Source organism: Lathyrus oleraceus, chromosome 6 (assembly GCF_024323335.1).
Source record: "Lathyrus oleraceus cultivar Zhongwan6 chromosome 6, CAAS_Psat_ZW6_1.0, whole genome shotgun sequence".
In the NCBI taxonomy this organism is placed as follows: domain Eukaryota; kingdom Viridiplantae; phylum Streptophyta; class Magnoliopsida; order Fabales; family Fabaceae; genus Lathyrus; species Lathyrus oleraceus.
Window position 1 is genome coordinate 47,208,887 of NC_066584.1, and position 144,179 is coordinate 47,353,065.

The 144,179-nt window shown below is 38.8% G+C and overlaps 2 protein-coding genes, 1 long non-coding RNA gene and 2 pseudogenes across 3 annotated transcripts; 4 read left to right on the forward strand and 1 right to left on the reverse strand.

Moving 5' to 3' along the window:
- The first annotated feature begins 35,409 nt into the window (after positions 1-35,409).
- LOC127092351 (uncharacterized protein At1g66480) lies at positions 35,410-37,321 on the forward strand. The gene is made up of 2 exons (XM_051031206.1): positions 35,410-36,213; positions 37,106-37,321. Exons 1-2 carry the CDS (start codon positions 35,638-35,640, stop codon positions 37,163-37,165), a joined length of 636 nt encoding a protein of 211 aa, XP_050887163.1. The 5' UTR covers positions 35,410-35,637; the 3' UTR covers positions 37,166-37,321.
- Positions 37,228-40,361, reverse strand: LOC127092350 (quinolinate phosphoribosyltransferase [decarboxylating] 1a). The gene is made up of 11 exons (XM_051031205.1): positions 40,117-40,361; positions 39,950-39,985; positions 39,730-39,872; positions 39,409-39,542; positions 39,261-39,324; positions 38,854-38,936; positions 38,460-38,543; positions 38,205-38,357; positions 37,747-37,923; positions 37,565-37,632; positions 37,228-37,499 (listed from the first exon to the last, which is right to left on the reverse strand). The coding sequence occupies exons 1-11, from the start codon at positions 40,200-40,202 to the stop codon at positions 37,403-37,405; spliced, it is 1,125 nt and encodes a 374-aa protein (XP_050887162.1). The 5' UTR covers positions 40,203-40,361; the 3' UTR covers positions 37,228-37,402.
- Positions 40,362-45,835: 5,474 nt separating this feature from the next.
- On the forward strand, positions 45,836-94,259 carry LOC127093927 (uncharacterized; annotated as a pseudogene).
- Positions 94,260-95,051: 792 nt separating this feature from the next.
- LOC127092280 (uncharacterized) lies at positions 95,052-95,541 on the forward strand. Its single transcript, XR_007792148.1, has 2 exons — positions 95,052-95,301; positions 95,341-95,541. It is a non-coding gene; the product is annotated as an uncharacterized LOC127092280 (long non-coding RNA).
- Positions 95,542-95,674: 133 nt separating this feature from the next.
- Positions 95,675-97,382, forward strand: LOC127093928 (uncharacterized; annotated as a pseudogene).
- Positions 97,383-144,179: the final 46,797 nt, after the last annotated feature.

A 144,179-nucleotide genomic window follows, 5' to 3' on the forward strand; every position in this document is an offset into this window, starting at 1 on the left:
AAAATCACCAAAGGACGCTTGGCCTAGTGGATGAGGGGGGTTGATCCCCCATGACCCCAAGGTCAGAGGTTCAACCACCAACGCATGCATTTTATTCTTTTTTATTTCTTTCCCTTTTGTTTTATTTATTTTTTACTTTATTTATTTCCCTTTTCATTTCATTTTTTTACGACTCATATTTAGTTTTTTGAAAATATTTTCAAACTCATGTTATTTTTGCCTCTACTATTTTATTATGCTTTGTATTATTTCATTTGAGCAATTTTTCATTGACTTCTGAGATCTTGAACTTGGGTAGCTAATGAAGTCTATAAGGTCATGATGTTGGATTGATTAGGGATGTTTGAACCTTTTTTGCTTCCAAAACTACTAATGAATGATCAAGGACTCATTCATGGTACTTTTAAGCATGGATAGGTTGTCTCTATATCAACCAACTTAAATCATTTTACACATAGGTGAAGCTTGGTTTGTGTACATACTAACTTGTGGTTTCATTTTGTTTCTATTTGTTATACTAACCCACTAACCATTATTGTTAACTTGTTCATATTGTACATTGATCTTTATAACTTGTCTAACTTTATCATTTAATCAAATCATTTAACATTTAACCCTTGAATTGGTATAGTCTTTCTTTTTTCAAGCTATTGATAAATAGACTTGGGGTTTGCATAACTTTCATTGTTATAAATCTGTTGTAAGTTGATCATTTGATCATCTTCAACACTTTGCGTCAGTGATAAGTTATCCCCTAATGCGTAATATTTTGAATCTTTTGACATAAGGATAGATAATCCTCAAGTGTTGGACTTGTACATACTAATAACCATACTTAACTTTACTAACTTTGATTACCATTAACTATTATTATTGTGACTCTATCATTGTTACTTTGTTATTTACTTTTATGTTGTTACTTTGTAATTTATATCCAAGCATTCATCATCATCATCATTGTGTAAACTCATCATGCATGTTTATTATTATCATTTATCTTTATTGTCATCATACATTAAAAACAACAAAAACATGATAAAATGATAAGACCAACAAAGATTCATTCCACCTGCAATCAACTTGGACTTAGAGGATCTCATCTTAGGACCTTTGCTTGGAGAACCTTTCCATACTTTGTGATACTTTGCCTTTAACTTTGGAATTCATCTGTAACTTGCATACCAGTTGTAAGAATGGCATCGTGACACCACCCTAGGGGGACATGTTTGTAAGACCATTGTCCTTTGTTTATCTTAGGTCACTTTTTCACACACAAAGCTTTCTCTTGGGCTACCTTACAATGAGACCCTTTGCTTTTTTATTGGTTATGTTGTATATCCGTTACATTACCCAATTTCATAATCAAATAAACAAACCCTTGATCCAATGTCAAGCGTAATTTTCTTAAGTCAAATTCAAAATACATTAAAAATATGATTAGTATTGTGCGCCATGAGCCTTAAGTGGTGGAGAATGAGTAAGAATGAAGCTTTCATATCCTTACTCTGATTATTTTGGACACAAGACGTTTGGCTTATTTGTCTAGAATTTTCACCTCCGCCCATAGACTTTAATGCAATCTAATCTCAAACTCTTTTTCATAAACCCTTATTCAAGGTAAAAACAAATCAACCCATCAAACCTCATTTTTGTGCCTTGGGGAACCACCCCGAAAATCCTTTTCTCAAAGGTAAAATAAACCAACACATAAACATTTTCTACTCCAAACTACAGAGCTCTGATTCCTCATTACTCGATGAGTGATACGTAGGCATAAAGTTCGTGATCCTTGGCGAGCACAATAATAAAATACCCCAAACCCTTTCTTTCACACTCATTTTTGTAAATAAGAATAAAAAGAAATAAGCGAGATAAATACCCACATAAGTAGACAACCTAAATGGTTCCTATGGAGTATCATAGACATGAGGGGTGCTAATATTTTCCCCTTGCTTAACCGGCTTCCTAACCCAAGTCTCGGTCAAGAGACCGATTCTTTATTCGTACCTCTACGCTTCTCGTGCACACCTTTTTATTTCGAGGGTTTTATCGACTATTTCCCCTCTCCTCTCCCATAGAGGAACTCCAAATAAAATTCGGTGGAGACTCTTCTGATGTTCTCCTTTTCTCTCTTATCTTTGATTGAATGGGAATTCTTTTGTTCAGTCCTGGTTCCTCACTCCAAAAATTTCGGTAGCAACAATCTTATCTTCAAGTTCATTGGCTTCTGATGAAAGTTGATGAAGCATGAAATGAAGAAACATAAAGCTGGATTCAGAAACTTCAGAATCTTCGGTCAGAACCTTGACAGTGTTAGCAGTCTGGCTTGAGATCTTCAGTATCTCCAGAATCTTTAGAGGCTTCCGAGTTTATAGTAAGTACCTTGATAACCTCAACGTATGGCTTGAGATCTTCAGAAACTTAAGCTAAGTAACAAAACTTCAGAAACTTGCCATTCTTCAGAAGCTTGATAATCAGAGTCACGTTCAGAAGAAGTAGAGAGAATGTTGCAGCAGCAACCTAGCATCTCTTCAGAAACTTCTTAGGAGTGAATCAGCACAAAAGCAGAAAGAACATTGCATCAACTTGATATCTTTCAGAACTTCTCATGATTAGCGTAAAAGTGGAATTTGGAACTCAATTGTTCAAAAATTGATGACGTTGCACGTCATATACTCAGAATCAGAATTGATTGTTAAAGCTACACAATAACAAACCACTAGGGTACCAAAATTGCTCTCACATAAATTCAACATTTTTATCATCAAACTCAAGGTATAGATGCAGAATAAAATCTTGTTCTAACAGTTAAGAGTCAGGAAATGATAAAGTTTTCTCGACATATTTAAACATCTAACCGTATAAGAATATAAGGAATGTGTGTGACTCTAACACAACTTCAACATGTGGTTTAATTTTTTTTGTTGATTGTGGATGAAAATATGAGAGAAAATGAAAAAATGGAGAAAAAATGAGAGGAAATATGATATCGAAAAAATGGAAATGATTATGAGAAAGGTAAAATGGCTTTTATAACATTCGCCAACCCTTTGCAATATCAAATTTTTCAAAAAAAAATAGGTGAGGGACACCCTCGCATCATTCCTTGACAAATGCAATTTTTGAATATCAACCAAACATTTTTCATTTATTCTAGAGGTAAACCCTCTTATTACAAGTCACACTCCCCGTCTTAATAGTTTGAGAAACTACCCAATTTCACTATTTTTTAAAACTCTCCCTATACTTTTAATTGATTGGTAAAATTACACCAAAGGTCATTTAGGTTTTTTTTAACAGGTTGGTCCTTTAAGTTTTTTGTAAAAACTTGGTCATTTAAGTTATCAAACATGTACACTATTACCCTTTTTTACAGAGTGAATGTGCTAATTATGGATGCAATTATTTTTATTGGTATGAAAATGATAAAGTGCGACCAGAAATACAACATTAACATATTTTTAAATGTTGAAACGTGAGAAAAGTGGTGTAGAAGTCACCCTAAAGGACCAAGTTGTTATAAAAAAACTCAAAGGACTAACTTATTACAAAAAAAATAACTTAAAGGACCACTAGTGTAAATTTGCTGAAATGATTTATATTACTGTTTAATGGTGTTTTTGGTAAACAAACACAATTTTTAATTCACTTGTAGGATCAAACTCGAAAATCCTGGACAATACTTTATGTAAAAACCTTTGAGAGAATGTAATGGTGTTGGGAGAATTTCTAATGCAAATTACAAAAGAAATAAAGTAAAAGTTTTAAACTAACAAAAGCAAATAATAAGTAAAAAATAACAAAGCGATTGAAATATGTGAATTAAAAATGGAACACATGTTCATACATTTCTCACAAACTCGTTATCTCAATGAATCAGGTGTATGAGTTCTAAAGAGAACAAAATGAAATGTGAACCCAAATTACAGAATCGGAATTTTCTTATATACTAAGTACATTATCAACTCCCAACAACGATTATCTCTTCAAAATCCAACATGTATACTACTACATGGGCTTTTGTCTTCTGGTTTGTTTCCATGTGTCTTCAGCACTTGAACTACTTCAAACAACCATTATTGTCAAATATGTCTTTAAGTCATCCAATCATATATATCGAAAAGGTCAACCTATTGAGTTTGTGAATTGTTGTCGAAAATATGACTTGGTTATCTACACTTAGCATTTGTATATCTCGTATATCACACATTCATGTCAAAATGCTAAGCTAAAATTTCAGGCTAACAGAAGTCCCCCAAAAATGTCATTTTTTTTATCATATTTGCAATATGGCAGAAAGATTGCATTTTAAGTTAAACTCACAACATTATTCAAACCATCGTACATATTCATCATCATCATGACTGCCTCCACACAACTGTCAGGTCTGCAATATGCCAGTAACTCCTATCATGGCTCTTATTTCCAAGACGATCATGGGCCACAAAAAATAACCGCATTAAAATAAATAAAAATCATTAATTATTAATGATTTAAAACAAACATCAAAACGTTAGTGTTTTAGTTTCAGAGGAAAATTGAAAAGGATTTATTGTAACACCTATATATAACTCTCTTCCGCTTCACAACATTACCCCTTCCAAAATCCCCAAAAATGTATTTACCGCAACACCCATTTTCACTTTCTCCTCAACTCAAACTCCAAAAGACATGACTTCTTCCTCAAACTCCAGCATAGAAAAGCAATTACAAGTCCCTTCTGCTACTGGCATTGAGGGTGGGTCTTATCGTCTCTGGAGATTGCACCATGTTCCATAACCACCGATGAAGACGAAAGAATAAGTCATTTCGGTTTCTCAGGTACTAATCCCATTCTCTATTGCAGGCAACACTCATGCATTTCAATATCCTTTACCCATATCGTTTGTGAAATCCAATAAATTGAAAAAACAATTCCCTTGTCTACCCTATTATAAACCTCGTGCATTTTAGGACAAAAGTTTTGAGTTAGGGTCCATGGAATAAACCAATCATGTATTTCATTCTTCTCTTTCTACCAACGGTTAAACCTACATCAATTGGCTAAACATAATAGAGAAGAAGAACGAAAAAATCTGGAAAAATCAAGGCATCTTCGACTTAATTAAGTTATCGAGAACTAGGCCAAGATATACTGCCAACATGATCCTAGATGCCCTTTAATTTTGGGAATGTTCAACCAACACATTTCAGCTTCCCTGTGAGATGATATATCCCAAGCTTTTTGACGTTACTAACATCACCAGTCTTTGACCAACAGGGGAAACATTCAACCCCACTATCAGGAACAAGACCAAGCCTAATTTCACTTTCGACCATGTTGGCTTCAACGCCTACATTAAAGATCCCCGTGAACAAACTGAGGAAGTTTTCGACTATGAGTATATCTCTTTCCTCACTCTCTAGTTATCTCATTACATCTTTTGTTTTGGCTCTCTCCAAATAGCCGAAAAATTCATACCACTAGCTACCCAACTTCATGAACAACAAAATATTTGTCTTATCAAACTGATCATGAGTTGTCTTTATGAAACCTTAGGAGTTGCTTCTCTTGACTTCATAACATGAACCAATTCTGATGAAAACGTTATGATTTATGGCTCTATATGACTCCTTCAACTCTAGCTTAATACCACTTTTGATCCTTCTCTATGTGTTGATGTTTCACCTGACTTAGAAAGACATGTCTAAGATACTATACTCGATTTGCTGACTCTAGAAGATGTCGACTTGTTGACTGAAGAAGCTTTCAAGAAATATTTCTTCATAAGTATGAATTATGTAAAATTCGTTTCTCCTATAGCACCATTTGTCAATCGGAGTTATGGGTCATATTAGTTCAAAAGAAAATATCTAACTTCTTCACTTGGAAACGAATCTGAAGCACTTGACATTTGGGTATCTTTCTTTAAACCCATTATTCTGTCAATTAAAATTTCAGTTGGGAAAGTTGGACTTTGGCTTGTTGGATATAAGTCAAATTTGGTGGTCGTGCAATTTGGCTTCGGCCAATTCTTGCCAAGATTTATTTTCACCAATGACAAGGAAATTTGCTTGGCTAATACCATATTGACAGAGAAAAACTACAAGGCATATTTAGACTTTTATTCTAAAAAAGTGATTGACTTAAGCCTCTTTAAATTTGAATCTTCTTTCCTCCCTACTAAAGAATTCGAAGAGTGGTGGACGACATATCATAATAGTGTTGTTGTGAATCACCTAACTGTCATTCAACATCTAACTGATGCTTTTTTCCTCTCTGCGAAAACAAACTAAGAAACCAAAAGGTCGAGGTACGCATATCAAGAAGATTTGAGATTTTCAAAACTACTTTGAAATTATGTATAATCTCTGTCGGCTTAATCACACTATTCATGAGGAGGCTTTTTCTTTAAAACAAACAATTATTGAACTTATTCCAAAACTTAATTGCCTCTTTACGTAACAAATAGATATAACTTCGCTTTAGAATTTCATCTTCCCAAATTTCCACAATTACCAACTTGTGAACTTGGCTTAGTTTTCAAGTTGCCACTTCCAAAATAGTGTCATTTTAGGCCTTTGACAAACCTAATAAATGAGTTGAAAAAGCCTGCCCCAAGAGTAACTTCGACTAGGTATAATACACACAATTACCCATGGCCTTTAATATTCAATCTCGAACACATCCGAGTCAAATCCACAATCCTAGAAGGTGAGATAAATGGACTCTTAAAACTCACCAATTCCTCTTTTTATTTCATACAATTTACTTGTGTAGAAATTTTATGGCTCGAGCTCTCATTCACTCGAAAGGGTTAAGAAAGATGAAATTTGAACAAGCTTAAGACAACGATGAAGAATCAGGCACAATACTTGGCCAATCCAAGGGACAAAACAAGTACATTTTATAAACCTTATTTCTCCTTATGTTAAATTCCATACCATTTATTTATCATTATTCTTATATTTCAGAGTCGAAAAAGACAAGAAAAGAAACACCAACTGTCACTCTCGATAGTGAAGGAACTCATTAGTAACTAACACTTCAAATTTTATAAACATATTATATCTTTTTAACTCAACTCTTCATTGCACTAATAATTGTAAATCTTTCAGTCTTAACAAAAAGTCAAAGAAAATGATAATAAAGACAGAGAGAATGATGATCTTGAGAAAAGTGAAGAGATTTCCTCTTAAGTCACATGTCCCAAATATTTGAGTAAATGGCAGGATGCTGATGAGAAATCAGAACTTTGACAGGCCAAAAGCGCAAAATCCAAGCTCAAAAGGCAATTACACAAGAGAGACAAAAAAGAGAACTAGTTTTTTCTTATGACGATGGAGAAAAAGAAGAAGATGTAGGTACTCAACTAACTCATAAGAAATTAAATCGACAAAATCAACATACTGTAACACCTCAAAATTTGCCCTCCTCTCTTGGGACTAGCATAACCTATTGCATATCACTTTAGGTCATTAGGCATTGCATATTGCATATCATGTGGTTACATTGTGCAAGTCATTCTCCCAAGTCTTGATCAGAAGATGAGAAAGTCAAAGTGCAAGCCTAGGGTTTATTGACTGATCATTGGCCATCTGAGGATTGGGCTGTGAATTAGGGTTTTGTGATTCTCAAAGGATGTTGGTCTTCATCTTGATTGAAATGATACATCATCATCATCATGGTTTGATTTCATCAGGAGATGGAGGCAGATTCCTTGAGATTAGGGTTTTGACCATTGGTCAACCCTAATCAGTTGCATTGGGCCAGTCAGGGCATGATCAGGAGATGGGGTCTATGATGGAGAGGGGGATCATTCTATGATTATATTGTGCTTATTGAGATTAGGGTGTCACCCTTGAGCCATTTCATCAGGAGATTGGAGCTCAGATTGATCTATGCATGGCCAGATTCCTCTATCAGATGAAAAGTCAACTGTGGTCAACTGTACATGATCTGATGGATTTGGAGGTGGAAATGAGTTGGATACACTTCATTCATGTTGAAACAAGTGTTATTTGACATCTCAAAGCTTAAGAATGAAGAAAATCAAGTCAGGACAAAAACTGCCAAAAATAGAAAGTGACTTGTAATAGAAGTTTCCAAAAATGGAAAGTTTTTGACCTCAAAATTACATGTCCAAGGAAGCTTCAAATGAAAATTTGTTCAACATGAAAGTTGTAGATCTTGGTCTCACCTTTCCAAAAAGTCCAAGAACTTGAAAATCCCATGTATGGTTGGAAAATTATGGCTCAGTGAATTTCAGAAATGACCCATAATCAGGAGGCCATAACTTCCACATGGAGTGTCCAAATTGAGTGTTCTTTATATGCACAAACTCCATTTGACATGTACTTTCATGGTGCATAATTGGATTTTCTCAAAAGTGGTCAATGCAAAAAGTCAAATTTCAACTGGACAGTTAAATGAACCAGGGGCAAAATTGTCCAACTTGTGAAATAATTGGAATTTTTGAGTGGGGATTTTTGCAACACTTCACAAATGGTATTTGAAACTTGTTGGAATATTCATAATATGCCAAAGCTTTATGGTTTGGAAAATGGCTTTTGAAATGAACTTGCAAAAATGGACAAAGTGCCATCACATAGTGAATTTCCAAAATACTCATCCAATGAAGGTGAAACAAGTTGCAACAGCTCACACATGTCATTTTGAGAGTGTGTGAGCTGTCAATGAGCTGGCATTGGCTTATATGTGAAAGTACACTTTTGCCCCTTGCTTGAAAAATAACCATTTCACTAATCATTGGCATTTGATTAATTAGTGTGATTAAACATGGATTAAGCTTGAGTATATAATCCTAATCACATCTAAATCATAACAGAATTCACAATTCCCTAAAATCAGATCCAAATTCATCACATTCTCTCAAATTCTCAAGAACCACATAACACTTCAATTGACCAAAACTCTTTGAATTCTTGATCAAATTCGAAGATTCTTGTTGTGTTGATCTCCATTCATCATCATTTGCAACTATTTTTGGAAAGTGGATCAAAAAGAGCTACCATTCGCGACTGTACATACAAGCTCCATCAATGGTGAATCAAGAATTCGTGCACTAGGAGTGAAATCAATCGAACCTGAGCCTAGCATTCAACTTCTTGGAGCTTATGCTGCTGCTGTTTTGGATCCAAACGACTTGAAAGCTCCGATTCCATTACTGCCTTCAAGATTAAGGTCAGAATTCGAATTTCATGTTTCTTTAATTGGTCATATGCGTTCTATAGTTTGTTGAATGTAGAATCTAGTGATGTGATTGGTTTTGCAAATGGATAACTGTAGAGGACGAAATCTTGATTTGAAAGTATGAAACCAAACCCTAACTCCTTCGATCCATGAGATTTAGGAACATTTAGGTGAAATTAGGATGATATTTGGATTCTACGTTAAGAGACCTTTCCAACCATATGCGGTTTGTGTATTTTTGTGAAAGTTTGAAGTTCACGTGTTCTTGGTGTGCCTGGGTTGAGGACGATGATTTTCTGGGAAATACATGCGTTTGATCTGGATTTTCGTTTGAAAATTTGAACTAGGAGTTTGCCGCGCCCGCGTTCAACAATTACCAAGCTGCCACTGTTTCTTTAATTAATTAATAATTACTCCAAAAAATTGTTAAAAATCATAAAACACTTTAAAAAATTCATAAAAAAATGTTTTAAAAATCAGAAAAATATGTGGATTTTTTTGTTGACTTCCTAATTGACTGTAGAATTTTACTGACCTATTGATTGAAGTTTTGCATGGTGAATTTTTAGATTGACTTAGGGTTGATTAACATGTGTGCCATTTTGATACATTGTGCCATTTTGATACATTGTGCCATTTTGATTGTGAAATCCTCATGTTTACAAAGAAATGCTTGAAAATTTTTGTGATGATTGTGGACTGGCTAATGGTGATTTACATGTAAATTTCATGAATTTTGGATTCCTGGTGTTTGAGTTATGAATTTTGGAACCTAGGTGTGACAATTTGTGTCACACCTCATTATGTCAACTTGCTGGATTTATTTGAATGACCTAGACTTATTAGAATGATGTGAAATTTTGCATGGATGTTCATTAACATGTTAAGATGCTATGTGAATTTTTGTGGAATTTTATGTGGCATTTTCAAATTGATTGCTATTTTTCATCTCTGTTGGTCAATTGTGCAAGCTTGTGTGACATAGGTTGGTAGATCTTATGTGAAATGCTCATATGGTATTGAATGAACATGAAATTTGGCTTGCTGGTTATAGACACATGATAGAACATGATACTTTTGGTCCCAGTCATTTCTTTATTGTTTTCATTGAATTATGAATTTTTGAAGTGAATGCATGTGTTGATGTTGTGATTTGGCTCATATAATTGTGTCTGTTTTTGTTGATTTTCATTGACATGGTTTCCTTTGTCCAATTAAGCTAAAATTTGACATGCTAGACCTTGATTATGTCCTGTTTAGGTGTAATTTATTTGAGGATTTTTGGAATTGTTTTGATATGGAATTGAATGCAATAGTTCTGTTTGGATGTTTGATGTTCCATTTGACCTAAATTGAATTGTTTGGTGCATGAAATGAATATAATGAATGGTATGAGCATGGGACTAATTGTGTTGGCTTTTGTTTGACATTAATTTGACTTTGGTTAGAGATCCCTTGCTGTTTAGACATTTTTGTCACCTTTGGACCCTAGGCTTGGCCTAGTGGTCTAGTTTCTAACATTTGATTGATTTTTCAGGATGAAAAGGTGCAATGTGTATGGAGATTGAACCAAGTCAATTCAATTGATGTTGTTTGATGTTTGTACACTAACATAACTTTGTTTTGTAGGTTGTGAAGATTGGGCTTGAGCTCATAGCTTGCCTTTGTTGTGCATTAGTTTGTATAGTCTGACTGATTAATACTTGCTTTTTATTTTTGTCTGTCTGAGTATTAACTGTGTTTGACTGTTTCCAGGTACTTTTAGTTGCTCAGTTCCTTGTGAACTTTTGCTTTGCTTTGCTTCAGCAACTTGCATTGAGGTATAACTTCCTAACTTCATGTAGTCTGGAGACCCGGTCTGTTATTTGACCGGGCAAACTGTCTGAAGTCCTCCTTAAGAGGCGATGTTTGTGATTGTTTAATATTGTGCCTAAGCAGGAAAAGTCCTTTAAATAAGGCAATTGGTGGAAGGTAGGGATATGCAATCTATCCCCCACTATTCAGTTGAGTCTTCTCCTTGCTCCCATTACATGGTTGTAGCATTGAGATCACAAGCCCAAGATCTTGTGCAGTGCACATTGTGTCAGAGTCTCTGAGTATAGAAGGGTTCCCCCATTCTGGACCCATGCTCATTTGTCAGAAGCTCTCCCTGGTTAGGGATAAGAGTTGTGAGGTCTCATCCTCACTTCATCCTTTCATCTGCTTCACCTTAGCCTCGTAATGGCAAGGTTAAGAGCAAACCCAGCCCGTACAGATGACTTGCTGAGGCAGTCAAACCTATTGTGTGAGCCCCCTTGTTTGGTTATAGTGCGTGCTATGTGGATATCTGTTTGAGATGCTTGTTCTCATTTGATGTATGCTTGAATTATTTTGTATGCTTGTATGCTTGCTTCTTTCCTGGATAGGAGTAGTTTGCTTATGCAAGTAGGATAGAAAACTGAACTTAGGGCAACGATGCATGACAACACTAGGCTCGAGTCCAGCTCCCTAGTAGTGTGTCTTCCCCTGGTTTCTGGCTAGTAATTCAGTCCCTTTTAGGGGAACTACATCGCCCTGATCCTTGTTCCAGACGAGGTATGTAGGCAGGTGGTCGTGCGAGACCACTCCGGGCAACCTTTTTCTTTTTTGCGTGCGTTTACTTGTTATCTGACTGTGTGTTTTGGTTCGGATGCCGACGTAAGTCCAGTAATTGGCTGTCGGGCTCCACGTTTGCCGTTTTTGTGTTTTGGTTCGGATGCTGACGTAATTCCATCGAGTGGTTGTCAGGCTCCATGTTTGCTATCTGTTTGTGCGTTTTGTGTTGTTTGGCGTGCGTAAGCCGAACTACAGTGGCTCTGATTCTTGTTCCAGACAAGATATGTAGGCATAGGATGCGACGTCCTATCGAGCTCCCTTCTCTTAACCCCACCTGCGTTCCTTGTGTGTGTGTGTGATGTTTAGCAACCTTTTCTTATTTTAGAACGTGGATCCCGTCGAGTACGACGGACGTGAGGGGTGCTAATACCTTCCCCTTGCGTAACCGACTCCCTTACCCTTTCTCTTTGGTCGCGAGACCATTTCCTTTCCAGGTTTCTCTGAGCGTTTCCTTTCCCTATCTTGGGATAAATAACGCGCAGTGGCGGCTCTGTGTTGTGTTTTTATTTGAGTCTCGCCGGTTGATTTTTCGCAGGATGCGACAGCTGGCGACTCTGCTGGGGACTACGGATGTAGACCTGTGCTGGTCCATCTTCCCTGAGCGAGTCCTTCCTAGCGTTCTAGGATTAGTTTAGGTTGCTTGTTGTGTGATTTATTGCATTTATTATTCTGACTGTGTATATATTTGCATTAATGTCTGCATGCATCATACTATCATGTTGCCGTCCTCTGTGCAGGTGGTTCCTCTGTTTGGGGTGGGTGTTCTGAGTGGGGCTAAAACCCAGGCCCGAGTATACACCTAGGATTAGCGTGGTCTCACGTCGCTCACATGCCGGTTGGGCACATTGTTGCGACGTGACATACCACAAGCCGGATGAGGTTCATCTGAGAAGTGCTCTGCCAGTGGGGTTTTCCACTTTGGTTGGGTTATCTCTTTTGAACTATTGACTTCGGTGACCGATCATTTCCCGGATCTTTGGTTTAGACGATCTCAGGAGAGCTACAATGGCACACCCGAAAGGGCAAACCCATTGAGTATCTCTGCCCGATTGTCGAGACTATTATCCGCCTTAGGATGACCTGTTTAGAATTTACCTGTGAGGGGAGGGTGATTCTTTCAGATGCATGTTCAGATGGTGATTCAGATGGTGACTATTTGTTCCGTGGGTCATATTTATAAGTCGGATTTATGGTCATTTATTGCCAAGACGCCGGAGTGCCGTCCGTGATTTATCAGCGGGGATCCGTTTATTTCAGGATTCCCCGGGCCGAGTTGTTTATCAGTGGGGATCCGTTTATTTCAGGATTCCCCGGGCCGATTCAGATGGTTTTGGGTATCTGCTCAGAGATGGTTTGGTGATGATGATGATGACGATGTATCTTTCTTCCGTTTATTTCGGAACCCGTGGGTCAGATTTGTGGTTACAGTTTCCTCAGATGGTTGTGATCGGTTCAGAAATCAAGGCTGTGACTCAGAGCAACAAATGATCAGATGACTTGGAGGATGGCCCAGTGCATTGCATACATCTGCATCATTCTCATTTTGCATTCATCTGCATCAAACTCACGTCTAGCCATATGGGGAGTATTATTGATTGAGAATCTGGTTGAGAGACATCTTGAATTTCAGAATGTGGATGTCAAAATATTAGTTGTCTCGATGAAACCAGAATCAAAGGACAGAATCTTCCTCATATGGACAGACGTTGCATTCATGCATACTAACCCATTTGCTATTTTGTAGGTGTCGACCGGTGCGCATAGCTCGTTTGCTCAGATATCCTGCTAGGGGCAACAAATCCAAACTGATGGATCCTCCCAACGCCGACATCCTCGAACTGAAAGAGATGGTGAGGGATTTGTTCAGGGTTGTGCAAGGGCTTGCCTTGGGGCAGAAAGCCATGGCCGAGAGATTAGAAAGGATTGAGGGCTGGATGATCAAAGAGAAAGTTCAGGGAAAGGCTCCGTCATCTGAAGTAACAAATCCCTCTGGCTCTGTGGTGAAGAAATCCCGTGACAGTGGTCAGCCCAAGAAGAAGGTTGAATCAGGTGGTGCGCAGACTAAAAGAGAATGCGGTAAGGATCGTTATCACCCTTATGCTGCCACTGCAACCATTCCTGTTGGTGGTTCATCTGTACCACCGAGACATCCGTCACCTCGCCCGGGAGCACAGAGAGCTGGGAACCAGGTAAGAGAAAAGGGGGTTGATCGTCAATTTGATAGGCCACCCATACCGTATGCTCTTCTGTTGAGGAAGTTGAAAGATCTCGGAATGGTACAATTGAGGACATTAGCTCCATTAGAACCTGATCAGAGGCCAACCAACTACGATGAGAATGCTAAGTGCGAATTCCATTCGGGGGCGTCTGGGCATAACATTGAGGGTTGTAGAGCTTTTAAGCATGCTGTCCAAGACCTGGTGGATTCCAAGGCCATTAATTTTGCACAATTTCCCAATGTTAATGCTAATCATATGCCCGCGCATGGTGAGGTGGAGATGAATGCAATTTCTGAGGATAGGAAGACGATTGGGTTGGTGAATGGGGATCGGTTAAAAATGCCGAGGCCTGTGGTCCCAAAACCTCGGAGGAAAGAGGGAACTTTCCCTAGTGTTGATACTTGTTGTATGGCCATCGCCACAGAGGGTGGTGTACCGATGGGGGATATGATCCAGAAGGTGAAGGAAATGGACGGTGGAAAATTTGAAACACCCAGTCTGGTAGCTGAAACCGTCAAGGTGGAAAATGACAATGGTGTTGGAAAAGAGAAAAAACCGTCTGTGTCTTCTTACAAACAGGCACTGGAAATGTTGAGAAATGGAGGGATCCCAGGCTGGGGAAAAATCATAGGCATTGTAGTAAAGGCGGATATGTTTGGGATTGGTTATCATCCAGGTCAAGACTCGTCTGAGCAGAACAGAGGACGTCGTCCGTCGTTCACCTTTGTCAGTGCCGGAATGCTAGATTCAGATCACGCCTATATAGTGGGTAAAGAAACTGACAGTGACTGGGAGATTGATCAATGGATAAAATCGTGTGTACCAGGAAGCTGGAAGGCCTAAACAAGATCATCACTGACACTCGCCCGGAAGAGTAATGATTTCCTGTTTTCAGTTTTATTTGCATGGAAGCCATATGTGTTGCCCGACACGTAATGGTTCATTGTAAGGGCCACCTCATGTTCATAAATTTGCATTTTCTGCATCATTAATAAATGGATGTTTTTCAGTCAAAAAGCGGTGTTCCCTGTTTTTCATTTATTTTTGCAGTTTAAAAACAAATAAAAATGGCAATGTTTATTTTTCATTTTTTTCTCTTTTTGATTTGTCTCGTTCCGAATTCAAAAATAATTCTCCGGATCTCATTGATAACAATTTGGTTACCCCTCATATGACTTCGACAATCCGAGCAATCATGCCGAAGAAGAATACGAAGAAGATTGTGATCTGCTGGAATTAACCAGGATGTCGAAACAAGAGGAGAAGGTGATTCAGCCGCAAGAAGAGCGAGTTGAGATTGTTAACCTGTATACCGCCGAGGTCAGAAAGGAAATGAAAATTGGGAGCCGCTTCGGAGGCAAATCGGGAGTAGAATGGTAGCCTTGTTGAAAGAGCATGTGGATGCCTTCACCTGGTCATGTCAGGATATGCCAGGGTCGAATATCGGTATCGTTGTGCACAAGCTACCATGAAGAGAAGACTGTCCTCTAGAGAAGCAGAACGCCGGTGCCACGTATCATGGTGACTTTGTTTCATGATATGATTCATCATGAAATAGAATGCTATGTTGATGACATGATAGCAAAGTCCCAAACAGGAGTGGGGCATCTGGTGGAGATAACTCAGACTGAGGTTGAATTCAGATAAGTGCACTATCAGAGTGCGGGCCGGTAAGCTGCTGGGGGTTTATTGTAAATAAGAGAGGAATCGAGGTTGATCCTGCTAAAAAAAAAAAAAAACGAGAAATGCCTGAACCGAAAGAAAAGGAAAAAGAGGTTTGTGGCTTCTTAGAAAGATTGAACTATCTGTCATGGTTCACATCCCATCTAACAGCCACGTGTGAACCCATGTTCAAGATGTTGAAAAAAAGATCAAACGGTCAGGTGAAATAATGATTGCCAAGGGGCATTGAAGAATAAAAAAGAATAAGTTGCAGGAACCTCTGATTCTGATACCTCCTGTGGAAGGAGCAATTGTTAATCTGTACTTGACGGCCTTCGAGGGGTCTACGAGGTGTATTGGGTCAGCATGACGCGTCTTGTCGAAAAGAGCATGCAATTTACCTTAGCAAAAAGTTTACCGACTGTGAAACAATACATTCACTGTTCGAGAAAACTTGATGTACTTTGGCATAGGCTGCTCGCCGACTGAGACAGTATATGCTGATTCATGCCACTTTGTGGATTTCCGAGATGGATCCGATCGAGTATGTGTTTGAGAAGCCAGCATCGACCGGACGGGTTGCGGGAGAGCAAAAGAATGTTGACTGATTTGTGATCCGCTCAGAAAGCAATCAAGGGGTGTATTGTCTGATTACATCTCTCTGCAACCCGTTAAGGTTGTCAACCGATGAAGTTTGAGTTCCCTGATGAGGACATCTCGAGGTACTCAAATCGAAAGATTGAGAGTGACCGATCCCGGAGGAGGGGCCTGACCCCAAATCCGAACGGATTCTGATGTCTGATGGGGAGGTTAAGGAGAATAAGATTTTGTTGCCCGGATAACGTTTGAATACACCAACGACGGTGTGATTGAGTAGGAAACTGGTATCCTGGGTATTGATCTTCGGTGTGTCTACTGGGGCAACTCCTTTCTCATTGGTATATGGAATGGAGGCGGTATTACCTGTTGAGGTTCAGATTCCCTCTTTGAGAGTCCTGATGGACGTGAAGTTGCAAGAGGCTGAATGGGTAAGGACCCGGTACGAAGAGTTGAGCCTGATTGAGGAAAAGAGGCTGGCAGCCATCTGTCATGGGCAGTTGTACCAGCAGCGGATGAAGCGTGCTTTTGACAGAAAGGTGCGACCTCGAGTGTATCACGTAGGTGATATGGTGCTGAAAAGGATCCTTCCTCCTCAAAACGATCGAAGGGGAAAATGGACACCGAATTATGAAGGTCCATTCGTGGTCAAGAAGGTCTTCTCTGGCGGAGCCTTGTTGTTAACGACCATGGATGGTGAGGATTTTCCATCCCCTGTGAATGCGGACGCAGTTAAAAAAATACTTCGTATGAAGAGACCCGCTGGACGAAAAGAACAAAATAGTCCAAGCAAAAATGGGCATCCCGGCGAACCAAAAACAGAAAAAAGGTTCGGGCAAAAATTAGGGATAAAAATGAAACTGTACACCCGGCAAGTCGAAAACCTGAAAAGGCGACTTGGGCAAAAATGGGTATCCTGGTGGACTGAAAACCCGAAAGGGCGGTCCAGGCAAAAGAGGGATTGAAACGAACAACTGCGTCTAGCATGATCGTTTTCGCTTTGGTTAAGGCATCATGGATAATACTCGGTAGGGATCAGTTGGAATCGTCTTGTTCAGAAGGCAGAAAGCACGGAGAGTCTGAGGACATATGGGGTGTAACCGAGTTGGAACTCGATGAGATCACGGGTTTCACGTTGCCATTAGGATAGATTTTTCCTTTTGTGCAATTACCTCTTTTCAGGAATTGCTTCCTTTGTATTGCTCAATTTGAGCCACACACTTTTCCAATCAATAAAATGCATATTCAGTCAAATAATTTTGTTTTTGTTTTCATTACCGCTTTGATTGCAAAAACATCCAGATATTTTTGATAACGAATTTTGCATTTTAAGACATACAGGTCCCTTCCAATGCATGCTTATAAGATTGAAGGCTTGAAATCTTATTTGGAAGGTTGAGTGACCCAAGTGTTGAAATCTTGACACGTCTGGGGCACGGTTTTATCTAACGATCTGTTTTGCAGGAACTGTTAGATATTTTCACTCACTTGCAGGTTATGATGTGGAAGCTCTGTAATAGATCCCCGCAGAGTCTGATCAGGGACGAATGTATGAAGGACGGTAGGAAGAGGCGATGTTGAGACGTCCGACGACCCTTGAAATTAATCAAGAAGACTCTTCAAAGTCGGAAGATTGAAAGTCTGTATAGTCCCCAGGAGTTCGCTCTCCGTCGAGCGCGGAGCGATTGGGAATACAAGATGATGGACAGAAAAGGGTCCAGAAGAGTCTGGGAATTCTCAAAAGTGGAAAGCTGATACGAGATTGGGAGCTGGATACCATGGTTCGACGAGTCGACGGGTGTTCTGTACCAACTTTTCTCATTTCCCAGCTAAGTCCCCAAGCAGAATCATGGGACCAACTCCCTAGCAGATCCGAGGTCTGTGGTTCCCAGCCGAGTCGTGATGGTTATCCCCGGCAGGTTTAAAACGGTGTTTCCTTCCTCAGCAGCCAGGCCTGAAGGTTGCTATCCCCGAGCGGAGCGGGTTTCAATGAAATATATCTCCAGCAGTGTTCATCCTACCAGTGGATTGGACAAGTTCCCGTAGCGGACGGATTTTGCATCCCCAGCTGAGTTGATTCTACCTATGGGTTGCATGGGTTGTTCCCAGCGGAGTAGCATTCGTTTCCCCTAGCAGGGTTAGGATGGTCATCCCCAGCAGGTGTCAGATCGATGTTTCCCCAGTTGCCAGACCTGAAGGTGGCTGTTTCCCAGCAGAGTATCTGTGAGCATTTTCCCCAGTAAAGTCGTCAGGTATCTGTGAGGGTTCTCAAAGCAGAGTCGGGATTGATATCCCCAGCAAGTCAAAAGCTGTTGTATCCCCACAGAGTGTTGGTGGTGCTTATCCCCAGCAGTTTCCCGAGCGGATTGGGTGCAAAGGAGGTTCTTCCCCAGCAAGGGTTACCTTTTCCCAGCAGCAGTGGTATTCCCCAGCGGGGTGGAGATTGGAGTAATGACGAGTTCCTCAACGGAGTGTCTCGTGCTCCCCAGCAGAATCCCTTAAGGGGGATACTTTTTATGCATTCATCATGTAAATAAGCATAGCATATTGCATAAAAAAAAATAATAATAATAAATCGCGTAGCATTTCCATAATTATGGAGCATTACGCAGAAAAAGATCATGCATCATTGTTGCAAGCATAGGGCTAGTCTCAAGCCGTGGTTACCGTTTGAGAGGTGGTTGTGCCAGAAAGCGAAGATGTTACTCTGTGGAGTTTAGCATCACGACGTCAGATCACCAATGTTCCCCAGTAGTGCGATATTGGAGGAAATGTTTCCGTCGGACAGAGATGGAAATAAAATCAGAGGACGTTACGCGATCAGCGCGATTCAAGCCGTGGTTACCGCTTGAGGATGGGTTTTGCTGGACAGTGAAGACGATACTCCGAGGAGTTCAGCAGCGGGATTTTGAAGCAGCAGTATTTCCCAGTCATCAGTAAGTGCCTGGTCGAGCTTTCTTTGGTGTCAGTCAACATCATCATTCGATGTCCAGTCAACGTCAAGTTATTTCCCAGTCATTGTTTAATGTCTGGTCGATCATTGTGTGATGCCTGTAAACATCATTGTTTGATGCCTGTAAACATCATTGTTAGATGTCCTGTAAACATCATTGTGTGATGCCTGTAAACATCATTGTGTGATGCCTGTCCACATCATTGTTTGATGCCTGTAAACATCATTGTTAGATGTCCTGTCAACATCATTGTTTGATGCCTGTAAACATCCTTATTTGATGCCTGTCCACATCATTGTTTGATGCCTGTAAACATCATAGTTCGATGTCCTGTCAACATCATTGTTCGATGTCCTGTCAACATCATTGTTTGATGCCTGTAAACATCATTGTCCGATGCCTGTAAACATCGAGTTTTCTCCCAGTCATTGTTTAATGTTTGGTTGAGTTTTCTTTGGTGTCCTGTAAAACATCATCGTTCGATGTCCAGTAAACATCGAGTTTCTTCCCGGTCATCAGTCAGTGTCTGGTTGAAGATGTACCCTTTGATATGTCGCCATCAGAGTGATGATTGGTGTTATTTCCGACGATTGCCAGCGGAGTTATCACAAGGAAAGAAGATTTCGGGGTTCAAATGCAGGGATCTGGGATCATTTGCGCGAAAGAAAAATTTGGGGTTCAAGAAAAGCATAAAAAGAAGAAATATAATAATCCCCAGCGGATGTGGTGGTCAAGCCATGGTTATCCCTGTGTTACCATTTATTTTGGTATCCAGGTCGACGTTTCTGTTTCGGTGATCAAGCCGAGTTTTCTCCGTTCCCGACGGATTTTTCAAGATTGTGTTCTTCGCCGATTCTGACAGGCGTTGTTGATTATTTCCCATCAGAGTGCAAATTGTTCGTCTGTTCTTGGTATTCAATCACTCTTCATCCTGATCATCTGAAAGCCGAGGCTATTCATATCGACAGGTTCACAGTGGATTGAATAGGGGCAGCTGTAACACCTCAAAATTTGCCCTCCTCTCTTGGGACTAGCATAACCTATTGCATATCACTTTAGGTCATTAGGCATTGCATATTGCATATCATGTGGTTACATTGTGCAAGTCATTCTCCCAAGTCTTGATCAGAAGATGAGAAAGTCAAAGTGCAAGCCTAGGGTTTATTGACTGATCATTGGCCATCTGAGGATTGGGCTGTGAATTAGGGTTTTGTGATTATCAAAGGATGTTGGTCTTCATCTTGATTGAAATGATACATCATCATCATCATGGTTTGATTTCATCAGGAGATGGAGGCAGATTGCTTGAGATTAGGGTTTTGACCATTGGTCAACCCTAATCAGTTGCATTGGGCCAGTCAGGGCATGATCAGGAGATGGGGTCTATGATGGAGAGGGGGATCATTCTATGATTATATTGTGCTTATTGAGATTAGGGTGTCACCCTTGAGCCATTTCATCAGGAGATTGGAGCTCAGATTGATCTATGCATGGCCAGATTCCTCTATCAGATGAAAAGTCAATTGTGGTCAACTGTACATGATCTGATGGATTTGGAGGTGGAAATGAGTTGGATACACTTCATTCATGTTGAAACAAGTGTTATTTGACATCTCAAAGCTTAAGAATGAAGAAAATCAAGTCAGGACAAAAACTGCCAAAAATAGAAAGTGACTTGTAATAGAAGTTTCCAAAAATGGAAAGTTTTTGACCTCAAAATTACATGTCCAAGGAAGCTTCAAATGAAAATTTGTTCAACATGAAAGTTGTAGATCTTGGTCTCACCTTTCCAAAAAGTCCAAGAACTTGAAAATCCCATGTATGGTTGGAAAATTATGGCTCAGTGAATTTCAGAAATGACCCATAATCAGGAGGCCATAACTTCCACATGGAGTGTCCAAATTGAGTGTTCTTTATATGCACAAACTCCATTTGACATGTACTTTCATGGTGCATAATTGGATTTTCTCAAAAGTGGTCAATGCAAAAAGTCAAATTTCAACTGGACAGTTAAATGAACCAGGGGCAAAATTGTCCAACTTGTGAAATAATTGGAATTTTTGAGTGGGGATTTTTGCAACACTTCACAAATGGTATTTGAAACTTGTTGGAATATTCATAATATGCCAAAGCTTTATGGTTTGGAAAATGGCTTTTGAAATGAACTTGCAAAAATGGACAAAGTGCCATCACATAGTGAATTTCCAAAATACTCATCCAATGAAGGTGAAACAAGTTGCAACAGCTCACACATGTCATTTTGAGAGTGTGTGAGCTGTCAATGAGCTGGCATTGGCTTATATGTGAAAGTACACTTTTGCCCCTTGCTTGAAAAATAACCATTTCACTAATCATTGGCATTTGATTAATTAGTGTGATTAAACATGGATTAAGCTTGAGTATATAATCCTAATCACATCTAAATCATAACAGAATTCACAATTCCCTAAAATCAGATCCAAATTCATCACATTCTCTCAAATTCTCAAGAACCACATAACACTTCAATTGACCAGAACTCTTTGAATTCTTGATCAAATTCGAAGATTCTTGTTGTGTTGATCTCCATTCATCATCATTTGCAACTGTTTTTGGAAAGTGGATCAAAAAGAGCTACCATTCGCGACTGTACATACAAGCTCCATCAATGGTGAATCAAGAATTCGTGCACTAGGAGTGAAATCAATCGAACCTGAGCCTAGCATTCAACTTCTTGGAGCTTATGCTGCTGCTGTTTTGGATCCAAACGACTTGAAAGCTCCGATTCCATTACTGCCTTCAAGATTAAGGTCAGAATTCGAATTTCATGTTTCTTTAATTGGTCATATGCGTTCTATAGTTTGTTGAATGTAGAATCTAGTGATGTGATTGGTTTTGCAAATGGATAACTGTAGAGGACGAAATCTTGATTTGAAAGTATGAAACCAAACCCTAACTCCTTCGATCCATGAGATTTAGGAACATTTAGGTGAAATTAGGATGATATTTGGATTCTACGTTAAGAGACCTTTCCAACCATATGCGGTTTGTGTATTTTTGTGAAAGTTTGAAGTTCACGTGTTCTTGGTGTGCCTGGGTTGAGGACGATGATTTTCTGGGAAATACATGCGTTTGATCTGGATTTTCGTTTGAAAATTTGAACTAGGAGTTTGCCGCGCCCGCGTTCAACAATTACCAAGCTGCCACTGTTTCTTTAATTAATTAATAATTATTCCAAAAAATTGTTAAAAATCATAAAACACTTTAAAAAATTCATAAAAAAATGTTTTAAAAATCAGAAAAATATGTGGATTTTTTTGTTGACTTCCTAATTGACTGTAGAATTTTATTGACCTATTGATTGAAGTTTTGCATGGTGAATTTTTAGATTGACTTAGGGTTGATTAACATGTGTGCCATTTTGATACATTGTGCCATTTTGATTGTGAAATCCTCATGTTTACAAAGAAATGCTTGAAAATTTTTGTGATGATTGTGGACTGGCTAATGGTGATTTACATGTAAATTTCATGAATTTTGGATTCCTGGTGTTTGAGTTATGAATTTTGGAACCTAGGTGTGACAATTTGTGTCACACCTTATTATGTCAACTTGCTGGATTTATTTGAATGACCTAGACTTATTAGAATGATGTGAAATTTTGCATGGATGTTCATTAACATGTTAAGATGCTATGTGAATTTTTGTGGAATTTTATGTGGAAGTTTCAAATTGATTGCTATTTTTCATCTCTGTTGGTCAATTGTGCAAGCTTGTGTGACATAGGTTGGTAGATCTTATGTGAAATGCTCATATGGTATTGAATGAACATGAAATTTGGCTTGCTGGTTATAGACACATGATAGAACATGATACTTTTGGTCCCAGTCATTTCTTTATTGTTTTCATTGAATTATGAATTTTTGAAGTGAATGCATGTGTTGATGTTGTGATTTGGCTCATATAATTGTGTCTATTTTTGTTGATTTTCATTGACATGGTTTCCTTTGTCCAATTAAGCTAAAATTTGACATGCTAGACCTTGATTATGTCCTGTTTAGGTGTAATTTATTTGAGGATTTTTGGAATTGTTTTGATATGGAATTGAATGCAATAGTTCTGTTTGGATGTTTGATGTTCCATTTGACCTAAATTGAATTGTTTGGTGCATGAAATGAATATAATGAATGGTATGAGCATGGGACTAATTGTGTTGGCTTTTGTTTGACATTAATTTGACTTTGGTTAGAGATCCCTTGCTGTTTAGACATTTTTGTCACCTTTGGACCCTAGGCTTGGCCTAGTGGTCTAGTTTCTAACATTTGATTGATTTTTCAGGATGAAAAGGTGCAATGTGTATGGAGATTGAACCAAGTCAATTCAATTGATGTTGTTTGATGTTTGTACACTAACATAACTTTGTTTTGTAGGTTGTGAAGATTGGGCTTGAGCTCATAGCTTGCCTTTGTTGTGCATTAGTTTGTATAGTCTGACTGATTAATACTTGCTGTTTATTTTTGTCTGTCTGAGTACTAACTGTGTTTGACTGTTTCCAGGTACTTTTAGTTGCTCAGTTCCTTGTGAACTTTTGCTTTGCTTTGCTTCAGCAACTTGCATTGAGGTATAACTTCCTAACTTCATGTAGTCTGGAGACCCGGTCTGTTATTTGACCGGGCAAACTGTCTGAAGTCCTCCTTAAGAGGCGATGTTTGTGATTGTTTAATATTGTGCCTAAGCAGGAAAAGTCCTTTAAATAAGGCAATTGGTGGAAGGTAGGGATATGCAATCTATCCCCCACTATTCAGTTGAGTCTTCTCCTTGCTCCCATTACATGGTTGTAGCATTGAGATCACAAGCCCAAGATCTTGTGCAGTGCACATTGTGTCAGAGTCTCTGAGTATAGAAGGGTTCCCCCATTCTGGACCCATGCTCATTTGTCAGAAGCTCTCCCTGGTTAGGGATAAGAGCTGTGAGGTCTCATCCTCACTTCATCCTTTCATCTGCTTCACCTTAGCCTCGTAATGGCAAGGTTAAGAGCAAACCCAGCCCGTACAGATGACTTGCTGAGGCAGTCAAACCTATTGTGTGAGCCCCCTTGTTTGGTTATAGTGCGTGCTATGTGGATATCTGTTTGAGATGCTTGTTCTCATTTGATGTATGCTTGAATTATTTTGTATGCTTGTATGCTTGCTTCTTTCCTGGATAGGAGTAGTTTGCTTATGCAAGTAGGATAGAAAACTGAACTTAGGGCAACGATGCATGACAACACTAGGCTCGAGTCCAGCTCCCTAGTAGTGTGTCTTCCCCTGGTTTCTGGCTAGTAATTCAGTCCCTTTTAGGGGAACTACATCGCCCTGATCCTTGTTCCAGACGAGGTATGTAGGCAGGTGGTCGTGCGAGACTACTCCGGGCAACCTTTTTCTTTTTTGCGTGCGTTTACTTGTTATCTGACTGTGTGTTTTGGTTCGGATGCCGACGTAAGTCCAGTAATTGGCTGTCGGGCTCCACGTTTGCCGTTTTTGTGTTTTGGTTCGGATGCTGACGTAATTCCATCGAGTGGTTGTCAGGCTCCATGTTTGCTATATGTTTGTGCGTTTTGTGTTGTTTGGCGTGCGTAAGCCGAACTACAGTGGCTCTGATTCTTGTTCCAGACAAGATATGTAGGCATAGGATGCGACGTCCTATCGAGCTCCCTTCTCTTAACCCCACTTGCGTTCCTTGTGTGTGTGTGTGATGTTTAGCAACCTTTTCTTATTTTAGAACGTGGATCCCGTCGAGTACGACGGACGTGAGGGGTGCTAATACCTTCCCCTTGCGTAACCGACTCCCTTACCCTTTCTCTTTGGTCGCGAGACCATTTCCTTTCCAGGTTTCTCTGAGCGTTTCCTTTCCCTATCTTGGGATAAATAACGCGCAGTGGCGGCTCTGTGTTGTGTTTTTATTTGAGTCTCGCCGGTTGATTTTTCGCAGGATGCGACACATACCCTTGATGAACATTCAGAGAGTGAGGATTCAAGCCCCAGCCACAAGGCGTCCAAGGTACCTTGAGTTTCATTCATATCTTCTTTTCAATATACATCAAACAATCTATAAGATTGTTCCACTTCTACCTTGTTATAGGAAATTTCAATTCGGGGTACTCCTCCTCTAGAAAACATTGCCTTAGATGCTGATGAGATCCTGAAATCCAACCATCCTCCGACAAACTCGCCACCATAATAGCCAACACCTAAAGATCTAGACGGGGAGGGCAACCAATTAAAGAAAGTAGTCAAAAATCAAGGTCTCGAACAACAATCGACTAGTCCATATGAAAATTCTCAACCAAATGACCAAGAAAATGTTAACCACATGCAAAAGGACCAAGATCAGATGGAAACTCAATATGCTATCAACAAAAAGGAACAGCCATAAGTTGTTCAAAATTTACAAATTTCACCAGCAACCACTGAGGTTCCTTTTTCGACTACGGCTACTATTGCTTATTCTCGGGATAGATATTCTTCATCCAAAACATTTAGTAATTCTCTATGAAAAAATAAAAACCATGAAGAAAAAAGATCATGTGGATGTTTTAAGAAAGCTTATAAGCAATCAAAGTATTGGCTCCATTGGAAAATCTCCATGCTCCTCAACTGTGTCAAGTAATGGGCTTTTTGACGACTCCCTCACTCTACTAGTTCAACAATTAAAAACAAATGTCTTCAAAGAATATTTATTTAAAACCATCTAAGAAGATACTTTTGTTGTGTCCGACATTAAGAATTTTATTGAAGCAACATAGTGGTCAGGATTTATTGGAGTTTGAATCATTTCTCAACCAACACACCCAGAATATAAAAATGAAAAAGGAGTTTGTGAGCAAGATTAGGCAAAATAGTGACACTATGTCCCAATAATGGGACCTAATTGCTCAATATCAAAGTCGAGTTGATGAGTTGGAGGCACATGCTAAAACAGATAAAGATCAGGTAGCGGCCTACAACTAACAAATTGCAAACTTGATGAAACAATGTGAGGAATTGCAACGAAAAAAGGCTGCAATCGAAAATTCTAAAATAGCTTATCTTAAAGAAAAGTTAGTTTAAGAAGTCAACATTTGTCTTTAGTATGCGGATGTCGCTTATATATTGGAAGAAGAAATCCAAACCCTAGAAGTTGAAGACTCAATGAATGATACAAGAATCGAGCTTGCAAAAGAGCGCTTTGAAAGGATCAAGGTTGAACTTCCCTTCTGAATTTTTGACTTCTCGTTCCCTGTTGTGTAAATGTGTAATGACAATTTTCCATTTTGGCCCTTTAATTTTAATTCCATTTTAGCACTTTCATTCCCTATGCATTATTCTTATATTATCTAAATCTCTTGCAACATAGATTTGTACTTATTTAAGTACTTGACTGATTTGAAATGGACCTTCCTAATTTGGTGATCACTTACCTAAAATTCTATCTTTTGTATCCATGTGCAAAATAACTTTCCACATGTAATCACCAATTGTAAAGGCTTTCGACTTAACCTGTTTATTATAGGCCTTATTTATTAGTTCCTTTTATCTATAAGAACATTCAGAGAAACTAATCATTCATCATATAAATCAACAATTCATCTAGCATCATATTCCAATAATGGTCATAAGGAATTTCAACTTGCCTTTGAATTCTAGTTGGCTGTAAATAAATTTCGACAGGCAAAACTGCATCATGACCAAATGTTAATCAAAATGGAGTAGAATTAGTTGCCTATTTAGGAGACTTTCAACAAGCCTATAATATTTGGTCTAAATTTTTGTGCCAATTTCTTGGATTTTGACCAACATTTTTTTTAATCAGGCCAATTATAATTTTGTTAGCTGCTTCAACTTGACCATTCGCTTAGGCATAATAAGAAGTAGACATTAAAAGTTTGATTCCTCAATTTGAAGCAAACTCGACCATTTTTCAACCAGTAAAAATTGTACCTTGATCATTGGTTAAAGTTTAAGGTATTCCAAACCTATAGATAATATGGTTTTGAATAAAATTAATTACTGTTTCCTGATCAACATTAATCAAAGGAACAACTTCCACCCACTTGGTAAAATGTATATGCCAACGAAGATGTACTTATGACCTTTGGATGATGTAGCTTGAAATCCACCAATTAAATCTAAGGCATAATGTCTAAATGGTCAAGGCTTGACAATTGAGTGTAACTCACTCACAAGAACATGTTAAGTATCTGCATGCTTCTGACATTCTTGGCAACCTTTCTCAAATTCTATACAATATGAATATTTCCTAGGTATTAAAATCAAACATTTGTCTATTGCTGGCTTTCTTCTAAGTCAAACCATATATATTATAGATCTGTTAACCCAAGCCAACATGTGCAATGCAAAAGGTGTCACCACTCCTATGCTAAGAAACTAAAAAGTCAACAAGTACAAATCATTTACTCTCTCATACCCTCACTTGTATTGATCCATGGTGGGCCCTCATCAGTATGTGACACTCACGAGGCCCAATATTGCTTTTAGATACAATAAATCGTGTCAATTCATGGTCTCTCCACTGGAATCTTACTAGTCAGCTGTCAAAAAGGATCCTACAATATCAAAGTGGCATCGTTAACCATGGTTTCTTGCTATCTCTAGCTCCATTATCTTGAAATTTCTCTCTAAGAGCCTATAGTTATTCGGATTGGACAAGCAATCTAGATAATCCTAAATCCACTTCTAGATCCTGCATCTTCTTTGGCCTGAATCTGGTGTCGTGGAGCTCCAAGAAACAACCACTTATCTCCAAATCAAACACAGAGGTTGAATATCGTGCCTTAGTGCACACAAAGTTTGAATTACTTTGGTTGGAGTCCCTTCTAACTGAACTTTTAGTACCACTTATTATTCCTCTCTTATGTGTGACAACCTTAGTGCAACCCTTTTATCACATAATCCTATCATTCATACCTACACTAGGTACATTGAACTCGACATTCATTTTGTACACGAAAGAGTTATCTCCAATAGCATGAAGATTCAACATGTCCCAAACTTATTGCAGATTGTTGATACACTCACGAAGCCTTTTGGCATGGATGTTTTTCACGAGCTTTGCATCAAACTCAAACTTGTGATGTTCATCCCTCCTTGAACTTGTGGGAGAGTATTAGGAGAGTAACGTGTAGCCTAAGGTATAAAGAATTGCATCATGGATGTATGTGTAGTAAGTTGATGTAAAACATCATTAATGTGAATCAATATATAGGAGAGCATGCATGGAGTACTATGAATACTAGACCCATAAAATTGTAACAAGTTAACTCATTAGTGCAATAATGCAATCAAGTTCAAAATCATAATTCTATCCATTATAAACACATTTTGGAACTTATTTTTGTGTAACTTTTATCATATCATTTTAATCTCATTTTGTTCATATTATACATGAAGCTCTTATACAAAATCTATATGTTGCTTCCATCAATAAATTATAGAATTCATTGGTTCAGACGAAGTCGAACCAAACTGAAATCCAAAAAAAATCATGGTATTTCAGTTGGGTATTTTTTTAGTTCGGACAAAAATCAAAGCTAACCAATGAAACTCGATGTTAATTGGTTCATACAAAATATTTTTAAAATTCTACCTGCGAGTCTGTCTACTCGAACCAAGATAATTAATTTGTATAATTTATATCATTATTATCTTGAAAACTAGTATAAGATATTCAATTTCAAGAAGAAAAAAATGAAACATCGTTTGTGACATTTACTACCTATATAGAGACACAGAAGAATTAGGGGTTTCATATTATTATGGAAAATTAGTTGATGTAAATTAGAATTATTTAAAAATATTTTTGCACATTTGTTCTAATATATCCAATCAATCCGATTCAAACCAACTCGTTGTTTCTCGGTTTAGTTCGGTTTGGACTTTATCGCAAAATTGTGCAAATCCAATTCATATCAAATTATATGTTTTTAATCGATTTGAATTGCAAATTCTCTCGAAATCGAACCAAATCGATCCACAAACACCTCTAATTTATTTTATTGTTTAATTATTAGAACAAATTCAAGTACTACATATAGTAATTCGACTAGGTATAATATACACAATTATCCATGGCCTTTAAGAGTCAATCTCAAACACATCCGAGTCAAATCCACCATCCTAGAAGGTGAGATAAATGGACTTTTAAAACTCACAAACTCCTCTTTTTATTTCATACAATTTACTTGTGTCAAAAATTTATAGCTCGAGCTCTCATTCACTCGAAAGGGTCAAGAAAGAAGAAATTCCAACAAGCTGAAGACAATGATGAAGAATCAGGCACAATACTTTGCAAATCCAAGGGACAAAACAAGTACATTTTCTAAACCTTTTTTCTCGTCATGTTACTTATGCTTATTCTTATAATTCAGAGTTGAAAAAGAGGAAGTAGCTCCACTTCTACCCCAAGTCAAAAAAAGACAAGAAAAGAAACACCAATTATCACTCTCGATGGTGAAGAAACTTAGGTGTAACCAACACTTCAACCTTTATAAACATATTATATCTCTTTAACTCAACTCTTCGTTGCACTAATAATTGTAAATGTTTCAGTCTGAACAAAGAGTCAAAGAAAAGGATAATAAAGACAGAGAGAATGATGAGGATGATGATCTTGAGGAAAGTGAAGAGGTTTCCTCTGAAGTCAAATGTCCCAAATATTTGAGTAAATGGAAGGATACTTATGAGAAATTAGAACTTTGACAAGCCAAAAGTGAATCCAGGATCAAAAGGCCAGTAACAAGAGAGACCAAAAAGAAGAAGAAAGAAGATGGAGGTACTCAACTAACTCGAAAGAAATCAAATCGGAAAAAACAACATACCCTTGATGAAGATTCAGAGAATGAGTATTCAAGCCCCAGCCACAGGACGTCCAAGGTACTTTGAGTTTCATTCACATCTTCTTTTCAATATACATCAAAAAATCTATAATATTGCTCCATTTCTACCTTGTTATTGGAAATTCCAATTCCTGGTACTACTCCTCTAGCAAACATTGCCTTAGATGATGATGAGATCCTGAAATATAACCATCCTCTAACAAACTCGCCACCATAAAAACCAACACCTGAAGATCCAGACGGGGATGGCAACCAATTAGAGAAAGTAGTCAAAAATCAAGGACTCGAACAACAATCAACACATGCTTATGAAAATTCTCAACCAAATGACCAAGAAAATGTTGACCACATGCAAAAGGACCAAGATCAGATGGAAACTCAATATGCTATCAACAAAAAAGAACAGCCACAGGTTGTTCAAAATTTACAAATTTCACCAGCAACCACTGAGGTTCCTTTTTCGACTACAACTACTATTGCTCATTCTGAGGCTGGATATTCTTCATCCAAAACCTTTATTACTTTTCTTATCCATGAATAAATAAAAACCATACAGAAAAAAAATCATGCGGAGGCTTTAAGAAAGCTTATAAGCAATCAAAGTATTGGCTCCATTGGAAAATCTCCATGCTCCTCAACTGTATCAAGCAGTGGGCTTTTTGGCGACTCCCTCACTCTACTAGTTCAACAATTAAAAACAAAGGTCTTCAAAGAATATTTATTTAAAACCATCTAAGAAGATCCTTCTGTTGTGTTCTACATCAAGAGTTTATTGAAGCAACTTAGTGGTCAGGATTTGCCTAATCCCACTGTTCATTTCATACTGGAGTTTGAATCATTTCTCGACCAACTCACCCAGAACATAAAAATGAAGAAGGAGTCTTGAGCAAGCTTAGGCAAAAGAATGGTACTATATCCCAACAATAGGACTTAATTTCTCAAAATCGATTTGATGAGTTGGAGGCACATGCTAAAATAGATAAAGATCAAGTAGCGGCCTACAACGAACAAACTGCAAACTTGAGGAACTGCGATGAAAAAAGGTTGCAGCCAAAAATTCTGAAATAATCTATCTTAAAGAAAATTTAGTTCAATAAGCCCACATCGGTCTTTAGTATGCGGATGTCACTTATATATTCGAAGAAGAAATCCAAACCATAAAAGTTGAAGACTCAATAAATGATACAAGAATCGAGCTTGCAAAAAAGCAATTTGAAAGGATCAAGGTTGAACTTGCCTTCTAAATTTTTTACTTCTTGTTCCCTATTGTGTAAATGTGTAATCACAATTTTCCATTTTTGCACTTTAATTTTAATTTCATTTTAGCACTTTCATTCCTTATGCATTATTCTTCTATTATCTGATCCACTTACAACATAGGTTTGTAATTCTTTAAGTACTTGTCATTTATTCTCAGAGTTTGATCTTCAGGACCCAACTCTTTAACTTTATAGGAATTATTAAAAAACACTTGACTGATTCGAAATGGGTCTTCCCAATTTGGTGATCACTTATCTAAAGTTCTATCTTTTTGGTCTATAGGAAAAAGAACTTTCCACATGTAATCACCAATTGTAAAGGCTTTCGACTTAACCTTTTTATTATAGGTCTTAGTTATTCGTTCCTTTTGTCTATAAGAACATTCAGAGTAAGTAATATTTCCTCATCTAAATCAACAATTCATCTAGCATCATATTCCAATAATGGTCATAAGGAATTTCAATTTGCCTCTGAATTCTAGTTGACTGTAAAAAAAATTCGACAGACAAAACTGCATCATGACCAAATGTTAATCAAAATGGAGTAGAATTAGTTGCCTCTTTAGGAGAATTTCGACAAGCCCATAATATTTGTCTAAAGTTTTATGCCAATTTCTTGACTTTTGACCAACATGTTTTTTAATCATGCCAATTATAAATTTGTTAGATGCTTCGACTTGGCCATTCACTTGAGCATAATAAGGAGTAGACGTTAAAAGTTTGATTCCTCAATTTGAAGCAAACTCGACCATTTTTCGACCAGTAAAAATTATACCTTGATCATTGGTTAAAGTTTCAGGTATTCCAAACCTATAGATTATATGGTTTTGAATAAAATTAATTACTGCTTCCTGATCAACATCAATCAAAGGAAAAACTTCCACCCACTTGGTAAAATAATCGATGACAACGAAAATGTACTTATGACCTTTGAATGATGTAGGTCGAATTTCACCAATTAAATCTAAGGCCTAACGTCTAAATGGCCAAGGCTTGACAGTTGAGTGTAACTCACTCGCGAGAACATGTTGAGTATTTGCATGCTTCTGACATTCTTGGAAACCTTTCACAAATTTGATACAATCTGAATATTTCCTAGGTATTGAAATCAAACATCTGTCTATTGGTGGCTTTCTTCTAAGCCAAACCACATATATTCGAGATCTTTTAACCCAAGCCAACATGTGCAATGCAAAAGGTGTCACCAATCTTATGCTAAGAAACTGAAAAGTCAACAAATATAAATCATTTACTCTCTCAGGCCCTCACTTGTATTGATCCATGGTAGGGCCTCATCAGTATGTGGCACTTACGAGGCTCGATATTGCGTTCAGCTATAATAAATCATTTCAATTCATGACCTCTCCATTGGAATCTCACTAGTCATCTATCAAAAGGATCATACAATATTAGAGTGGCACCATTAACCATGGTTTCTTGCCATCTCCAACTCCATTTTCTTGCAATTTTTCTCTAAGAGCCTATAGTGATTCAGGTTGGGCAAGCAATCTAGATGATCCTAGATCCACTTCTAGATCATGCATCTTCTTTGTCCTGAATCAGGTGCCATGGAGCTCTAAAAATTAACCACTTGTCGCCAAATCAAACACAGAGGTTGAATATCGTGCCTTAGTGCACACAATGTCTAAATTACTTTAGCTGGAGTCCCTTCTAACTGAACATGTAGTACCATTTCTTATTCCTCTCGTATGTGTGACAACCTTATTGTAACCCGTTTATCACATAATCCTATCATTCATACCCGCACCAGGCACATTGAACTCGACATTCAAATAGCATGAAGATTCAACATGTCCCAAACTTATTGCAGATTGTTGATACACTCACGAAACCTTTTGGCATGGATGTTTTCCATGAGCTTCGCACCAAACTCAAAGTCGTGACGTTCATCCCTCCTTGAACTTGTGGGGGAGTATTAGGAGAGTAATGTGTAGCCTAAGGTATAAAGAATTGTGTCATGGATGTATGTGTCGTAAGTTGATGTAAGACACCATGAATGTGCATGAGTAGATAGGAGAGCATGCATGAAGTACTATAAATACTAAACCAATGGCATTGTAACAAGTTAACTCATTAGTGCAATAATGCAATAAAGTTCAAAATCATAATTCTATCATGTATAAACACGTTTTGGAATTTATTTTGTTCAACTTTTATCATATCATTTTAATTTTATTTTGTTCATGTTATACACCAAGCTCTAATACAAAATCTATCTGTTGCTTCCATCAATAAATTATAGAATTTATTGTAGAGGTGTACATTGGTTCGGACAAGTCCGAACCAAACTGAAATCCAAGCCAAATCATGGTATTTCAGTTGAATATTTTTTTAGTTTAGATAAAAACCAAACCTAGTCAATAAAATCCGATGTTAATTGATTCGGGCAAAGAATTTTTAAAATTCTATCTGCGAGCTCGTCTCCCCGAACCAAACATAATTAATTTGTATAATTTATATCATTATTATCTTGAAAACTAGTATAAGATATTCAATTTCAAGAGAAAAAATGAAACGTCATTTGTGACATTTACGATCTATATAGAGACACAGAAGAATTAGGGGTTTCATATTATTATGGAAAATTAGTTGGTGTAAATTAGAGTTTTTTAAAAATATTTTTGCACATTTGTTCTAATATATCCGATCAATCAAATTCAAACCATTTCATTGTTTCTCGATTTAGTTCGGATTGGACTTTATTACAGAAATGCAGAAATCCAATTTAAATCAAATTATATATTTTTAATCGAATATCAAATTTTCTCAAAACCGAATCAAATCGATCCGCAAATACCTCTAATTTATTGAACAAGTATTAGAACAAATTCAAATACTACATATAGTAGTTATATAAATTCTTAGCCGTAGAGTTTTTTTGTGTTTTAAAATTGTTTTCAAAGTAATGTATCATCGTGGTGACAAAGTCAACAAAACATGGTAGAAAAAAGTACCTTTTCAAATTGAAGGCTAAAATCAACCATTTTCTAATTATCAATTTTGACTACACTTTAAGAGTTCAATCAAACTTTAACACACTTGTTTATAATATGTCTTTGCTATTAGCCTCAACTTTATTCATCTAATTTCTCATTTGCTTTTCTATATATAATTTCTTCAACTTGAATATTGGAAGTTTGGTTTTTTAACTAAATCACTTTTCAACTACCCCCAATTAGGAACAATTATGTTTGGTAGTTAAATTATAGTGCGTTTCACATTTAAGTCAAAATTTTCAATGTCAAATCACGTGCTACAAATGCATTACAAATTTCTTTCTTTCATTGATTCTCCACCATGATTACCGTTTGTAGCATCGTTGAAAAGATAAGAAAACTAAACCAAACTTTTACCGTTTAAAAATATAACAATTGGGACCTCAATTTGATATTTATAGTAAGGTTGTTGAAAAACAAAACTTAAACAAAGACAATTACTAGAACAAGTAGCAACTATGCTTGTTCTAACCCTAACAAATAACATTAACATAATAATTGAGATCTATTATAAGGATCTATCTATACTTATCTATCAGAAGTTTGACTTTATAATCTTAAAGGAAAAATTAAAATTTCATATAAAACAGTTATAAGATAATTATCAATGTTACTATCATTAATAATAATTTTTATTTTTTTAACTTTCAAAATAAATTAAAATCTTCTATAACATATTTTCTTATACAGGTTTTTTAAAAAATTAGTTCAGTTGACAAAGAATTGACTCATATACCGAACTTCCAAAATCCATATATCTAAATTTTTTATTACACAAAAAAATCGTGTCAGTTTAAAATTAAATCGATAACCACGTCTTAAAAACTAAGTATCTTCTACTTAAAAGTCACACCAAATTAGTTGTTCTATTTATTATTTTTTGATAAATTTCTATATTTTATTTTTGTCTTTAAGAAAGCGAAATGCTACTTAGTATAGTGTTTTTTAAATTAGGTACTTTGTCAAAAATTTGTCTGGTTTTCAAACTTTGCCTTATTTATTTGACCATGGAGCCAAAAATCCACAACAACTCATACAATATATAAGCATGTCATTGTCTTTCAACCACCATTTCACATGTAAATGGTGCAACTTTGGTTCTTTGTGAGCATTACCCGGAACATCATTTGATTATTAATGTATTGTTGTTGATTAACAACTTTGCTAGCTCTTTAGTGCTCCAAAGAAGTGAGAAACCAATTTCTCAAACTTCGGTTTCCACTTTGTTTGTATAGTTCAAACTTCTAATAATGGGAAATAGTTTAGGTGGGAAAAAGACCACAAAGGTGATGAAAATTGATGGTGAAACATTCAAACTAAAGACACCGGTAAAAGTCGGTGAAGTGCTTAAGGATCACCCGGGTCTTGTCTTGTTAGAATCCGAGGAGGTGAAGCATTATGGAGTAAGGGCAAAGCCATTGGAGTTACACAAGGAATTGAAGGCGAAAAGGCTCTACTTTCTTGTGGAACTTCCAAAGGAAAGTAGGGTTACGAGAAGGGTTCGTTCGGTGATTAACATGAGTGCTAAAGACAGGCTCGAGAATCTGTCTTTAGCTCGACGGTCAGCTTCTGACCTAACGATTATAAAATCGGCGAGCGATTTCGAGGTGGGAAAAGAAGAGTTGGCGAATGGCGGGGTGAGGTTGAAAATGCGACTTCCAAAGGCAGAAGTTGAGAAGTTGATGCAAAGTAGTAAGGATGAAGGTGAGGCTGCTGAGAAGATTATGAGTCTTTGTATGGCTAATGGTAGCAATGATAAGAAACAAAAGAAGGAAATGGTTTGGAAAGGTAGTAGAGGTGATGGTGAATTCAAAAAAGCTTATGAGGTATGATATAGCTAGAAGAAACAAATGTTTTTATCTTTTTTTATCATTTTGAGAAAAGAAAACTTTTTATCAACTAAACATGTTTTTCATTTAGGGTAAGACTAAACATGTTTTCATGTTATTCTTTGGATAAGGAAGTAGTTGGAAGCATGTAGTGTGCTTAAGTTAATGTTGAATCATTTGATTAACATATGAATTTGGTTTTTGGTTGGAATGACTTTCAGCCAAATTTACTTATTTCATAATCAAAGTTTGAACTATGAGAGTTCTTCTACTTAAAAACAACAGGTTAAGACAAAAAAAAATATATCATAGTAAGTAAGCAAGAGACTAATATGGACTTTAGGGTAAATGTTATAGTAATGATTTTGCTTTTATTGTATAAAATTATGTTGGTACCATCATTTCATGTAAAAAATATTTCATTAATTCAAATTCGATTTCAAAAGAAATTATTTTTCCAATAATATCGACATTAATGGTTTATACACTAAAAAACTAATTTATTAAAGGAAAAATAAAAATTATCTTGTTAAAAATATTTAACTTAAAGGATCGCATAATGTATTTGACCTATCATATAGTATCATTTACTTACTATTCCGTACCGGTTTGATTTTTAAATACAATAATAATGAGTTAAAATATTTTTAAATGATAAGATTCTTCCAAAGGATATTTTAAAATGTAATTTTGTTAAAAATATTATTAGACTTGATTACTATTATTTAAAAAATAAGGTAGGTGCAAAAAGATTACTATTCTATATATGCTCAATCATGAATGCATTATCTATACAATTCGTAGGTTTTAAATCAAATCAACATGATTATAATAGTTTTCATGCACCTACTAAGTTGTTTATTTTTTGGATTGTTATCAATGTTTGCAGAAAAGGGTGAGTTTTATGCCAATTAATGAAGGAAGTTGTTCCATTGCAGTGGCTTCCTAACCTTGAAGCTAAACTTGGACCTCTCAGTGTTGCTGTTAGGGCTAGTTATTATCTCAGCAAAATGAATGAAATTTCTAATGTTTTTTATGCTTAGTTTATTGTTGAATCGCATGTACGGTGACTACAATAATAAAAACATCAGTGTTTGCGTTTTTACACGGCTACCAATTGAACTGACATTTGAGAACATAATCGTATGCATCAACATAAAATAATGTGTCTATAACATTAGAATAATCAAGCTCTTCCGGTGCGCCTTCCAACTTCAAGCGCCAATTCAGTATCAATTTTGAGAGAAATGTCGAGTGCTTTTACTGAATGAGTCAAGGAACCGCTGCAGAAAGGCCAAGTCAGATCAATTGATCAAAAGGAAAAAGTCAAGTGAAAGAAAATGTTTACCTAGAAATGTAGGTTACTCCACTTTGCCCGATTTTATGTACTGTATCTATGGTAACGTTGCCTGAAGCCTAGCATCACAAACACGACAATAGAAATCAATTAAGAACTTTAAGAGGAATCTTGTACTAAATTATCCTGATAATACGATACAAGCTAAACGAAGCAAAACTAGTCATGAATACCTCAGTTTCAAATCGCCCATTAACCAACCGAACAGCTTCTTTCAGCATAGTTATGTCCACATCTCCGTTAGGTAAAGGTACAACCATATTATCCAACATGATTCGAGTTAAAGAAGTCTTTGTTTGAGATGCATATTGTAATACTTCTTCCACTTCCTCAAGTGTCCTGGTCTCAACCTGAGAAAAACACAACCTTAAATATTATAGCTGTTGCCAGAACCAGCTCTTTACATACATGGAAAGCTATACAGTGAAGGACAGGTGGTAGTGAAATACTGAAATCTATTAATCGAAATGAAAGAAACTCGTCTTAAAATATAAAAACTCCAAGTAACTGCAAATAAATTGAAACATGATGGGCATCACAATTTTCACAAAGCCTCAAATGGAGAAAAGACCAATAAGAGCTAAGAATCGAAAAGGAAAAGAAAGAGTGAAAGAATGAAAGAGAGTACTACCTCAACCTCCAATTGAAGGCTATTTTTCTCTAGATACAGGTCTACGCTTTTAAGAGCATTTGTAACACCACCAGCAGTTGATATATGATTATCTTTTATCATAACCATGTCAAACAAACCCATCCTATGATTTCGACCTCCACCAATTAATACCTATACAAGGAAACCTACTATAGTTTATTGAGTAAAGTTTATAAGAAAAAATACAAATAAGTGGTCGTTTATAAAAGCAAGGAAATGGTTCAGAGTACAGACCGCCCACTTATCCAATAAACGTAAACACGGAGCAGTTTTCCTAGTCTCCAATATATATGCAGGGGATGCTGCATTTGCCATTGCCTGTGAAAAACCAAGATATAAGGAAACAAGTGATAAATATAAGATAATGATAATTTCACAAATCACTAGGCCTAATGAAACATAACACGCAAATCTTATATGTAATCTGAATTCATTACAAACATAAACTTGTTTTCATATTTCGAACCATAATTTATTTATCCATTATGTTTTTTTTTTCAACATCCTTACTAGAACCCTTAAAAACATCATACTACAATGTTGGCTAGCTAAGTTCAATAAGATTCTAGGGCAATCATTTAGATAAATCTAGGAGTACCAGAGAAAATTTAGCTTTAAAAAAAAATACCTTGGTTAAAGTTGCAATGCCACTCATCCTCTGCATAAAGTTTAGCACTACCCTTTCCGCTACAACAATGTTATGCGCCCGTCCTACATGTGAATAACTAAAGATTGACAGAAGCCTTTTATAAAACCAATTACAAACTTGGAATGTATCCATTTTCTTTCGTAATTAAGTTTTTATTGATTTTAACAAAACAAAAAAGTTTTTGTTGAAACATTGCATAACTACAGAACTTGTTTATTCCAATGAGAAATGTACTCTTTTTATACGGGAAAATGCATAAAAACACTCGATAAATTAAGCAGTGAATTACGAAATTGAAGAAATTGAAATAAATAAACGTAAACTCAAATAGTACCAAAGCTAATAAAGATTAAATATTTCAACAGTTTTTATGATACTTATCTTACCATGAACTTTTCCAAACTGCAGTCCTTTATGGACAAAGTCTCCATCATTTTTAGACCACTCCACCTGATATTTGAAAGAATTCCTCATCGATTCAGCCAAGAACTAACCACAAACATAACGATAGGGTAAATGATCATTGCTTCGTACCTTTAGAGAAGGGTCGACCTCATTAAATATCATCTCTGCAAGTGCAATTCCAGCAACGACGCCATCCTCCTTCGCCAAGAAATAAGCTTCCACTTCCATGTCAAACGGAATAGTGGCCAAGCATGTTACATCACCTAAAATCGAAACAATTTTCACATTCAATGCCATGCATACAATATAACTGCCAAACATCAGAAGAAAAATGTACATTTCTTAAAATTAACTGACAAAAGAAAAAGATAGAAATAATAAAAATAAAACTCAGTAAGAAACAAGACAGTTAGTTATAGCAAGAAACTAGAAGAAAGCTTGGAAATAAACCTCGATCCCCAGCATCTTCTGCAAGGGCCAACTTGATAATGCCTTTCAAATCGTAAGTAGGGTGCAGAGGAGGCTTTACTGTGAAGGAATCGTACGCGATCGTCGGATTCGTGACTTCAGTTGCCGACATTTCAACAACAGTCCTACCGTCTCACACAATTTAGAACAAGTCAAGAGAATGAGCAGTTAGAGAATTTATAAGCAGTTGAAGGATTCAAACCTGAGCTTTGGTTGCCCTTTGAGTTTAACAGAAAACCTGAAAAATTAATAACTGAGTTATATTTTTTTTTTAAGAAATAAATTAGTTAATTAGTAATTAATTAACAAGATAAGGAATAAAAATAAATGAAGAGCACAGAGTGAAATAAGTGAGGAGAGAGTAAGAACCTGAGTGAAGGAGGAAAGTTTGTAGTTAGGTTTCTGGCAGTGTGAAATGGTTGTGGTAAGAACCCTAGTTTGTAGGTAAGAGACATAACGAAAGAGAGATTCAATTTCAGAGTTTTCGGTTTTTATGTTTAAATTGGTGGTTTCAATTTCGAGTTTGAGGAAATGGGGTTCTTGTGCCATCACCATTACTTTTCACTTTTGAAGCGCACTCTATTCTTTCTTTTGATTCTGATTCTAAAAATAGATATTATTTGTGTGTCGTGGCAGTTGAATTGGTTGAACCGGTGATATGGTGTGACATAACTATTAACTAGCATAATTGATACTCTTGCCCGGTTTAATATTTATTTTATTTAATATAGTTTAAAATATATTTAGTTATAAATTTAAAATTAAAAAAGAATTAAAGATAATAAAGTTGAAAATAAAAAATTATTTCTCAATTAAAGATAGTTGTTGGTTAAAATAAAATAGATATTATCCTGATATTGATATGTGAAATGGAAAGTTAATAGTGTGCATTATTATTGAGTTATATTCAATTTAATACAATATAAAATATTTTTAGATATACATGTCAATTTATAATGTGTTAAATAGTTGTAAAATGACAATTCACATTTGAAAATAAAAATAAATAAAGACAATTATGATGGAATATTGATAATATAACCAAAAATCATAGATATGATTGTAGACCATATTATAATATGAATAATGTAATAAAAATGTATCTATCATGGTTGAACCCATTTGTATGAGTGTAAACTGAGAATGATATTTTCCTTTTTCTGATGGAACGACTACGCTTAATATCTGACATAATGGGATAGCCAGAATATATAACCACCAGATAAGGGAAGAAACCTCTCAATATGCTATCAAAAAGAACGACTCGATCCATCACAAGTCATTCAACAATTAAGTCCAATGGTTGATGTAATAATTATATTTTATTTAATAATTAATTAAAATAAATCCATAATATATTCAATATTCTCCCACTTTGATGATTTTAATTAATTATTAAAATAAAAAAATTATAATAAATAAATATGTCAATCATTTATCAATGTGAGAAAACACAAAATTTAATAATGCATAAATTGTATTCGATAGGGAAACAAATCACACATGTCAAATATTCTCATTTCACATATCAATAATGGATATGGATTAACATAATATAATAAGGAAATATGTAATCCAATATTGGTCCAAGCATCTTAAATACTATAAGAGATGTGATTATTAAATTGACGTCATCTTATGCATATCTCATTATAATAATTAAATACAACAATCAGACTCTCACTAATCTAGAATATCAAATGACTTAACTACATCCTTGTTGGTTGCATGCCTTTGAAAAATACTAACAGTTAAGTCTTTGGTCAGTGGATCTGCCAACATGTTCTCGGTGGCCAGATGTTCAATTCGAGTATGAAATTCAAGAATTTTCTCTCTGACAAAGAGATACTTAATATCAAAATGCTTTGAGCGAGAAGAGCTCTTAGTGTTCTGAGACAAATGTACATCAGCAGAATTGTCGCAATATATCACACGTGACCTAGATATGCTTTCAACAACTTTGAAGCGAGAGATTAAGCTCTTCAGCCACATAACTTGACAAGTAGCTTCATAGTAAGCTACATATTCTTCCTCCATGGTTGAGGTAGTCGTAAGAGTCTGTTTAACACTCTTCCACGAAATAGCTCCTCCTGTCATCATAAAAATTAAGCTAGAAGTATACTTTTGGTCGTCAGGGCAACCTGGAAAATCAGAATCAGAATAACCAATGACCTGAAGTTGATCAGACTTCTTATAGGTCAACAGGTAATCCTTGGTTCCCTGCAAATATCGCATGACCTTTTTAACGACTTTCCAATGACCCAAACCTGGATTACTCAAGTATCTCCCTAAAACATTAACTGCATAAGAAATATCGGGACAAGTACAAACTTGAGCATACATCAAACTGCCAACAACGAAAGCATATGTGACTCTTTCCATTTCAACAGTTTCTTTATCATTTTGAGGACATTCAGATTTAGAGAGCTTATCACCCTTTTGGACATGAACAGTTCATTGGAAGCAAGACTGCATATTAAAGCGCTTGAGATTCTTTTAATATATCATTTTTTAGACAAACCAAAAACACCATGTGACCTATCACGAAAAATTTGGATGCCTAAAACAACAGAAGCATCGTCTAGGTCCTTCATATCAAAATGGTTACTTATTACCGATCATGTCTCATTCAAAATACTAACACCACTGCTAGCAAGAAGGATATCATCGACATACAACACTAAGATTATAAAATCTTTCCCACTAATCTTTAAATAAATACATTGATCTGAAGCATTTTCATTGAAACCAAATGAAGTGACAACTTGATCAAACTTTAAATACCATTGTCTAGATGCTTGTTTTAATCCATATATGGATTCCTTCAGTTTGCAAACTAACTTCTCTTTTCCTGCTTCAGTAAAATCTTCAAGTTGAATCATGTAAACATCTTCAACAAGTTCTCCATTCATAAAAAGTTATCTTCACATCCATCTGATAAAGTTCCAAATTAAAGTGTGCAACCAAAGCCATAACAGCTCGAAAGGCATCTTAGGTATAGACGGGTGAGAAAGTACTTTTGTAATCAATCCCTTCTCTTTGACTATAGCCCTTTTCCACTAGTCTGGATTTATATCTATCAATTTTACCATCAAGATTACATTTAGTTTTGAAAACCTATTTGTATCCAATGGCCTTGCAACCAACTGGAAATTCTGTAAGATCCCAAACACCATTATGAGATATAGAATTTAATTCATCATGCATAGCATTCAGCCAATCAGAAACATGAGAACAAGAAATTACTACAACAAATAACGCTTTTCATAACGAAGTTTTCACCTCGAACAATAGAAAATCAAAGTATAAAGTCAAGGCATGCTATTTTTTATTATTAAAAAAATAATAATAAACCATATATTCCCTCAGTTTTTCAAAACACCGAGGTGAAAAAAACAACTCAGTACAAGCTTCGATTCTCAGCTAACGCAGTTTATGGTTTTATTTGTTTATAAGTGTAAACAAAATGTTCTAACCCTTCGGTTTTCTATTTAACAGAGACATAAAATAATAAGATTTTACTATAAAAGCATTCGTTAAAAAAATTTGACCCTAATCCTTACTAATATGAAGTCACCACAAACTCGCAAGCATCATCATTTGGGATGGATTACAAGACAGAAAAAATCTTCAATGTTCTTCTATTTTGAACAAAACATTTTTCTGCCCTTACAATCAATCTCACATAATGGTGTTGATATTTTAGTTTTTCTATTTTTGGAATAATCCTCAATTAAAAGAAAGGAGCTCAACCTTTGAAGAGTACTCATTTGATAAATTGCAAGTGCAGAAAATCATTCTTGTTTCAAAAAAAAAATGTTTTAAAGGGTATTCAACAAAATATGGATATCACCAAAGATTTATTGTAAATAATGTATTTTAATATTCGGTGTAGACAATATAATTTAAAAAAAAATTATTCACCTCGATTTTATAATAAAATTGAGGTGTTTAATAATCATATTTTACTATAAAATCACTCGTTAAACAGATTTTACCATAAGACTAACTTATATGTAGTTGCCCCAAAGAGATATTCATCAAACATCATTTTACCCTAGAGATATGTTGGAAGAGTTTTGATGAATATATATTGAAAGAGATATTCACCACCGTTCATTTCATCATGAGTTGCTACTACAAATCTCTGGGATGGATTGCAAGTGCAAAAAATAAAAATTCTCATTGGGAAACAAATCTCTAGCATCTTGCATGTGATCTGGGCATGGAAAATAAAAATTCTCATTCGGAAACAAATTTTACAATGTATTTTTAATATTCTGTGTAAACAAGATAATTAAAAAAAATAGCTTATTCACCTCGATTTTCTTCGTGACCGAAGGGATAGTTTAGCATGCATAAACCATTGGTTCGGTTTGAACTTCATCATGATGTTTTTAACAATTGTATGAGCTAGTGGAATAAGAGACATATATGCTATTGATTCAAGTTAGGTGGGGCAAAATCTCAAAGTCCTTTGAAAATTATGAAAAATAGAGATTTTTTGTGTTTGAATTGATTCAAGCACATATCCTGATTCGAATCACTTTGGACAGAGGGAAACTAGATATTTTAAAACACATTGATTTGAATCAAAATTTACACATGATTCGAATAAGGAAATTATGGGTCACCTCTACTTGAGTTAATTTGAATCAGATTTTACACCTGATTCAAATCACACAAATTTTCCATATTTTTCAGTTGGCTCTGGTTGAATTGATTCGAATTAGAATTAATACTTTATTCGAATCACGGGGTCTTTGATTTGAATTAGACTTTGCTCTTTATTCGAATCAATTGAAAAATGGGTCAAAATTCTGTTTTTCTTTTATTCCACTTCACTTGTTCAGTTGATTCAAATCATGAAATACTCTTGATTTGAATCTAACTAACTTTTTCAACCAAATTTTATGTTGAATCTCAAGCACATATAAAACCTTTTTGTCATCATTTTTCATGTAACGAATCAACAAACTCATAACCATTTTTGTGTGATCCTCTAAAAAATCAACACTTTCTATTTTTTAAAGTTCAAAGCTCTTGCAACGTAACTCTTACATCTTCAACTTCAGTTTGATTCCAGATCTTAATAACAACATATTTGTAATGAATTTAAGGAGATGTGATCTTGAAGCTAATTGTTCTTATAGATTTGGTTGAGATTTTTGTTGTCATTGGTGCTAAAAAAGTCCAGTGAAAAGAATGAGGTTATTCTCTTCAGATTGCTCGGGTAGTGACTATGTGGAAGGCTACGGATAAGGCAGAGTTCTTCTCAAATCTTTGGACAATTCATCGTTCAGAGAATCAGTAGGATCAAGGGGTTGATTTCTACACACGATGGCTTGGAGTAGATTGATGATATTGGAATATTCAAGAAACGTTAATCGAGTAAAGATTATGCGTAAGAGTTTGAAATTACGTTGTATACAAGTAAAGATCCTGATAGGAGGTTTTATAATTACCAACATTATTGTGGATTGGTGAGTATATGAACTTTTGCAAATATTTTTCAAATAAAAAGGAACAATGCATGTTCTATTGGGAAACCATTGAAGAGTGCACGTAGGCAAAACGAGGATGAATGCCAAAGCACTATAAATCCTTGTGTCATCTCTTCCTTCCTCTAGCATTTAATTATATCGTATATTCAATTGATAGTGATTTATTATGTAATATTAAGTTTTGTCAGAATTGGTACCTAATCGAGCTGAATTGGTGATTAAATTCTAAAAAAATAATTGAGGTTAGAATTCATTGATATTGAATCGTTGTATAAACACACCTTATGGAATATACAACTGAATCAATTAAATGTCTTTGTGTATCATCATAAAACCATATATGGTGTTTGTGAATCGATTTAATGTTAACGTGATCAAATTTCAATAAACGTATAATTTTCATATTTTTGCTTCAAGACCGAAAAACTCTGGTACTATTTTTGAAAAGCGGTTGAATTTTTTAATAAGGATTTATCCCCCCCCCCCCCTTTAGACCGTTTGTCTACTTGCATATTCACACCCAACCATTGGAATCAAGAAATGTTCTTTTGATTGTGCCTAATCAACATCTAAAAGTCGTGAATATGGCGGATGATGACGACCCTAAGGGAGCATATAATAGAGCACGTGTTTTTAAAGACGAAAATTATACTTATTGGAAAGAGAACATGTATGTAAACTTATTATCAATTGACAAAAATCTATGGTGTGACGTCACCGAGGGACCATATATCCCTAAGGATGTTTGATGACGTTGTTAAACATCCTAAGGATTGGATGGATGATGAGACCAAAAAGGCTTCATATGATTTGAAAGTGAGGAACATACTTATCTCCTCTTTAAACGCGAAAGCATTCTACTCAATTTCACATCATACGAGTGCTAAAGGTATGCGAGACGCTCTGCAAACTCACTTTGAAGGAACAAATAACGTGAAGGATTCTAAAATCAATATGTTTATAGAGGAGTTTAAACTATTTTGTATGGAACCCAGAGAATCTGTGGATTACATGCAAACTATATTCCTCCACTTAATCAACAAATTACGTAACTTGGGCAAAACATTTACTAACAAATATTATACTAACAAAATATTGAGATCTATGTGTAAGGAGTGACAACCAAAGGTCACCACTATTAAAAAATATAACGATCTTAATACTTCGGATATTACAAAACTGTTTGGAAAGTTAGTCGAGCATGAGAATGAGCTGAAATGACTCGTCGATAGCGAAGTAAATTCGAAAAAGAAATAGAAAGGAAAAGAAGAGAAACAAAATCTTTCTTTAAAAGCTTTGTCATCTAAAGGGAAGAATTCAAAGGAAGAAAGTTACAACTCTGACAACGAATATTCTAAAAAGGAAGATATGGGTTTATTCGTCAGACTCTACAATAGATATTTAAATAGAAACAAGCTCAAGCATAGTGACACAGAACTAGTGAATTTCAGAAGTACTCACCCACCTAAGAATGAACACAAGAAAAAGTATGATGATATTACGTGTTACAAATGCGGACAATCGTGACATTTTAGAACCACTTGTCAAAGTCTCACCAAACATCATAAAAAGAAAGATAAAGAATTCTACAAGACGAAAGGAAAAATCTCCAAAGGTCATAAAGCTTATATCACATGGGAAGAAGAGGATGAGAGCTCCTCCTCTGATTCTTATTCAAGTTCGGGTGATGAGTGTGCCAACCTATGTTTAATGGCACGTAAGAAAGGTGAAACATCAAAGGTATATAATTTTGATTTCGATAATGAGTCTTCTTATAGTGAATTATCGAAAGTGTTCAATGATATGTATACGGATTCCATAAATTCTTTTAAGAAGATTTCTCTCCAAAAATAAATTATTTTAAAACTTGAAGAGGAGAAAATTAATCTTAATCACGCTTTGGAAACTCTTAAGGAAACACATACATCTCTAGTTGATGAGCGTTATAATGTTTCAGATACTTTAGTTGAAAAAATGGAAATAATGGAATGTGTTGAGTGTCTAATTTTAAAACTTGAGAACGAAACTCTTAAAGGACAACTAACACATGCTACTTCATTATCTTGTACTTGTTCTAGTTCTTCGAGTGAAAGAGGGAAGATTTTTAAGGAAAACCCTCATGTCACTAAAAGAAATAGAAGAAGCATTTCATCTAAAGTTATTTATAATTATTGTGATGATAATGGTCACATTAGGCCTCTTTGTAATATTAGGAACATTCAAGTTCCCAATGGTAAAATTATAGGGGTTCATAAGTGTACCTCAACAAATCCTAAAGGAATCATTAGTTGGGGACCTAAATTACCTATTTGATTGTCGTAGGGAAGTCTTTCCCCAACGAAAAAGATTATGGTTTCTAGATAGAGGATGTTCAAGACTCATGACAAGAGATGCTTCCATATTCATTAATTTTGATAAGAAGGAAAGCGGTCATATCATGTATGGGGATAATACGAAAGGTAAAATCCTTGGTGAAGTTATTGTGGGAAATCCCTCTATAATTACCATTGAAAATGTGCTTTTAGTCAAAGGGCTAAAACACAACTTACTTAGCATTATTCAATTATGTGACGAAGGGTATTCCATATTTTTTGATACTCTTAGTTGTGAAATTTAGCATAAAGGAAGTAATGACCTTGTGGTAAAGGGTTCTAGGATTGATAACACTTATATGCTTGATCTAGATGATGTGTCAATGCATGGGACTAAGTGTTTAGTAGCCTTACGATTCATCATGGAGGAATAAATTTCCTATTATGTGAAGGGTTTGTACAACTCTTTGTTCATGTCTTCATTGAGCTTCTCTTTGATGCTAAGCAAATACCAATTCACATTGCTAGTGTTGGAGTATTTGAATTGATCAATGAAGAAATTAGTGAGTGTAGCTATAATATCATCTATGTTTGTTGTAATTTCACCCTTGTTTTTAGTGATGAAAGATATTCGGTTATGAGTTCTTATAAGATTAGCTTTACTATGGAAAATTTTTAATGTTGTGGTAACCTTCCCTTAGCCAATGGGTTTTGGTTCGTTGAACCTACCATAACTCTTCCTTAAGCATGAGATTATTGATCTCTTCTTAAATTTTGAAAAGTATGCCTTTATTCCTATTGTTGGCATTGTTATTCTGGGCAATGGTAAGGTCATTTTGGAGATCCTTTATGTTTCTACCAATGTTGCCATAAGTTTTCCTTCCCTAGTTCCATAATTGGTTAAGAGTGTAGTGTAGTTTACTAGTGGTTTCCCCCTTAATGTAGTTATAGTAATCTTTAACAATGTGCTTAATATCTGGATGCTCCAGCCATAACCTCTCAAATATGTTAGGTTTGCCTTGATTCTTATTGGGGTTTGAGTGGTTTTTATTATTGGATTCCTTGAGTAAGATGGGGTCATGGTCAGAAATTTGTCTAGGTAGGCGACTCACTTAATGAAAAGAAAAAAGATCCATCGATCTACCCATTAGTAGCTAGAAATGTGTCAAATCTAGCAGAAAAATAAAATGATTCCCGTCTTGATTATTGCACCAAGTCTCCATATTATTAGAAAACCCTAGGTCATTAAGAAGATAATCATTAAAGGTATTGTTGATATTATTAGTAAGGTTGGAGTCCATAGGGTTACCCCTTATCTTTTTCTGCACATTAGTAATCAAGTTAAGATCACCAAAAAGAATTCAGTTAGCATAATAATGCCTCTGAGCAAGGTTAGAGATAAGAGAGCAAGTAATAGTTTTTTTTATTTCTTTTAGTATAACCATATATCCATGTTCCCCTTCACATAATATTAGTTTTTTTTATGATCCTCCATATAATATTAGTGATAATAGAATTATACAAATATTGAGAAGACACATAAAAATCAATGTAATTGTTATTACAGTCAATGATATTAAGGGTTATATCTTTTCTCCATAGAAGTAATACCCTCATTATCATTATTAGTGCTAATACAATGCATATTGGTGAGATTTCTAATATTGAGCAGAGACTTATAGACTTTATCATTAGCTGTTTTTTTTTGTTTCAGAAAGGAAAACAATATCAGGAGAGTAGAAAAGAAATAGACTTTTGAGATTTACGATGGTTTGGAGGTTTCCCAACTCCTTGTAGTTCCAGGACAAGATCTTCATGACTCAGGGGTGGCCTGCATTGTAAGGCCTTCCATTTGTTCTGTAGTGGTTTATGTGGTAGTTGTTGCTCCTGTAATCATATTTTCTATCATCTCCTTATGAATGTTTTCATCTATGGTCTTTCTTGTCTTGCTTGTGCTGCAAACATTTGAACCATTTCTTTTGTTATATTCTAGACCTTTCCCATTCTTGTCTTCCAAAGAAAGAGTGTTTAGATGTTCAAGCATAGATCTGGGGATGAGGATGTATCTACTGATACTTGTCATCTTGGATGGATTGTTGTTGAACAAATTTTCCTTTTGATTCATCTATTTTCTACCATGTTGTGTAGCCTTCATCCAATGATTCAATGGGTTGATTTCGTTGATGCCATGGTTAAGGGTGATATGATTCTTTCAGTGATCTTTATTATGCCCCATAATGCCATAAATAAAGCAACACATAGGTAATTTATCATACCTAAAATCATGGCCCCACTAGCTTTGCTTCCGATATACATCCCTAGTTTGATTGGACTTAGGATGCTTAGTTTGACTTTGATTTTCACAATCACAGACCTATTTGGCTTCCCTTATTTTTTCACCCAGCTTCATTGCCATTTGGGTTGTTTTTACATTGATGGGTAAAACCCATAATTGCCCCAAATATGAACTCTGGTGAACTCCAAATCTTTGATAGGAGCAATTTCATTCCATTCTTGGAGAATAAACCAATAGTTTTGAAAAATCCAAGCACTCCCTCTTAAAATTCGAGTTTTGTCATCCAAATTATCCATATATATTTTGAATACAATAGGCTTTAATTCCAAACCAGAGAGATTTTGGTGATTGCACCATATGTTGGCTAGGGAAGATTGGATAAAGGCTTTGTGAATATGTTTATCCGTAATTAATTTTCCCAAAAGGATGTTCTGATTGGGTTCTTGAGAATATTGAATTTCTGATTCGTTAAAAATCATGAATTCGACAATATTACAAATAATACATTTCATGACAAAGTTTTCACCTCAGCCACTGAAAAACTGAGGCAAATAACCTAGAATGCTCCATATATATATATATATATATATATATATATATATATATATAATATATATATATATATATATATATATAATATATATATATATATATATATATATATATATATATATCTTAAACCTCGGTTTTGCTAAAAATCGACATAAAATGTTGCTCATGGTTTGAGTTCGATTCTCAGCTCCTGCAATTTTATGTTTTATTTAGAACCAAAAAGACGTCGTTTTTTTATAAATCATCTAGTCCCTCAATTTTCTAGAAAACCGAGACAAATATTGTAAGTAATATTTTATTTAATTAAATTGAACCCAGTTTTTACCTGGGTTATGTTTCATCGGTTTTGCAGAAATCAAGATGAAATCTCTAAATAATATTTTATTCTTTCACCAGAATGTTAAGTCTCATTCACTTTTTGCGCCCTAGTGAATGAAAGGAACGCCATTATTCTCCACCTAACGAACTGAAACACCATTCTTCATCTTCTCCAAGGAGGAAGGAAGCTCAAACCTCAAACCAACACTTTTCTTTGAGTCTCTCATCACATTTTTGGTATGTAAAAATTTCTCCATGGATGTTGTTATTGTTGTTGTTGTTATGGTTGTTTTTGTTGTAATTGTTGTTGTTGATGATGATGTTATTGTTATTATCTTTGTTGTTGTTGTTGTTGTAACACCCTAAACCCCAAAACTATATAAAAAGAATTACTCAACAATTAAGGGTGTCACTTTGACAACCAACCTACAACATATAGAAATTCTAAAAACATGCATTGGAAAAGTAAACAACATACAACACCTGTCATCGCATGCTCACCTTCACTTAGGGCATCATCACAGCAGAATCACATTGATCGCGGTAATAAAACATATAACTTCAATTTGGGTCTTTAAAGAGTTTAACTTTCACAAAATTGTTCAAAAATGAAATTCAATATCCAAATCTCAACAACTTCAAAATATCTCAACATAATAAAAGAAAACATTGTTCGCCCCAAGTGTTACAGAATCAGAGCATAATTACTAGAAATGTGGTTACTAAATGAAAATAACTCCAAGAGTTATTTCCTACTCACAAAAACAACTATACTCCTGAGTATCTGCAAGATACCCATGGTGGGAAACATTAAAGCAAATGGGATGAGAATTCACATCAATAACCTAACGATATAAACTTCAAGGTAGAATTCAAATATCTACTCATCCAACAACAATCACACAACATCATTTTCACACCCAATCCATCAACATACACAAAGCAATTTCCATACCCTAAGTTTTTCACTTGCATCAGTATAGCACAATTGATCCATTTTGTCATGTATTTTATCAGTTAAAAGCATTCATCAGGGTTTTGATGAGAATTCAGGAGTTCTGGCATTTCATCTTGTCTTGATGACATTCATTCAGTCATATGTTGATTGAGAAGTCAAAAGATTTGATTTCTCAAATCTCAGTGCATCATTCATTCAGTTTCATCTTGTTTCAGAGGTCCATAAGGTGACAATCAAGAGTATTATCGCCATCTGAATCTTTGTAGGATTTTATTTATGATTGAGAATCAGAAGTAAATGGTCCAAAAGTGATTCATCTGCATATGATTGTCTATTCACGGTTATTCAGTCAACATTTCAAATCATTTACAAGACATTTGAATTTTATACTTGTCATAACATCCATTTTGTTTCGCATAGTGCTCGAAATATCGCTCGAAGTTATTTTTCAGATCTACAGACAGACCGGTCGAATCGTTTCTCAACTGTATAACGAACTAGTGGGCAAAAAATTTAAAAATTGAGCTTTCAAACGTCATTTTTATTGATTTACGATTCGCGTAGTTCAAACTAGCGTGCTCGTTTTAATTTTTTTACTATTTTTTCGATTGCATTTAAATCAACTTGAGCCTTTTAACCGGACATTTTTTACTTTAAAATCTAATCAAAACCTCTATGTTTCCAAGAAGTTTATTCCGTGTTGATAACTTTGGTGCAATCAGTTTTTTTTTCTAGCACTTTTTGTGTCTGACTTTTTTGTTTTTTAACCAAATTATTTAATAGATTTATTTAGAATTAATTATATTTATTATTTTATTTTATTTTGTGTTTATTCTTTATTTTTAATTAATATTTTTAATTTTAGTTTTTCTTTTTCTATTATTTATTTACTAAGTTGTGAAAGAACTTCGAATAAATTAATTATCCTCCCTCTCCAATTAGCGCGTGGCAGCTGGCATTGGAGGGAAAGTAGAAAACATTTTTTCTAGCCTTGTAGATATTATCCCTCCCCCACGTGAATTGAAGAATAGAATGAGATAGAGTGGAATGATATTCCATTGTTTAGATCACTTAAAATGCCATGGAGCGGAGCGGAATAGAGTGGTATGGATTCCATTCCATTCCATCACTTACCACCATATTTCTTTCCCTATAATTTGGGATAAATGAACAACTTGCCCTATTCCGTTCTAAAATTTCCAAACAATGGAATGGAGTATTCGTTCTGCTCCGCTCCATTCCGCTCTGTCTCACTCTGCTCCACTCCATTCTACTCCGTTCATTTTATAATATCCAAACATAACCTAATATTCATCTCTTCTAACTTGTGAAAAATACCAGAAAGAAAGAAAAATAAAACATACTCTCACTCTGAAAAATATCTGAAAAAAACAAAACCAAAAATACTCTCTCATTCATTCTCAAAACAGGGAAAGGAAGAAGTTCATCATCCTCATTTCCATCACACAAAAAACGGGAACCCCACCTTCACAACCACCTCTAACCACCCTTCATGTACCATCATCCACCAACAATAAACCACATGCCACCGATCCAACACCATGAAATTGTAACTCCCTCCATAAACCACCACGCTCTCCACTCTTTTAAACATATCATCACACAACATAAGCTCATTCATCCTATCTCAAAACAGATCAACGTACAACAATCTTCCACCACCTTCGAACCTTTTTCATAACCGCAACCCCACCCAACCAGACCTTCTCTTTGTCCACCATTATCGTTTTCGTGACCTCGCCGCAACAACAACCATAACACCTCTCCGCGCATACAAACATGTAACAACCGTATTCACAAACCATTTGTCTTCCTCTCATCCTCCCCATAAAAAATAGAACAAAAACCTTCGATAAACTCATAACCACACTGATCCGCTCCCTTCAAATGAAACGCACAGCGAAACCATTTTCTCTATTTTCGTTCACAACGCCACAACAACAACATTTTCAACAAATCCCTCTTCAGTTGGATTCCCTTTGTTTTCCTCTTTTTATATTGTATCCTTACTTCATGTCTTGCTACCTTTTGTTTATTTTGGTTTGTTTGCAAGAAATAGTTTGGTTTGTTTTTTAAGTTTGAGAAAGGAAAGCTTTGTATTTTATGGATCTGAGAGGAGATGAGAGTCTGCCTGTGTTCATAAAAAAATTGATTTGGTGAAAAGAAAAATGTGCGTTACTATGAAGAAAAACGCGTGAGGAAGGAGAAACTGATTTTGTTTTGTTTTGACATTTCCATCCATTCACCATGTGTCGACGCCTAATTGAGGATTTCTTTTTTTGAAAAAAAATATTTTTCCCCTTTCTATAGGCCACCTTCACCGAACCACATCTTTTGTGTTTGTTGTTTTTGTTTATTTATTTTCTTTTTATATGTATATTATTATTATTATTATTATTATTATTATTATTATTATTATTGTTATTATTTAACCATTTATATATTTTATTATTATTTTTAACTATTACATATTTATTATTATTATTATATGTATTATTATTAGACTATTTATTAATATTAATTATCATTATTATTGTTGATTAATTACTATTTTTATGTATTTATTGATTTCATTCATTTTATTATTAGTTTTCTTATTTTTATTTTTTTATTATTGATTAATCATTGTTATTATCATTTATTTATTGATTTCATTTATTATTATTTATAATTTATTATTGATTATTATTATGTATTATTTATTGTTATGATTATTTTTGGTTAATTATAATTTTTTTAATTTATTATTATTATTATATTATTATTATTATTATTATTTATTATTATTATTATTATTATTATTATTATTATATTATTATTGTTGTTGTTGTTGTTGTTGTTCTTGTTGTTGTTGTTATTATTATTATTACATTGTATTGTTATTATTATTATTATTTATTATTATTATTGTTTAATAATTTTTATTTTGGCTTATTATTGTTTTTTTATATTATTATTATGTATTATTTTATTATTATTATTATTATTATTATTATTATTATTATTAGTTTATTATAAATGTTAATTCATTATCATTATTTATTATTAGTCTTCTTCTTCTTATTATAATTATAATTGTTGTCGTTGTTATTTATTATTTTTGTCATTTATTATTTATTGATTCAATTGTTTTTTTGGATTATTAAAGAAAAAAAATTGATTTATTGTCCGATCGGTTTTTCACAGATGCCTAACAATTTCGGAGTTAAAAATTTAATTTAACTTCAGAAAATTATTTAAGTGCATAGAGTCTTGTTGACCGGCCTCAGATAGGGTGATTCCTACGTGAATCACTTTACGATTGCTTAACATAGTGTTAAATTCTTTTAGTTTAATTTTTGTTTTTTTTTATTGCTTAAAATCAGTTTTTCACAGATGCATAGCAATTTTGAAGTTAAAAATTCAATTTAACTTCAGAAATTGCTTACACGTATACAATCTTGTTGACCGACCTCAGATATGGTGAATCTTACATGAGTCGCTTTACGATTGCTTAACATAGCGCTAAATTATGTAGTTTAATTTCTAATTTTTGCTTCAAGTCCCTTGGCTTTCTCTTGGGACTTCTTACAGCGAGAATCTTTTTTTCTTACAATTGTCTTTCAATGCTTGTATCATTTCATTATTGTGTTGTATCCCCATTCAGCAAAATATACCCCCATATCCGAAATGTGTAATAAATTTACCACTATCATTTACTTTAATGTATCATTTGATTGTTAACAAAAGATTAAAATCAACCACTTTTAGAAAAGAACAAAAAAAATATTTGATTCAACGTCGAGCCTTTTTCCCAAATCAAATCCAAATCGAATATAAATTCGAGCATTACCCCCACCATATTCAAATTATTTTCATAAGTCAACTTCTGACACTTGATCCAACGTCAAGTCGTCCCCCTATTTTAAAAAGTTTTTTACAATAAAAATGGAAGAAACTATTTAGGTATGGACTTTCTCTATTTCGAATGTTAGGATACTGTTGTAGAGCTCCATGTTCAAATATTCGTCTTCCATATTAAAATACAATACTTATCTGAATTAAGTCATTTTTCTCTTATAGAATAAAAAGATTGACTGGGTATCGACCTTCTCTTTCTCGATTATTTAGGCACTGCAATAGAGCTCCTTGTCTGAATAATCGTCTTTCACTATTGAACTTTGACCTAATTTGTCACACATTTTTCATAAGTAAATTTTTTGGATGAAAAGAGAATGATTAGGCTTAAGCCTCTTTCTTTTTGGGCATTTGAGTACTGCAGTAGAGCTCCCTGCTTGGATGACTGTCTCCCTTTAAAATCAACTCAAACTCATCAAACTTGTTTTCTGCCCTTGTGCGACTCTGAAAACATTTTTAGAAAAGAGTACGCAACATCCATTTTGACGCGTAACAAGCAACGACTTCAGCCTCCAAGAGCGAGCAACAAGTAAAGGTTTAATCGCTCAAATATGACCCAAGCATCACTCTCTTTAAAAGTAATTCATTAAATAGTTCTCTTTGAGTAGAACTATGTATGCCTTGAGTTCTTCATAGCACCTGAAGATGTGTAGGAGCAGGATTGCGAAATCTTGTTAGGCATATTAATATTAAAAAACCCTAAGTATTTCCTTTCTTTCTTTCTCTTTTCTCACTCGATAGGTAGAAGATCGCAAATGATATCATGCTAACACTCTTACACGAAACTAACTAAATGGTTCACATCGAGTACGATGGATGTGAGGGATGTTAATACCTTCCCCTTGTATGACTGACTCCCCAACCCGATTTGGTTGCAACGACCATTTCTTTTTATTTTTCGTGGGTTTTATTGATATTTTACCTTTCCCTCTTTGGGAATAAATAAAGTTTGATGGCGACTCTATTTTGTTTATATTTTGAGCATTCCTTATGCTCGGGTATTTTTCGCGTCGCGACAATAATTACATATTCATCATTTAAATTATGCAATGATACTCACAACATCAACAAGACTCATATTCATGTGGTATCATATCATCATCAATTGGTTCACCCAGGAATCAGGTTCACCCTGCTCGAACCCCGAATCCACCTTGCTCGGATTGCAACTTGCTTCTTTCATTAACAACAATGACACAATGAATGCATGTCATAATACGTCAATGCAATAACAACATAATGTTTAAATCCCCCTTCCGAAAATAAACAAAATATGCATTGACTCAATGATAATAGCTCCCCTCTCGAACTATCATCCTACAATAACATTCTCATAATTCAACGATATAATTCATGCTCATACAACATCATACCATCATCACAATTCACAACAATTAACATAACATCATCATCATGTATGCACATACCCATCATTCATCAAATAATTCATATATTCGATTAAAAATCTTGTTTAGTCACTAAGCCATACCAAAACACCTCTCAACAGTAGCTAACATAATCTAACAGTACCCAAAACATTCATAAAAGTTAAAAAATCAAAATCTGCAATTTAATATCATCAAAACAAGTAGTTGTGCCCATTGCAGAATCATGACGGGTTACCCATCACGGTATTGACACCCTTCACCGACCTCAAAACTCCAGAACATCCCTCATATGATGATCGACTTGAAAGACAAGCCTGGACAGCATGACGGGTTACCTGTCACGGTCGTGATGCCCGTCAGTTCCATGAGATCTGTAGAACTTTATATGCTTCAATGAAGTTCAATACAAACTCCTAATTCTTGGTCAAGGCACCCAAAATCTATCCAAAAACATTACCCACATATGATATTGAAATAACACCTAATTTCATCAACTCACACTACTACGGAAAACACTTATCACAACGGTTGGAAAAGGGATATCACCACGTTGGACCAACCGTTGTAAGGTAAGGTGTGATTGTATGTATGATATTTTCCACCACAGTCGTGCGACCATGATTGTATCTATGTAGCATTACCTACCATAATGGTTAATTTGAACAACCATTGTTATTATTTTTAATGCAAAATATTTAACAACGGTTGTGCTAAACAGCCGTTGTGATATATACAACTGAGTTTATTATCAATTATATGGAATGCTTATTTCGTCAATGATCACTGAACTTATAACCTTTCAATCTGCACTAGAACATTATAATATGACAAATTAAGTTATATTAGAAGAACAAGTTCACGTTCAATGGTTGACAAAAGTTCTTCAACTCCTTATCCATATTTTTCTCTTTAACTGTTAGAACTTGGTTTAGTGATTGTAGTTCTTCAACCACACCTCTCTCTCTACCTCTAATTTTGTTTGCAAAGTAAATAATATTTTGCAAACAAAATTAGAGGCTGAGAGAGGGGTGGTTGAAGAACTACAATCACTAAACCAAGTTCTAATTGTCAAAGAACAACATGCAGATAATATTGTGAAGAATTCTTGTCAAGAATTGAACGTGTCCTTATTTTATAATACAACTTTATCTATCATATTATAATTTTCTAATCCAGTTTGAAAATTTATATATTCAGTAAGGGATTGGAAAAACACTCAAACCACATAATAGATGATAAACTTATATTTAAAAAAAAAACATTAACAACAACATTCATCAAATACATTCATCAACAACAAACACGATACAGCAAATGTATCAAGTCATAGAATGCTTCATAAGCGTACCATACATGGCCCATAATGGCGTGTCCATAATGAAATAAGGATGACGCTAAAGTTAGATCCGCAAACTTGTGTCTATCTTGAATGGATGTCATTCTGGATCTTTGACATAAGTTTGCAACGCTAACTTTAGCTTTGTCCTCTTTATTGAAACAAGCATCTCTACCTACAAGTCAAAACAAGCAGAAAATTCAAACATTATAAAACAAGCTATTGAAACAGATTTTAAAAATAAACTATATTGAAAACGAACCTGTAAATACCCATTGGCTAAGATTTGATATTGGTTTCGTTTTGGGGTTTTCATATGAGAGAGACGACTAACAAAGTTATTAGGGTTTTGTTTTGAGAGATATGAGTGAAAGCATTGTTAGGGTTTTGTTTTGAGCGAGACGGTTGTTATGTACTAAAGAGAGAAATGATTTTACTTATATATAAATAAGTAGAACCTTTCACCTCAGTTGTTAATGTGATATACAAGGTCAATCACATTAATATGATATACAAGGTCAATCACATTAATATAACGGTAAATGGCAAAATTATTGGTGTTGGGATTTGAACCATTTCACTTCATGTATATTTCACTATGGTTGTTCTACTTGACTGTTGTGATATGTCCTTTAGTAAATATCAAAAAACAAAAGCGCCCCAAAAATAAATTATTACCATGATTAACGCGATGCCCATTGTAAAATTGATATTACGAAAGGTCTATTTTATAGTAGTGTCAACACATTTAGTTCAGGTTTTTTTTATAAAATCATGTTATTCCCAAAACCTTCGAAGTAGTAAAATGATGATTATATGATAACACATCAAAATAGAATTTATCATACCTCATATACATAGATTTCATCACCAACATCATTACGTACAACAAATCATTCATCTATAACAAAATTTTATTAAAATTCCAAAGCCCTATTGGAGGTTAAGGACTTCTTAATTCTACCCCTCATGCATATATCTATTATTGAGATAGTTTTCCCCCCTTACTTAGTTATCCTATTAGTGTAATCTGGTTTGATGAGTCTTCTTCCTCAAACTCTAAGCTTTTCCTCTCCTCTTAGCCTTCTAGCCTATTCCTCTCTAATTTTGTTTTCACATACTATTTGAAATCCTCTCCTAAACATAGGTTATCTCCTAATTTATATAATTAGGGTTATCTAGTTAAAATTATAAACTCGCCTCTCACTTACTAACATTTGCACTCCTTCCTCCCTTCTATTTTTCATAAATCTCAATTCAACCTCAAACTCTCTATTTTTCATTTAATTAATTTAATTAAATTAAAATATTATTATTTTAATTACTAAAATAATTCCTAATAATTCTAGTCAACTTCCATTAATCTCTAATTACTCCTACAATCTTATCTCGAGGTCACCCCCCCCCCCCCCCCCCCCCAAATTAATTCAATGATCACACATAATAATTAAATTAAAATAGGCATTTTATACAAGAGATGTTATATTGAACCAGTTAGCTTGTGATGGAATTATTCAAAATGACATGAAATAGGTATGATATGGTGAAGTGACAAAAAAAGACATGTTTCATATAGAGTTGAAGTTGACGACTTTATGAAGATGCTTTTAAGAAAAATCATGTGGAAGAAACTCTGCAAAGAGACATGGAAGAGTCGTTATATCCGAGAATTTTTTACAAGATTATCAATTGTGTTAAAACTATTTAATCTTAAGGCAAGATGTGGGTGGACGGATAAAAGTTTCATTGAATTGCTTGAATTGTTACAAGAAATGCTTCCAGAAGGTAACATGTTGTTGAATCATAATTGTGAGAACAAGAAGATATTATGTCCAATGGATTTGGATTATGTCAAAAATACATGCATGTCGTTATGATTTCATATTATATATGCAAGAGTAGGAAAACTTGAAGAAGTGACCGAGATGTAGGGAGTCACACTACAAGCAGAAGGATAATGATGCTGAAGATGATGATGGTGTAACTAGAAAGGGTATTCCTTCCAAGGTGATGTGGTACCTATCGATAATTCAAAAGTTCAAGAGATTATTTAACAATGTAAATAACAAAAATAATACTAGATGGCATGCTTATCAAAGAGTATGTGATGGAAAAATCGCCATGTAGCTGATTCATTGCAATGGAAGAAAGTTGATTTGTTGTTTCCATATTTTTCCCTTCAGCCAAGGAACCTTAGGCTTGAACTTGCCACCGAAAAAATGAACTCGTTTGGTAATTTGATTACAAACCATACTTCATGGTATGCTCTTCTCATAATTTACAAGCTATCTTTGTGGTTGTGCATGAAGCGCAAATATACAATGTTATCAATGATGATTTTGGGTCCAAAACACCTAGGGAATGACATAAATGTTTATTTAACGTCATTTATTGAATATTTAAGGTTTTTGTGGGAGGAAGGTGTTCATGTTGACAAGGACGGAGCCAAAAATTATAAGTGGTGGGATCACACACACACACACACACACACACATATATATATATATATATTATTTTTTAAAAGATCAACAGTGAAAAAGAGAATAGTAAAAATTAAGAAACCCTTTGTCGTGAGAAAAAAAATAATTCATGTTTGATTTGTTTGAAAAAAAAAAGGAAAATGAAAGAAAGTTGGTTATCTTTTATTTTATTAAAAATATATTTTTTATTTCTTACATGGAACAAATCAATTTTTTAAAAAATAAATAAATAAAACAAGCAAAAAGTAAGTTAAAGTAAATTTAGTAGAAGGATGGGTGTAAAAGATTATATAAATTAGAGTTTATTTATTTAGTGTGGGTCACTATAGAACTTAATTCTTAATTTATAATACATTTTTTATATAATTATATCATTTATAATACTAGAAATTAATATTATAATGATCTTGGTGGGGGCATAGGCCCACTCTTCCCATCATATAGCTTCGCCCCTGCATGTTGATGATGTGTATAAAGGTGTTAACTTTAAGCTGTGTGTCATGTTATTTTGCATAATCAATGACTTTCATGCATACGGTAATTTATCTGGGTACAACATCAAGAGACATAAAGTGTGTCCTATATGTGAATATGATACATTCTTTCAACAATTACAAAGTTGAAAAATATTGTTTACATAGGGCATCGAAAATTCTAAGACCTGATAATCCATATCGTGGATTGTAGAAGGCTTTTAATGGAAAGTAAGAATTTGATATTGCTCCAAAGCCCTTAACCGGGAAGGAAGTTTATAAAAAAGAACAACACATTAATGTTGTCTTTGGAAAGAATCAAAAAGATATCGCGGGGAAAAATATTTGTAAAATAAAATCGGTATTCTTTGACCTTCCATATTTGTCTATTCTCGATGTAAGACATTGTCTTGATGTGATGAATATGGAGAAAAACGTATATGATAGTTTGATTGAAACACTTCTCAACATTAAAGGCAAGAAAAATGATACTAAGAAATCCTGTGAAGATATGGTGGTGATGGGTATACGACAAGAGTTAACCCCAAAACATATAGGAAATATAACATATTTTCCCCAACATGTCACACCCTGTCTAAAAAAATGATTTTGCGATTGTTTGCAGGGTATCAAAGTTTCCCAAGGGTACTCATCAAATGTGAAGAAACTTATGTCAATGAAAGATCTCAAATTAGTTAGCTTAAAATCTCATGATTGTTATGTCTTGATGCAACAACTTCTACCAGTGTATATCTGTGGCATTTTACCAAAAAATGTAAGGGTAACTGTTGTACCCCAACATTTCCCTCCCCTTTTCTTAATTATTCATCCAACCACTTGATCAGGAGATCACTTGCATACATTCATAGTTTGTCCACATGCATCATTCATCATGGATTCAAAAACTTGGGCTTATGAAGCTAGGGTTTGTGTGGATATCAAGGCTCAAAGGCATAGTCTAACCATACCATCAACATGGGGGATGTGAAACCCTAATTGTGGTGGTGAAGTCTTGAATTCAAAGACTTGGCCAGGCAATCCTTTAGGGTCTTCAAAACCCTAAGTTCTCAAGGCATGATCTCATGGAGCTTCCTCAGGCCTTGTCTTGGCCTTCAAAACCCTAATCAGAAGATGGTGAATCAGATGAACTTGGTGGCCTGACTGTGCATCCATGACCCCTAAATCTTTATTTTTTATCAATATGCTTGGCCTAACCCTACTTTGGGTTTATATGAGCATTGGTCTTGGTCCAAAGTCATGGTGTTACTCATGTGATTGTGGATACATCTTTGGTCTTGGTCGTCTAAACAACCAAACTTCTTGTGTCTCAAGCCACTTGCTAGTCATGCCATTGATTCATGAATATTACATAAAAACCCTAATCTTATGACCTCAGTTCATGGCCTTGTTAACATACATTACCAGTCAAGTTATTTTCTATTCTAGAGTCAAACATTCAAGTCATAAATAAACCAATTGTGAAACCAATTTCCAATCATCTTTTAATCCATTTCACACCATTCTAAACCATCACATCTGATTTTACATAAAAACATTACAGGTCTTGACAACTTTTGACCAATTGTTGACTTTGGTCAATAGTTGACTTTTTGGTCAACCTTGACCAAAGTCAACCCAAATTCCCTAAACCCTAAAATCACACATAATCATCCATTCAATGTCCATTTACAAGGAGAATACAAAGAAAAATGAACTTATGACCAATTGTTGACTTTGGTCAACTATTAACTTTTGGTTAACTTTGACCAAAGTCAACTCAACCCCTTTCCATCTTAAAACCCTAAATTTCCCAAAACCCTAATTTTCATATTCCATGTTGATCATTTAATGCCCAATTTGTTTGTTGCTTCATGAGGAAGTCTTGTAGTCACTTCATTTGTTCAACCAACCAACCATGACCTACATAAACTCCTAGCTATAATACACCTAAGTCAGCCATGCATACAAGTCAGAGATTGCCACAATTTGCCAAGCATGATCACATGAGAACCTAATGCACAAACAATGGTAGGATTAAACCAAACCTTGAAGCCTAACCTGATTTGAAATGCATGATTTACCTGCTGCAGAATGAGTAATGCAAGCATGAAAATTGCATTCCTGCCTCACAACACAACTTGCCATGAAATCAAGCTAATAATTCAACATCACTAGCCATGCAAACAGTTCAAACAAGGAAGTATCAGCAATGCACTTACATGAATAATACCTGCCATGTTTCTGCAGCATCAGACCAAGCATTTAGCAGACCCTGTATAATCCTGCATGGATGCTTCAATAACAGGTTCACCAAGGCAACAAGCAGGTGAGCAACAATGAGCAATAATCATGTAGTAGCACACAGTCACCACATTCTGCATTATCAAGCCTATTTGTGAGCAGGTATTCAACATGCTAACGCCCTGTATTCACAACCAGCATTGCAATATCATCATCATTAAGTATGCAAGGCAAATGGCCTAAAAAAGAAACAGATAGAAGTAGCATATGAATCATAGCAAACCTACATCATGACCTTGCAGTCCATCAAAGCATTGGTATCCTGTACACTATGAAGCACCACATCATGCTGCAATGATCCAAAATAAGACCACATCAAGGCAGTGGACTTGCAAGACTCACTACCATTTTGAGCATCCAATGCATTAGCCATAAACCTGCAGACAACCAAGTCAAAACCATAACAGGGTTGTAAGACCATGATGCAGGAACTTGGAAGTGACTTATGAAGGTTACCCTGTAAACTGGTATAGCAAGATGCAATTGGCAATACACTGGTCCTGATCTTGCAACAGTCAAGATAACAACAACACAAACCATCAAGCAACAGGGCTAAGCATCCAGCCATAAGCCTACTGTAGTTGTCCTTTGACCAAAGCTATAACACAACCACACACTTGCAAATCAACACCAAGCTAATTCCAAAACTTGTTTCCAACTCAAGCACACATGGTTGTTACCTTGCAATTCAACAAAATATCAGACCTAGCAACTTACCACAAGCTAAATTGGCAGGAGGTTTCAACATAGTGTAACACCTCAAAATTTGCCCTCCTCTCTTGGGACTAAGCTTAACATATTGCATTACATTTTTAGGTCATTAGGCATTGCATATTTCATATCATGTGGTTACATTGTGCAAGCCATTCTCCCAAGTCTTGATCAGAAGATAAGGAAGTCAAAGTGCAAGCCTAGGGTTTATTGACTGATCATGGGCCATCTGAGGATTGGGCTGTGAATTAGGGTTTTGTGATTCTCAATGGATGTTGGTCTTCATCTTGATTGCAATGATACATCATCATCATCATGGTTGGTTATCATCAAGTGTTGAAACAGGATTTCTTGAGATTAGGGTTTTGACCACTGGTCAACCCTAATCAGTTGCATTGGGCCAATCAGGGCATGGTCAGGAGAGGGGGTTTGTGATGGTTATGGGGTTCATTCTATGATTATTTTGTGCTTATTGGGGCTAGGGTTTCACCCTTGAGCCATTTCAGTTGAAGATTGGGGCTCAGATTGATCTATGCATTGCCTGATTCATCTGTCAGTTGAAAAGTCAACTGTGGTCAACTGTACATGATCTGATGGATTTGGAGGTGGAAATGAGTTAGATACACTTCATTTATGTTGGAACAAGTGTTAAATGACATTGCAAAGCTTAAGAATGAAGAAAATCAAGTCAGGACAAAAATTGCCAAAAATAGAAAGTGACTTGTAATAGAAGTTTCCAAAAATGGAAAGTTTTTGACCTCAAAGCCACGTGTCCAAGGAAGCTTCAAATGAAAACTTGTTCAACATGAAAGTTGTAGATCTTGTTCTCACCTTTCCAAAAAGTCCAAGAACTTGAAAATCCCATGTATGGTTGGAAAATTATGGCTCAGTGAATTTCAGAAATGACCCATAATCAGGAGGCCATAACTTCCACATGGTTTGTCCAAATTGCAAGTTCTTTATATGCACAAACTCCATTTGACATGTACTTTCATGGTGCATAATTGGATTTCCCCAAAAGTGGTCAATGCAAAAAGTCAAATTTCAACTGGACAGTTAAATGAACCAGGGGCAAAATTGTCCAACTTGTGAAATAATTGGAATTTTTGAGTGGGGATTTTTGCAACACCTCATAAATGGTATTTGAAACTTGTTGGAATCATCATTACATGCCTAGGCCTTGTGGTTTGGAATTTGACTTGTAAAATGAAATGGCAAAATTGGATGCATAACCATCACATAGTGAATTTCTAAAATACACATCCAATGAGAGTGAAACAAGTTGCAACAGCTCACACATGTCATTTGGAGAGTGTGTGAGCTGTCCATGAGGTGGCAATGAGCTGGCTTTGGAAAGTACCATTTTGCCCTTACTTGAAAATTAGCCATTTCACTAATCAATTCAATTTGGCTAATGAGTGTGATTAAGCTTGGATTAAGCAGGAGTATATAAACATAATCATCCACTAATCATAAGAAAAAATCACACTTCCCAAAATCAGATCTGAAAACCTCTTCATTCTCTCAAATTCCTCAAGAACACAAAACCTAAAAATTCATCAAACTTCTTCAATCCTTGATCAATCTTGGAAATTCCTTTTGCTGCAAGTTCCTTTCATCATCATCTCCAACTGTTTGTGAAGTTTGGATTGAAAAGAGCCATGAATCGTGACTGTCTCACATGAAGCATCCATGGTGAATTGGAGAATTCAAGCATTAGGAGTGAAATCAATTGAATCTAAGCTTTGTATCTCACTTCCACAAGCTCATACCGCATCTGTTTGAGGAGAAAGCGCGCAAAGCTCATCAAGAACAGCACTGCCATATCAGGTACTTTGAAATTCGACCATCACGATTCTATGAATTAGTATGTGCGTTCTATAGTGTATGGCATGTAGAGCATCGTGATGCTTCCAGTTTTGTGAATAGATGACTATAGCTTAAGAAATCTGGATTTGAAGATATGTAACCAAACCCTAGGTCGATCGATTTGAGAGATTTAGGAACAGTTAGGTCGAATTAGGTTGATATTTGGATTGTGTGTAGTGAGACGAGTCCAACGGTTATCCACTTGTCCATTTTGGTGATGATTTGAAATTAGCGTGTTCTTGAGTGGCTGGGGAAAGAGACGATGAAGTTCTGCGCAAAACAGTGTTTGATCCAAAAATCCGTTTGAAAATTCAAATAACCTGTTTCCCTCCCCCGCGCCTTATAATTACAGGAATGCCACTGGTGAAAATCATTTTAATTTAATTAATTCATAAAAAATCACAATGACCTTTAAAAATTCATAAAAAATCATAGAAAAATCAGAAAAATGTGAGGATTTTTGTGTTGACTTTGTTTTTGACTCTAGAATTTTTTTGACTTATTGGTTGAAGTTGTGCATGGTAGAAATTGTGTTTGACCTAGGTTTGTTTCACATGTGCTACATTTTGATACATTCTACCATTTTGATTGTGAAATGCTCATAGTATAAAAGAAATTCTTGAAAATTTTTGTGGTAATTGTAGACTGGTTGATGATGATTTACATGTAAATTTCATGAATTTTGGATTCCTGGTGTTTGAGTTATGAATTTTGGAATCTAGGTGTGACAATTTGTGTCACACCTCATTATGTCAACTTGCTGGATTTATTTGAGTGACTTAGACTTGGTGAAATGATGTGAAATTTTACATGATGTTTCATTAACATGTTAAGATGCTATGTGAATTTTTGTGGAATTTTATGTGGCATTTTCAATTTGATTGCTATTTTTCATCTCTGTTGGTCAAATGTGCAAGCTTGTGTGACATGTGTTTGAAATATCCTTGTGAAATGCTCATATGGTATTGAATGATCATGAGATTTGGTATGCTTGTAATAGACACATTGTGTGACATCCCTGCTTTGGTCCCATCCATTTCTTTACTGTTTTCATTGAGTTATGAATTTTTGAAGTGAATGCATATGTTGATGTTGTGATTTGGAGCATGTAATTGTGTCTGTTTTTGTTGATTTTCATTGACATGGTTTCCTTTGTCCAATTAAGCTAAAATTTGACATGCTGGACCTAGGATATGTCCTGTTTAGGTGTAATTTATTTGAGATTTTTTGGATTTGTTTTGATATGGAATTGAATGCAATAGTTCTGTTTGCATGTTTGGTGCTCCATTTGAACTAATTTGAATTGTTTTGTGCATGAAATGAATATAATGAATGATATGGGCATGGGATTAATTGTGTTGGCTTTTGTTTGACATTAATTTGAGTTTGGTTAGAGATACCTTGCTGTTTAGGAATTTTTGTCACCTTTGGACCCTAGGCTTGGCCTAGTGGTCTAGTTTCTAACATTTGATTGATTTTTCAGGATGAAAAGGTGCAATGTTTATGGAGAATGATCCAAGTCAATTTAATTGATGTTGTTTGATGTTTGTACACTAACACAACTTTGTTTTGTAGGTTGTGAAGTTTGGGCTTGAGCTCATAGCTTGCCTTTGTTGTGCATTAGTTTGTATAGTCTGACTGATTAATACTTGCTGTTTATTTTGGTATGTCTGAGTACTAACTGTGTTTGACTGTTTCCAGGTACTTTTAGTTGCTCAGTTCCTTGTGAACTTTTGCTTTGCTTTGCTTAAGCAACTTGCATCGAGGTATAACTTCCTAACTTCATGTAGTCTGGAGACCCGGTCTGTTATTTGGCCGGGCAAATAAATGTCTGAAGTCCTCCTTAAGAGGCGATGATTGTGATTGTTTAATATTGTGCCTAAGCAGGTAAAGTCCTTAATCAAGGCAATTGGTGGAAGGTAGGGATATGCAGTCTATCCCCCACTATTCAGTTGAGTCTTCTCCTTGCTCCCATTACATGGATGTAGCATTGAGATCACAAGCCCAAGATCTTGTGCAGTGCACATTGTGTCAGAGTCTCTGAGTATAGAAGGGTTCCCCCATTCTGGACCCATGCTCATTTGTCAGAAGCTCTCCCTGGTCAGGGATAAGAGCTGTGAGGTCTGATCCTCACTTCACCTTTCATCTGCTTCGCCTTAGCCTCGTAATGGCAAGGTTAAGAGCAAACACAGCCCGTACAGATGACTTGCTGAGGCGGTCGAACCTATTGATTGAGCCCCCTTGTTTGGTTATAGTGGGTGCTATGTGGATATCTGATTGACATGCTTGTTTGAGATGCTTGTTCTCATTTGATGTATGCTTATATTTTGTATGCTTGTATGCTTGCTTCTTTCCTGGATAGGAGTAGTTTGCTTATGCAAGTAGGATAGAAAACCGAACTTAGGGCAACGATGCATGACAACACTAGGCTCGAGTCCAGCTCCCTAGTAGTGTGTCTTTCCCTGGTTTCTGGCTAGCAATTCATTCCCTTTCAGGGGAACTACATCGCCCTGATCCTCGTTCCAGACGAGGTATGTAGGCAGGTGGTCGTGCGAGACCACTCCGGGCAACCTTTTTCTTTTTTTGTGTGTGTTTACCTGTTATCTGATTGTGTTTGGCTCGGATGCCGACGTAAGTCCAGTAATTGGCTGTCGGGCTCCACGTTTGCCGTTTTTGTGTTTTGGTTCGGATGCCGACGTAATTCCATCCAGTGGTTGTCGGGCTCCATGTTGGCCACCCTTGTCTGTTTGTGTGTTTTGTGTTGTTTGGCGTGCGTAAGCCGAACTACAGAGGCTCTGATTCTTGTTCCAGACAAGATATGTAGGCATAAGGTGCGATACCTTATCGAGCTCCCTTCTCCTAACCCCACCTGCATTCCCCGTGTGTGTGTGTGATGTTTTAGCAACCTTTTCTTTATTCTAGGATGTGGATCCCGTCGAGTACGAAGGACGTGAGGGGTGCTAATACCTTCCCCTTGCGTAACCGACTCCCTTACCCTTTCTCTTTGGTCGCGAGACCATTTCCTTTCCAGGTTTCTCTGAGCGTTTCCTTTCCCTATCTTGGGATAAATAACGCGCAGTGGCGGCTCTGTGTGTGTTTTATTCGAGTCCCGCCGGTTGATTTTTCGCAGGATGCGACACATAGTTCACACACATGCATTTCAAAGCCAAGTATGAACCCGAAGCATGTAGTGCATCATCATAGCAGTGTAATACACACCTTAAAATAGTACCTTGTTCCGAGCCTGCATCAAAATGATTCCATTGTTAGCCACAACCAAACCAAGTGTGAGCAAGACTTGCCACAAGGTGATGAAAACAAGCAGGTATCTATGTAGAGCAAATTCAAACCATGACCACTGGCTCAATGAATTCCCTGTTATGAAAAAATTCTGCAGCAAAACCAAAGAGGTTATAGGAAGCAAAACAAAGGAATGAGTGCAAGCAATGGAAGTATACACATGTGTGAGTTTGTAGAGCAATGATCAAAACATAAGCAGAAGAAATAACATTCACCACAATGCAAATCATTGGCCATGGGCATTCAAAGATACCTGTTCAGCAGGTCAAGGATTAAAGTACAAATCCAAAGCCACTTAAGTGGTAACCTGCAACAACCAGTTAAAAACAAAACCATTCACCAACTAACATAACTATCACCAACTAATTGAGTCATTCCTAACTAACCGAGTCATTAGTTAACTCAGTGAGTCAACATTAACTAACTCCAAGACATCCCTAATTGAATCCTATTCTAATCCCAAGCCTAACCTAACTCCAAACCTAACCTCTATTTAAACAATTCATCATACTCATTCAATCACCTTTGGAATTTGCTTGAACCTGTGCACTCTCTCTGCAATCTCTTCCCCCACCCTACTGAAAGCTCTATTTCCTCCTAGAAGCCATTGAAGCTTCACATCAAAGCTTCAATTTCGCTTGAGCTAAGCCACAATATCCTCACTTTTCATCATTCCAGTTCAGAAGAAGAAGAAAGAGACGAAAAGAGAAGAAGAAGAAAGAATCAAGTTCAGGAAACTTACCGGTGGATTTTCCGATCACCTTCTCCGGTATGTCATTTTCATTTCAGTGGTATTTTCTTGATTTGAGCTCACCAAGATGTAGTACATAGGTTAAGGAGTAGAAGCCCCTTGGCTTTAGGGATTGATTCACACCATACGTCATTTAATTTAACTTCTATATGGCTAGGGTTCCTCCTTTTAGCTGCTCGATTCGACCAAGACAGGGACGGTTTCACAATTTCATCCCCATATTTGTGCTTGGCTTGCCATGATGCTTCGATTGATGTTGAGATTTTGACCATAAGCCAACACCGGCGCCGACAACAGACGCCGGCACGGTGAGCCAAGGTGAACGACGGTGAGGTTGAGAGCGCGCGCATGGAGTTTCATTTGAACTCTATTGACTTGGATAAGTCAACAGAGGTGTGTGTTCTGGGCTTATTCCCTTGAGGCCCATTGAGATTTACTAACCATACACTACACACTACCAATACACCCCTTGTACTTTTCGAAAGAATTGGAATCGGGCTTAACCAAGCCCATTAGCCTACTTTTTCTAATTCGCCATACACTTGCAATGTGCACCCCCCTTTGAGCGCTTGAAATTCTAATTGGGCTCAGGCACAACCCGTTTTCATTTTCGCTTCACCCCCCCCCCCCCCCTAATTTTTGGAATTACTTGTTGTACCAAAAATCAGCAATGGGCTCACCTGCAGCCCATTAGCCAGAATTCAACTTATACCTCCATTTTACCCTCCGCACCTCCTTTTCCATGTTTAATTATTTTATTTTATTTTATTGTTTTTACAATTTAATTAGGTTAATTAGCACATTATTAGTTTAATTAGGTTAATCATTGAATTAGAATTTAAATCTTGATCATTATGATAGTAGAATTTAATTAGGATTTTTGCAATTTCCTTATAATTTTAATTAGGACTTTTAATTAGATTAAAATTAGGAACCATTAGGATCTTGATCGATTTGAGAATCATGACAATTTTCTACATTAGGTTAGAATTAACTTTAGGTCGTGGATAAAATTTGACATATTTTGTAATTGACCATTTTGCCCTTAGGGGCTTATTTTTGGTATTTTGTGATAGAATGACATGATCCCTTTAGAATTAGAATGTGACATAGAATTTAATCACTTCCTTACAATTTTAGGACTTATACCAAGGACTTTTAATCAATATTTTGACCAATATGTACATACTCCCTTAGGACTTCTAACTTAGAATTTTTAATCAATTTCTAATGCATGATCCCTTAAGGTAGTTTCTAACAATTACTAACTTTGATTAGATCCAAACCTAGTTCCCTAAAACCAAAACAAAACCCATGGTTAAATAGATCAAAAGCAATTTTGATTGATTAAATCCTTTGAACTTGTATAATCCCACAATCTGAATTGAGTGACCAAAAGACCCTTGGTCACTGATCGGCCACCATTTACACTCAGTTTTCATCATCTATCCAGCATGGAATCTTCATGAATCGGTAACTTTTGCGTTTTATTTTAGTAATTTCTTCCGCTTATTGCATTTTAGGAATTTCCGTTTGTTTTATGTTTCATTAGTAGTTTTCCGCATTTTGTCACATTTTATGCGTTTCTGTGTAGAATGTTGGTTTCCAGGTTTGATTAAAAGTCCGCAAGTGTGTGTAACACCTCAAAATTTGCCCTCCTCTTCTTGGGACTAGTTTTGCATTGCATTTCATGTTTAGGACATTAGGCATTTGCATATTGCATATCATGTGGAAACAATAAAGTCATCCTCCAAAGTCTTTTTCAGAAGATAGAGAGATTAAGAGATTTAAGCCTGAGGGTCTCCATAAATTGATCACCAACCATCTGAGGGTTTGTGTTTCAATTAGGGTTTTCTTGGTTCTTCAAAGGTGAAGCATTATCTTGATTGAAAGGGTATATCACCATCATCATGGTTATGTCATCTTCAAGGGCTCCATTGTGCATGCTCTAGTTCCTTGGGATTAGGGTTTTGACCTCTGGTCAACCCTAATCAATGCATTCTTCCAATCAAGGTTTATCAAGGAGATGAGGTATTTGTTGATGATGAAGATCATATGAGTATCATGTTGAGCTTATATGAGTTAGGGTTTCATTTCTGAGCCATTTCCCCAAGTGGTTGAGGCTCAAGCTGATCAGAGCATTTCTAGATCATCTATCAACCTGAAAGTCAACAGAAAGTCAACAGAAAGTCAACTGAGGGCTAGGAGGGGGAGAAATGGTTTCAACACTTCATTCATGTCCCAAAGAGACTTATTCATCATGGCAAATACATATCTTGAAGAATTTGAGGTCAGATAAAAAGTTTCCCAAAATGGAAAGTGACCTGTAATTGAAAGTTTCCAAAAATGGAAAGTTTTTAGACCACATTCAACTTGACTTTCCAACATAAAAGAAGCTTCAAATGAAATTTTGTCCAACATGAAAGTTGAATATCTTTCTCTCCCATTTCCAAAAAGTCCAAGATCATGAGCATCTGATGAATGGTTGAGGAGTTATGAGCAAATGATCATCAAGGGTGCATGGAACTTTAAAGTGGCATAACTTTTGACTCAAAACTCCAAATGAAGCCACTCTTTTTGCAAATTTCTTCTCATGACCTATATTTTCCAAATCCATCATTGCATTGCATGAAATAACATTACATGATCATGTGTCCATTCATATGCATTTTGGAGGGAAATTGGGGAATTCAAATTCTATTGATCATACATGAAAAATACCACTTCCATTGTGTTTATTAGATGATTTTAAGTGGATTTGGATGCTAACATGTTACTGTTCACGTGTGAATTAGGCCATGCACCACACTTTTACCATTTTTGCATTACACCCCATATTTCATTAATCTTTCATTAGCCATGCTTAAACTCAATTTGAACATGATTAAGGAGGAGTATATAAGGCTAATCATAACAGAATTGGATCATAATCACACATTCTAGATCTAGAAAATTTTTTCCCTCCCAAATTCTCTCTCATTGAAATTCAAAATTTCTTCACACAAGGCATCAATTTCTCTGCATATTCTGGTTCAGCATGCATCATTGAGTAGGATTTGATCTCTGGTTTGAAGAAATTGGTGAAGATTCATACACATCAAGCTCAAGAACATGAAGATGGAAGTTCCAAATTAAGCAAGATCTAGGTCGTGGCAAGCATCCATTTCTACATCAAGCTTCATAACAAGAGCAAAGGAGAAGATCTACACACTTTTGAGGCCTTGAACACGATGTTTCCATTGACTGCTCTTCAAGAGGTTAGGATTTCGAACCTCTTAATTCTTCAAACCATTGCCATGTTTAGGTAGATCTCATCATGCTGAGAATTCTGATGGTTATAGAATTGAATTTGGTTGAGATTTGGTTGAGATATGTTAGTTTTAAGTTTGAACATGAAAAATGTTTCTGCTCGATTCGCCTTGTTCATGATGAATTAGACTTAATTAATGCTGGATTCGTGTTGTACATGAGATAAGCTTTCCAACCATGTATATATTGCTGGATTCTGCAAAAAAAAATTGGATGATGCACTGTAGCACCACCGTCTCAACGAAGGAGACGGTGGAAACCACCGCGCGTGCACAGTAGTTAGGGCTTACTGGTTCAGCGTGTGAAGTTCACTGTACGTGCGTTGTTCACCTCTCGCTCCTGCGTTCGAGTCCCAGCGAGTGCTCTTTTGATTTTTCACTTTGTTCCTTCGTTGATCCAAACGACCGTGTTTTGCTTCCAGCGTGCTTGCAACCTTGTACAAGGTTCGATTCCAGGCGAAGGATTTTTGTGATTTATTTGTTTCAGCGCTTGTTTTTTGGCCATACTCAGTTCGATTCCTCCATGATGCATTTCTATATTATTTCCATATTATTCCCATGTTACATTTCATGTTTATTTCATTTATTTTCATTAACTTCCAAAATTCATAACAAATTAAAAACAAATCCAAATCACTTCCAATTTTTTTCTACTTGTTCATCATAATGTCTATTATTTTGTGGTTGTAATTTCTTGATTTTATCATTTCTGGATTTTTAATTGTGGACTGTTATTTGAACATGATGCAAAGTGTGACATGTTGTACCAATTCTTTTGTGAAATGCTCATACATTGTCCAATTGATTTGAAATTTGGTATGCTGATTCCCAACATATTGCTTGATTTTTGAGGCTTGGTTGTGCATTTTTAGCATTCTTCATCTCTGTTTTAGACACATGAATGTATGGTGTGACAATGTGTGTCACACAATTTGATGTTGCTTTTGTTCATTTTCATATACATGTCAATTGAGCTTTTCTGATTCCAATTTTTTGCATGATGCTTGTGTTTAACATGTTGTGTGCACATAAAAATTTCCATGGTTATTTGATTCATTTCTGTTTTAATATGGAATTTCTACTCTTAATGTCCCATTGTGTGCTTTGTAATTGCCTTTGCCTTATTTTGTGCTTTAGATGGCTTTGCTTATTAATTTGAGTTTGGTCCTTTTTAGGACATGTTCTTACTTGAATAAATGTGCTTCATGTTCAATATTGGTTGCTGTTTTGACTTTTTGCTTTGCCTTTGACCCTAGTCTTGGACTAGTGGTTTGTACTCATCTTTTGAGCTTTGTATTTCAGGTTCAAGCTATTAGCTCTAGTGGTTGATGCAATCTTTTGACTTGAGATGCAAATTTGCTTTGTCCACTAACATTTGTTATATTGTAGGATCATTGGTGATGGACTCACTTGAGTTGTTGAGTTATTGACTTGCCTTGCGTGCATATTGGTTGTAACACTGTTGACTGTTTGATTGGATTTGTCTGAATGTGAATATTGACTTGTTTGACTTTCTTACAGGTACTTTAGTTGCTTTAGCTCATTACTTGAGTTGCTTTGCTTGTGGTTGGCATACCACCTAGGTAATCATCCTCTAACTCCATGTAGTCTAAAAGCCCTGTCGTTTCTGTTTGGCAGGCATTTGGCTGAAGTCCTCCTTAAGAGGCAATGTCTGTGTTTGTTTACTTTTGTGCTCAAGACCTCCTTGTCGAGGCATGGTTACTTAAGTCCTCCTAAGTGAAGAGGCAATTGGCAGATAGAAGGGGCTAGTAGCCAGTCCCCTGCTAATCGTTTGAGTCGTCCATTATGCTCGCACTACGTGCTGATGCTCTTGGACACGTCCCCTAGATCTTGTACAGTGTCAGTCAAGTGGAGCAGGGTCCCTCATTCTGGACCCGCACGTTTTCATTGATTCAAGTTCACCCAGGCCAGGGTTAAGAGCTATGAGGTCCAACCCTCATTACCTTTCATCTGCTCACCCTGACGGTCAATGTCAGTGGTTAAGAGCCTCAGACACCCCTTCCAGTGTTGGCTTGTTTGTCGAGGTTGATATGACCCCTTGACTAAAGCCCAGCCTTGTATGAGCCGCTTGTTTGCATATAGAGTGTGATGATTGCTTTTGATGTTTATCTGCTTTTGCTTCTCATCTCCTTTCTATAGAGGAAGTTGAACGTACGTAGAGATAGACTTGAGTTGACTCACTGCCTGTGTGAGTCAAACTCTTGTTAGAGACCTCAACCTAGGGTTATAATTTGCATGATGACTATTAGGCTCGAGTCAGTCTCCCTTTTAGTCCGTTATTCCCTTGGTCTCTAGTTAGGAGAAAGTTTCTCCCCTGTTAAGGGGAACTACGTCGCCCTGATCCTCATACCAGATGAGGTACGTAGGCAGGAGATCGTGCGAGATCTCTCTGGGCACCCTTTTCTTTTTTGCGTGTGTTTTGCTTGACAGCTATTAGGTCCGAGTTCCCGAGTCCCTTTTAGTCTGTGTGTTCAACCTTTTTGTTTCTTTTGACGTCTCGGCGTCTTCTTGGTGTTTGCTTGACAGCTTTTAGGTCCGAGTATCAGACTCCCTGTTAGCTTGTCAATTTGATAACCTTTTGGTGTGTGTTAGGAGATGGATGTAATCCCAGCGATTGGCATTCCGTTTCCTGCTGTTGTTGTTTGTTTGTGGAGTCAGATGTAAGACCATTGATTGGCTATCTGTTTCCTGTTTCTTTTGTTTGGAGTTAGATGTAAGACCAGCGATTGGCATTCCATTTCCTGTCGTGTGTTTGCTTTGACGTCTCAGCGTCTTTGTATGGTGTTTTGTTTCGGCGTGCGTTAGCCGAACTACGGCAGCTCTGATTCTCATTCCAGATGAGATACGTAGGCATAGGATGCGATATCCTAGCGAGCCCGTTTCCCGTTTCCCCGAACTACGTCGACTCTGATGTTCGTTTCTGACAAACTACGTAGGCCCAGGATGCGACATCCTGCCGAGTCCCCTTCCTCCATCTTCTTTCGCCTATTTTGATATTCCAGTGTGTGTGCATTCTTTGAGCAGTTTATCAGCAACCTTTTCCTATTCTTTTGAGCGCGGATCCCGTCGAGTACGGCGGACGTGAGGGGTGTTAATACCTTCCCCTTGCGTAACCGACTCCCGTACCTTGCAATCTCTGGTCGTAAGACCATTCCTTTCCCTTTTCCAGGTTTACTTCGAGCGTTTCCTTTCCCTCTTTTGGGATAAATAACGCACGGTGGCGGCTCTGTGTCCTTTTCCCGCCGGTTATTTTTCGCGTCGCAACAACTGGCGACTCTGCTGGGGACATAGAGAAGTTGACCTCTTGCTGGTCCATCTTCCCTAAGCGAGTCAATCCTAGCGCTCTCTAGGGTAGTTTTGGTTGCTTTTACTGCGTATTTATGGCATTTATGATTATTATACAGTGACTGTATATATTTGCATATATGTTTGCCTGCATCATATTATCATTGTGCTGGATTCTGTACAGGTTGGTTCCTCTGATTTGGGGTGGGTGTTCTGAGTGGGGCTAAAACCCAGGCCCGAGTATACACCTAGGATTAGCGTGGTCTTACGTTTCCTCACATGTTGGATCAGCATGTTGTTGCGACGTGACATACCACAAGCCGGACGAGGTTCTTTTGAGAGAGCTCTTCCGGGTGGAGTATTCCACTTTGGTTGGGTTACCTCATCTGAGCTGTTGACTTCGGTGACCGTTCTTTCCCGGATCTTTGGTTTAGACGATCTTATGAGAGCTGCAGCGGCACACCCGAAAGGGCAAACCCGTTGAGTATCTTGTCCGATTGTCGAGACCATTATCCGCCTTAGGATGACCTTGTTAGAGTTCACCTGTGAGGGGAGGGTTGATTCCTACAGATGCATGTTCTGATGGTGACTATTGGTTCAGTTATTGATCTGGGTCCTATTTATGAGTGGGATTTATGGATTTATTTCTGAGACGCCGGAGTTCTGTCCATGGTATTTATCAGTGGGGATCCGTTTATTTCAGGATTCCCTGGGTTGATACAGATGATTTTGTTGTTATCAGATCGATGATTTTCTGGTGATGATGGTGATATATCCTCTGGTTCCGTTTATTTCAGAATCTCCCAAGTTGGATTTATGGTTATTCAGTCCCTCAGATGGTTGTGATCAGTTCAGAGACCGGGGCTTCCGTACAGTTGATGATCAGATGACTTGGAGGATGGCACAGTGCATTGCATGCATGCATCAGCATCATTCCCATTTTGCATTTATCTGCATCTAACTCATGTTTATCCATATGCAGGGCACATTCTTGATTGAGATTCTGGTTGAGAGACTTCTTTGTTCCAGATATGAGGACAGGCTTGAAAGACGACGTTGTCTATAGTTTCTTTGACCCAGAGATTGGTGTGCTGAGAGATATGATATCATTGATTACACCTGACCGTGTGGGGATGTTCCGTGAGACTTATGGTGGTATTCTGAAGATGGTTTTCAGGCTCACAGACAGTGATAGGAGTGCCATCCATACTCTTCTCCAGTTTTATGACCCGGGTTTGAGATGCTTTGTGTTCTCGGATTACCTGCTGGGACCTTTGATGGAGGACTATGCCAGTATCCTGGGTATTCAGATCAGGAACCAGATTCCTTTCTATGTCACTAAGGAAGAACCTGATGCTGTTGAGATTTCTCGTGCTCTTTATTTGAGCTCAGAGGTGACTAAGGAGGGTTTGAAGGATAAAGGGAAAGTTGTCCGGTTTTCATTTGAGTTTCTTGGAGGCCAAAGCCAAGGAGCATGCTGTTTTGGGTGATTGGAAGGTTGTCTGTGCTTTACTTGCTGTGAGCATTTATGGGATCATCCTGTTCCCTAATCAGAAGAACGTTGTGGACATTAATGCCATCAGGCTGTTTGTGCAGAGGAATCTTATTCCTACCTTGGTTGGGGATGTCTATTACTCAATCCATAATCGGAACGAGAAGCGGCGTGGAGGATTGATCAGATGTTGTGCTCAGCTGTTGTACAAGTGGTTCATGGGATATTTGCCTTCCAGGGGTGCCTTTGATTTTGTTCTTCTTGACCATACGGTAAATTGGGCGACCAAGTTGTTGGGTTTGCGAGCCAAAGACATAGCTTGGACTCACAATGGTGTGGCTGGACGAGATTTCATTTACAGCTGTGGGAGTTTTCCCAATGTGCCTCTCATAGGAGTTCAAGGTTGCTTTAATTACAACCCGACGCTTCTTAGGAGACAAATGGGGTATGCCATGGAGGTTCCTCCTCTCGAGCGAGAGATTCAAGAGTCTTTCTACTTCCCGGCTGAGGGTAACTCGACACGGTTGAGGCAAGTGTCTGGGGCATGGCGCAACATTCAGAGAAAGGGCAAGGTTCCTTTTGGTAGAACTAATAGTAGGTCTTTTCCTCTGTTTGATGATTGGCTCAAGAAGAGGATTGAGCTCACGCATCTACCATTTCCTGGGGGTGATCCTTGGTGTCCGTTGATTAAGGGGCCACGTTCTTCTGTCAGTATGGAAGAGTTCCTTGAGATGAAGAGGGAGAGGGATCAGTTGCAAGCAGAGAAGACTGAGTTGGAGATGAGTGTTGCTAGAATCCAGATGGCTAATCAGGAAATCAAAGGGAAAATAAAAGACCAAGATAAGAGACATGCTCTGGAGGTGAAGCGCTTTGAGATAGACACTGCTTATTATCGGAAAATTAGCCAAGCTTTGGAGTCATCTACGAAGGAGCATGACATCACCAAGGAGAAGTTGACTAGAGCTTTGAAGGTCATTGAGGATGAGAAGAGAAGACAAATCCTTGTGAAGACTCAGAGGGAAGCTAGAGCCAAAGTCCTTACCACAGAATGGGAAGCGGAGAAAGCGAAGATTATGGCTGAGAGAGATCATTATCTTGCTGAGAGGGATCATTATTTCCGACAAATGAAGATTCACCAGAAGGAGATGGGAAGACTGCAGCAGGAGAACACTGAGCTCAGGTTCGCCGTGAAGTTTACCAAGATGGTTGATGATGCAGAGCCGTCTGTGGGACCTTCTTCGGTGTAGACGTTTGTTGTGTGGATTACCGTCAGGCATGTTGACGGAATTCACTTGTTTGTATTTCCTTTCTGATTCGGGAGAATTGTAATTTGATTTATATCAGCCTGATGTATGACTCTGGCACGTGTAGTGCACTTTTGATATACAGTGGTTATTGTTATTCAGTGATTGATCTTCAAGCTTTATTTGCTTTTCTGTGTGCACTCACATAACACACACCTGGTCGGGTGATATCTTTGCTAAATCAAAACTCTCTGCTCTGTATGGTGAAACCAAATGATTGATGTCAGAATGTTGCTGTCAAATTATTATCTGTCTCGATGAAACCAGGATCGAAAGATAGGGTGTTCCTCAAATGGATAGACATTGTATTCATGCATGAATCATAATAACTTGTCTTCTATTTTGCAGGTGTCGGTTTCTAACGTGCTTGATTGTTTCAGGAATCATTACTTGCGCACGTAGAATCATTCCTTTGCACGTAGCTCGTCCGCACAGATACCCTACCAGACGCAACAGACCCAAACTGATGGATCCATCCAACGCTGACATTCTCGAGCTGAAAGAGAAGACGAGTGAGCTGATCAGTGTCATGCAAGAGTTCGCCTTGGGGCAGAAAGCAATCTCCGAGAGGTTGGAGAGGATTGAAATCTGGCTGAGAATGGGGGAAATACAGGGAAATGTGTCACATCCGCGAAAAACAACCGGCGGGAAAAACAAACAAACAGAGCCGCCACCGTGCGTTATTTATCCCAAAGGAGGGAAAGGAAACGCTCGAAGTAAACCTAGAAAGGAAATGGTCTTACGACCGGAGATTGCAAGGATCGGGAGTCGGTTACGCAAGGGGAAGGTATTAGCACCCCTCACGTCCGTCGTACTCGACGGGATCCACGCTCAGAAAGATAGAATAAGGTTGCTAAATAACTGCTCAAAAGAATTCACGCACACTAGAATAAAACACGGATGGAAGAAGAGGGGAACGGGCTCGCTAGGATATCGCATCCTATGCCTACGTATCTCATCTGGAATGAGAATCAGAGCTACCGTAGTTCGGCTAACGCACGCCGAAACAAAACACACGCAAAGACGCTGAGACGTCAAAAGAAACACAAATGGAAACAGACTGCCAATGGCTGGTCTTACGTCCGACTCCGAACAAAAGAAACACTAACAAGAAACCGAATGCCAATCGCTGGGCTTACATCAGACTCCAAACACACACACAACACCGGGAAACCGAATGCCAATCGCTGGACTTACATCAGACTCCAAACACACAACAAATAGGAAACAGAATGCCAATCGTTGGTCTTACATCCAACTCCTAACACACACAAAAAGGTTATCAAACAGACAAGCTAATATGGAGTATGGAACTCGAGCCTAATAGCTGTCAAGCAAACACACACAAAAAAGAAAAGGTTTCCCGGAGAGATCTCGCACGATCTCCTGCCTACGTACCTCATCTGGTATGAGGATCAGGGCGACGTAGTTCCCCTTAACAGGGGAGAAACTTCTATCCTAACCAGAGACTAGGGAGATAACAACTAATAAGGGAGACTACGACTCGAGCCTAGAAGTTGTCATGCAAATGATCCCTATATTGAAGTCTCTAACAAGAATTTGACTCACACAGGCAGTGAGTCAACTCAAGTCTATCTCTACGTACGTTCAACTTCCTCGAAAGTTGATCATACGACTCCTACAGAAAGGAGGTGAGAAACAAAAGCAGATAAACAAGCATAGGTGAACAGGTATCACATGCTATATGCAAACAAGCGGCTCATACAAGGCTGGGCTTTAGTCAAGGGGTCATATCAACCTCGACAAATAAGCCAACTGGAAAAGGTGTCTGAGGCTCTTTACCACTGACATTGACCGTCAGGGTGAGCAGATGAAATGGGAGATGAGGGTTAGACCTCACAGCTCTTAACCCGGCTTGGGTGAGCTTCAAATCAATGAAGGTGTGGGAGTCCAGAATGTGGGACTCTATTCCACATGACTGACACAACAAGATTTTGGGTGTTTATTCAAGATGCATCAGCACGTAGTGCGAGCAAAATGAATGACTCAACTGAATAGCAGGGGATGGATTGCACATCCCTTTTATCTGCCAATGCCTCTTCACTTAGGAGGTCTTTGGAGTACATGGCACAAATATAAACAATCAAAAACATTGCCTCTTAAGGAGGGCTTCAGACAGGTGCTTGCCAAAGATAGCAGGTCTTCCAGACTACATGAAGTCAGAGAGGTTACCTAGGTGGTATGCCAACCACAAGCAAAGCAACTCAAGCAATGAGTTAAAGCGGCTAAAGTACCTGTAAGAAAAGCTAAACAATCAGTACTATGTTCAGACAAACAACCAACAGTCAACAGTGTTACAACTCAATATGCCACACAAGTCAAGCTTTATGACCCAAGAATTCAAGTGATTCCACCATATTCCATGAACCTACAACACAAAGGATTAGTGCACAAATTAGTTTGCTTCTCATGAATTGATATTGCATCAACCACTAGAGATAATAGCTTGAACCTAAAATGCACAACTCAAAAGATGAGTACAAACCACTAGCACCAAGGATAGGGTCAAAGGTATGACAAAAAGTCAAAACAGTAACCAATATTCAACATATAGCACATTTAATCTATCATGAACATGTCCTAAAAAGGACCAAACCAAAAGCATTAAGCAAGGTCATGTAATGAGCAAGAGGAGACAAAGGCAATTTCAAAGCACACAAATGATCATCAAGAATCAAAATGCCATATTAAAACAGAAATAAATCAAACAATCATGGAAATTTTTATGTGCATATAACATGTCAAATACAATCATCATGCCAAAAATTGGAATCAACAGAGATCAATAGGCCTAGAAATAAAAATGCACAAGTATGACATCAAATTGCGTGACACACATTGTCACACCAAAAGTTTATGTGTATAAAACAGAGATGGAACATGAGAAAAATACCAAACCAAGCCTCAAATGTCAAGCATCATGTTAGGAATCATCATACAAAATTTCATGGCAATTGGATCATTATTGAGCATTTCACAATAGAAAGAATGAAGCATGTCACATTTAGCACATATGATCAATCAACCAGTCACAATTCAAATTCCAGAAGTGATAAAATCATGAAATTACCATCAAAAAGTAATAGACACTCATGTGAAGATTTAGCAAAAAGAATGGATTAAATTGGATCAAATTTCAAATTGATATGATTTTTCAAAGTTGGCATAAAAAATGAAATAAAAATGAAGAAAGTGTAAGATGAAATTGGAGGGAAAGGCAAAGATGGGAATTAATTTGAAAATATGGTTCTGGCAGAAATTGAACCCGGTGCAGATCAAAAATGCGCTAAACAAAAATAAAATACCAAAATGATGGAGCTGGGAATCGAAGCGTGTTACTGGCTAAAACGATGCAGTTTCATTAATGAAGTGGCGTGTCCAGTCACCGGTCAATGCAAACGTGGACGAGGTCAAAGCAGCGAGGCCAATAGAATGGCCAACAGGCAACACATGTGGCATCTACAGGGACAAAACCCTAGCGCCAACACTGCTAGTTGCAGGCGGCGGCTCCCACAGCCAGGCAAGGAGGAAAACACCGTCTTCTTCGTGAAGACGGTGGTTGTTACTGTAGTGCATGGCAAAAAAATTCCAGAATTTGCAAATTTACACATCAAATGAAAGGTCATGGCATGAGGAACTCAAATCTATCATTATTTCACATTAATTCATCACATATCATGCAAATCAAAAAGAAAACCATCATGCATCCAAAACTTCAAACACATATATCTCACTCAATAATCCTCCATTCCTTATGAAACTTAGATCAGAATTTTCAGCGTGCAAAGATCTACTTAAACATGGCAATAGATTTGAGAATTAAGAGATTCGAAGAACCTACCTCTTGAAGAGCAGTATGAGAAAACGAGTGATTCAAGGCTTCAATTGATCCAAATCTACTCCTGAGATGATAACTTGAAGCTTTAAGAATGAATTGAAGCTTGGCACGATCTAGATCCAGCTCAAATATCAATTTCCATCTTCATGTTCTTGCTTGAAATATGCATGAATTCTGGCCAAACTCAATGATCCAATGCTTGATTCTTCATCCACTACACTCAATAAACCAGGATGTGGAAGAAAATTGCAATGCTATGTGGAGAATTTTCAAGTTTTGATTGAGAGAGAATTTTAGAGGGAAGAAGAATTTGAGATCTAGAATGAACAAAAACCCCATAATTCTGTTAGGGTTTAGTATTTATATGACATGTTAATCCTACTGAAAATGTGATTAGGCATTGGTTAATTACAATTAAGTGAAATAGGGTGTGTGACCAAAGATGACAATTTGTATGGTGCATGGAAAATCCAAACGTGAACAGTACCATGTGCATGGTCAAATTCACTCAAAATCATTTTATCAACACAATGGCAATGGAAATTTTTGAATTTCCAAATTTCCCTCCAAAAAAGGCATGAAAGAGTAAATGATCATGTGATGAAATTTCATGCAATGTGATGAATGATTTGGAAATTATAGGTCAAGAGAAGAAATTTGCAAAAAGAGGCACTCATTTTGGAGCATTGGACCAAAAGTTATGGCCATTTGAAGTCCCATGCACACTTGGCAATCATTTGATCATAACTCCTCAACCATTCATTATATGCTCATGATCTTGGACTTTTTAGAAATGGGAGAGAAAGATATTCAACGTTCATGTTGGACAAAATTTCATTTGAAGCTTCTTTGATGTTGGAAAGTTAAGTTGAAGATGGTCCAAAAACTTGCTATTTTTGGAAACTTTCAATTACAGGTCACTTTCCATTTTGGGAAACTTTTGATATGGATTCAAATTCTTCAAGGTATGTGTTTGTCATGATGAATGAACCTCTTTGGGACATGAATGAGATGTTGAAACTCATTTCTCCCCCTCCTAGCCCTCAGTTGACTTTCTGTTGACTTCTATGGGCCCCAAATGACTGGGCAATGCTCTGATCAGCTTGAGCCTCTACCACTTGATGAAATGGCTCCAAAATGAACCCCTAGATCCAATAAGCTCTCCACATAACCATGTGATCTCCATCTCAACAAATACCTCATCTTCTTGCAAAACCCTGACTGAAAGAATGCAATTGATTAGGGTTGACCAGAGGTCAAAACCCTAATCCCAAGAAACCTGAGCATGAATTCTGAAACCTTTGATAAGGACATAACCATGATGATGATGATGTACCCTTGCAATCAAGATAATGCTCAACCTCCTTGAGGAACCAAGAAAACCCTAATTGAAGCACAAACCCTCAGATGGTTGGTGATCAATTCAATAAGACCCTCAGGCTTGAACTATACAACTTCTCCATCTCTGACAAGACCTTAGAGGATGACTTGATTATTATTCACATGATATGCAAAGATGCAATGCCTAATGTCCTAAAACATGAAATGCAATATGCTAAGCTAGTCCCAAGAAGAGGAGGGCAAATTTTGAGGTGTTACAGCTGCCCCTATTCAATCCACTGTGAACCTGTCGATATGAACAGCCTCGGCTTTCAGATGATCAGGATGAAGAGTGATTGAATACCAAGAACAGACGAACAATTTGCGCTCCGCTGGGGATTATTATTATTATTTTATTTTTTATTTTTTTTGCTTTTCTTGAACCCCACAACTTTTTGATTTTTTTTTCTCTTGAACCCCGGTACTTCTTTGATTGATTTTTTTTTGCTTTTTCTTGGACCCCAAACAATTATTTTCGCGCGTATGATCCCTGATCACCGCATTTGAACCCCGACAACTTCATAACACTCCTGTTTGCCAAATAATGAACCCCAGTCTCCATTTGAACCCCAGTCGCCTGACGATAACTCACGATCGCCGTTGTGAACCCCATTCTCCAGAAAACACCACGTGTCTCCCTTTCTCAATTTGAACCCCGCTCTCCAGAAAATGCCCAACACTTCCTTCTCTCCATTTGAACCCCGTTCTCCATTTTCTTGTGATAATTCCGCTGGCAACGCCGGAAATAACACCAAAACACCACTCTGATGGCGACATATCAGAGGGTACACCTTCACAGAAGGAAGGTAACATGTGCATTTCTTCCTCAGAAGATACCCATAACGACTTCTGTTGGCCTCGCCAAAGTCTAAGGTGACACATGATCAGAAGACAATCCTAAGGACCTCATTCCGGATATAATCTTCAACTCCAATCTCCATTTGAACCCCGTTCTCCAGAAAATGCCGCAACACTTCCTTTTTTCCATTTGAAATGTATTTTCGCGCTGATCGCGTAACGTTCTCTGATTTTCATTTCCATCTCCGCCCGACGGAAAATTTTCCTCCAATATCGCGCTACTGGGGAACATTGTTGACCCAACGTCACGATGCTAAACTCCTCAGAGTAACATCTTCCAACTTCCATCTCGCACGACAGAAATCTCCTCCAGTATCGCACTACTGGGGAACATTGTTGACCCAACGTCACGATGCTAAGTTCCTCAGAGTAACATCTTCCAACTTCCAGCGAAACCAATCCTCCAACGGTAACCACGGCTTGAGTAACTGATGCTTGCAATGCTGATGCTGATCTTCCAACCAGCAAAACCACTTCTCAAATGGTAACCACGGCTTGAGACTAGCTTATGCTTGCAATGCGTATGCATGAGTTTTTTAGCGTAATGCTCCATAACCATGGAAATGCTACGCGATGAATTATGCAATATGCTATGCTTTCCTAAATGATGAATGTATAAAAAGTATCCCCCTCAAGGGACTCTACTAGGGAGTTCAAGGCACTCTGCTGAGGAACTCGCTAACACTCCAATCTCCACCCTGCTGGGGAATAACACTGCTGTTGGGGAAAGGACCACCCTTACCAGGTATGACCTCCACTGAACCCGATCCACTTGGGGACTTCGCTGAGGGAGAAACCACCAACGCACTCAGCGGGGAAAACAGCAATCTTCGACTTGCTGGGGATATAACAATCCCGACACTGCTTGGGGATTATGCCACCTTCAGGCCTGTATACCAAGGAAACACCGATCTCAAACTCGCTGGGGAGATAACAATCCCGACCCTGCTAGGGGAACTAAGGAAAATCTGGCACGGAACACCCGTCGACTCGTCGAACCCTGGTATTCACCATCTAACTCCAGTGTCAGCTTTCCACTTTTGAGAACTCCCAGACTCGTCTGGACTTTTCTGATTCATCACCTTGTATTCTCGCCTTCTCCGTACTCTACGGAGATCGAACTCCCTGGATTCGCACAAACTTTCCAGTCCTCAGACTTTGAAGAGTCTTCTTGATTAATGCTCCAGGATCGTCGCACGCCTCTCGCTGTTTTTTCACCATTCTTCAATCCTCTTGTCCCTGACTGGACTCCACGGGGATCTTTTGTCAAAAGCTTCACATCACAACCTGTAAGTGAGTGAAAATATCTAACAGCATCTGCAACAGAGATCGTTAGATAAAAACGTGCCCCAGGCGTGCCAAGATTTCAACACCCAGGTCACTCAAACTTCCGAATAAGATTTCAGGCTTTCAATCTTATACACATGCATTGGAAGGGACCCGTATGTCTTAAAATGCAAATATTCTTTATCAAAATAAACGAATGTTTTTGCGATCAAAGCGGTAATGAAAACAAAAACAAAATTATTTGACTGAATATGCGTTTTATTGATTGAAAAAGGTGGCTCGAAATCGAGCAATACACAGGAAGCAATTCCTGAAAAGAGGTAATTGCGCACAAAAGGAAAATCTATCCTAATGGCAATGTGAAACCGCGATCTCATCGAGTTCCAACTCGGTTACACCCTATATGTCCTCAAGACTCTCCACGCTTTTTGCCTTCTGAACAAGATGCTTCCGATTGATCCCTACCGGGGATTATCCATGTGTCTTAACCAAAACACGAACGATCATGCTAGACGCAGTTGTTCGTTTCAATCCCTCTTTTGCCTGGACCGCCCTTTCGGGTTTTCAGTCCACCGGGATACCCTTTTTTGCCCAAGTCGCCCTTGTGGGGTTTTCGACTTGCCGGGTGTACAAATTTTTTTCTTTACTTTATCCCTAATTTTTGCCTAAACCTTTTCATTCATTTCATTTTTTTTTGGTTCGCCGGGATGCCCATTTTTGCCTGGACTATTTTATTCTTTTCGTCCAGCGGGTCTCTTATACGAAGTATTTTTTAACTGCGTCCGCATTCACAGGGGATGGAAAATCCTCACCATCCATGGTCGTCAACAACAAGGCTCCGCCAGAGAAAACCTTCTTGACCACGAATGGACCTTCATAATTGGGTGTCCACTTGCCCCTACGATCGTTTTGAGGAGGAAGGATCCTTTTCAGCACCATATCGCCTACGTGATACACACGAGGTCGCACCTTCCGGTCAAAAGCACGCTTCATTCACTGCTGGTACAACTGTCCATGACAGATGGCCGCCAACCTCTTCTCCTCAATCAGGCTCAACTCTTCATACCGAGCCCTTACCCATTCAGCCTCTTGCAATTTCACTTCCATCAGGACTCTCAACGAAGGAATCTGAACCTCAACCGGTAACACGGCTTCCATCCCATATACGAGAGAGAAAGGCGTTGCCCCAGTAGATGTACGCACCGAGGTTCGGTACCCATGCAATGCAAACGGCAACATCTCGTGCCAATCCTTATAGGTCACGACCATTTTCTGCACAATCTTCTTGATATTCTTATTAGCTGCCTCGACCGCCCCATTCATCTTCGGACGATAAGGAGAAGAATTGTGATGCTCAATCTTGAATTCCCGACACAGTTCTGCCATCATCTTGTTGTTCATATTAGAACCATTATCAGTAATGATTCTCTCGGGAACCCCATATCTGCAAATGATATCTCTCTTGAGGAATCTGGCAACAACCTGTTTCGTCACGTTTGCATAAGAGGTTGCTTCCACCCACTTGGTGAAGTAATCAATAGCCACTAATATGAACCGGTGCCCATTCGAAGCCGTAGGCTCAATCTTCCCAATCATATTAATGCCCCACATAGCAAACGGCCACGGAGACGACATTAAACTTAACGGATTTGGAGGCACGTGCACCTTGTCAGCATAAATCTGGCATTTATGACACTTCCACACAAAATTGAAACATTGGGCCTCCATTGTCATCCAATAATAACCAGCCCTCAACAATTTCTTCACCATTGCATTCCCGCTGGCATGGGTACCGAACGACCCCTCGTGAACCTCTTTCATCAATTGGCTTGCTTCTCTGTCATCGATGCATCTGAGCAAAACCCAATCGAAATTCTGCTTGTACAGAACCCCATCCTTGTTCAGATAGAACACCATGGCCAACCTCCTCAGAGTCTTTCGGTCCTTCTTGGATGCTCCCTCAGGATACTCCTGGGTTTCTAGATAGCGCTTGATATCAAAATACCACGGCTTCTTATCATCAGGCGCCGTGTCAACAGCAAACACATAAGTCGGTCTATCCAGACGTCCTACCTCAACATTAGGGAACTGATTCCACCACTGCACCTTAATCAAGGCAGCCAGAGTAGCCAAAGCATCTGCCAAAGGATTCTCTTCTCTAGGCACATGATGCAATACCACCTTGGTGAAAAACGTCAACAATCTCCTCGTATAATCCCGATATGGAATTAAATGAGATTGATGCGTATACCATTTTCCGTTAACCTGATTCACAACCAAAGCTGAATCTCCATATATAACAAGGTTCTTGATCCGCAAATCAATCGCCTCTTCGATCCCCAAGATACAAGCTTCGTATTCAGCAACGTTATTGGTGCACTCAAATGTTAGCCGGGCAGCAAAAGGAATATGAGATCCTTTCGGCGTAACCAAAACAGCACCAACACTGCTACCATTCACGTTAACGGCCCCATCAAACATCAGAATCCATTCGGATTCAGGGTCAGGCCCCTCCTCCGGGATAGGTTCCTCACAATCTTTCGATTTGAGAAACATGATGTCCTCATCAGGGAATTCAAACTTCATCGGTTGATAATCCTCAATGGGTTGCTGGGCGAGGTAATCAGATAATACGCTCCCCTTGATTGCTTTCTGAGAGGTATACTGAATATCATATTCAGTCAAAATCATTTGCTACCTCGCAACCCTTCCGGTCAATGCTGGCTTTTCAAAAATGTACTTGATCGGATCCATCTTGGAAATCAACAAAGTGGTATGAACCAGCATATACTGCCTCAGTCGACGAGCAACCCATACCAAAGCACAACAAGTTTTCTCGAGCAGTGAGTATCTTGTTTCACAGTCGGTAAACTTTTTGCTAAGGTAGTATATGGCATGCTCTTTTCGACCAGACTCGTCATGCTGCCCCAGTACGCACCCCATAGACCCCTCGAGGACCGTCAAGTACATAATTAACGGTCGTCCCTCCACAGGAGGCATCAGAATCGGAGGCTCCTGCAAATATTCTTTATTTTTTCAAATGCCGCTTGGCAATCATTATTCCACCTGACCGTTTGATCCTTTCTCAACAACTTGAATATAGGTTCGCACGTGGCTGTTAGATGAGATATGAACCATGAAATATAGTTCAATCTACCTAAGAAACAACGAACCTCCTTCTCTGTTCTCGGTTCAGGCATTTCTCGTATTGCCTTTACTTTAGCAGGATCAACCTCGATTCATCTTTCCCTCACAATAAACCCCAGCAACTTACCGGACCGCACTCCGAAAGTGCACTTATTCGGATTTAACCTCAGTCTGAATTGTCTCAACCAGTCAAACAGCTTGGCCAGATCCACCAAATGCCCCTCCTTTGTCTGGGACTTTGCTATCATGTCATCAACATAGCATTCGATTTCATGATGAATCATATCATGAAACAAAGTCACCATGGCCCTCTGATAGGTTGCCCCGGCATTCTTGAGACCAAATGGCATCACCTTATAGCAAAAAGTTCCCCATGGTGTGATGAACGTTGTTTTCTCCATATCATCTGGCGACATTTTGATTTGATTATAGCCAGAAAAGCCATCCATGAAGGAAAATACCGAGAATTGAGCTGTATTATCTACCAACACATCAATGTGAGGTAATGGGAAATCATCCTTCGGGCTAGCTCTGTTCAAATCCCGGTAGTCCACACACATTCTCACCTTCCCATCCTTCTTCGGGACCGGCACAATATTTGCGACCCAAGGCGGATAATTAGTGACAGCTAGGAAACCATCATCCAACTGCTTTTGTACTTCCTCTTTAATTTTCATGGCCATCTCAGGTCGAGTTCTGCGCAACTTCTGCTTCACTGGAGGACAATCTGCTCTCAACGGTAGCTTGTGCACCACGATATCGGTATCCAACCCTGGCATATCTTGATAAGACCAGGCGAAGATATCAACATACTCTTTCAACAGCGCTACCATTCTGCTCTTAACACTCGCCTCCAAAGCAGCCCCAACTTTCACTTCTTTCTTGACCTCCTCGGTACCCAGGTTCACAACCTCAACTTGCTCCTCATGCGGCTGAATCACCTTCTCCTCTTGTTTTAACAACCTGGCTAATTCTTCCGGCAGTTCACAATCGTCTTCGCCTTCTTCTTCGGCATGATAGATCGGATTGTCGAAGTCATATGAGGGTGTAACAGGATTGTTATCAATGAGATCCGGTGAATGATCGCATCTGCATGAATGTTGATTCATGCATTGCTTTAGAACCGGAGCGAAGCAAATGAAAACAAACATTGCCATTTTTACTTTTGTTTATTTTTAAACTGCAAAAATAAATGAAAGACAGGGAACACCGCTTTTAATGAAAAACATCCTTTTATTAATGATACAAATTTTGCAAAATGAAACATATGAGGTGGCCCTTACAATGAACCATTACGTTTCGGGCAAAACGTATGGCTTTCATGCAGACAAAATTGAAAAATAGGAAATATTACTCTTCACGTAGAGTGACAGTGATGATCTTTTCGGCCTTCCAGTTCTGGATCTCCTTCCCTGGTACGCACGATTTTATCCATTGATCTAGCTCGCAACACTACGCCAAAAATGACTTTTAACAGCGCATCTTAGACAGCGCTTTTAAAAGAAAGCGCTGTCTAAGGTTAAAATTAAAATAAAACACGGAAAATGTTCCAAAAAAATAATGAAAGCGTTGTCTAAGGTTAAAATTAAAATAAAACACGGAAAATGTTCCAAAAAAATAATGAAAGCGCTGTCTAAGGGGGGGTCTTAGACAGCGCTTTCTAAAAGCGTTGTCTAAGACCCCCCCTTAGACAGCGCTTTTAGAAAGCGCTTTTAAATATAGACCTTAGTCAGCGCTTTTGATAAAGCGCTGTCTAAAGTCTTTAAATTAAAAAAAAAATTAAAACCAAAAGCGCTGTCTAAGGGGGGGTTTAGAAAGCGCTTTTGGAAAGCGCTGTCTAAGCGCTTTTGGAAAGCGCTTTTAGAAAGCGCTTTTGGAAGTCTTCAATTCCACGAACACATAATCACAGAGCTTCTCGAAGACACCAATGGCGGTCTCGTCATTCTCTCTTCAGGTCTCTCTCTATCGAAACTCATTTCATCTCTTCTCCTTCTTCACTCCACTTCTCAGGGAACACTTCTCATTCTATCTCCTTCCTCCGCCACTCTCAAATCCAAAATCAATTTCCATCTCAAAACCCTAAACCCCAATTCTACCAAGTCCCCGTCGAAATCACCGCCGACCTCCCCGTTAACCACCGCCACTCCCTCTACTCTTCCGGCTTCGTCTGTTTCATTACCCCTAGAATCCTCATCGTTGATCTTCTCACTAATAAACTACCTGCCTCAATTATCTCCGGACTCATCATCCTCAACGCTCATTCCGTTTCGGAGACTTCCACTGAAGCTTTTATTGTTAGGATTTTTCGTTCTCTCAATCGAAGTGCGTTTGTTCGTGTTTTCTCCGATAGGCCACAAGCGATGGTTTCGGGTTTTGCGAAGGCGGAGAGAACTATGAAGTGTTTGCATATTCGTAAGCTGCATCTTTGGCCGAGATTTCAGGTTTATGTTTCGCAGGAGCTTGAGCAGGACCCGCCGGATGTTGTCGATATTAGGGTTCCGATGAGTAAGTACATGATGGGGATTCAGAAGGCTATTGTTGAAGTTATGGGTGCGTGCTTGAAGGAGATGAGGAAGACGAATAAGGTTGATGTGGAGGATTTGACTGTGGAGAATGGGTTGTTCAAGTCGTTTGATGAGATTGTCAAGAGACAGTTGGATCCAATTTGGCATACTTTGGGGAAACAGACTAAGCAACTCGTCTCTGATCTCAAGACCTTGAGGAAATTGTTGGATTATCTAGTCATTACTGTTCTACTAATCATTATCTTCATAGGTAATTAATTAATTAAACAAGTTTTTATTTCAAGTCCAAATTTTGTTACTTAGTAACTAACATGATTGATTTTGTTATATATATATATTGGCATGTGCAGTTACATCAATGAAGGCTTTCATCAAGGGTCTTGACACATGGAAAAAAGAAACCATAGTGAAAGAGGTTCATAAATATTGCATATTTTAATACTTTTAAGTGATTTTCATGTGCAACATGAAGAATAATCTCTAACTTTTTTCCTTCAATCTTTTGGAATCACACAGGAGTTTGTGAAGCATTTAGAGTCCACTGGTGAGAGATTAGGTTAATTGGATTTGAATTAAACCACTCCACATGGTGTCACAAGAGACAAAATCAGTAGATATCTGAAAATCAATTATTTATATGAAAATGACTTATTTTCTTTTTCAGCCACTAGCAATGAAGATGTTGAATACAAGTATCTTCCTAGTTGTCCAGATGATGAGCCTCAGAAGAAAATTAATCAAGTAAGCTTATTTTAATAGCTTTTGTCTTTATGTAATATAGCAACTTGTTGATTAATTGTAATAGATAAATTCAATTATGTATGTAGGGTACCATTCTTAGCAACATTCAATGGAAGAAATTTGGACTTCTTTGTTTTGTTTGGATTGCAGTTCTTCTCTTGCAGATTGCCAAGGTAATTTTCTAATCTAGATTTTCGACCATCGAAATAGAAATACTACTACGGATTCATGATTAATAAAAGCTAAATTTGTAACAGAATTATACAGCTACATGTTCAATCAAATACTGGTTACTAACTTTGTTACAGGTGAGATTTTTAACTCAAATATTGAAATTTTCGAATTGACAATTAGTTACAAAATTTTAGGCTTTAAATTTTGTTGTTTTTATAGACACCAGTTACTGTTGGGGTTTCAATGTACCAAGCAATAGGCCTATATCAAGGAAGAAGATTACAGTTTCTAAGCAAGATCATGGCACACATTGGCCTTTGCATCTTCTGATTGTATCACTTTCATGTGCTTTGCTAGCTGGAATATTGGGTGGACTTCTTGGTGTAGGTAGTGGATTTGTCATGGGTCCTTTGTTTATCGAATTCGGAATCGCGCCTCAGGTAGCAAGTGCCACGGCCACATTAGGAATGACATTCACAGCATCTATATCGGTTGCGCAATATTTTCTCTTGAATCGATTTCTGGTTCCTTATGGTAAAATTGAATGTCATGTTTCATAAGTCATCATAAAATTCAACTAGTTATACTAATATGTATCTTTCGTGGTGATTTGCAGCTCTGTATCTTACCATTGTGGCTACAATTGCAGCATACATAGGACAGAAAATAATTGACAGGCTTGTCAATATCTTTCAAAGAGCTTATTTGATTATCTTTGTCTTATCCTTCACAATTCTTGTTAGTGCAATTGCACTAGGTGAGTACTTATTATCTCTATCTTGAATTAGTTTCTATATTTTAAAGTTTGATTTTACTGTGTTGAAGTTCTTTTGCTGTTTGTTCTTTCATTGCATTTGTATTCTATTTGATGTATCTTTAATGGTGCTTGCTGCTTATCAAGGTTTTAAACCACAGTCATTGTAATAGCTGCTTTGCAATTCTCCACAATGTGGAAATTTAGGGTCAAAAGCGGTTATAGGGACATTGAAAACGTCAATGTCATAGATTAGATTGCGGTTGCATGCCTTTTATTTAATTATTCATTTAGGCACTGATTGTTGTGTGCCATTTTCCTGATAGGTATGATGCGGTGACTTACTTGAAATATTTGGATACACTTAGAGTGTCGGAGAGTTTTCGATCTGTTTGGATTTTTGCAGAGGCGAACTATAAGATATTTGACTATGCAAAGAAACGTGTTTATCATCTTGTGAGGTCAGATGGTATGAAATTGGACGAGTCTAGTAAAGGTGTCAAAAACAAAAAGAAAAAAGTCAAGGGGGATAACAAAGACACTGAAGAAAAAAGCAGTAGGTTCGTTTGTTGCATGGCCGACAAACCTCATATGCGTAGGATATGAGGTATGCTTAAAACTTATGTTAACTTTAATGTGTATATTCAAAGTTTAAAATTTATGCTTAAAATGTGTAATTGATTTTAGTTGTTTCTCAATTTCATAACCCTACATGTTTTGGAGATTTGCCCCAATTTCATTTTTTTCTGATGTGAAATTGATGAATTTAACAGAAATTGTGTATACCAGCTTGGGAGTGTGCAATCACTTTTGCCTCTTCACAATACAGTAGCAACTTGTAGAATGGTGTCAAATCTTAGCGTTGATTCAAGGAATTGTCATGATGTTTCACAGGTTACTCTTTCTTGCAACCATCCTGGACCCTAGCCTTTCTTACTACTATCAACTGTGAGTTTTTGTTGCTTTCCTTGTAAAATCAGAGGAAAATTAGGATTTTTGTTGATGGGGTTTTGAGAAGTCATAAAATCAATCCAATAACATGTACACAGTACATGTGATTGGAAGAGAGAAAACAATTATGTTGATTTAGAGATGAGTTTGGAAACCTTGTGTATTATTATGAGTTTAGCCTCAAATCAGATACTGAAATAGAGTTCAATTATTTCATATCATTGGACACCGTATATTTTAATCTTTTTGGTGTCTTAATTATTCCAACTGATGACAATGTTCTTCTTATGCTTGAATGACCTCAATATAGAGGTTTTAGTCTCAGTTAATTCCAAAATGCTGTTTTTGAATGGGAAGCATATAGGAGTGTTTCGATGTCAGCTAAATTGACGTTTGTTCGTAGATGCCCCTTCTATTCAAGTACACAATCTTAGTTATTAGCTATTGAATAAAGCAATCAAAAGTAGCAAACACCAAGTGGTTGCTGGCTTGCTAGTTGCTACTCTGTCTTTCCGAGTGTTTAGATTGTTCTGAACCAACTGAGGTAATTCTTAAGTCATTTTTAACAAAATGTTTATCCTCAAATATGTGTATTCCTTACAGCACTACTTTTGTAAAAGGTCAATGCAAAGTTGGCAGCTGCTGAGGAAGCCCTTTCACTATCAGTATGGACAACGTCAACTACTTGTCGAGTTCTATCCCTTGATACTGTAAGCACATATTCCAATTGAAGTTCAACCATGTGCGACTCATTCAATTTGCTGTATCAACTGTAATGGTACTTGATTGATTAATTAAATTTTTTTATACATGTTACTTGCAGTTGCTGGCATTACTTACAGGAGTGTTATTGGAAAAACAGGTTGTAATAGTGTGCCCAAATTTGGTAAGTTTTTAAATTTTTATTGGCTGACAACATGTGTTTTTAGTATTTAAGAATATGCTCGTCATTTATTCAATTTTCCAATGTTTTTGCAGGTTGGCATACAACATAAACCTGATGATTTGTATATTAAAACTAGTAATCTTGTTGAAGTTAATGTAATGCAAAATCAGGTTTGTAATGACATTTTAAAGATAACATGACCCACGAGAAAAATGTGAATCTTTTTGTAAACTTGCAACACTTACTATTTTTCTTTTTTTTTCTTTTTGCAGGTTAAAATGTGTCATTTGCCTAGACTTCCACGGCAAAGAGATCTTGTTTCTCAGTTAACTCCAATTCATGCCAGACTTTCAAGTGAAAGTTATATTGCAAAAAAGCATCCTATACATAGGTGCAACGAAATCCAGGTTCTTTTAGTTCCTATACCGGAATTCTCCTCTCTCTCTCTCTCTCTCAAATTCAGAAATATAATGTTTATTTTATCTATATATGATTCATGCATATAAAAACCAGTAGTTTTTCAGCTTCTAGCCTCTAATATTTCTTCCACTAGTGGCAGCATCTACTAATTCGTACTTGTTGCAGGCTGAAATTACAACTCAATTTTTGAATGTCATATGGCACTATTTGGAGTCACTTTGTTCGAATTTGAAATCGCATACGATAACTAGTGTGCAATCAAATCACGACAGGGTAACATAACTAAGTTGTTGTTATGATTTCTATTTCTATATATTTTCAAATAAATAAGAATAGATAGTTACACACCTTTTTCCTAGCTCATCCTTGATTTCTTTTTTCTCAGGTTTCTTTACTTCTTAAAGATACCTTCATTGACTCCTTTCCTCTTAGGGATCAGCCATTCATTAAGGTAACAACTCAGAAATATTTCACTCTACATAAGCATTGAAATGGTTGTTTATAGATAGCCGCGCGTCTTGCAAGCTAAGTTCATGAATCCTTGGCTTTGCAGCTTTTTATAGATACACAGATATTCACTGTTTTATCAGACTCTTATCTATCGAGCTTTGAGAGCGGCAAATCATAGTCTTCTTCCATCTGTCTAACGCGTTATATAGGAACAAAAGGGTGTTTATCTGTTAGACATGACTGACTGTTGACACTTAGGAAGACATGCTCATAATTTCATCGGCTAATCGATCCCTCATCGATTGCATGGATTGGAATGTGGCCAACAGTGACGGAGTGTAATGGTTCAAGAAAATTGTATCATGTTGATAGGAAAGTTGACTGGATAGGTTCTTGGGTTTAGGTGCTCAATGTTCAGTAATTGACTTGTGAAATATACATTTGATTCGTTTTTGGATTATGATAACAATGCCAGATGGTTTTTTTCTTCCTTAGGATAGAATTATGCTTTCTTTTATAGTTTGACAGATTAATATAACGAACATTTCTTCAATATTTATTGATATTGTTAAGAATAATGATTGAATCCAAGAAAAAAAATTAAGAAAAAGCTAAATTATTTAGAATTAACTAAATGAGAAAAAGCTAATTTGTATATATTTTTATACATTTAAGGCAAAATTGGTTTGAATTGGTATATATATATATATTTGTTAGCCAAAAATTGGTAGAAAAAAGGCCAAAATGGCATATATAAAATGTGATAATTGTCTGTCAAAATCTGGTTGAAAACAGGTAGAAATTCTGGTTTATAAACCTGGAAAAAATGTGGTTTAAAACAAAAGCTTCAAAAATTTTCGTATACCTTAGACAGCGCTTTTGTAAAAAGCGCTGTCTAAGGGGGGGATTAGAAAGCGCTTTAGGCAAAAGCGCTGTCTAAGGGGGGGGCTTAGACAGCGCTTTTTGAAAAGCGCTGTCTAAGGTATACCTAAAAAAATTAAAATAGGAGGGTCTTAGAAAGCGCTTTTGGCCAAAGCGCTGTCTAAGGGGGTGGGGATTAGACAGCGCTTTTCAAAAGCGCTGTCTAAGGTATACCTAAAAAATTTAAAATAAGAGGGTCTTATAAAGCGCTTTTGGCCAAAGCGCTGTCTAAGGGTGGGGGGCTTAGACAGCGCTTTTAAGATTTAAAAAAGCGCTGTCTAAACCTTTAGCAGCGGAGGTTTAGACAGCGCTTTAAAGCGCTGTCTAAGGCTAAAAAAAGCGCTGTCTAAGGTCTTGTTTGTTGTAGTGCAATCACTGTCGACCTCTTCACCCACTGCACAGATGCGATCTGGATCCAGCATTCCAGTACTGGTGAACGTGAAAGGCTGACGACGACCCCTGTTCTGCCCAGACGAGCCTCGGCCCGGCTGATAACCAACCCCAAACCGGTCTTTCTTGGCGGGAATATCCATCATCTTTCCCCAACCTGGGGCTTCTCCCTTCTTCACCACCTCAGCAGCCTGTTTGTACGAAGAAATGGACGGCTTCTCCTCTTTAGCAAAAATAGAATTCTCCACCTTAACGGTTTCAAATGCTTGACTTGGTGTTCCCCATATCTCACCGTCCATTTCAACATACTTGAACGATGATAGGTGGCTGACGAAGATGTCTTCTTCCCCACAAACGGTGACGACCTGCCCGTCCCAGATGTACTTCAGTTTCTGGTGCAAAGTCGAAGTCACTGCCCCAGTAGCATGTATCCACGGCCGACCCAACAGGCAACTGTATGCCGGCTGAATATCCATGACATGAAATACGGACTTAAACACCTCGGGCCCGATCTTTACAGGGAGCTCCACTTCCCCAAACACAGCCCTTTTAGAACCATCAAAGGCTCTAACTATTAGGTCCGTGGGCCTCAAGATCAACCCTTCACAGTCTAGCTTCGCCAGGGCCTTCTTAGGCAACACATTGAGTGATGAGCCGGTTGTCATACGGTGAACTGACTTGGTGTGTTTTGCTTTTAATCGCAATGTCGCGGATAGCAAGAGTCGCCACCGACTTTTCTTTTATCCAATAAGGAAAGGTGGAAAAGAACAGGAAAGACCTTAATTAGATTTTGGGTTCGGGAGGTACATTATACAAAGGGAAGGTGTTAGCACCCTTTGTATCCATGGTTATCCATGGGCTCTTAATTGCTGGATCACTTATGTTTTTCTTGTCTGAAAAAGTGTTTGTGAATTGCTTAGAAAATGTTTTGAAAAGAGAGTTTAACTTTGTAATGATTCTTGTACGAATGTATACAAAGTATTTATCTCATTTAATTTTGAAAGCGGTTTAGAAAAATATAACTTGGCAATGATTCTAGTATGAATGTATACCAAGTGGTGATTTTCTAATATAGGTTTTGAAAAGTGTGAGGTGTGAGAAATGTTTTAGGTTGTGAGTCAGCAATTAAGAGTTATACCTACCTAAGGTCTTTACGGGCATTTCCTATCCTTATGAGGATAAAACTGTCCTTACTATTGAGAAGTAAGTAGTTTTATCCTTTGGATGTAAAAGGGTCATCGTAGGGTCATCGATTGGTCATTGAAGGCAACATTTGTAAGGATACCTTAACATTCGAAGGGACGATCATCATTTAACCGTAGGCTACACCGAAGGGTCATCGAGGGACAAAATCATATATTCGAAGGCAACATCCGAGGGACTATGATGATTTAACCGAAGGGTCTTTGCTAAGTGCATCCCCACATTCGCGGGACATGACCATAATACCGTAATATCGGAGGGTAACAAAGAGAGGTCCAAGATCGCATATTTAAAGGCAAAGTTTTATAATTAATTAGATAGCCGTGATCGATTAAGTAATTAGGTCCACATTAAAATCGATGAAATCAATACATTAAAATCAGCTGGGTAAGTTAGGATGAATCTCCACATTAAAATTAAATAATTCAGAATCCATCTCCATAAGGGTATCCCACACATAAAGTGGAATACCTAGCCGGCCGTTTCCTCGGGAATATGTAAGCCTTTACACAATTCAGCACACGGGTTAGAACATCGAGATAGAGTACAATTGAAAATTGCACCACAAAATAAACACAATAGTCAGAAAGTCACGTCAAATAATGCAGAATTATAATGAATCTTGATCAGATAAACGTAAGGCAGAACAGAAAAGAAACAAAACAGCCACTGTCCTGTTCGCTCCTGCTTCGCCTAGCGAAGACTTAGCGAGTGCTCGCTACAGGCTCGCTTAGCGATGTGCTAGCGAGCGGCTACGGGTTTTGAGTTTGATAGCAGCATGATCTCCGGAACCCTGAACTTTATGGCATTTAATTACAGGAATAGCATAGACAAACATTCAGGATATTCAGGCATACTTAAATTCACATGTGAAATCAAATTACATATCCGAAAATTCGATCATGATGCCTTATGTATGTAGAGATTACCGATTAAAAGCATAAAACGGTAGTGATGCGCAAACCTGTTTGCAACTGAGCTGTGATGTTGAAGGGGCTGACCACTCTTGGTATCGGGGGAGTTGGGCGGAGGTCACTTCGGTGTGGATGAGCGGCCTTCAGGGTTTCTTTACTCGGAATCCTCAGAGTTAGTCTCCAGGGTTTCTATGCTAGGGTTTCTGTCCGTCTTCGTCTGTCCCTTTTTCGTGACTGAAGTGTCGGTATTTATAGTGATGGTGGTGAACTAATGGGCTCAGAATGAAGCCCGAAAATTCTGATATATCGCAAGCTTCGCTAGGCGAAGGAATTGCTCGCCTAGCGAGCATGCCAGTTTGGGCCATTTTCTGGATTTGACCATCTGTGAGCTGGGCCTTTGTTCTTTTGGGATCAATGCCTTGAAAAATAAGTTGGAGTGCCTAAGAAATGCCTTGTAGTATTAATGGGCAAATTTTGGGGTATGACAGCTGCCCCTGTTCAAGATTCTTGAACCGAGAGAGTTAGAATGGTAAGTGCGCCATTCGTGGTCTGGAGGTGGAAGATTATTGAACATTAGAATGCCCAAAATTTTGCACCTGTTAATGGAGATGGGCTTAAAGATGCCATCCCGGTAGTTTGATGATGAGAGCTTCATAGTGCGTCGTACATTAGACGATATCTGAAGACATGGGTGTCCTATCGGGTCGTACGCTAGACCGTATGGTGAGTCATCCATTCGGCTGTCGACTTCGCTGGGGAGTCAGAATGTGTCATACACTGCTGGGGATAAGGGATCAGAATGGATCATACGCTAGATCGTATCTGAATAGCAGAGTGAACCGTCCCTTAGGCTGCATCTGGAGAGGTAAAGGTCAGAATGGATCGTACGCTAGATCGTGTCTGAGTAGCAGAATGAGTTGTCCATTAGGCGGGTGACTTTATTGAGGATGAAATATCAGAATGGATCATACGCTAGATCGTATCCGAGTTGCAGAATGAGCCGTCCATCAGGCCGGTGACTCCGCTGGGGATGAAATACCCGACTGGATCGTACGCTAGACTGTCCGAGTTGCAGAATGGGCCGTCCATTAGGCAGTATCTGAGAGGGGTAGTCGTATGCTAGGCTACACGTCAGAATGTACCGTACGCTAGGTAGTCTCTGGGAAATGAAAGGTCCAACTGGGTCGTAAATTAGACCGTATTGGAGTAGTTGAAGGTCAGAATGGATCGTCCGTTAGATCGTATCTGAGTAGAAGGAGTCATATGTTAAGCTGAATCAGAATGAACCGTACGTTAGACTGTATCTGATCGTATTTGTAGATGCTGTATTTGCAATAAATGGCTGGGATGGGCTTAAAGATGCCATCCTTAGGAGGATAATTAACCTGAAAAATAAAGTTAGCTTCATGCCATGTCATGATGCATGAGATGTTTTATGCTTTCGACAATAAATGCGAACAATGCATGCGTATGCTGTGAAATGATGTAATGAATGAATTATGCATCTGAAAAGTTCTTCCCGAGGACTCTACTGGGGAAATAAACCTCAGTCTTCCGGTTGGAGATACTGGTATCGGTGACCTTTTCTTAGCTGGGGATATCTGATCCTTGTCTGATGGTAGAAATATTCGACAGAGCCTGGTTGGGGATGGAAGAAATGACCAATCTGTCTAGTGATGCCAATTTCTTCTGGGGAATAACTGGTTTCGCTGGGGAATAGAATTAGCAACGGATTCATTGGAAAGCATGGTTAGACCTTCTCCTCGATCCTGAAGTCTCGTAGTAATCGTTATTGCTATTTTATGCATGTATTTTTGGTAAACATCAATCATATTCAAATGCACATATCCATTCAAATTAAATCAATAGACGTTAATGCAAACAAAACAGAGAAAGTAAAACAAAAGCATCTTTTTGGAAATAACATTGTATTGATTTTGAAAGAGGGCCTATAAACAGGCAATTCGTGTACAAGGAGACAGAAATCCTAGTAAGAGGAAATCGTCAAGAAAACAAAGAGAAAGCTATGCAGAAAAAGTCCTATTGATTTTAATTTCACTACTGTCATTATGTCTTCAAGCCTCTCATCCCCTGCTGTCGGATAAAAGTGATTGGCTTGTTCAGTCCCTTTGACTTGGATGAAGCTGTCTGAGAACGGGACATAGTCATACGCTTTTAATCCCTAATTTTTGCCTGGACCGCCTCTTCAGGTTTTCAGTCCACCAGGATACCCTTTTTTGCCCAAGCCGCCTTTTCAGGTTTTCGACTTGCCGGGTGTACATTTTTATATGTTTATCCCTAATTTTTTCCCGAACCCTTTTGGTTCGCCGGGATGCCTTTACTTTTGCCTAGGTACGTCGACCTAACAGGTCTCTTTTATGCGTAGTATTTTTTAACTATGTCCGCGTTCACAGGATGCGGGAAATCTTCGCCATCCATTGTAGCAAGTATCATGGCTCCACCAGAGAATACCTTCTTAACTACAAATGGCCCCTCGTATGTGGGAGTCCATTTGCCTCTGGGATCACCTTGTGGTAGAACGATACGCTTGATCACCAAGTCGCCAATTTGATACACCTGTCTCTTGATTCTTTTGTTAAATGTCTGGGTCATGCGCTTCTGATATATCTGCCCATGACAAACAGCCGCAAGTCTCTTCTCATCAATCAAATTTATCTGATCGAGTCGAGTCTGAATCCATTCATCTTCCTCTAAGCCCGCGTCTTTCATAATTCTTAGGGAGGGAATCTGAACTTCCACTGGTAAAACGGCTTCCATTCCGTAGACTAAAGAGAAAGGAGTTGCCCCTGTCGAAGTTCGTACTGAAGTGCGATAACCATGAAGAGCAAGTGGTAACATCTCATGCCAGTCTTTGTATGTTACTGTCATCTTTTGTATAATCTTCTTAATATTCTTATTAGCAGCCTCCACGGCGCCGTTCATCTTTGGCCGGTACGGAGAAGAGTTATGGTGTTTTATTTTGAACTGCGTGCAGAGTTCAGTAATCATCTTGTTGTTCAAATTAGTACCATTGTCAGTGATAATTCTTTCAGGGATGCCATACCGACAAATGAGACTATTCTTGATGAACCGTGCCACCACATTTTTGGTGACAGAAGCAAATGAGGCTGCCTCTACCCACTTTGTAAAGTAATCGATAGCAACAAGGATGAAATGGTGTCCGTTAGAAGCGGTAGGTTTAATCTCTCCAATCATATCAATGCCCCACATTGCAAAGGGCCAAGGGGCTGTCAACACGTTTAATGGAGCAGGAGGCACATGTACTTTGTCCGCATAGATCTGGCACTTGTGACAAGTTCTGGCATGATAGTGGCAATCAGCTTCCATGGTAGACCAATAATACCCTGATCTCAGAATCTTCTTGGCCATCGTATGTCCGCTAGAGTGAGTCCCAAAAATACCGTCATGTATGTCTTCCATAATCTTTCCTGCTTCCTTTTTGTCCACACAGCGAAGCAAAGTTGAATCATGATTACGTTTGTATAATACTCCATTACTCAAAAAGAATTTAGCGGAGAACTTCCTCAGAAATTTTCTGTCATTGACGGATGCCCCTTCAGGGTATTCCCGAGTTTCTAAATATCTTTTTACTTCGTGGAACCAAGGTTTCTCCTCTGCCCCCTAGGTATTAAGCTCATAACAATACGCTGGTTCGTCTAATCGTTCAATGGTGATCATGGGAGCTTCATTGTCCCATCTGACTCTGAACATAGAGGACATGGTAGCCAATGCATCTGCCAACTGATTCTCTTCTCGTGGAATATGTTCGAATGTAATCTCTTCAAAGTACGGGATTAATGTTAACACCCGCTCTCGATAAGGGATGAGATTCGGATGTCTAGTGTCCCATTCTTCTTTGATCTGACTGATCACTAATGCTGAGTCTCCGTATACACTCAAAAGCTTGATTCTTAGGTCTATAGCAGCTCTGAGTCCCAAAATACATGCTTCATACTCAGCCATATTATTGGTACAATCAAAATATAGTCTAGCAGTGAAAGGCGTATGGCAACCCTTGGGAGAGATGATTACAACACCAACACCATTGCCCAATGCATTAGAAGATTCGTCAAAAACCATAGTCCATCGGTATCCCAGTTCGGGTCCTTCATCTGATCCGGGTTTCTCATAATCAGTAACAAGCATGACATCCTCATCTGGGAACTCAAAATTCATAGATTGATAATCATCCACTGCCTGATGAGCCAAATGATCAGCTAGCACGCTTCCTTTGATTGCTTTCTGGGTAGTATATTGGATATCATACTCTGTTAAAATCATCTGCCATCTTGCTATTCTTCCGGAGAGGGCAGGTTTCTCAAATATGTATTTGATAGGGTCCATCTTAGAAATCAATAAAGTGGTATGATTCAACATATACTGTCTTAGTCGGCGAGCAGCCCAGGCCAAAGCACAGCAAGTTCCCTCGAGCAGTGAGTATCTTGTTTCACAGTCGGTAAACTTTTTTCTAAGGTAGTATATGGCATGCTCTTTTCGACCGGACTCGTCATGTTGCCCCAACACGCACCCCATTGAATTTTCTAACACGGTCAAATACATGATTAGAGGTCTTCCTTCCACTGGTGGCATCAGAATTGGAGGTTCTTGGAGATACTTCTTGATTTTGTCAAAAGCTTCTTGACATTCATCAGTCCATATCATCTCTTGATTTTTCCTCAGTAACTTGAAGATGGGTTTGCAGGTAGTGGTCAAATGGGAGATAAACCGGGCAATGTAATTCAAACGTCCCAAGAAACCTCTGACTTCTTTATCTGTACGAGGAACTGGCATTTCTTGAATAGCTCTCACCTTAGCCGGGTCAACCTCAATTCCTTTACCACTGACAATAAAGCCCAAGAGTTTCTCGGACCTTACTCCAAAGGTGCACTTGTTCGGGTTCAATCTCAACTTTTACCTCTTCAACCTCTCAAACAATTTGTATAAATGGTCGAGATGTTCTTTTTCAGTATGAGATCTGGCTATCATGTCATCCACATATACTTCTATTTCATGATGGATCATATCATGGAACAAAACCACCATAGCACGCTGGTATGTTGCCCCTGCATTCTTTAAACCGAATGGCATTACTTTATAGCAGAACGTGCCCCATTGCGTTACAAACGTAGTTTTCTCCATGTCTTCAGGTGCCATCTTAATCTGGTTATAACCCGAGAATCCATCCATGAAGGAGAATACTTTGTGTTGAGCGGTGTTGTCTACCAGAACATCAATGTGCGGGAGTGGAAAGTCGTCTTTGGGACTCGCTTTATTCAGATCTCTGTAATCTACACACATTCGCACCTTACCATCCTTCTTTGGCACTGATACCACATTAGCAACCCATTGCGGATAAGAAGTAACGGCCAGAAAACCTGCATTGAATTGTTTCATAACCTCGGCTTTGATTTTCTTAGACATTTTAGGACGCATGCGACGAACCTTTTGCTTAACAGGACGACAATCGTCCTTCATTGGCAGACGATGCACTACTATATCAGTATCCAGTCCTGGCATGTCTTCGTAGGACCAAGGAAAAATCTCTATATAGTCATGTAACATCTGAATCCATCTTCCTTTGACACTGTTTTCCAAGCCTGCTCCTATTTTGACTTCTTTCTTATCTATTTCGGTACCCAGATTTACGGTCTCAATTGATTCCTCATGCGGTTGTATAGTCTTTTCCTCTTGCAGTAACAGTCTGGCAAGTTCTCCAGGTACTTCACAATCTTCCTCACTTCCGTCCTCAGCTTGGTAGATCGGATTTTCAAAGTCATAATGAACAGTAGTAGAACTATTATCAACAGGATCCAGAGTGGGTATGGATCTGCAATTCGTTACGTGAGTGTGTGTAAGAAAACATAGCTTGTTTGGAAGATGACAGGAAAGATAAAGAGCGCAACATTTGAATGCAAAAAGTCCATTGATTTATTGAATGTGAATATGCTTATGAAAATAACAAAACCCTTAACAAATTAGCTATTGTGCCCCGGGCATAGACACAATGCTTTAAGAAGTTCAATTGTAAAAATTAAAAATTGCAACACTAAAATAGACAATAACAATTACTCCTGACTAAAGGAAATCGGGATAGTGTCTTCAGCCTTCCAATTATTGAGTCCGTCACCAATTGTTGGGAAAATCCAGCTATCCAGGTCACAGTCGCTGTCAGCATCTTCTATGGCATTAACCTGATCTTTGACTATCTTCTCAGAGTTAAACCCCAGGCCAAATTTATCAGACTTGTATGGCACGTTGATCAATTGACCCCAGCCAGTACGACTACCATCTTCAACCATAGCTTGAGCGTCCTTTAAAGAAATCATAGCAGGAGGAGCACGAATAACCTTGGGCACACGGGAAGTTGGCTTAAGGACAGGACTAGTCGGAGGAACTACTTCAAATGATTGAGAAGGAGTCTCAAAGAATTCGCCATCCATCTCGACGTATCTGAAGGCATGCACACTACTGACAGTATATTCTTCTTCTCCATACACGGTGACAATCTTGCCTTCTATTGGATACCTCAGCTTTTGATGGAGGGACGAAGCTACAGCACTTGCCCCATGAATCCAAGGGCGTCCCAGCAAGCAGGAATAGGCAGGACGAATGTTCATTACGTGAAAGGTAGTGTTAAAGACTTGAGGTCCTATTTTGATAGGGAGCACTAATTCGCCACAGACAACACTCTTCGCACCATCGTAAGCACGTACCACAATGTCACTAGGTTTCAGTTCGGTGTTTTTACTGTCAAGTTTATCAAGCACAACTTTCGGCAGCACATTCAAAGAAGAGCCGTTATCGATCAGTACATGAGACAAGGTGATCCCCTTACACTCAATGGAGATATGCAGAGCTTTATTGTGATTCTTCCCTGCTAGTGTCAGGTCGACATTGGAAAAACCTAGGCCATTGTCAACAGTCAGGTTGGCCACATAGTTTTCAAACTGATTGACGGATGTCTCTTGAGGTACATGAGCGGTCTTCAAGAATTTTATCAGTGCATTGGCATGAGATTCGGAAGATAACAACAAGGATAACATCGAGATCTTAGACGGGGTATGCCCCAACTGTTCTACCACATCAAAATCACTCTTGCGGATGATTTTAAGCACTTCTTCCATTTCTTGTTTGGCAACATCCTCGGTAGTAACTTCGACTGGTGTCTCTGACTGAGAAGGATTGATTGGTTCCTTTCCTCGAGTTTCAAGGACGGGAGGCGAGATTTCTGGAGAGAAGATCCTTCCACTTCGAGTAATTTTACTAGTCCCAACAATGCCACTAGGATTAGCAGCATTATCCACTTGCTTCACGCCATGGACGTAAACATCGCCTCCATAATTCCACGGAATGGCTTTGTTTGAGGAATACGGTACTGGGCCAGGTGCAGTAATGATTAAGGGAGCTACCTTGGGCTCGACGGTAATCTTCACAGGTGCCCTAGTAGCGGTAATCTTCACTGGAACTTTGGACCTAGCAATCACAGATACTTCTTCAATAGGGTTCTCTGCCTTGGGAATCTTCTCGAAGAGAATTGTACGATCATCCATCAGCCGTTGAATACCATTTCTCAACTTCAAGCAATCATTGGGTCGGAGTATACAGAGATCACACTTTTCGGCACAACCTGGAAATAAACCAGCTTGCACTAAATTCTTCTTGATGGTCAGGAGAGGAGATGCTAAGTCCGATACATTAGAAATGTGAGAACAGTCATCCACAACATTAACAATTTTGTCATGATTAGGCATAGGTGCCGTGATGACGTTAGGAGTCTCCGGAGGCTCAAATTCAATTTCTCCAGCTTCGATCATATCCTGAACCTTATTCTTCAATGACCAGCAATCGTTTGTATCATGCCCGGGGCTATCGGAGTGATATGCACACCTGGCATTGGGATTATAACGAGAAGAAGTAGTGTTGGGTTTTGTAGGAGGATCTCTGAGGGTGATCAAATTTGCCTTTAGCATTCCCTGCAGTGCCTGTGCCAAGGTCATATTGATCCTGGTAAACTGCCTTCTTGGCTTGTCTTGTTTGTGCTGGAAGTTTTGAGATGGCGGTGTTGCAATCGTAACCGCTCCAATGGTATGGTCACGATTTTTCTTGTTACGACCCTTTTGACCGTACACAGCATTTGATTCATTCCTCCCCTGATAGGACCTTTTGGTGCTCGCAGAGGTAGCCGCCTGTATCTTTCCACTTCGGATGCCGCTTTCAACGCGTTCACCTGTCAATATAAGTTCAGTGAAACCCGATGAAGAACTTCCCAGTAGATGGCTGTAGAATGGGCCAGTCAGTGTGCCCATGAACATGTCCACTAATTCTCGGTCAGTCATAGGGGGTTTGACCCTGCCAGCCAAATCTCTCCATTTCTGAGCATATTCTTTAAAGCTTTCTTTGGATCCCATAGTTATACTCTGCAACTGTAGCCGAGTAGGCGCTAGTTCAGAGTTATACTGGTACTGTTTATAGAAAGCTGTTGCTAAATCAGTCCAGGTGCGGATGTCAGAGCTCTCGAGCTGATAATACCATTCCAACTGTGTGCCAGACAGACTCTCTTGGAAGAAATGGATCCATAGCTTCCTATCAGTGGTATGCGGCTGAATCTTTCTCACATAAGCTCTCAGATGCATCTGAGGACAAGATGCCCCATCGTATTTAGTGAACGTGGGGATCTTGAACTTGCGAGGTATGACCACATCAGAGACCAGTCCCAAACTTTCAAAATCCAGACCGGGCGCTTTCTGACCCTCCATAGCTAGCATACGTTCTTCCAGCAACTTATACTTATCATCTCTTGGAGAGTACTGTTCATTTTCATACTCTTCATCGTCATCCTCAGGGTTGGAGAAATCAACATTCTCCTCCTCTGAATCATTCTCCGTCTCCTCTTCTGGACCATTCGGAATTCCAAACTTGACTCCCGCGGCCTGTCTTTTAAGCCTTCTTCCCGTGTTAATGTAACTCACAGCTTTCTTGTCTTTCTTCTTTTCGAGCAAAAGAGCCTTCAGTTCCTCCTGCCCTTTGGATAAGCTCAAGATCAACTCCTGGAATTGAGCATTCTGAGTCTGGAGATTTTTGACAGTTTGTTCGAGGTCCATTTTTTCTGTTTGCAATGAAGACCGTGAGAACATTGAACTTGTAGAATACCTGTTATGCAATGTTATGTTATGCTATGCAATGTTATGTTATGCTATGCAATGTATGAAATGTTTTCAAGGACTTTTGGAATTTAACTCTGCGTACACCATCGAGAAAGGGACTTTTATTAATAATTCCTTTAATTAATGTTTATTACAAGAAAATAAAATAAAAGACAATGAAAGCTTAAGTTTCCCAGGGACGGCTTCTTTTTGGGCGAAGATATGCGTTGAGTCTTCGTTCCTCATTAAGCTGGCTGGTAAGTTCTAACACCTTCTTTCTTTCAGCACGGAACTGGGTTTCAAAAGTATCCCTTTCAACTCTCAACTGGATCCAGGATCTCTTCAATTCTTCAACATCGGTAGGCATATCTGGATAAGGAATGATCTGAGGAGTACCCTCTTCAACTCCTGGTTCGACAATCTGAGGTCCGATTGCAAGATATGGCATGACAAGTTCACGAGCTCTGGCGCGTACCCATCTGAGATAAGGTTCCATAGGAATAGAGTTTTTCTGACCTAAAGTACTTCTTTTCACCATGCCCCAAGCTCGTACAAACCTTTGGCGGAGACCTTGGGAATCATTGTCATAGTCAAACACGGTGCCTTGGATAATTATCTCATGTGGACCATCTCTTCGAGCATAGCCAAACTGGCGTAGGGCTAAAGCTGGGTTGTAAGTAATACCTCCTCTTATTCCTACGAGTGGTACATTAGAGAATTCTCCACAACGGTCGATGAGGATAACATCTTCTTTGAGATGAGGACACCAACGGATGTCTGAATGGGAGAGCGACATTATCCTTTGAGACCATTTCAAACTCCGCTCGTTCTTCAAGACTGACTGAGGAAGGTGCGAAATAAACCACCTAGACAATAAAGGTACGCAGCACATGAGGGTCCCTTGTCTCTTCATAGTACAGGTGTGAAGGGAATGCAAAATGTCTCCAAGCAAGGTGGGCACAGGGTTATGAGTGAGAAATATCTTAATAGCATTCATGTCTATGAATTGGTCTGGATTAGGAAATAACACCAAACCATAGATTAGTAATGCTAGGACATCTTCGAAAGCCTGGACATCCATAACTTTTAAGAATTCTCGGGCCTTATTTATCAGGAATTTGGCAAGTAAACCCTTAACTCCACTTCTTGTTACCCAATTGGTTTCAATATCGGACTTTGTCATGTGTAGGGCTGCGGCAACCTCTTCAGACTTCGGAATCCTTTCCAAACCACTGAAAGGTGTTTGATCAAGTATAGGTACCCCAAGCAACCTGGAGAATTCTTCTAATGTGGGCACCAACTGATAATCTGGGAAAGTGAAGCAATGATGTTTAGGATCGAAGAACTGGAATAGAACTCTCATCATATCTTCTTTGAACCCAGTGGTAACCAAATTGAGGAGAGAACCATGTTTCTTGATAAACTGAGCATGATCGGGAAGTTCTGACACTAAGTTCTTCAGTTGAGGAGAGATTGCTACAAAATTGATCCGGATAGTCTTCCTGGAAGCCATAGCCCTACTACAGAGCAAAGTTAAATCCCTAAGTCCTTGAAATGGTTAGTACAATGCTATGATTTTATGATGTTATGATGTTATGATGTTATGTAAATAACAAGCACAAGCAAGTCACACAACAATTATTCCTAGGTTTTAAGGCTTGCATGAGTTCCATAGGTAAGTACCCTCCCCACTGAAGTTTGGTTGGTTCAACCTGTCCTAGAATAGTAACCGGGTTCTAGAAGGATCTCAAATCATCGACCTTTCTTTAAGTCCATTTCAGTGCAACACCAAGTGGTTGACCGAAGCTTCCCTAAAGTCCAATCTCAAAGAGTGTAGTATCGAGTCTCAACCAACCCCAGTCGGAACCGAAGTCAGTTATCTCACTACTTTCTAATGGCTAGGATGGGTCAATTAGGGTTCTAAAGGTCTGGTTAATGCTTTGATGACACCACGCGGAAGCCAAATTTTTTCTCAAGTAAACATGAGGAACATCAGGACATCCAAAGTGTCACATTAACCGTAGCCATCATTTTAACCATTCCAGTATACGCCGGATAGTCGCGATGATCTATTGCTACTTACCTAAGGTACACTAGATCCGGGTGTAGGATCTGTCACTCGAAAATACCCAAGCAATCCCTTAAAAGTAAATCAGACAATTTGAATAAGTGATCTTGTTTTTTTTTAAGGTAACCTCTCTTTTTAAGGGTCCCCAGCAGAGTCGCCAGTTCTGTCATACGGTGAACTGACTTGGTGTGTTTTGCTTTTAATCGCAATGTCGCGGATAGCAAGAGTCGCCACCGACTTTTCTTTTATCCAATAAGGAAAGGTGGAAAAGAACAGGAAAGACCTTAATTAGATTTTGGGTTCGGGAGGTACATTATACAAAGGGAAGGTGTTAGCACCCTTTGTATCCATGGTTATCCATGGGCTCTTAATTGCTGGATCACTTATGTTTTTCTTGTCTGAAAAAGTGTTTGTGAATTGCTTAGAAAATGTTTTGAAAAGAGAGTTTAACTTTGTAATGATTCTTGTACGAATGTATACAAAGTATTTATCTCATTTAATTTTGAAAGCGGTTTAGAAAAATATAACTTGGCAATGATTCTAGTATGAATGTATACCAAGTGGTGATTTTCTAATATAGGTTTTGAAAAGTGTGAGGTGTGAGAAATGTTTTAGGTTGTGAATCAGCAATTAAGAGTTATACCTACCTAAGGTCTTTACGGGCATTTCCTATCCTTATGAGGATAAAACTGTCCTTACTATTGAGAAGTAAGTAGTTTTATCCTTTGGATGTAAAAGGGTCATCGTAGGGTCATCGATTGGTCATTGAAGGCAACATTTGTAAGGATACCTTAGCATTCGAAGGGACGATCATCATTTAACCGTAGGCTACACCGAAGGGTCATCGAGGGACAAAATCATATATTCGAAGGCAACATCCGAGGGACTATGATGATTTAACCGAAGGGTCTTTGCTAAGTGCATCCCCACATTCGCGGGACATGACCATAATACCGTAATATCGGAGGGTAACAAAGAGAGGTCCAAGATCGCATATTTAAAGGCAGAGTTTTATAATTAATTAGATAGCCGTGATCGATTAAGTAATTAGGTCCACATTAAAATCGATGAAATCAATACATTAAAATCAGCTGGGTAAGTTAGGATGAATCTCCATATTAAAATTAAATAATTCAGAATCCATCTCCATAAGGGTATCCCACACATAAAGTGGAATACCTAGCCGGCCGTTTCCTCGGGAATATGTAAGCCTTTACACAATTCAGCACACGGGTTAGAACATCGAGATAGAGTACAATTGAAAATTGCACCACAAAATAAACACAACAGTCAGAAAGTCACGTCAAATAATGCAGAATTATAATGAATCTTGATCAGATAAACGTAAGGCAGAACAGAAAAGAAACAAAACAGCCACTGTCCTGTTCGCTCCTGCTTCGCCTAGCGAAGACTTAGCGAGTGCTCGCTAGAGGCTCGCTTAGCGATGTGCTAGCGAGCGGCTACGGGTTTTGAGTTTGATAGCAGCATGATCTCCGGAACCCTGAACTTTATGGCATTTAATTACAGGAATAGCATAGACAAACATTCAGGATATTCAGGCATACTTAAATTCACATGTGAAATCAAATTACATATTCGAAAATTCGATCATGATGCCTTATGTATGTAGAGATTACCGATTAAAAGCATAAAACGGTAGTGATGCGCAAACCTGTTTGCAACTGAGCTGCGATGTTGAAGGGGCTGACCACTCTTGGTATCGGGGGAGTTGGGCGGAGGTCACTTCGGTGTGGATGAGCGGCCTTCAGGGTTTCTTTACTCGGAATCCTCAGAGTTAGTCTCCAGGGTTTCTATGCTAGGGTTTCTGTCCGTCTTCGTCTGTCCCTTTTTCGTGACTGAAGTGTCGGTATTTATAGTGATGGTGGTGACCTAATGGGCTCAGAATGAAGCCCGAAAATTCTGATATATCGCAAGCTTCGCTAGGCGAGCATTGTAGCGAAGGGTTCGCTAGGCGAAGGAATTGCTCGCCTAGCGAGCATGCCAGTTTGGGCCATTTTCTGGATTTGGCCATCTGTGAGCTGGGCCTTTGTTCTTTTGGGATCAATGCCTTGAAAAATAAGTTGGAGTTCCTAAGAAATGCCTTGTATAGTATTAATGGGCAAATTTTAGGGTATGACACCGGTATCCACCAATACGTCCGAAAGCACTGCTCCTTTACACTCCATTGCAATGTGTAATGCCCTATTATGATTACGCCCATCAACCGTCAAATCAAGTTCAATAAAACCCAGCCCATGGCTGGCATTGACATTGGACACCACTGTCTCTAGCTGATTGATCGTTATCTCTTGCGAAACATAGGCTCTCTTCAGTATTTTCAACAAAGCCTCTCTATGCCCCTCTAAGCTCAGTAGCAGAGATAAGATTGAGATTTTGGACGGCGTCTGCTACAGATGGTCAACAAGCTTATACTCTGACTTCTTGATGATCCTCAAAAATTCTTCAGCTTCATCATCAAGTTCTTTCTCCGACCCTACGGGCGCCGGTGTCACCACAGGAGTACCCTCGCTTACCACCTGCTTCCCTTTTGCCCTGGCTAAAGCCTCGGCCTTATCTTTCTTTTCTTTTTCTCCCTCTCCCCCTCTCAACGTATCGGGTGCGAACAACCTTCCACTGCGAGTGAAACCACTGGGTCCGACATTATCCACCTTTGAAACGGTGGTTTCACCTGCAGCCTGATCTTTCTGCTTCTCCCCATTACAGTAAACTTCCCCACCATAGTGCCACGGCACCGCATCGTCATTGTCATAAGGAATAGGCCCAGGTACCGTGATAGTAACTGGAGCCGTATCTGCCAGTGCTGACAAATCAATCGGGTCAAAATAGATGGTTATGGTGGAGACATCCTCCTTCTCCAGATCAACCTTCTCAAATCTGAGGCTTCCTTCATCCATCATCTTCTGGACAGCCTCCCTCAATACAACACACCCATTGGTGGCAACGGTGCAAGCAACACAACAATCATCACACCTCGGGAAGACCCCATTCCTCAACAATTGTCTCTTGACCTCAACCAATGGAGTCTTTAACCGGTTCACATCCGTCACCCAGATTCGGCCCTCATCCTCAGAAATTGCATTCACCCCCATTTGACCATGCGCGGGCATGGGATTAGCGTTAACATTCGGAGATGGTGCAAAATTGATAGCCTTAGAATCCACCAGGTCCTGGACAACATGCTTAAAAGCTTTACAATTCTCCACATCCAGGGGCACCAGAGTGAAATTCACATTTGGCATTCTCATAAAAACTGGCCGGCCTCTGGTCAGGTCTCAACGGAGCCAGTGTCCTCAGTTGGACCAACCCCAAATCTTTCAATTTCTTCAACAAGAATGAGTAAGTCACAGGCGGCCTATTAAATTGACGATCATTCATTCGCCCTCTCACCTGATACCCGGCCCTCTGCGGTCTCTGTTGAAATGGCTGTCTTTGCTGTGGTTGTTGTTGTTGTTGCTGTGAATTATCAGCAGGAATTGTTACCGCAGCAGTGTGCTGGTAATAACGATCCCTACCTTGTCCTCTTTGGGTATACACAACACTTGTATCACCCTCCTTCTTGCGTTGGCCATTACCAAAGGGTTTCTTCGATCCAGACGACGAAGCATTACCCTATATCTTCCCCAGCTTCAACCAACTTTCTATTCTTTCCCCAACCACCACTATATCAGCAAAGTTGGTAATCGGGCATCCTACCATTCTTTCTGCAAACGTTCCCTGAAGGGTACCCATAAATAGATCAGACATCTCCCAGTCTACCAACGGAGGTTGGACTCGGGCAGCCAACTCCCTCCATCTCTGTGCATATTCTTTAAACCCCTCACTAGGCTTCTGAGACATACCTTGCAACTGGGTACGGCTAGGAGCCATGTCAGCATTAAATTGATATTGTTTAAAGAACGCATCTCCGAGATCCTGCCAGCTCTTGACATCAGATGACCTCAGCTTGGTATACCATTCCAGAGACCCACCAGACATACTGTCCTGGAAGAAATACATCCAAAGCTTCTGGTCCATTGTATAAGCAGAAATCTTTTGGACAAAAGCCTGGAGATGAGTTTCCGGGCAAGAACTCCCATTATACTTGTCAAATGCAGGCGCTTTAAACTTTTGCGGGATCACAATCCCCTCAACCTGCCCCATGTTCGACATATTGACAATCCCCGGAGTAGCATAGCTTTCTAGAGCCCTAATTTTCTCCGCCAGCACCTGAATTTCCTTGTTTGGTGGTTGAACACCATATTGACCGAATTGCTCATTCAGCATGGAGAACTGATCCGCTTCTTTGTCTTCCTCTCTATCCTCCTCAGCCCCGAAGAAAGGAGGAAACAGATTATCCTTCAGATTGTTGTTCACCGGACCCGGACCACCGCCTGTAGCAGCACCAAAACCACCACCATTATTGATCACCACCCCAGCAATAGTCTTCTTTCTGAGATCTCCTCCATCCCTTGATCCACCGAGACCATTGTTGGAAACACCCTCCTGATTATTACCACTGTTGGCAGCCGAAGCCCGCTCGAGCATTTCCACCTTATCAGCAAGTGCTTTCTGTCCCAATGCCAACCCTTGCATGACGTTTATCAGCTCACCCATTTTCTCCTTCAACTCGAGAATATCTGCGTTGGGTAGATCCATCAGCTTGGATTTGTTGCGCCTGGTAGGGTATCTGTGCGGGCGTGCTACGTGTAAAGGAATGATTCTACGTGCGCGAGCAATGATTCCTGAAACAATCAAGCACGTTAGAAACTGACACCTGCAAAATAGAAGACAAGTTATTATGATTCATGCATGAATGCAATGTCTATCCATATGAGGAACACTTTGTCTTTCGATCCTGGCTTCATCGAGACAGATAATAATCCGGCAGCAATATTCTGACATCAATCATCTGATTTTGCCATACAGAGCAGAGAATTATGATTTAGCAAAGATATCACCCAACCATGTGTGTGCTGTGTGAGTGCATACAGTCAAACAAATAAAGCTTGAAGATCAATCACTGAATGATAATAACCACTGTATATCAAGAGTGCACAATACGTGCGAGAGTTATACATCAAGTCTGATACAGATCAAATACAATTCTCCAGAATCAGAAAGAAAATACAAGCAAGTGAATTTCGTCAACATGCCTGACGGTAATCCAACACAAATAAGAAAGGTCTAATCTGACGAAGGTCCCACAGAAGGCCCTACATCATCAACCATCCTGGTAAACTTCACGGCGAACCTGAGCTCGGTGTTCTCCTGCTGCAATCTCCCCACCTCCTTCTGGTGAATCTTCATCTGTCGGAAGTAATGATCCCTCTCAGCAAGATAATGATCTCTCTCGGTAATATAATGATCTCTCTCAGTAATGATCTCCACGTTCTCTGCTTCCTTAATCTTCAGCTTTGCTTCCCATTCTGCGGTAAGGACTCTGACTCTGGCTTCCCTCTGATTCTTCACAAGGATCTGCCTCCTCTTCTCATCCTCAATGACCTTCAAAGCTCTAGCCAACCTCTCCTTGGTAATGTCGTGCTCCCTCGTAGATGACTCTAAAGCTTGGCTGACCTTGCCATAATAAGCGGTGTCTATCTCAAAGCGCTTCACCACAAGAGCATGTCTCTTTTCCTGGTCTTCTATTTTCCCTTTGATTTCCTGATTAGCCCTTTGGATTCTAGCAACACTCATCTCCAATTCAGTGTTCTCTGCATGAAGCTGATCTCTCTCCCTCTTCATCTCCAGGAACTCTTCCATACTGACAGAAGAATGGGATTCCTCAATCAACGGATACCAAGGATCACCCACAGGAAATGGTAGATGCGTGAGCTCCACTCTCTTGCTGAGCCAATCATCAAATGGAGGAAAAGACCTATTATTAGCTCTACCTCAAGAAAACTTGCCTTTCCTTTGAATGCGGCGCCATGCATCAGACACCTGCCTTAACGATGACTGGTTACCCTCAACCGGGAAGTAGAAAGTTTCATGAATCTCACTCTTGAGAGGAGGAACCTCCATAGCGAATCCCATTTGTCTCTTAAGAAGCCCCGGGTTATAATTAATGCAACCCTGAACTCCTATAAGAGGCACATTGGGAAAACTCCCACAACTGCAAATGAAATCCTGTCCAGCCCCACTACTATGAGTCCTAGCTATGTCTTTGGCTCGCAAACCCATCAACTTGGTTGCCCAATTTACAGCATGGTCAAGAAGAACAAAAGCACCCCTGGAAGGCAGATATCCCATGAACCACTTGTATAGTAGCTGAGCACAACACCTAATCAATCCCCCACGCCTCTTCTCGTTCCGATTATGGACCGAGTAATAGACATCTCCAACTAGGGTAGGAATAGGATTCCTCTGAACGAACACCCGAATGGCATTAATATCCACAAAGTTTTCTGATTAGGGAACAAGATGATTCCATAAATGCTCACAGCAATCAAAGCACAAACAGTCTGCCAATCACCCAAAACAACATGCTCATTGGCTTTAGCCTCCAGGAAACTCAGATGAAAACCAGGCAACTTTCCCTTCTCCTTCAGACCTCCTTTAGTCACTTTGGGGCTCAAATAAAGAGCACGGGAGATCCCACAAGCATCAGGTTCTTCCTTAGTAGCATAAAAAGGAACCTGATTTCTGATCTGAATACCCAAGATACCAGCATAGTCCTCCATCAAAGGCCCCAACAAGTAATCCGGGAAGACAAAGCATCTCAAACCAGGATCATAAAACTGGAGAAAAGTATGGATGGCACTCCTATCCCTGTCAGTGAGCCTGAAAGCCATCTTCAGAATACCATCATAAGTCTCACGGAACATCCCCACATGGTCAGGCGTAATCAATGCTATCATCTCTTTTAGCACACCGATCTCTGGATTAAAGAAACTGTAGACAACATCATCCTTCAAACCGGGCCTCATATCTGAGTAGAGAAGTCTCTCAACCAGGATCTCAATCAAGAATTTCCCCTGCATATGGATAAACATGAGTTAGATGCGGATAAATGCAAAATGAGAATGATGCTGATGTATGAATGCAATGCACTGTGCCATCCTCCAAGTCATCTGAACATCCACTGCACTGAGGCCGCGGTCTCTGAACGGATCACAACCATCTGAGGTACTGAGTAATCACAAATCCGACTTGGGAGTTCCGAAATAAACGGAACCTGAGGATATACCACCATCATCTCCGGAGAACCACTGATCTGATAACCACAAAATCATCTGAATCAACCCAGGGAATCCTGAAATAAACGGATCCCCACTGATAAATACCGTGGATAGAACTCCGGCGTCTCAGAAATAAATCCACAAATCCAACTCAAAAATAGGACCCAGATCAATAACTGAACCATTAGTCACCATCAAAGTCACCATCAGAATATTCATCTGTAAGAATCAAACCCTCCCCTCACAGGTGAATTCTAATCAGGTCATCCTAAGGCGGATAATGGTCTCTACAATCAGACAAGATACTCAACGGGTTTGCCCTTTCGGGTGTGCCGCTGCAGCTCTCATAAGATCGTCTAAACCAAAGATCCGGGAAAGAACGGTCACCGAAGTCAACAGCTCTAAAGAGGTAACCCGACCAAAGTGGAATACTCCACAATGGAAGAGCTCTCTCAGAAGAACCTCGTCCGGCTCGTGGTGTGTCACGTCGCAACAACATGCCCAACCAACATGTGAGGAACATGAGACCACACTAATCCTAGGTGTATACTCGGGCCTGGGTTTTAGCCCCACTCAGAACACCCACCCCAAATCAGAGGAACCAACCTGTACAGAGTCCAACATAATGATAATATGATGCATGCAAACATATATGCAAATATATACACAGTATAATAATCATAAATGCAATAAATAGAGCGGCACAAGCAACCAAAACTATCCTATAGAGCGCTAGGATTGACTCGCTTAGGGAAGATGGACCAGCAGGAGGTCAACTTCTGTCCCCAGCAGAGTCGCCAGCTGTCGCATCCGCGAAAAACAACCGGCGGGAAAAACAAACAAACAGAGCCGCCACTATGCGTTATTTATCGTAAAGGAGGGAAAGGAAACGCTCGAAGTAAACCTGGAAAGGAAATGGTCTTACGACCGGAGATTGCAAGGATCGGGAGTCGGTTACGCAAGGGGAAGGTATTAGCACCCCTCATGTCCGTCGTACTCGACGGGATCCACGCTCAGAAAGATAGAATAAGGTTGCTAAATAACTGCTCAAAAGAATGCACGCACACTGGAATAAAACACGGATGGAAGAAGAGGGGAACGGGCTCGCTAGGATATCACATCCTATGCCTACGTATCTCATCTGGAATGAGAATCAGAGCTACCGTAGTTCGGCTAACGCATGCCGAAACAAAACACACGCAAAGACGCTGAGACGTCAAAAGAAACACAAATGGAAACAGACTGCCAATGGCTGGTCTTACGTCCGACTCCGAACAAAAGAAACACTAACAAGAAACTGAATGCCAATCGCTAGGCTTACATCAGACTCCAAACACACACACAACACCGGGAAACCGAATGCCAATCGCTGGACTTACATCAGACTCCAAACACACAACAAATAGGAAACGGAATGCCAATCGTTGGTCTTACATCCAACTCCTAACACACACAAAAGGTTATCAAACAGACAAGCTAATATGGAATCTGGAACTCGAGCCTAATAGCTGTCAAGCAAACACACACAAAAAAGAAAAGGTTGCCCGGAGAGATCTCGCACGATCTCCTACCTACGTACCTCATCTGGTATGAGGATCAGGGCGACGTAGTTCCCCTTAACAGGGGAGAAACTTCTATCCTAACCAGAGACTAGGGAGATAACAACTAATAAGGGAGACTACGACTCGAGCCTAGAAGTTGTCATGCAAATGATCCCTATATTGAAGTCTCTAACAAGAATTTGACTCACACAGGCAGTGAGTCAACTCAAGTCTATCTCTACGTACGTTCAACTTCCTCGAAAGTTGATCATACGACTCCTACAGAAAAGAGGTGAGAAACAAAAGCAGATAAACAAGCATAGGTGAACAGGTATCACATGCTATATGCAAACAAGCGGCTCATACAAGGCTGGGCTTTAGTCGAGGGGTCATATCAACCTCGACAAACAAGCCAACTGGAAAAGGTGTCTGAGGCTCTTAATCACTGACATTGACCGTCAGGGTGAGAATATGAAATGGGAGATGAGGGTTAGACCTCACAGCTCTTAACCCGGCCTGGGTGAGCTTCAAATCAATGAAGGTGTGGGAGTCCAGAATGTGGGACTCTATTCCACATGACTGACACAACAAGATTTTGGGTGTTTATTCAAGATGCATCAGCACGTAGTGCGAGCAAAATGAATGACTCAACTGAATAGCAGGGGATGGATTGCACATCCCTTTTATCTTCCAATGCCTCTTCACTTAGGAGGTCTTTGGAGTACATGGCACAAATATAAACAATCAAAAACATTGCCTCTTAAGGAGGGCTTCAGACAGGTGCCTGCCAAAGATAGCAGGTCTTCCAGACTACATGAAGTCAGAGAGGTTACCTAGGTGGTATGCCAACCACAAGCAAAGCAACTCAAGCAATGAGTTAAAGCGGCTAAAGTACCTGTAAGAAAAGCTAAACAATCAGTACTATATTCAGACAAACAACCAACAGTCAACAGTGTTACAACTCAATATGCCACACAAGTCAAGCTTTATGACCCAAGAATTCAAGTGATTCCACCATATTCCATGAACCTACAACACAAAGGATTAGTGCACAAAGTAGTTTGCATCTCATGAATTGATATTGCATCAACCACTAGAGATAATAGCTTGAACCTGAAATGCACAACTCAAAAGATGAGTACAAACCACTAGCACCAAGGCTAGGGTCAAAGGTATGGCAAAAAGTCAAAACAGCAACCAATATTCAACATATAGCACATTTAATCTATCATGAACATGTCCTAAAAAGGACCAAACCAAAAGCATTAAGCAAGGTCATGTAATGAGCAAGAGGAGACAAAGGCAATTTCAAAGCACACAAATGATCATCAAGAATCAAAATGCCATATTAAAACAGAAATGAATCAAACAATCATGGAAATTTTTATGTGCATATAACATGTCAAATACAATCATCATGCCAAAAATTGGAATCAACAGAGATCAATTGGCCTAGAAATAAAAATGCACAAGTATGACATCAAATTGTGTGACACACATTGTCACACCAAAATTTTATGTGTATAAAACAGAGATGGAACATGAGAAAAATTCCAAACCAAGCCTCAAATGTCAAGCATCATGTTAGGAATCATCATACAAAATTTCATGGCAATTGGATCATTATTGAGCATTTCACAATAGAAAGAATGAAGCATGTCACATTTTGCACATATGATCAATCAACCAGTCACAATTCAAATTCCAGAAGTGATAAAATCATGAAATTACCACCAAAAAATAATAGACACTCATGTGAACATTTATCAAAAAGAATGGATTAAATTGGATCAAATTTCAAATTGATATGATTTTTCAAAGTTGGCATAAAAAATGAAATAAAAATGAAGAAAGTGTAAGATGAAATTGGAGGGAAAGGCAAAGATGGGAATTAATTTGAAAATATGGTTCTGGCAGGAATCGAACCCGGTGCAGATCAAAAATGCGCTAAACAAAAATAAAATACCAAAATGATGGAGCTGGGAATCGAAGCGTGTTACTGGCTAAAACGATGCAGTTTCATTAATGAAGTGGTGTGTCCAGTCACCGGTCAATGCAAACGTGGACGAGGTCAAAGCAGCGAGGCCAATAGAATGGCCAACAGGCAACACATGTGGCATCTACAGGGACAAAACCCTAGCGCCAACACTGCTAGTTGCAGGCGGCGGCTCCCACAGCCAGGCAAGGAGGAAAACAACGTCTTCTTCGTGAAGACGGTGGTTGTTACTGTAGCGCATGGCAATTTTTTTCCAGAATTTGCAAATTTACACATCAAATGAAAGGTCATGGCATGAGGAACTCAAATCTATCATTATTTCACATTAATTCATCACATATCATGCAAATCAAAGAGAAAACCATCATGCATCCAAAACTTCAAACACATATATCTCACTCAATAATCCTCTATTCCTTATGAAACTTAGATCAGAATTTTCAGCGTGCAAAGATCTACTTAAACATGGCAATAGATTTGAGAATTAAGAGATTCGAAGAACCTACCTCTTGAAGAGCAGTATGAGAAAACGAGTGATTCAAGGCTTCAATTGATCCAGATCTACTCCTGAGATGATAACTTGAAGCTTTAAGAATGAATTGAAGCTTGGCACGATCTAGATCCAGCTCAAATATCAATTTCCATCTTCATGTTCTTGCTTGAAATATGCACGAATTCTGGCCAAACTCAATGATCCAATGCTTGATTCTTCATCCACTACACTCAATAAACCAGGATGTGGAAGAAAATTGCAATGCTATGTGGAGAATTTTCAAGTTTTGATTGAGAGAGAATTTTGGAGGGAAGAAGAATTTGAGATCTAGAATGAACAAAAACCCCACAATTCTGTTAGGGTTTAGTATTTATATGACATGTTAATCCTACTGAAAATGTGATTAGGCATTGGTTAATTACAATTAAGTGAAATAGGGTGTGTGACCAAAGATGACAATTTGTGTGGTGCATGGCAAATCCAAACGTGAACAGTACCATGTGCATGGTCAAATTCACTCAAAATCATTTTATCAACACAATGGCAATGGAAATTAGTTCATGTAATGCACCAATTTTGAATTTCCAAATTTCCCTCCAAAAAAGGCATGAAAGAGTAAATGATCATGTGATGAAATTTCATGCAATGTGATGAATGATTTGGAAATTATAGGTCAAGAGAAGAAATTTACAAAAAGAGGCACTCATTTTGGAGCATTGGACCAAAAGTTATGGCCATTTGAAGTCCCATGCACACTTGGCAATCATTTGATCATAACTCCTCAACCATTCATTAGATGCTCATGATCTTGGACTTTTTGGAAATGGGATAGAAAGATCTTCAACTTTCATGTTGGACAAAGTTTCATTTGAAGCTTCTTTGATGTTGGAAAGTTAAGTTGAAGATGGTCAAAAAACTTGCTATTTTTGGAAACTTTCAATTACAGGTCACTTTCCATTTTGGGAAACTTTTGATCTGGCTTCAAATTATTCAAGGTATGTGTTTGTCATGATGAATGAACCTCTTTGGGACATGAATGAGATGTTGAAACTCATTTCTCCCCCTCCTAGCCCTCAGTTGACTTTCTGTTGACTTCTATGGGCCCCAAATGACTGGGCAATGCTCTGATCAGCTTGAGCCTCTACCACTTGATGAAATGGCTCCAAAATGAACCACTAGCTCCAATAAGCTCTCCACATAACCATGTGATCTCCATCTCAACAAATACCTCATCTTCTTGCAAAACCCTGATTGAAAGAATGCAATTGATTAGGGTTGACCAGAGGTCAAAACCCTAATCCCAAGGAACCTGAGCATGAATTCTAAAACCTTTGATAAGGACATAACCATGATGATGATGATGATGTACCCTTGCAATCAAGATAATGCTCAACCTCCTTGAGGAACCAAGAAAACCCTAATTGAAGCACAAACCCTCAGATGGTTGGTGATCAATTCTATAAGACCCTCAGGCTTGAACTATACAACTTCTCCATCTCTGACAAGACCTTAGAGGATGACTTGATTATTATTCACATGATATGCAAAGATGCAATGCCTAATGTCCTAAAACATGAAATGCAATATGCTAAGCTAGTCCCAAGAAGAGGAGGGCAAATTTTGAGGTGTTACAAAATGCTCCGTCGTCTGGAGTAAAGAAACCCTCTGGTAATGGTCAGCACAAGAAGGAGGGTGAATCAAGTGATGTGCATGCCAAAAGGGGTAAGGATCGTTACCACCCGTATGCTGCTGCAGTAAATATTACTGCTGGTAATCAATCTGTACAACAACAACAACAACCACCTCAATAGAGAGCACAGAAAGTCGGGACAGATCGGTAGTTTGATAAGCCACCCACGACGTATGCTCTTCTGTTGAAGAGGTTGAAGGATCTTGGATTGGTGCAGCCAAGGATGTTGGCTCCGTTGAGACCTGATCAGAGGCCTGCCAATTATGATGAGAACGCCAAGTGAGAATTCCACTCTGGTGCCCCTGGACACAATGTGGAGAATTGTAAAGCTTTTAAGCATGTTGTCCAGGACCTGGTGGATTCCAAGGCCATCAATTTTGCATAATCTCCAAACGTTAATGCTAATCCCATGCCCGCGCATGGTCACATGGGGGTAAATGCAATTTCTGAGGATAGGAGGACGACTGGGCTGATGAATGTAGATCAGGCGAGAATTCCGTTGGATGAGATCAAGAGACAACTGTTGAAGAATGGGGTTTTTCCGGGTTGTGATAATTGGTGTGCGGCTGTCGCCACAAATGGGTGTGCAATGATGAGGGAAATGATTCAGAGAATGATGAAGGCGGAAGTGGACGGTGAACTATTTGGGACACCCTGTCAGGCTTTTGAAACCGTCAAGATGAAGAATGCCATCTTTGCTGAAGAAGATAAAAGGCCGTCCATTTCTTCTTACAAACAGGCCATGGAATTGGTGAAGAATGGAAAAGCCCAAGGCTGGGGAAGAATGGTAGACATTACGGTGAAAGCAGATAGGTTCGGGGTTGGCTATCAGCCGAGCCAAGACTCGTCTGGGCAAAACAGAGGACGTCGTCAACCGTTCACGTTCATCAGTGCTGGAATGCTGGATCCAGGTCACGCCTATGCGGTGGGTGAAGAGATTGACAGTGACTGCGAACTTGACTCGTGGATAAAATCGTGCGTACCAAGGAACTGGAAGGCCTCAAAGATCATCACTGTCACTCATCGTGAAGAGTAATATTTCTATTTTTCAATTCTGTCTGCATGAAAGCCATACATTTTGCCCGAAACGTAATGGTCCATTGTAAGGGCCACCTCATGTGTTTCATTGTGCAACATTTTGCATCATTAATAAATGGATGTTTTGTATAAAAAGCGGTGTTCCCTGTTTTTCATTTATTTTTACAATAAAAAATAAAAATGGCAATATTTATTTTCATTTTTCCTTCCTTTTGATTGGCTTCGCTCCGACTTTTGTATTCTCCAGATCTCATTGATAACGATTCTGTTACACCCTGTATGACTTCGACGATCCGATCTATCAGGCCGAAGAAAGAAGACGAAGAAGATTGTGAACTGCCGGAGGAATTAGCCAGGTTGTTGACACAAGAGGAGAAGGTGATTCAACCGCATGAAGAGCGAGTCGAGGTTGTGAATCTGGGCACCGAGGAGGTCTGAAAGGAAGTAAAGGTTGGGGCCGCCTTGGAGGCGAGTGTCAAGAGTGGAGGTGATGCCATTCGGTCTCAAGGACGCCGGTGCCACGTATCAAAGGGCCATGGTGACTTTGTTTCATGATATGATTCATCATGAAATTGAATGCTATGTTGATGACATGATAGCAAAGTCCCAAACAGAAGAGGGGCATTTGGCAGATCTGGCCAAGTTGTTTGACCGGTTGAGACAATTCAAACTGAGGTTGAATTCAAATAAGTGCACGTTCGGAGTGCGGTCCGGTAAGTTGTTGAGGCTTATTGTGAGCGAAAGAGGAATTGAGGTCGATCCTGCTAATAAAAAAAAAGAAAAAAGAAAAAAAGCAATACAAGAAAGGCCTGAACCGAGAACAGAAAAGGAGGTTCGTGGTTTCTTAGGTAGATTGAACTGCATCTCACGGTTCATATCTCATCTAACAGCCACGTGTGAACCCATATTCAAAAAAAAAGAGATTAAACGGTCAGGTGGAATGATGATTGCCAAGCGGCATTTGAAAAAATAAAAGAATATTTGCAGGAGCCTCCGATTCTATTGCTTCCTGTGGAGGAACGACTGTTAATTCCGTACTTGACGGTCCTCGAGGGGTCTATGGGGTGTGTACTGGGGCAGCATGACGAGTCTGGTCGAAAAGAGCATGCAATTTACCTTAGCAAAAAGTTTACCGATTATGAAACAAAATATTCACTGCTCGAGAAAACTTGTTGTACTTTGGCATAGGCTGCTCGCCGACTAAGACAGTATATGCTGGTTCATACCACTTTATGGATTTCCAAGATGGATCCGATCAAGTATGTATTTGAGAAGCCAGCATTGAGAAGCCAGCATTGACCGGACGGGTTGCAAGATGGCAAATGATTTTGTCTGAATACGATATTCAGTATACCTCTCAGAAAGGCGATAAAGGGGAGTGTATTGTCTGATTACCTCGCCCAACAACCCATTGAGGATTATCAACCGATGAAGTTTGAATTCCCTGATGAGGACATCATGGTTCTTAAATCGAAAGATTGCGAGGAACCAATCCCGGAGGAGGGGCCTGACCCCGAATCCGAACGAATTATGATGTTTGATGGGGCCGTTAATATGAATGGTCGTGACCTATGAGGATTGGCACGAGATGTTGCCGTTTGCATTGCACAGGTATCGAACCTCGGCGCGTACGTCTACTGGGGCAACGCCTTTCTCGCTTGTGTATGGGATGGAAGACGTGCTACCAGTTGAGGTCCAGGTTCCTTCGTTGAGAGTCCTGATGGACGTGAAATTGGAAGAGGCTGAATGGGTAAGGACTCGGTATGAAGAGTTGAGCTTGATTGAGGAAAAGAGGCTGGCAACCGTTTGTCATAGACAGTTGTACCCAGTGAATGAAGCGTGCTTTGACCGAAAGGTGCGACCTCGTGTGTATCACGTAGGAGATATGGTGTTGAAAAGGATCCTTCCTCCTCAGAACGATCGTTGGGGCAAGTGGACACCCAATTATGAAGGTCCATTCGTGGTCAAGAAGGTTTTCTCTGGAGGAGCCTTGTTATTGATCGACCATGGATGGAGAGGATTTTCCATCCCCTGTGAATGCGGACGCAGTTAAAAAATACTTCGTATAAGAGACCCGCTGGACGAAAAGAATAAAATAGTCCAGGCAAAAATGGGCATCCCGGCGAACCGAGAAAAAATGATGAAAAGGTTCGGGCAAAAATTAGGGATAAAAAAGAGAAAAAACTGTACACCCGGTAAGTCGAAAACCCCACAAGGGCGACTTGGGCAAAAAAGGGTATCCCGGTGGACTGAAAACCCGAAAGGGCGGTCCAGGCAAAAGAGGGATTGAAACGAACAACTGCGTCTGGCATAATCGTTTGTACTTTGGATATGACACGTGGATAATCCCCGGCAGAGATCAGTTTGAAGCGTCTTGTTCAGAAGGCAGAAAGAGCGGAGAGTCTTGAGGACATATGGGGTGTAACTGAGTTGGAAGTCGATGAGATCACAGTTTCACATTGCCTTTAGGATAGATTTTCCTTTTGTGCGCAATTAACTCTTTTCAGGAATTGCTTCCTTTGTATTGCTCATTCATGAGCCACACCTTTTTCAATCAATAAAATGCATATTCAGTCAAATAATTTTGTTTTTTGTTTTCATTACCGCTTTGATTGCAAAAACATCCGGTTTATTTTGATAAAGAATCTTTGCATTTTAAGACATACGAGTCCCTTCCAATGCATGCTTATAGGATTGAGAACCGAAAATCTTATTTGGAAGGTGGAGTGACCTAGGTGTTGAAATTTTGGCACGCATGGGGCACGTTTTTATCTAACGATCTCTTTTACAGGTGCTGTTAGATATTTTCACTCACTTGTAGGTTGTGATGTGAAGCCTTTTGACAAAAGATCCCCGTGGAGTCCAATCAGGGACAAGGGATTGAAGAATGATGGAAAGACGACGGAAGAACGTGCGACGATCCTGGAGGATTAATCAAGAAGATTCTTCAAAGTCTGAAGAATTGGAAAGTTGATACCAATTTGAGGGGTTCGATCTCCTTAGAGTATGGAGAAGTCAAGAATCCAAGGTGATGAATCAGAAAAGTCCAGACGAGTCTGGGAGCTCTCAAAAGTGGAAAGCTGACACTGTGGTTAGATAGTGAATGCCAGTGTTCGACGAGTCAACAGGTGTTCCGTATCAGATATGTCGTATCTCCCCAGCAGGTTCGAGGTCGGTGTTTCTTCGACAACCAGGCTTGAGGTTGTTTCCCCTAGCAGGGTTGAGGTTGTTATTTCCCCAGCAAGTCGAAGATTGCTGTTTTCCCCGCAGAGTGCGTTGGTAGCTGTTTCCCAGGGAAGTCCCCAAGCGGATCGGGTCCAGTGGAGTTCATCCCTTTTGAGGGTTGTCCTTTCCCCATCGGCATTGCTATTTCCTAGCAGGGTGGAGATTGGAGCGATAGCGAGTTCCTCAGCAGAGTGCCTCGAGCTTCCCAGTAGAGTCCCTTGAGGGGGATACTTTTTTAGGCATTCATCATTTAGATAAGCATAGCATATTGCATAGCTAATTGCGTAGCATTTCCATGGTTCTGGAGCATTACGCTGTAAAAAAATAATGCATCAGCATTGCAAGCATCAACTAGTCTCAAGTTGTGGTTACCGTTTGAGGATTGGTTTCGTTGGTTGGAAGATCAACGTTGCAAGTATAAATTCGACTCGAGCTGTGGTTACCGTTTGAGGATTGGTTTCGTCGGATGATGAAGATGTTACTCTGAGGAGTTTAGCATCGTGACGTTGGGTCAATGGTATTCCCCAGTAGTGCGATATTGGAGGAAGAGATTCCTTCGGGCGGAGATGGAAATGAAGATCAGAGAACGTTACGCGATCAACGCGAAAATCGAGGTTCAAATGGAAAAAGGGAAGTGCAGGGCATTTTCTGGAGAACGGGGTTCAACTAGAGATTGGAGTTGAAGATGGTATCCGGGATGAGGTCCTCAGGATTGTCTTCTGATCATGTGTCACCTTAGACTTTGGCGAGGCCAAAAGAAGTCGTTATGGGTGTCTTCGGAGTAAGAAATGCGCATGATTACCTTCCTGTTGTGAAGGTGTACCCTCTGATATGTCGCCATCAGAGTGGTGTTTGGTGTTATTTCCGACATTGCCAGCGGAATTATCACAAGAGAATGGAGAGCGGGGTCCAAATAGAGAAAGGGAGACACGGGCCGTTTTCTGGAGAACGGGGTTCACAACGGCGATCGCGAGTTATCGTCAGGCGACTGGGGTTCAAATGGAGAACGGGGTTCATTGTTTGGCAATAGGAGTGACATGAAGTTGTCGGGGTCCAAATGCGGTGATCAGGGATTATCCGCGCAGAATCAATTGAAAGTTGTGGGGTTTAAGAAAAAGAAAAAGATCAATCAACGAAGTACTGGGGTTAAAAAAAAAAGAGAGACGAAAGAAAAGAAGTCAGAAAGTTCTGGGGTTCAAGAAAAGCAAAAATAATAATAATAATCCCCAGCTGAGCGCAAATTGTTCGTTCACAGTGGATTAAGTAGGGATGGCATGCTCATGGCTTATTATCCCCAACATGAGTCGTTGGCCCACGTGCCGCCTCACTTATCACTTTTCCTTATTTCTGCCGATGCTGACAAGCATGAAGTTTTCTGATGTTCAGATTGAAGAAGGTTCCAACGTTCAGGTTGAAGCACTTGTGGCACTCAGGCCAATTTTCCGATGTTCAGATCGAAGAAGTTTCCGACGTTCAGGTTGAAGCACTTGTGGCACTCAGGCCAATTTTCCGATGTTCAGATCGAAGAAGTTTCCGACGTTCAGGTTGAAGCACTTGTGGCACTCAGGCCAGTTTCCGATGTTCAGATCGAAGAAGTTTCCGACGTTTAGGTTGAAGCACTTGTGGCACTCAGGCCAGTTTTTCCGATGTTCAGATCGAAGAAGTTTTCGACGTTCAGGTTGAAGCACTTGTGGCACTCAGGCCAAGTTTCCGATATTCAGGTCGGCGCGAAGTGGTATTCAGGCCAGCTTTCCGGTATTCAGACCGAAGTGGTATTCAGACCGAAGTGGTATTCAGACTAGATTTCCGGTGTTCAGACCGATATTAATACTCTCATATTCCGATGCTCAGTATTCAGACTGATGAGCGGCGTTCAGGCCATGGTTATTCCGGTGTTACCATTTATTTTGGTATCCAGGTCAACATTCTTTTCGGTATTCAGGCCGACTCTCACCGTACCAGACGGGTTTTTCTTTCAAGATCACCTCGTTGCGGATTCTGACAGGCACTGTTAATTATTTCCCGGCGGAGCGCAAATTGTTCGTCTGTTCTTGGTATTCAATCACTCTTCACCCTGATCATCTGAAAGCCGAGGCTGTTCATATCGACAGGTTCACAGTGGATTGAATGGGGGCAGCTGTAACACCTCAAAATTTGCCCTTCTCTTCTTGGGACTAGTTTTGCATTGCATTTCATGTTTAGGACATTAGGCATTTGCATATTGCATATCATATGGAAACAATAAAGTCATCCTCCAAAGTCTTTTTCAGAAGATAGAGAGATTAAGAGATTCAAGCCTGAGGGTCTCCATAAATTGATCACCAACCATCTGAGGGTTTGTGTTTCAATTAGGGTTTTCTTGGTTCTTCAAAGGTGAAGCATTATCTTGATTGCAAGGGTATATCACCATCATCATGGTTATGTCATCTTCAAGGGCTCCATTGTGCATGCTCCACTTCCTTGGGATTAGGGTTTTGACCTCTGGTCAACCCTAATCAATGCATTCTTCCAGTCAGGGTTTATCAAGGAGATGAGGTATTTGTTGATGATGAAGATCATATGAGTATCATGTTGAGCTTATATGAGTTAGGGTTTCATTTCTGATCCATTTCCCCAAGTGGTTAAGGCTCAAGCTGATCAGAGCATTTCTAGATCATCTGTCAACCAGAAAGTCAACAGAAAGTCAACTGAGGGCTAGGAGGGGGAGAAATGGTTTCAACACTTCATTCATGTCCCAAAGAGACTTATTCATCATGGCAAATACATATCTTGAAGAATTTGAGGTCAGATCAAAAGTTTCCCAAAATGGAAAGTGACCTATAATTGAAAGTTTCCAAAAATGGAAAGTTTTTGGACCACATTCAACTTGACTTTCCAACATGAAAGAAGCTTCAAATGAAATTTTGTCCAACATGAAAGTTGAAGATCTTTCTCTCCCATTTCCAAAAAGTCCAAGATCATGAGCATATGATGAATGGTTGAGGAGTTATGAGCAAATGATCATCAAGGGTGCATGGAACTTCAAAGTGGCATAACTTTTGACTCAAAACTCCAAATGAAGCCACTCTTTTTGCAAATTTCTTCTCATGACCTATATTTTCCAAATCCATCATTGCATTGCATGAAATAACATTACATGATCATGTGTCCATTCATATGCATTTTGGAGGGAAATTAGGGAATTCAAATTCTATTGATCATACATGAAAAATACCACTTCCATTGTGTTTATTAGATGATTTTAAGTGGATTTGGATGCTAGCATGTTACTGTTCACGTGTGAATTAGGCCATGCACCACACTTTTACCATTTTTGCATTACACCCCATATTTCATTAATCTTTCATTAGCCATGCTTAAACTCAATTTGAACATGATTAAGGAGGAGTATATAAGGCTAATCATAACAGAATTGGATCATAATCACACATTCTAGATCTAGAAAATTTTTTCCCTCCAAAATTCTCTCTCATTGAAATTCAAAATTTCTTCACACAAGGCATCAATTTCTCTGCATATTCTGGTTCAACATGCATCATTGAGTAGGATTTGATCTCTGGTTTGAAGAAATTGGTGAAGATTCATACACATCAAGCTCAAGAACATGAAGATGGAAGTTCCAAATTAAGCAAGATCTAGGTCGTGGCAAGCATCCATTTCTACATCAAGCTTCATAACAAGAGCAAAGGAGAAGATCTACACACTTTTGAGGCCTTGAACACGCTGTTTCCATTGACTGCTCTTCAAGAGGTTAAGATTTCGAACCTCTTAATTCTTCAAACCATTGCCATGTTTAGGTAGATCTCATCATGCTGAGAATTCTGATGGTTATAGAATTGAATTTGGTTGAGATTTGGTTGAGATATGTTAGTTTTAAGTTTGAACATGAAAAATGTTTCTGCTCGATTCGCCTTGTTCATGATGAATTAGACTTAATTAATGCTGGATTCGTGTTGTACATGAGATAAGCTTTCCAACCATGTATATATTGCTGGATTCTGCAAAAAAAAATTGGATGATGCACTGTAGCACCACCGTCTCAACGAAGGAGACGGTGGAAACCACCGCGCGTGCACAGTAGTTAGGGCTTACTGGTTCAGCGTGTGAAGTTCACTGTACGCGCGCTGTTCACCTCTCGCTCCTGCGTTCGAGTCCCAGCGAGTGCTCTTTTGATTTTTCACTTTGTTCCTTCGTTGATCCAAACGACCCCGTTTTGCTTCCAGCGCGCTTGCAACCTTGTACAAGGTTCGATTCCAGGCGAAGGATTTTTGTGATTTATTTGTTTCAGCGCTTGTTTTTTGGCCATACTCAGTTCGATTCCTCCATGATGCATTTCTATATTATTTCCATATTATTCCCATGTTACATTTCATGTTTATTTCATTTATTTTCATTAACTTCCAAAATTCATAACAAATTGAAAACAAATCCAAATCACTTCCAATTTTTTGCTACTTGTTCATCATAATGTCTATTATTTTGTGGTTGTGATTTCTTGATTTTATCATTTCTGGATTTTTAATTGTGGACTGTTATTTGAACATGATGCAAAATGTGACATGTTGTACCAATTCTTTTGTGAAATGCTCATACATTGTCCAATTGATTTGAAATTTGGTATGCTGATTCCCAACATGTTGCTTGATTTTTGAGGCTTGGTTGTGCATTTTTAGCTTTCTTCATCTCTGTTTTAGACACATGAATGTATGGTGTGACAATGTGTGTCACACAATTTGATGTTGCTTTTGTTCATTTTCATATACATGTCAATTGAGCTTTTTTGATTCCAATTTTTTGCATGATGCTTGTGTTTAACATGTTGTGTACACATAAAAATTTCCATGGTTATTTGATTCATTTCTGTTTTAATATGGAATTTCTACTCTTAATGTCCCATTGTGTGCTTTGTAATTGCCTTTGCCTTATTTTGTGCTTTAGATGGCTTTGCTTATTAATTTGAGTTTGGTCCTTTTTAGGACATGTTCTTACTTGAATAAATGTGCTTCATGTTGAATATTGGTTGATGTTTTGACTTTTTGCTTTGCCTTTGACCCTAGTCTTGGACTAGTGGTTTGTACTCATCTTTTGAGCTTTGTATTTCAGGTTCAAGCTATTAGCTCTAGTGGTTGATGCAATCTTATGACTTGAGATGCAAATTTGCTTTGTCCACTAACATTTGTTATATTGTAGGATCATTGGTGATGAACTCACTTGAGTTGTTGAGTTATTGACTTGCCTTGCGTGCATATTGGTTGTAACACTATTGATTGTTTGATTGGATTTGTCTGAATGTGAATATTGACTTGTTTGACTTTCTTACAGGTACTTTAGTTGCTTTGCTTGTGGTTGGCATACCACCTAGGTAATCATCCTCTAACTCCATGTAGTCTGGAAGCCCTGTCGTTTCTGTTTGGCAGGCATTTGGCTGAAGTCCTCCTTAAGAGGCAATGTCTGTGTTTGTTTACTTTTGTGCTCAAGACCTCCTTGTCGAGGCATGGTTACTTAAGTCCTCCTAAGTGAAGAGGCAATTGGCAGATAGAAGGGGCTAGTAGCCAGTCCCCTGCTAATAGTTTGAGTCGTCCATTATGCTCGCACTACGTGTTGATGCTCTTGGACACGTCCCCCAGATCTTGTACAGTGTCAGTCAAGTGGAGCAGGGTCCCTCATTCTGGACCCCCACGTTTTCATTGATTCAAGTTCACCCAGGCCAGGGTTAAGAGCTATGAGGTCCAACCCTCATTACCTTTCATCTGCTCACCCTGACGGTCAATGTCAGTGGTTAAGAGCCTCAGACACCCCTTCCAGTGTTGGCTTGTTTGTCGAGGTTTATATGACCCCTTGACTAAAGCCCAACCTTGTATGAGCCGCTTGTTTGCATATAGAGTGTGATGATTGCTTTTGATGTTTATCTGCTTTTGCTTCTCATCTCCTTTCTATAGGAGTCGTATGATCAACTTTCGAGGAAGTTGAACGTACGTAGAGATAGACTTGAGTTGACTCACTGCCTGTGTGAGTCAAACTCTTGTTAGAGACCTCAACCTAGGGTTATAATTTGCATGATGACTATTAGGCTCGAGTCAGTCTCCCTTTTAGTCCGTTATTCCCTTGGTCTCTGGTTAGGAGAAAGTTTCTCCCCTGTTAAGGGGAACTACGTCGCCCTGATCCTCATACCAGATGAGGTACGTATGCAGGAGATCGTGCGAGATCTCTCCGGGCACCCTTTTCTTTTTTGCGTGTGTTTTGCTTGACAACTATTAGGTCCGAGTTCCCGACTCCCTTTTAGTCTGTGTGTTCAACCTTTTTGTTTCTTTTGACGTCTCGACGTCTTCTTGGTGTTTGCTTGACAACTTTTAGGTCCGAGTACCAGACTCCCTATTGGCTTGTCAATTTGATAACCTTTTGGTGTGTGTTAGGAGATGGATGTAAGCCCAGCGATTGGCATTCCGTTTCCTGCTGTTGTTGTTTGTTTGTGGAGTCAGATGTAAGACCATTGATTGGCTATCTGTTTCCTGTTTCTTTTGTTTGGAGTTGGATGTAAGACCAGCGATTGGCATTCCATTTCCTGTCATGTGTTTGCTTTGACGTCTCAGCGTCTTTGTGTGGTGTTTTGTTTCGGCGTGCGTTAGCCGAGCTACGGCAGCTCTGATTCTCATTCCAGATGAGATACGTAGGCATAGGATGCGATATCCTAGCGAGCCCGTTTCCCGTTTCCCCGAACTACGTCGACTCTGATGTTTGTTTCTGACAAACTACGTAGGCCCAGGATGCGACATCCTGCCGAGTCCCCTTCCTCCATCTTCTTTCGCCTGTTTTGATATTCCAGTGTGTGTGCATTCTTTGAGCACTTTATCAGCAACCTTTTCCTATTCTCTTGAGCGTGGATCCCGTCGAGTACGACGGACGTGAGGGGTGCTAATACCTTCCCCTTGCGTAACCGACTCCCATACCTTGCAATCTCTGGTCGTAAGCCCATTCCTTTCCCTTTTCCAGGTTTACTTCAAGGGTTTCCTTTCCCTCTTTTGGGATAAATAACGCACGGTGGCGACTCTGTGTCCTTTTCCCGCCGGTTGTTTTTCGCGTTGCGATAGTGTGTACCGGAAGAAGGGATGTTAGAGGCTGAAGAAAAAGCGAAAAACGGACAAAACAGGGGGCTGACACGGGTGCCCGTGTCAGCATGTGCAGAACAGCCAACACAAAATCCAGTAAAACAGTGGGCTGACACGGGCGCCCGTGTCACCTGACACAGCCCGTGTCAGCAGGGCGTGTCTTATGCACCTACAGAGGAGCCAACACGGGCAGCAGTGTCACCTGAAACGGCCCGTGTTGGCCATTTCGCTCAAAATTCTGATTCTTCTAATTTTTACTCCTGTGGACATCCGAAGGGCATTTTGGGCATTTGGCATTATTTTTAGTTGTTTGGAAACTATTTAGTTAGATGGGAAGCACTGAAAGATGGATTTTTGGATCGTGAAAAGAAAAGATACGAAGAGAGGAAGCAACCTTGCAAGGTGTGGAGAAGAGAAGAGATCTTCAAGATCGGAAGAAATTGAAGATCAACTTTCATTAACAACAACTTGTAATGTCTTTAATTTGTAATCTTGTATCTTTGAATATTATGAGAGGCTAAACCCCCCAATGCTAGGGGGTGTCCCTGAATTGCTATTGTACGAATATTTGATCCATGTTCTTATAATCATTGATGTTTTCGTAATTCAAATTATTATACAACGTGCTTAATGCTTAATTTTATCGGACAAATGAAATTCTGATTTCTGGTTAAGGTTTAGGTCGGACAAACCGCCTTATCACGTGTTGTATAATAAAACCCACATTTAATCACTTAGGAATGAGGATCAAACTGTGGTTACCGTAAATTCTTGATAACATAAATATTTCTTAACAGCAATTTGATTGACTAAGGAATTAGGAGTGAAATTGCCTGTTAAGTGGTTTTGGCTAAGGAATTAGAGAAAATTACTCTGGAGAAACTGTTTTGAATTATAATAACATCGATGTTATATGATATGGAAAAAGTGGAATACACAACAATTCATACACCTGGCTTTAGCATTATTTCTCATATTGGTCAAACTGTTTTTATACGCTTTATGTTTTTGTTTCTTATCAGTTGTGAAAACAATCATCAAACCCCATATGAACTTTTGTTCAATTGAATTATTCTAAAAATTGATACTTTCTACGCAGTCCTCGAGATCGATACTCGGGATAACCCCCTTTGTATTACTACATTGGTGCAAATAGTACACTTGCTATTTTACCGATCAAGTTTTTGGCGTCATTGCCGGGGACTGCCAAAAGTTTTAAGTTGAAATAATTCAATTGGAATTTTGTTGCTCTGCAGCTAAATTTTTTATTTTTATTGTTTAATCTAATAATTGTCTAATCCGTGTATGCGAGGTAAGGCCTCAGCTGAATTTCTTTTTGACGCAGAACCCGAAAGATTATTGCGTGCAAGACGACGAAAAGCTAGGCTGGAACTTTCAGAATCAGCACCTATTATTTTTGAGTCCGAAAAAGAAGAAGCGATTTCTGTTTATTCCGAAGACTCAGAAGCTGTTTCTGAACCTATGGCTGAACCACAGGGTGAAGCCCCACCACCTCCTGCAAAGAGACTTTTGGGTGACTATGGGGGTGCAAATGCTCCTACTGGAAGGTTAACAATTGTGAACCAACCGGTAAATGTTGATCACTTTCAGCTGCACCCATCAACGATTCGTCAACTCGAGAGAAGACCATTCTCCGGAAAAATCAATGAAGATGCCAACAAGCATTTACAAAGATTTCTGACCATGACGACATCGTCGAAAATTGAGGGACACTCAGAAGAAGCAAAAAAGTTGGTTATGTTCCCGTTTACATTGTCGGAAGATGTTGAAGAGTGGTTTTACTCTTTACCCGCGGGAAGCATAACAACTTGGCAACAAATGGAGACAACATTCCTGAATGAGTACTTCCCTGCTTCTGTGTATATCCGTAAGAGATATGATATTGTTAACTTTAAACAGAAAGAAGGAGAGTCACTCGGAGACGCTTACAAGCGGTTCAAGCGGCTGTTGGTTGCATGTCCTACATATAACATGGATGCAACTGAACAGATGCAAAACTTTGTGAATGGACTTAGAATGAAGACTAAGCAACTCATAGACACAGATGTCGGTGGTTCAACAAACTTTACAACAACCACTGGAATAAAGAAAATCATTGAAGCCATTGCAGCAAATGAACATCTGGAACTCTATGACCGCATTGTAAGTCAACCCGAAGGTATCATTGATCTTAAATTGGCAAATCAAGTTGTGAAGATGGAAGACCAAATAACAACTGAAGTATAGAGAAGGCTCAAGAAAATGACTCTCGACACGCAAACTATGGCACAAGTGCAACCGGTCCAACCTATTCAAGCTGTTAGTTGTGAAATTTGTGGAGGTCCGTACTTCGCCATGCATTGTGTGGCAACTGCTCAACAGGTTGAAGAGATTAATTTTCTGAAGCAAAATAATCCGTACTCCAATACATACAATCCTGGATGGAAAAATCATCCAAATTTTTCTTGGAAGGACCAGCAAGGAAATGCTCAGAAGCAAGTGCCCACCCAGTATCAAAGTCAACCACAACAACAATACCGTCCACAATAACAACAACCTTACCAGCAGCAGCAGTTTCATCCACAACAACAACAATTCCAACAACAGGTTCCCAGAAAAGCAGATTGGGAAATTGCCATTGAAAAAATGGCAGCTCAAAGTTCTCAATTTCAAGAGGAGACTAGAAGTAATCTGAGAAACACCGGTGGTTCTATAAAAAATCTGGAAGTGCAAATGAGTCAGATTGCTCAACAACTTGCGGGTTCGCAAACACCAGGTGCTTTACCGAGTGCTACAGTTACGAATCCAAGAGAGCATAATAATGTGAGTGTTGTTACAACAAGGAGTGGTAAGGCAAAAGAAGTCCCCGAAAAAGATGATGAACAAGAGGACCAATTGCTTGAAGTTGATTTGGAGATAAAAGAGAATAAAGTTGTTAGTGAGAAGGTGACAATATCTGAACCGGTAGCTAAAGAAAAAGTTAGTGAATCTAAGCCGGTGGTCAAACTCCCGTTTCCAACAAGAAATAAGAAGAAGGAGAAACATGAGAAGAACTTTGAAAAGTTCTTGGAGATGTTCAAAAAGCTTGAAATCAACATTCCGTTCTTGGAGGCACTTGAGCAAATGCCATCTTATGCTAAATTTATGAAAGACATCCCGATAAAGAAAAAAGATTGAGGCTCGGTGACTATCCCTTGCACTATCGGGGATAGATCGTTCAAGAAGGCCTTTATAGACTTGGGGGCAAGTGTGAGCCTCATGCCTTTATCCATTTACAAGAGGTTGGGGATTGGAAAGGTACAGGATACCCGAATGACACTTCAATTTGCTGACCACTCTGTGAAGAGACCTTATGGAGTGGTGGAAGACGTTCTTGTGAAGATTGATAAGTTTGTCTTCCCGGTAGACTTTGTGATCTTAGAAATGCCGGAAGATGAAGAGATACCGCTCATTCTTGGTAGACCATTTTTGGAAACCGGGAGGTGTTTGATAGATATAGAAGAAGGGACCATAACTCTAAAGGTTTATGACGAAGAGTTAAAAATTGATGTGCGCAACACCATGAAAAACAAAGATGATGTGGCCACCAGCCAACACATAGAGGTTATTGATCAAATGGTTATGCAAGAAAATCACCTAGGGGAACAAAAATTACCCTTGGAGAGAGTCCTAAGTCTCTCAATGTTTGAAGACACTCAAGAAGTGGGTGACGAGGAGATGGAAGTGGTAACTCTGATGGCAACATAACAGCCCGTTAAGGGATCCCGATCACTCAAATGGGAAAACTTAAGGGAACCGCAAGTTGAAGAAAAGAAAGATGAGACCAAGAAAGTGGTTGAGCTGAAACAGTTACCTGACAATCTCAAGTATGTTTTTCTAGATCCCGAAAAGAAATGCCCGACGATTATAAGCTCTCATTTAGAGGTTTCTCAAGAAGATAAGCTTGTCAAGGTGTTGAAAAAACACAAAAGTGCCATGGGATGGGCAATAGAAGACCTGAAGGGAATTAGCCCTACGGTGTGCATGCATAAAATTCTCATGGAGGATGGTCACAAACCGGTGGTTCAACCACAAAGAAGACTGAATCCCGTGATGAAGGAAGTGGTCAGGAAAGAGGTTGTTAAACTGTTAGACGCCGGGTTGATTTTATCCCATTTCCGATAGCTCTTGGGTGAGTCTGGTGCATGTGGTCCCGAAAAAAGGGGGAACTACAGTTATAAAGAACGAAAAAAACGAGTTACTTCCTACCAGGACGGTCACGGGTTGGCATGTGTGCATCGACTACTGGAGGTTGAATTTGGCAACCAGAAAGGATCATTTTCCGCTACCATTCATTGATCAGATGTTGGAAAGGTTGGCAGGTCATGAGTACTACTGTTTCCTTGATGGATACTCTAGATACAACCAAATAGCGGTTGCGCCAGAAGATCAAGAGAAGACATCTTTTACGTGCCCCTATGGTATCTTCGCATACAGAAGAATACCATTCGGGTTATGTAATGCTCCAGCCACCTTCCAAAGATGCATGACCTCCATTTTTGCAGACATGCTTGAAAAACATATGGAGGTCTTCATGGATGACTTTTCGGTATTTGGTTTTTCTTTTGATAATTGTTTAACTAACCTTTCCCTTGTTTTAGAAAGATGCCAACAAACCAATCTGATACTCAATTGGGAGAAATGTCACTTCATGGTTCGAGAAGGAATAGTCTTAGGTCACAAGATCTCTCACAAAGGGATAGAAGTGGACCAAGCCAAGATTGAGGTAATCGAAAAGCTGCCACCTCCTGTGAATGAAAAAGGTATAAGAAGCTTCTTGGGACATGCGGGTTTCTACCGCAGGTTCATCAGAGATTTCTCAAAGATAGCTAAACCCTTAACTACCCTGTTGGTTAAGGACAAGGATTTCATTTTTGATAAGGACTGTGCCATTGCTTTTGAAACAATAAAAAATAAATTGGTGACAACACCTATCGTCATTGCTCCTGACTGGTCTTTACCCTTTGAGATTATGTGTGATGCGAGTGATATCACAGTGGGAGTAGTGCTTGGGCAGCGTAGGGATAAGCTCCTGCATGTTATCTATTATGCGAGTCATGTGCTGAACCCTGCACAGATGAATTATGCAACTACCGAAAAGGAGTTGTTAGTTGTAGTTTATGCCTTTGACAAGTTCAGGAAATATCTGTTGGGTTCTAGAGTCATTGTTTATACTGACCATGCTGCTTTGAAGTATTTGTTTGCTAAACAGGACTCAAAACCAAGACTGTTGCGGTGGATCCTGCTCCTCCAAGAGTTTGATGTGGAGATCCGGGACAAAAGAGGGTGCGAAAACACTGTAGCAGATCACCTTTCCCGGATGTCCCCAATAGAAGAGAATGAGGAAAAGCGCCCAATAAAGGATGAGTTTGCTGATGAACACACCCTCGCTGTTATTGGAATGCCTTGGTTCACAGACTATGCGAACTATCTAGTGGGCGGGGTGATCCCGAATGATTGACTCTAACCGTAAGAAAAAGTTTGTTCATGATTGCAAGTTCTATCTGTGGGACGACCCCTTTTTGTACAAAAAGGGAATAGACGATTTGGTTTGACGATGTGTTCCAGAAGAAGAACAGAGGGATGTGCTGAAAGCCTGTCATGATTTGGACTATGGTGGACACTTTAGTGGTGATAGAACTGTCGCTAAAGTCCTCCAATCAGGTTTATACTGGCTGACACTATTCAAAGATGCTCAACAAATGATCAAAGAGTGTGATAAATGCCAAAGGATGGGAAATATTTCGAAGAGAAATCAGATGCCACAAAATCCCATGCTGGAAGTTGAACTCTTTGATGTGTGGGGTATTGACTTTATGGGTCTGTTTCCACCGTCATTTGGAAAGAACTACATTTTGGTGGCGGTGGATTATGTATCCAAGTGGGTGGAAGCAGTCGCGCTACCTACAAATGATGCAAAAGTGGTGGTCAAGTTTTTGAAAGAAAACATATTCGTCAGGTTTGGAGTGCCACGAGCCCTTATTAGTGATGAAGGAACTCACTTCTTAAATCACCTAATGGAGAAGCTACTCTTGAAATACAATGTGAAACACCGGATAGCCACTCCATACCACGCGCAAACCAGTGGTCAAGTTGAAGTGTCGAATTGACAGCTGAAACAAATCCTAGAAAAGACGGTTAATGCTTCTCGCAAGGATTGGGCGAGTAAGCTCGATGATGCACTGTATGCGTATCGTACTGCTTTCAAAACACCGATTGGTATGTCCCTATATCAATTGGTATATGGAAAGGCCTGTCATCTACCTTTGGACTAGAACACAAAGCCTTGTGGGCTTCCAAATTCCTTAACTTGGATCTTGAGAAAGCAGGAGAATCCCGAATCCTTCAACTCCACGAGTTGGAAGAATTCCGGAACCTGGCATATGAAAATGCGAAGATCTACAAAGATCAGACGAAGAAATGGCATGACAAAAGAATCCAAAGGAAAGAGTTCTGGGAAGGACAAAGGGTACTGCTATTCAACTCAAGAAGGAAGCTGTTTTCTGGAAAATTGAGATCGAAATGGTCAGGTCCGTTTGTGGTGCACAAAGTGTATCCTCATGAAGCGGTTGAAATAAAAAACCCTTCCAATGGAGATATTTTTAAAGTGAATGTCCATAGATTGAAGCCGTACAATATGGGGCAAGCTGTGGGCCAAATTGATGTTGTTCATCTTGTCTGATAAGATGCGCAACCGTCGAGCCAAGCGACGTTAAACGAAGCGCTACGTGGGAGGCAACCCATGTTTTTATATCTAATCATTTTCTTTGTTTGGTAGTGTGTTTTCTACTTGCAGGTGTAAACAGTGTTTCATAGAGGAGATAACGGTAGCGATCGCAGCGAATCTCTAAAAATTCGGAAGCTAGAGCCTTGCATAGAACAAAAGATCAAGAAATCAAGAAAAATGGAAAACAGGGGTCTGACACGGGCGCCCGTGTCAGGTGACACGGCCCGTGTCAGGTGACACGGCCCGTGTCAGGAAGAGGAGTTTGGTGTTGTAAAATGGGATTTCCAGGGGCCTGACACGGCCACCTGTGTCAGCTAACACGACCCTGTCAGCCCTGGACTAAATAAGTTGTTTTTAAGCGCTTCTGGGAATGACACGACCCGTGATAGGAGGGCGTGTTGCGCTGACACGGCCGCTCGTGTCAGCTCGCGCAGTGGTGAAATTTTTTTGAAAAAAATAGCCGTTGGGCACCTTTCACCATGCACTTTTGACCGTTGGAGGTGGGTCTCATCCCGGAAAATCACCCTATAAATACACTCTATCACCAATTCTTTCCTCATGTCACACATTACATTCATACTTCTTCATCTCCACTCCCTTTCTCTTAAATACAACCTAATTCCTTCATTAGTTCCACTCAAGAGCCACCTCTATTCACCACCAATCTCGGCCGATCATCCACCCATCTTCTCGGAAAAGTTCACCGCGCCCTATTCTCGACACTCCTCCGGTAATATCTTTCTTTAAATCTCTTTTTCCAAATTCTTGTTTTCTTTTATTATTTGTGTGCAGGTACAATATGTCTCGACGTGGAGGAAAAACCAAAAATGTAGGAGAATCATCTCGTCCCAGACAAAGAGCAAGGCGAACCCCGAACGAGCACGACATTATGTTCGAGAGCCTGGAGCATCAGAAAAGGTACGCGGTTCATATAAAAAGGAAACTCACCTCTATGAGGTATATGTGTAATGGCACACTGCAGGAACTAGGTTTGCAAGCGGAAGTACACCGCATGTTCCACACCCTAGGGATGCTGGAATTTATGCAGCTGGAAGCGCCTACATTTGCGTGCATCACACTGGAATTTCTGAGCACCATAGATTTTAAGCTGAAGAACAGGTGGAACGGCTCAGAAAAAGAATATTACGGTACGTTACACTTTCGTCTATTCAATACTGATTTGGAACTGACTGTGGAGGAGTTAGGGAGGATCTTAAAACTCCCAATCGTAGGCCCTAGAGTGGTGCCCGATACATTTGTCCCGTCGGAATTTTGGACCGTCATCACTGGTAATAATAAATATGTGTCCAAAGGGGAAAAGGCATCGGGTATCCATAACCCATGTTCCAAGTACGCACAAAAGGCTCTGGCCTATACAATTTTTGGTCGCGGAGACAGCACAGGTGTAGCCACATAAAGGGAGCTATTCT

What these genes read in the sequence shown, in the direction of transcription:
- LOC127092351 (XM_051031206.1), top strand. Translation starts at nt 35,638, where the DNA reads ATGGGAAATAGTTTAGGTGGGAAAAAGACCACAAAGGTGATGAAAATT. An exon ending in AATTCAAAAAAGCTTATGAG is followed by an intron (nt 36,214 to 37,105) that starts GTATGATATAGC and finishes CAATGTTTGCAG; the next exon opens with AAAAGGGTGAGTTTTATGCC.
- LOC127092350 (XM_051031205.1), bottom strand. Translation starts at nt 40,202, where the DNA reads ATGTCTCTTACCTACAAACTAGGGTTCTTACCACAACCATTTCACACT. An exon ending in GCAGTTTGGAAAAGTTCATG is followed by an intron (nt 38,937 to 39,260) that starts GTAAGATAAGTA and finishes ATTCACATGTAG; the next exon opens with GACGGGCGCATAACATTGTT. An exon ending in GCCTTCAATTGGAGGTTGAG is followed by an intron (nt 37,924 to 38,204) that starts GTAGTACTCTCT and finishes TGTTTTTCTCAG; the next exon opens with GTTGAGACCAGGACACTTGA.